Source organism: Corvus moneduloides, chromosome 5 (assembly GCF_009650955.1).
Source record: "Corvus moneduloides isolate bCorMon1 chromosome 5, bCorMon1.pri, whole genome shotgun sequence".
NCBI lineage: Eukaryota > Metazoa > Chordata > Aves > Passeriformes > Corvidae > Corvus > Corvus moneduloides.
Window position 1 is genome coordinate 73566941 of NC_045480.1, and position 141131 is coordinate 73708071.

Here is a 141131-nt window from a genome sequence, read left to right on the forward strand (position 1 = left end):
CTATGTGAGCCTTACATTTTAACATGCATAAATGATTCTGAAGGTGTGTTTCAGGCTCCTAATTTGCTTGATAAGCTTTCAAAATGATTATCCTTTGTGAGTATAAAACTGAAAAACACCATGGCAAATAGAGACAAAGGGCATCTAGACAAGATTTTGGATTCTTTCTCATTCTCTTCAAGTGCAGTCAACGGTAAAATAGAACAAAAACAAGACATAAGATCATACGATCATAAGATAAAGTGAATTTTTTTGTATATTTCGTGTATAATGGATTTGTAATTCAAAACTGTAAATGAGACCTCTCAAGCCAAAGCTGCATCACCTGTATTTGAATATCAAAGTTTGTATGTCAAATTAACGTTTTGCTGTTTGGGCTTTTTTTTTATTGCTGACATTTAAGGCAGCATCAGCTGTGGGCTGCACAGGAGTCAGCTAGAAGGTTAAACATTTCTTACACTTTGTGTTTTGCCTGAGTTCAGCCAATCCATAATGATAATTTCTATAGTAACCACTTTTTAAGTAAACAATTGATTAGTTCTGAAATTAGTCCTTGAAACCGCTTCTCTTGGAGCAGCTTGGAAGATCTCAATGCAGGCAGCCTTCTGCTGGCATGCAGAACAACAAGGCTCAGGCTGTTTTTTCTATCCTCATATAGAATGTGCCTTGAAAATATTTATCCTTCCAGAGTAGTTTTATCTCTGGGTAAGGAAGGGAGTGGGAATCTCCACATAGAACTCGGTAAGACCTTGGATTCAGTGAAGGCAGTGTAAGAAATGCCTTTGATATCTCAGAAAGGCGCTTAAAGTGGAAGAATAACGTTTTTTTCAGAGTTCAAATTAGAACTAGAAAAACTGTGTCTAAGTTTTTGATAGTCTAAAATTCCCTAACCCCCAAGGTCCCGTGGAGCCTCTGGTTTTCAAACAGAACCTGCCTTCACTGGTTTACTGTGTGCTGTTTCACTTATTGGCTACACGTTGTAGGTTCTGCTCTGTTTCAGGGGGCCGTTGGGGTAGGGTTTTTAAGAACAGAGAAGAGCTCAATAGTTGGACTCAGTAGGTGGAGCTAAAACAGCTCACTCAGGCAACTCACCTGCAGCTAAAACTAGTCTGATTTTAACTCTTTCCAATGCTTTGGAAATGAATTCTTACTAAAGCATTTGATTCTTAGTATGTATGTCTTAAGGGTTTTTTTTATTTGACAGTAAATATAAAGTGATTTTTTGTGTGTAATTTATTTCCAGCAGACTAAACAAGGATTTTCTGTCTGTGTGTGACATTTACAATGCCATTGACTTTATTGCTAGCTAATTACAAAGTTAGGAGCTGCCTTGAGCAGCTTTGTGTTCCTGAATTAGTGACCTTTTCAATAAGGAGAAAAAGTGCTGGTGAGTGAATTTTCTTTGTGTCACTTGTCATTCTCTTATTTTCTTCTTCATGCCTCTGAGGTCATTTATATTTTTAAATGAGAAAATATCTCAAATGTAAAGCTTGTAACTGTCTGGTGAGTGAGCCTATGAGTGTGTTGAAAGGTAAATCTGGATCTTTTATTCTCATTCATGAATTTTGATGCACAGACTCAGCTCAGTCTTCTCAAGTGTGTAATTTTCAATTACAGACAATATATTAATATGCAATACTTAACATTGTATTCCAGAACTCAGTTTGAACACAAATTCCAAGCTCACCTTCAGACATCACTACAGTCTCTCCATGTTCACCAAAGCTCTCAAATGCCACTTAATTTCAGTCCGTTTTAAACCTGGATTCAGCAAAGCACTTTGTGTGTAACATTTATGTATCCTAATTCCAAATCCTGCGCATCTCTATGTTAGATAGTGACTGTCACAAGCCAGAAAAGCTGTCCAGAATTTTTGGAGTGGTTTATCAGCATTAGCTCATATATTAAGGAACTTCTCGCATTCTGTATTTCTGATAGGTTTCTTTAATTTGAAAAGACTCGTGTAAGGACAATGAAAACATTCTTCAGAAAAAGCACTTGCATAAGCATTTCACAAATACTTTGCAATAAGGGCACCGAATGAGTCACGCATCATTACTAATCATCAGGCTGAGTTTTCTCTCCATTATTAATCAAACCCCAGTGAGACCTGATCTCTTTTTTAGACACATCATTATGGCAATTCTCTAAGATTCTCACTTTCTTTGCCCACAGGAACACTAAATTTTTCTCAGTTTCGAGGTCCCCGGCCTCTTTGTGCAAATAGTTTTGTTAACAGTAGGTGGCAGATTTCTCCCACCTGAGAGCTTGGAAAATGCTTCATCGGGCTAGTTTTCATGGAATGCTGATAGCTGTTTATTCAGGACACACCGTGGCTTTCCCCACCAGAGCTCTCTTTTAGGAAAAGATTAGGCTTGAACATCAGTTTTAGAGTAATCTGGGTATTACCTGAGCTACACCTGCTTTTTGCAGGTATATTTCCTACTCTTCTACTAACCCGTCTAAAAACATTGCTCTGATTTGATATGAAATAACTTCCTTAAAATATTGTATGGAGTGTTGAAAATCTGCATGGAAAGATCCAAGATACAATCTTCCTTTTATCAAGCTTGTTTTCCAGTGAAGTCAGGCAAGTTTTGGCGCTGACCTTGATGTGACCAGAATTAGGCCAATGCTGAATATATTTCAAAATCCTGCATAGAGGACCTGGTAACCTCAGTGAGTTGCCAAAGAGCTCCTTAAGCAATATCAGTGCCCAAGAGACAGGAGTCTCTGCTTTGTCTCGCTTTAAATCAGTTCTTTCCCAGCCTAAAGTGCATTTATGTACTAAAAGGAGGAAGGGAGAACTTGATTTTCCTTTCAGAAGTGGAAGCAGATAGATTGCCTAGCTGATAAGAAAGAATCAAATAAAATAACCTTGCTTTTCTTTGAAAACTAACTAAATAAATAATACACAGGAGTTCCTTGGCAAATTGTCCCAAACGAGTGTGCTTGAGATCACTCAAAAAAGAACTGAGCCTAGTCTCAATTTCGACTTCTCCACACAATAATTTTTAATTACGATGTTACGTTGTTCTGGATTCAATTTTATGACCAGATTGAGTGTGAAGTTTTCTTCTTGTGGGTGGAACCTAAGCCCACGTGAGTGGCGCTTCTGTTTTGGGATAGTGGGATAGTGGGAATGGCATGGAACATTCTATAGTCATGGGTCTCTGGGGCCTGATGGCACACACCCCAAGGTCCTGGGCAAACCGGCTGATGTGGTCTCCAAGCCACTCTCCATCATATTGGAAAAGTCACAGCTGTCAGGTGAAATCCCTGGTGACTTGAAAAAGGAAAACTTTTTATGAAAGGGGTAGGAAGGAAGACCTAGGGAACTATAGACCAGTGAGCCTTACCTCTGTGCTGGGGAAGACCTTGGAGCAGATCTTCATGGAAGCAATGTCAAGGTACATGCAAGACAAGAGAAGAGATCCAGGGCAGCCACCACAGCTTCACTAAGGACAAATTGTGCCTGTCCAATCTGGTCCCTTTATGATCATCAAATCCAACCATTAACCCAGCACTGGGAAAGGCACCAACGAAGCATGTAAGTTAACTGAATCCAAAGTGTTTCACTGGAAACATCAGAGTACTGATAGACTTCTATAAAATCCAGTTATATTTCCGTATTGGCTCTGACAAACCTGCAGGGAAGGCATGCTCTGTACTTGAGAAATTTCTGTCAAGTGATGCAAGAACATTTGTATTCTAGGATGTCAAAGGATCCATCCCAAAACTCCTAATTTTGCTGACAGCAAGAGGCTGCGGTGCCCAGCAGTGCAGCAGGACCTTGGAAACCATGAGACTTGTGCTCGTATTGGACTCTCAGCATTTTCAAGCTTCCTGGGCTCACCAGGAACGGTGTTCTCAGTCTTGACTTAGCACTAGGCTCTCTTCTCTGCCAATAGGAACTGGGAGAAATTTGATTCAACGCATAATTTGCCCAGCTTCCAATTTCCCGGTCCAGGGAGCCAGGAATCTTCCTAGATTTGCACTGGCTTTAAGGGAAGCCTTCCACTGGGAATAGCTCCAGTGCCTAGATACCCACTCCGTGTTTCCCGCACTCACAGTCAAGGAAGAAAGTCAGAAACCCAAGTTCGCTCTAAGCTGAAAGTGCCAGGTAAGGGTGCTGCTACATTAATTGTTATAATTTAATTTCCTGAGTTATTTTTGAGACCTGCGAATCGGCTGTGGATGTGCCTGACTGGCAATATTGAAGCACTGTCGGTATGACCAGTAAAGGCCTCTGGGCAGAAGGCAAATGTCAAGGATAGTCAGCATGGGGTTGGAGGGCACCACAGAGGAATGGCCTCGCGAGTGTAGCCTCTGCCTAATTGATCCAAAAGACAACACCAAAAGCTTCATGTACAAAGAGTTTGTTAATATTTCTTTGCACTATGACTTAAGAAGCATTCTCAGTTTAGTGTTCAAATTTTAAAAAAACAAACCAAACTTCGCAGCTATTCAGGCTTTGCACAGCCACAGATCCGCCTGATAGATCTCTTTAGTTCCTCTGATGTATGGACCAATCTTTTGGTAACTTATGTAAGAGATCCACAAGAACTATACAGATCTTTGCTAAGCTCAATAGCAGTTTTTGGTCTCTGATGTAATTTTTCTGATTCTGGGAACGTACTGAGGAACCTTTCTTCTAAAATCAGGTCTTCCTGAAGGCCCTCAAATTCAGAGAGATTGAATTTCAAACCCAATCATTTGTCTTCTTCAAAAATCAGAGTTTACAAGCACTACTCTAAAGAAAAAGAAACAAATAAACCAAGCAACATTTCCTCAGTTTTGTATTATTTTTAGTCACTTCCTTAACAATGGGAATCCCAGTTTCCAGTGTTACGTGTCATAGGGTAACAAATCCAGGTAAAGGAGAACATGGGAAGGAAAACAGCAACCTGAAGAAAGACAATGTTTTGTTGCTGCTGCTGCAAATCCAGTTCTCTTCTAAGAGATCATTACATCCTGGTAATATCACTGGGAATCTGATTCACATTGAAGGAAGTACTGAACCTGGAACTACAAGCCAGAGCTCACCTAACAAATGTGGTCTGGTTGAATGCTGCTTGAAAAACCATTGATTTTTACAATGGAAAAGTACAGGTGCTTGGATTTGACTAACTGAACTTTGCTTCATAGGCTAAGGCAGAAATGTGGAAATATTTCACTGTGCCTTTGGATTTCACTTGTGGGGACAGGATGCTTCACATTTCATTCATGGGGCCTCAGAATTCATAATTGCAGCATAATATGCAGAAGCGGATTATCTTTTTATGTCACCAAGTAAATGACAGTGCCAAATTTTAAATTATCTTGTCCTGCCTGCTCCAGTAACAAGGACCTAGAAATGGCCTACAAACTTTTCTTCTCCTGCTAAGGTGCCACCTGAGGCCCTGACTCCCAGCTAAAGAAATTCCAAAGACAGTAGGGGATATTTGAGGTGGAAAATTCTATTCTTACTCCAGGACTTCATTTAAAATTACTATCTTTTCCTTTTTCAAAGTAGTGAGGGCTTTGTCTTAAGGAATTGTTTGCTCAGGAATAGGGGAAAGGCTGAGAAAAGAATCACTCCCTTTATCTCCTTAATGCTCGAACATTTACAAGTTGTCTTAAATGGATGAACTGGGATCTTCCCAAGAAAAAAACCAACATAAAAAACCCCAAGGCCCGAACAGAAGAAACACCACAAGAGAGCAATTATAGCAGTAAAACAGATTCTGCTTCTATGGAGGTGAACGTGAAAGAGAAAATATTTATCAGCTTGGCAGCTTTTAGTCCAGAATGGGAAAACCATAAGTTTACAATGAAACTAAATGAAAAATAAGGCAAAGTAAGAGTGTCAGCACTGCCAGTGATGCAGTAACATTGTGGGGGCAGCTGCAAAATGGCAAAAATTTTCCACAAGTCCTAAAGCCCCTCTAGTTAGACAGGATTTTTTTCGACTCTTAAAGTGTTTCAAGAGAGAAAGAGAGAAACCCAGTGGCTCCCAGAATCGTTAGTTCATTTTACGCATACTTCGTTTCTGATTTTAGCAAATACACCTGCTTACACTTAGAAAAAAGAAGTTTGTAGCCACGTTTTTTATAGATATTGGAGGTTACGGATCAATGGCCTAAAGAAATTCAAAACAAAAAAACCCTCCAAACATTTCCTGCTGTTCCTCAAAAGTTTGCAGTATTTCTTTTATTGCTAAAGCTGAAGTACTCCAAACCTAGGGAAGAAATATTAACAATCTCTTGCCAAACAAAAGCTGTCATCTTTGGCTCTTGACTGTACCACATTAAATGGCTCTTCTCTCCTGCCAAAGGCCATCAGGTAGCATAGCAGAGCAGCATAGAAATTGGAAACTGAGTGCCAAAAAGTTTCTAGGGCACAAGTGAATGCACTGGATTCCAAAGGCCTCTGGGACTTATGTAAGAGGAAGAAGAAAGATCCCCACCGACAGTTCTATCATGAGCCAAACATCAATCACACCACTGCAACGATTTCAGTTCCAGAGACAATTATCAAAGGCATTATAAGAAACCCTGAAGAAAAAAATCTTCATGAGGAAGACTTCCTGAAGAGAGCTGTGCTGCACCTTGGGTATTTCTTTCCCAATAATAATTTAGATACAAAATTGAGATACATCCATACCAAGATATAACACTGATTTTTTTTGAGGGATTTAGAAATGGATAATAGATTAAGCCAATACTCATCTATTTTGTGGATTACCTACTTCAACTGGCAGCAAAAAAAGTCATAGGGACATGGAAAAAAGAGACAAGTTCTGAGAAGTCCCAGAATTGATACCCTCAAAAAGCACTGAGGCTGTATATTTGGATATGTTCAAGCAATTGAATGCTTAATAGGCAAAGCAAAGTTGTTCTTGTACCTGCTGCCAAAGAATGATGTTGGCAAATGGTAGTTAATGAGGAAAACAGCTACATCACCACATTGTGGCCTTGTGAGACAAAGGGGTAGGGATGGTAGAATGGCCTAGGGATCAAATGTACAGGATCAGCAGGAATAGTCATTCTTGTTGATTCAGAAATCCTTATTTAAATGATCGAGAACTCACTAACACTGCAGGTGAGCGGCTGATGCCAGAAGATGAACTGTAAAGTATCAGAACTCATTGATGATATGCCCAGGAGACACATCTGACATGGAATGCTGTTAGCTGCGCCTGAGCAGGTCTCTCCCTGTTCTGCCACAGTGATCAAATCCTTTCTGTCTTTATGTTTGCTTGTTTTATGTCAATGAGTCCATCTCTGTTCAAACAAAAGCCGTATATCTGAGATGTTTGACTCGTTCTGCACAGGAGCCAAACATCAGTGATAAGAAAGGCAAACATCATGCACCAGAGCAGGAAAAAAAAGTAATACCTGATACCTGTCCACATGTCCAGGGCTACAGACATTTAGAGCTACAGACATTTATTTAGAAATATACTGATCATTACAGTTACTAAGAAAAATAGCTGCTCACTGTAGCTACTGGCACAGGAATGTCTCTAGGTTTGGTGCGTTTCATGGTCCAGTCCCACAAACAGAACTTTAGGTCTTGAAAAAAACAGAAACAGCAGTAAATAAAATTGAGGGCCACAAAAGTAAAGGATTTCTTGTGTTCTTTGCGTTTTGAGAGATTACTTTGAAAAGGACTTACTTGCCAAAAGGGCTCTGACAGTTGTTCTAATGATATATCACATTTGTTTCTCAAGAGCCTCATGTCATATTAGTACATCTTGCTCCACTTTGTTTCTGCTCTTCCACTTTGCACAAGCTGGTATGATGAAATATTTTTAAATTATGCATCCTTTTTATTTCCAGGTCAATTACTCTTGGAATTACTGTCCTTTGGTTCCACATACCTGGAATAAAACTAGTTATCAACAGTAACTTTAGGCATAAATGAGTGTGAAAATGGATCATCTTAAAATGCCATTGATAAATTCCTTTCTCTAATACCAGGACAATTTTGTTGGAGTGAACTCAACACAGTATGAAAGCATTGAGTAACAGGAAGCTCAGTATAATATTTAATATTGTTAAACAAACATGAGCATTGGAGTTCAGCTCTCAGCAGTTATATGAACCATTGGCATGAAGTACAGGACAGACAACAGAAGATATCTAGAAATAAACATGGACCCTGTATTCCAAACTTACATATTAACTCCAGGGGACCAGGAGTGAGTGTTCTTGCTAACACTGCACAATGCCACAAGGGAAAATTCCAGAGAGCTTTCAAGGTGCCACATTGCATTCGTTGTACTGTATTTCAGCTTTGCCCTCCCATCCCTTAGCTGTAGTTTTCTGGAGACTTCTTTGGTATGGCCTGAGAGCATCTCAGGAGCTGTTCTAAGATGTCATTCACCAATACCACAGTTGTTTACCTACCTTGTGGTTATCCACAAAATACCTGAACATGTGTTTCTGTCCCACTGAATGCTCCCTTAAGATTTGAAAGGACATGGATCTTCTCTGACAGAGGGATATGGTCAGTAAAATAATTACAGACTGAATTAACAGGATCTTTCCTCAGATTTTGTTAGGCTAAAGCAGCACAGGTCTGAAAGGTCCAGATTGTTCATCCTAATTCCCATCATTCTCCAGAAATGTGGGATTTTGCTACAACCACCTGGAAACAATCCCAATGTCTAACATTATGACGTTTCTAACATTGCTTTTCTCCCAACCTAGCTTTCCTGCACCATCCTTCAGTAAGAGTTATCCAAATAACCTTTTAATTCCCAAAATAGAACCTTGTTCATTTAAATCACTAACAGAATGCTGGTTTTTACCTACAGAAATACCAGGAGCAGACTCAGGAAAATGCAAAAATTTTTTGCAACAGCAGCAGCCAGTAGAAATTTCATTGTATCACACTACTCTGTGAACTCATATCAGTTTTATGTGGTTATTCCTGGAGAACAGAACAGCCTTTCTGAAACACAAGATGCATTGCCTTGGCATTTTCCTGAATGAAAACTGCCTGCAAATATTTTGAGCTTAGACATGTCATTTGCTTTATTTCAAATGTCTTTAAAAACTCACACTCAGAAATAAAAGGAAGTATTATGCATGTACTTATTTATTTAGGCAAATTTCCAGAAAACCGATCATGGAATTGTTCTTGCTATTCCCATTAGGAATAATACAGAGTTATGGCAAAACTGCCCGCCTGAGGAAGAAAAACAGAGTAGAAAAGGGAACCTTAAGGACTAAGGAAGTGTTTGGAGACCACATACTCAGCTCTACCACGTGGGTGCTCGCAAAGCAAAGAGTTGCAAGGCAGCACACAACCTGCAGTTGTGTGGGTTGACATCCAGACACTGGGGACATAAATTCATTAAAATAAATCATAGTATTTCCCACTGGGATGCTACATCACTTTGCACTCAGCAAGGATTCAACCTTGTACTTGTTTGGGATTTTTTGAAGCATCTCTCTAGGTATCCTAGAAAAGTAATTTCACTTTTATTCCATGTCCTGGGGCTCTGTGAAAACTGCACGTTTCTTCCTGTGTCTGATCTCCTAAGTTACTGCCTAATCAATAGGAACTTTTTCTGGGAGGAGAGCGATGCTTAATTAAGACATTACTCTTCGGAGGATGTCAGTACAAATGAGAAATTGTCTGAAATGACAGCTCTTGCACATGTTTACCCATGTGTTTGGCTGTTTTCTGGATATTGGTGAACAGCAGTACCCACAGAAAACCAGAACAGGACCTAACAAATTCACGTGCTCAAATCAGCCCTAGATGTCTAGATTAGCCATCTCATCTTAACAAAGTGATTTAAAATTAAAATTCTCTAATGTCAAGTGGACTGAGTCCTATCTGAGTGAGTTGTTACTATACAATACCAACATGCATTGCTTTTGAACAAATACTAGCAAAATAAAGGCTATAGAATTAGCCCTGATGACTTTTTTGTCTGATGCCTTGAACTCCTTGTTTGTCATTTGATAAGGAAATTTACGCAAAACTTTTATCTTTTTTGGGTGCTGGAAGGTTCAACCTCTTCAGGACAAAAAGGCCCAGAGTAACAACACAGAATAAATAACTAATATCAAATTAATTTTTGGCAAGGGCAGCTGAAGTTTTGTAATCTTCTTCAGGCCAAATGGAAATCTACAAATGCCAGCTTGAGGGTTAATATTTTACAAGCGTGGGTAGTGAAGGGTATATAAGCAAATTCTCTTCTTTCAATCTTCCTAGCATTTTTGAGCAATTTTGCTCACATCATAACCTGAAACCATGAAGTGGTTAGCATTAATTTCATTTCTTTTTCTCCTAAGTTCTGCCAGATCCAGGAATCTGCAAAGAACTGCACGAGATGCAGGTAAGAAAGGACTAATTAGTTCTCTTGGAAGTCTTTGTTCTATCAATTTAACGTTTTAAATACAGTTTCACAATTTGTGGGAGCCTGATCCATATTGAACAGAAAAATATTATTGACTTGAAAGGAAACTAAATGAAGAGACAATGGGGAGATGGGTAGGACGCTCAGGACAACTTAACTGGGCGAGTGAGTGTGGTGCCATCCCTCTGCAACGTCTATGTGGTGCATGAACAGATGTTAATGACTCAGGATCTGTTCCTTTCCAACATGGAAAAAGCAGATGCACTGTGCTTTTGGAAGTTCTGTCTTTTGACAAGCTAGTAACTTAGTGTTCCCAAGAAGAATGTTTGCTCTAATCAAGCAGCAGCCACATTGCTTTATTTGCAGTGTTTGGTGGTGGTGGTTACTCAAAGGACACATTTGCTAACCCTGGATAGTAAGTCCCAGCAGTCTTTTTGAACATCTGAATTAAGAAGCTGCTTACAGAGTTAAATATTGTATTAGAATTATGAAAATCATATGCTTGTGTTCCTTCAAAAAGACAAGCAAACATAGGAGTTGGGTATCTGCAGACAAATGAACAAGAAAGAGTTCAAATTCTTACACTCTTAAGTATAAGAGTTGGGTGAATGCTGAACCCTTGTGAAAATCTGGCCCTTGGTGCCCAGAATGTATTTTTCGGGGTCCAGCACAGACAGTGTGACAGTGAGCGTCACTTGTCCCTTTGTTTGTCTTCCTAGAGCACAAGAGTCCGATTGCCCACCGCTTCAAAGACTTGAAGGAGGAGACATTTAAGGCAGTGTAAGTGAACATTCAGCTTCCAGCTTCTGATTGTTTTTCTGTCTCTCTTGATATTGTACCGAAAAGGGAAAGTAAGACACACTGTATGGGCTCACAAGGAGTGTGTATGTCTCACTGAAACATTGAGTTAGCCCCTTACTGTTACTATGCAAAACCTAGAAATATTTTAAGGCCTGCAAATGTCACAATGACTTTATTGCTCTCTGGAAAAAAAAATTCCTTGCAAGCCTTGTGAAAAGGCCTCTGGTTCCTTCTCTGAAAATAAAATAGGCATGAGGAATACAGGTTTGATATCCTTAGAATGAAATTATGCTGCATTGAGACATTGCCAGAAAAAAACACAAACAAACTACCAACCTCAAAAAACAAGCCTGCAACAGGTTTTCTGAGACAATTCAGTGGTTTTCATTTGAAACTGGTTTTGGGAAAGACAGAGGGCCCTGACAGACACATAAGTACTGAGAGAAGGCAGCCTGAAGATCTCAGTGACCAAATCCAGCTTAGGTTATGGCATTTATGAGTTTGCTGGTAAAAGTGACAGAAAACTCCAATCACAGTCCTTTCTGTTTTTTTTCTAATTTATTATGCAAGGCTTCTTTTATTGGGAAGGTAAAAAGGTTATTGGGAAGGTTAAAAACATGTTCAGAAAGGAGGTGAGAAGAAGACAGATGTGGGATCTGGCACTATGCTCTGCATGGTGTTCTAGTTAGCCTTTGTGCATGTCATTTGAACAAACAAGTTTAATTCAGAAGCACATTTGAAAATATTGCCTGGTATGTTTCTCATTTTCATATTCCAAACTGTGCTTTGTGTTTCAGTACCATGATCACGTTTGCCCAGTACCTCCAGAGATGTTCCTACGAGGGGCTGTCTAAGCTGGTGAAGGATGTTGTTGATTTGGCACACAAGTGTGTGGCCAATGAGGATGCTCCCGAGTGCTCAAAACCACTGGTAGGCAGTGAATCCTTCAGTATTGTATTTCTCTTCGCTCTGTGCAGCTGCCAGGATCACCCTCCTTGAGGACTTATACCTGAACCTTTCGGGTGTGGCTATTGTCACTGGCCAATGCTCAGATTTTAGTGCTTAGAGAACTTGTTTTTGTCAGGTTCTAAAACTGTGCCTTTGAGAAATGCCTAGATGATCCATGGAGCCATATATTGGAGACCAAACACCACGCTTTGGCACATCCAACTTAGTTAGCATTGCCTGAAAATAAACGTTAGCATTTTGTACAAAACCCCAGCTGTAACGTAGAGGCCTAATTCTAGGTATTAAAGTGACCTAAGCGTGTGGATTTCCACACTGGGGTGACTTGAAAAGGTGTGTGTGCTAATTTAAGGCACTTAGTTTATGAGGGTTTGAAAAAATTCTTCTAAAATCAGGTAACAAAAGAAGTTTGCAGGTATTTAGGATCCCTGAATGTCTAACAGGTTCAGCTAGACATTAGTTCTCCCTAAAGACTTCCCAAACTGCTCATCAAGTAGAATTCCAAATCCTACTTCAATTAATCTGAAAATTCAGTTTAGTCAAATTATAAGTAAAAGGAGAGTATCTCTGTCTTGCAGAGAGTATTTCAAATTATAAATTTTTTTTCAGTAAAGCATTGGAACCATTTTGATATCGGACTACATAAAATAAAACTTTATAAAATTATGTGAAAAGCAGTAGATTATTTTGATTTATGGTCTAAATCTTGCTCAGTAAAAATATATTTACTATTCAGCCTGGGTTTTCTTTTGCAGATAAATAGACAATACATTCCACTGTCTATAAACACTAATTCTGACCCCCGGCACCTCCCTTACAGCCCTCCATTTTCCTGGATGAAATCTGCCAAGTTGACAAGCTCCGCGACTCATATGGTGACATGGCTGACTGCTGTGGTAAAGCTGATCCCGAAAGAAATCAGTGCTTCCTGTCCTTCAAAGTTCACCAACCAGACTTCATTCCACCATACCAGAGACCAGCTGCTGATGTGATATGCAACAAGTACAAGGATGAACGGGTGTCACTCCTGGGACAGTAAGGAAAACAGCCACTTCTACTTTCTTATCCTGATCACATTTTCTCATTTCATGCAAGAGCAGGTTTTTGCATTTGAAACAGGGGTTAAAGATCACATTTCATAAATCTTGGATGACTTTTCTTCCCCAAACCTGCTGAAAACTCACCGTGTCTCCAGTACTGATTTAATAACCTACTTGCTCCAGCTTCCCACTACCATAGGTGTAATTGGCAAGAATGAAGAAAGATAACAGTAAGAAGAATAAAAATTGGCAATAAAATCTTGGCAAAAGGGCCATAGATGTATTTTTCACTCTGAAAATCAGAATTTTCAAGTATTGGACAATACATTTTAAAAAACCAGCTATACATCAAACCAGATGGCTGACAACATCAGGAGCTCACCCTTCACTCACAGTTACTGAGTCCTGCCTTGGGAAGAGTGAGATTTAGCAGAGCATCTCCTATCAGTAGGCATTATGTTTTGAAAGTAGATTACTAAATTAGATTTCTAAAGTAGATTTCTAAACTAGGAAAAAGTTAGAGAAGCTGCAAGAGGTTTAAGGCCATTTGCTATTGTCACTGGAACATGGAACTTACGCTTTCCTTTTCCTTCTAGTTTCATCTATACTGTTGCAAGAAGAAACCCCTTCTTGCATGCCCCAGCGATCCTGGGTCTGGCTGCTGAGTATGAAAATGCACTTAAAAGCTGTTGCCCAGAGAGTGATATTGGTGCTTGCTTGGATGCAAAGGTACAGCAAATTTGTCCCTGTGGATGAACACTAAGCAACTGAGTGAGAAACAGGCAGAATTCTCCTGTCTATGCAAATCTTTGCATGAAGAACTTGAAGAGACAGGTCAGAATTAATTGTATCCCTTGGATGTAATCAGTTTAATGTGATAATGTGTGTCCTGTTACCGCAGGCAGTTGTCATCAAGGAAAGAGCCAAGCTTATAGGAGTGAAGCAGCAGCATGGATGTCGAATCCTCGACAAGTATGGTGAGAGGACTTTCCAAGCAAGGTAAGTTCCAATCACGTTTTTGGATGAAATGTAGGCTTGTCAACCTGTGAGTGAGACCTAGGAAAAAGCTCAGCTGTGAGAGTTGCAGAGCAATGAAACCATCTCTGGAACCAGTCCAGAAGATGTAGAATTAACTGTTGGAGTGTCACTCGGAACCAGAGATTAGAGTGTGTTCCAATGCCAACAGTTTTCAGTGATGGACACATCAACAATCAGCAAAGTAAGGTGCTAGTTTGAACCTTAAGCCAACCAAAAAGTCAGGTTTGGCAGAATCACAGTTGTTAAAACATTTGTTTGTAAGATAAAGAAAAGCTTTAACAATTAATAAGTGGATCATCTGTCTGGGCACTGAGAGGTGCTTTCGTTCTGTGGCCAGTCTGATACACTAACATTGACTAGGATTATCTTATAGATGTAGTCAGCTTTGATTTAAAGGTATAATCAGGACTATATCTATCTGTGCCAAGTAATCTGGAGTGCTTTCCAGTCGCTCAAGAGTGATCGGGAATTCTAGAGTGTGAGTCTTACAGTTCCGGCAGAACAGAAGAACCACAAATTTGTTCCTTTCTGGCTTTACTGGTGTAGATGTTGATGCCCTTTTTTTTCAGCCACCAGAAATAAGATGAGAAGAATGAGTATTTTCTTGAAACAATCCTGATCTACCATATCATGTGTTAATGACTTACAAGGTTTCTGTTCCCTACAGTGCTTTAAAACAAGTGTCTTTTTCTCCTTTTCTACCCAGTAAACTTGTTCGTATGAGCCAGAAATACCCCAAGGCTCCATTTGCAGAACTTGTTAAGATGGTCCATGATGTGAAGGATGTCTACAAAGAGTGCTGTGAAGGGGACATGGTAGAATGTGTGGATGACTGGGTAAGCTCACTCACTATTTTAAACAATGTTTGCATATTTGAAAAATGTTTAGAGAGATAGTAATTTGTGCAGCTGCTCATTCACAGTCCAGGGAACTTAAACTTGTACTCAGCCCTGCTGGAAGGTTCCTCAAGCACTGAAAAGCTCAGGATCAGCACAGCTGACTGTTACTGGCAGTAGGTTTCGGCACAGCTGTGGATATAGCCCTGTCTGATCATGAGGACAAGGAGCTGTTGCTTACAGTCTACAAGTGTGTTTGGCTGAAATCAGAACACTTAGCAGGGAGGTTGTTTGATGGTATTTATTCACTTCAACTCAATCATAAATAAAGCAAAAGAAAGGAGAGGCAAAAAGGCTGCAATTTTTTCTCCTGTCCTGTCGAGTGTACTGCCATTAATCCAGCTTTCCTGTAGTGCCAATGAATGCTAGAGAACAGATTAACAAACCTCTGCGATAGTGAGATGATTTCAATATTGCCTGGCTGACTGAAACTTGGACACACTTGTTGAGCCAGCTGGTTCCAGTGCTCTGGGGTTTTATCATGTTTTGTCCTCTTTCAGAGCTGGGCATCTTATCAGGACTGACAAGATCCATCAGATATCCTTGTGACAGAGCACTCAGTGATGTGCCCTGGCTTTCCAGAGTTTGTATTCTCAGAGTTTCTAGGATCAGGGAGGGAACCATTCACCCTGCACACCGTGTTCAGCATACACAGGGCATGCTCATGCCCCAGTTATTTCTCTTTGTATGAAGGCAGCATTTTTTTTCGCAAAGCGCTAAGTAAATAGGTGACGTGAGTGAAAAGGAAAGAGTCTGAAGCGGAGAGAGCAGATCAATTAATCTGTCTTTAAATTATAATTTCATAGCTTGTCTGATACTATGTTTTAATTTTACAGTCAGAGCTCGTGACCTCTTTGTGCTCTAAACAAGATATTTTCTCAAGTAAAATCAAGCCTTGCTGCGAGAAGCCAGTAGTGGAACGGACCAGGTGCATCATAGAGGCAGATTTTGATGACAAACCTGACAATCTTCCCTCTCTAGTTGAAAAATACATTCAAGATAAGGAAGTGTGTAAAAGCTATGAGCCAAACCATGATGCATTCCTGTCAGAGTAAGTAGTACCAACAGCATTCCAAGCTCATTGTCCACCTGAGGAAATGTCCTTGTTATTACTGCACTGTGCTTGATGAAAGCAGCACATTATTCAGGAGCTCTGTCTGCTCACGTGCCTTTCAGGTTTGTTTATGAATATTCACGAAGACACCCCGAGTTCTCCACACAGCTGATTATGAGGATTACTAAGGGATATGAAACACTCCTGGATAAGTGCTGCAAGACAGACAACCCTGCTGAGTGCTACGGAAACGCTGTAGGTGCAAAGCTTTGTTTGCAGATGACTAGAATGCTTGATTGGTACCTGTCATGAAAGAATTGGGTTGAGAAGCTCCTACAGAAGAGCAGACAGAAAGCTTTTGGAGAGAGTAATCCCAAGGGAAGTTAATGTCCTGGTGGAAGATGAAGCAGTCCATGGCCCATGACAAGGATACAGGGTTATCTCAGATCACAGAGTAATTTCATTGGTCACATTACAGTATTTCAGACTAGTCTCACTCAGCTGTCTGATGCCTCTGTATCTCAGAAGTGGTTCTGCTTGTCCTGAGGCTGACAATTAATAGCTCAGTTATACTCTGAGCTCCACTGCCTATACTGAGTATGGCTGCTCATGGATTGTGATGGGAATGTGCATGGCCAGCACATAAGAGACCCCTCAACTTAAGTCTGATCTGCAACTCAGTCACACACAAGACACAGCATAAGTTGAGTCCCTGAAAGCTTTGGCCAAGAGATGTTCCCCTCATGGATGATAGTAATTTGAAATATTTACTTGATTTAAACAAATAAACATAAACCCCCACTGTTTAGAAAGTAAGTCCAACAGGTAATTAATTTAAATTAAATTTTTAAAATGTGGCTGCCTTTTTCAAGGAAATTTCTGTTAGAACTTAAGACCCACAAGGGAGTCAAATCCTGCCTACACCATCCTGGCTATACGGAAGTGATCAACTTTGCAAAATGAGCATTTTGTAGTTAAGAGGTTTAGAAGAGATCAAAAGTTACATTTGTATGACTGTAACTGATGCCTTGGAGTGGCTACCTGGAAACAGAGGCTAGACAAGATTATGAGAATAAAAGCAGGTATTTATTTGATGGGCCTTCAAAGGTACACCTTGGGAGTCAAAAGCCTCCGAGGGGCTCCACCCAAGATGGACGCTGGGTTGCAGGTTTTTCACACTTTTATAAGTTTGGTCCATTTGCATATCAGGGTTAATTCTCCAATTATAATTTCAGGTAGTGATGTCATTATCCCCAGTTTGTTCCCCCTGTCAGAGGCTTTAGTTTACATATTTTGGGGCCTGGGACAGCAAGGTGTCCTTGAAGTGCAAACCTAGAGAGGGTTTTTTATGTCCAACCAGCATGAGAGGACAGTAGCTGACAGGCTGTATGAAGTTTCAGAGTTACATACTAAGCAGTACAGGATTTGAAAAATATAAAAGTTAAAACCTAAGGCATCGTTAACAGCAAGTCCTGCTCTAATATTAATAATAAGTTTGTACTTGTTTGCAGCAAGAGGACCTGAACAAGCATATCAAGGAAACTGAGGATGTTGTGAAGACAAACTGTGAGCTGTTCAATACCCATGGCGAGGCAGACTTCCTTAAAGGGTGAGCAACTCATGATAAATATTCTGGAGTGTAATGAATTACACTGGCTGCTTTGGGCAGATTGATTTGATCTTCACTTCTGTTTTCCCTTCAGTGGGCCAGATGTGCTCACATTTGAAGAATGCTCTACTAACAGTCATTTTAATTTGTCTTTGTCAGAATTCTGGTCCGCTACACTAAGAAAATGCCTCAGGTATCAACTGACACCTTGCTTGAAATTGGGAAGAAAATGACAGCCGTTGGCAACAAGTGCTGCAGTCTTCCTGAGGAGAAACGCATGTCTTGTTCTGAGCACTATGTGAGTACACAGATTTATTCTTCTCCCTTCTTCTCTTTGAGATTTTTCCCGTTTGCAAAAATACTGAATTCTGGCGAGATAGCAAACACAGTGATTTTTCATAAACACCATGGTAAGCATCTGCCTAACAGAATTCCCAGTCTGTTCATTTTTTTATGGATGTGGGAGCCTAAATAGCTATCTGATGGTAGCTTGTGAAAATTTTAGTTAAACTTTGCTTTCCCTCAGAAAGCAAAAGTAAGTTCATAGAATCATAGAATCAGGAATCATAGAACCATAGAATGGCCTGGGTTGGAAGGAACCTTAAAGATCATCCAGTGCCAACAGCCTGCCGTGGGCAGGGACACCTTCCACTGGACCAGGTTGCCCAGAACTCCATGATTGAGACTGTGGCAGGTAGCATTTGGAAAAGCTAAGCAGTGTCTTGAAACCTTCAAACCTACTGATTGTAGCCCAATGCCCAGACTGTTTGCAGATGAAGAAATGCCTTAGTCCAGGAAAACCTATTTATTTTAAATTTCAAACATACGCGATTTCCCAGCAGGTGTTAGATCCAATAGCTCCCACTTCCAGCTGTGCTCTCATAACACAAACATCACCTAGTTCCTGTGGTTTTGGGAAGATGTAACTCACCTTTGCCCTTTTCTTTTCAGCTGAGCATCATCATTGAAGATATGTGCAAGAGGCAGGAGAGCACCCCTATCAATGACCAGGTTTCACAGTGCTGCAACGAACTCTACTCTTACAGGAGACCATGTTTCACTGCCATGGGTGTAGATACCAAATATGTGCCTCCACCATTTGACCCCATGATGTTCAATTTTGATGAGAAAATGTGCACTGCTCCTCCTGCTGAGCGCGAAGAAGGGCAGCTGAAGTAAGCTCCAAGAAATACCTTGTAGGAAAGCTTTTGAAGTGTAGCACTTACGGGGGTGTAGAAGGAAGCTACAGACACTCTGTTTTGTCATCTGACTGGGGCTTCACTAGTGACAGAGAAAACCAGTTGGAACTATGTGTTTGCACTGACCTGGTCAGCATATAACATCATGTAGTTTGGAAGAGGAAAAATAGGATTTTTTTCTTCACGTAAAATCACTCTCTTAACTGACCAGTTTCATGTAGGCCCGCTGCCTGTGCAAGTCTTGAGATGTACTTAATTAAGACAACATACAGATCATTTCCTTAAGTTTTTCCCCACCTGTAACTGAGTTAACACAAAGCAAACAGATGGTTGTGTTAGACTGGAAGTTAGGAGTCACCAACAGGCACAGGCTCATCTAGGCATGACAAAAAAAACCCTCATAAATGAGCTGTGCCTGGGGGGGAATGGTGTCTTGTAAACTGGGGAATCCAACTACAGCAGGCAATGTTAACTGTGTCTTGTGGCTTTGTTTTCAGATTGCTCGTCAACCTCATCAAGCGCAAGCCCCAGATGACAGAAGAACAACTAAAGACAATTGCTGGGGGTTTCACTGCCATGATGGAAAAGTGCTGCAAGCAGTCAGATATTGATGCGTGCCTTGGGGAAGAGGTACTTTCTATCTCCTTTTTTAAAAGAAACAAAACAAAAAACCACACACACACACAAAAAAAACCCAAACCAAAAAAAACCCAAACCACGTATACAGGAACCTGGAAACTGTGCACTAGAAAGTGGTTCTGCAAACTGCTATGGTCACTTGTCTGTGTGCCCTTAAAATAAATGTGCAGAGCTTAATGTACATCTTGGCTGCACAGATGATAGTCACTGAACAATTTCACGTAGAGAGGTTGTTCTGGAGGTAATTTAGGCAAACCACATGCTCAAAGCGCATCTAAATCCTAGATTAGATGAAGTTCTTTAGGGCCTTGTCAGAAGAGCCAAGTATCTACAAGCCACAGTTGAAAAATACCCATGTGCAGAATTTAAACTTTATCTCTAGCATACATAAACTTCTTTTTGTGCTACAGATCCTTACAGAACTCTTGGATTACCAGTAAAATGTGCATCTGGATCAATTCTCAGAAGTGCCTAGCAATTAGATATATTGAGAGTTCAGCTGATCATGTCACAGAAAAAGTTTATCTAGAGCCATATTGCATTGCCAGGTTTCCAGTAGCAACCTCATTATAATGTAGTAGAACTATTACTAATATCTTAAACTGCTTATTAATTGAATTATTTTTTATTTATATCTGAAGTATTGCATAGGTAAATATATTGAGAAAACTTAGGAAAGAATTATTTTGTCTCTAATCCATTCCAAGAGTTTCTTTTCTACTTTGGCAAAATTGAAAGATACCCAACATCCAGGGGCACATGGGTTCTAGGGTCAGGAAGTACCATTAGAATTATCATTTGAACCATAATTCAGGCACGAGTTTAAGTTTCTAACAGTTCCTTCTCAAGCACAAGCTACTTTGCTCCTTAGTTGCTCTCTCACAACTGTCTGTATTCCTTTTCCTAGGGTGCTGCCCTAATAGTCCAGAGCAGAGCCACATTGGGAATTGGTGCTTAACCTAAGGTAGGTTACTGCAGTAATGCACATTTGTCCGTCAGTCTGTCTGCCCCTCCCTGCCCACCCTTCCATCCACTTAACTTCTTCATCCCCAAAAAGCATCCAGCTTCCCTTTAACCACCACCTCTGCTTTCCCTAATATTTTATCATCTGCCACTGCACAGGGAACAAAAAGTTGAAGTACTACCAGTATGCTGCCATTTTACAGAATACTCCCTTTTGTCTCTCCAATCTAGGTTGCCAGTGGGAAAAATATGAAGAAAAAAACCCTTCCATGTAACTTCTCCCACCCCTTACCCCTTTTCCTTTGGTACTGAATGAATATTTCATGAATCTTCTGTGTTTTGTCAAACTATGTGCTTTTCAATTCCTTTACTTAAAAAAAAAAAAGAAGAATAAATAAAGGCTTTATAAAATTGCACCTGTCCTTGTCTGCTAGTCACTACCATAAGGCAAAGCTCTGTAGTGCTCCCTACACCAAATGGCTACTCTAAGTAGAATATATGGGCAAAGAGTCTATATTTCAGATTTTTTTCCTGTTTATTGCTCTTGGAAAGTTTGTATGAAAGAATATGAAAGATGGTGAAACATTTATCTAGACTTTAACACCCTTGATTTTAGGTTGATTTTAGGCTTTACTTCAGCCATTGTAATTACATATTAAGAAAGGTTTCAAAAGTACTGTTCGATCTCAGTAAGATGACTAGCAAGGCGCTATTCTACAAAAAAAGATTATTTTTACACCAGCCACAAATCAAGCATCTCTTCATTTGCAAAGAGTTGCAAATAGCCCTGCTTTAAGACACTTTTCATGTCTTAATTAGTTTTTTAAAAAATGTTTTAAATTTTCTTCTGAAAAGCTCACCACCTAAATCATGCCCTTCACTCCAGGTAACTCCCCAGAGAGACATTTCCCGGTCCTATGCCACCAAAGCAGTGCTATTTTCTAGGACATATTTCATTTCATTACACAAACCCCCCCAGTCTTGACTTCAACAGAGCCCCTTGCACTGTTAGAAGGGCCCTTGTGTAACGAGGCATTTCACAAGGGCAGCTTCTTGGCCTTAAGAAGCTTTGTGCCTGTGGTTCCTGAACCAGGAGTACTCTACAGGCTGTGGGATGAAATATTCAGAGATACTGGGTCGAAACTTGAACAGAAAGACTCACCAATCTTGTTACACTTGAAAGATTTGAACATTCAGCCACTATAAGTCACAGCTACATACTGGTTTAGAGAGTTGATGTGGCCAAGAGGCACTCATAAACATCAAGATTTCAAGTTTTGTGAATTTGAGGAGCAATACTTGGCAGTTACAGTTGAACTTTTTCCCTTAGTTTAAAGGAACACAAACTTCTTATAAAGACCATTCCCATATCTAATTCATGCAAAAGTCTGACAGTCATTCCCTGCAGCCAAAACCAACCTGCTCTTGGAGCAGTGAGGCCGTAGCTAATTAGTACAAGTTAAGCCTATTGGAAGGGTTTTGGGGAAGATTCTGAGGCACAGAATTTGGGCCCACAAATCTGTCTGTAGGTTTTCTCATTAGATTTCCAGCTGATCCCCACAGCATTCCACATCACAGTTTTTACATGTGCCTGTTCCTTTCCTGTCACAACTGGTGTGGCTTTTCAATTGACCAAATCCAAATGCAAAGCAGGTTAAGGATTTCATCCATTAAGCTTTAGTAATTGAAAATGTGTTTATAATTCTTGTGGCTGTCATTTTGCTGTCTCCAGAGAGAGACAGAATTAATAGAGAAATTATTTCCAGGCTGCATTTATCATTTATTGATGCGGAAAAGAGGAATGTGTCAAGAGAATAAAATTGAGTCAAATGCCAATATACCAAAAATTTGTGAAAACAATTGATTTTGCTGGATCCCACTCCCATTGCTACAATCCATAGGCACTCATGTGTTTCCCTTGCACGTCACAGTGTCTTTCAGTCGGCATAAAGACAGACCTGTGCAGTCAAGCTGCAGCCCTTAAAGCAGCATCTCAAGCCTTAGTGTTGACACAGTTTTGAAAATCACTTCCCAAGAGCTCTTGGTCCCATGCTGATCAACATTGCTTCTATTCCCAGGACTCTCTTTTGGGCTGGGGCTTTCCACGGCTGGTATTTGTTGCCCACCTGGGTTAGTTTCTAATGAACTGAACTTCCTTTTTCTCTTGTAGAGTCTGCGTTGAGAAGGAGAAGGACCAAGCACCATCTGCAGCCGTACCCAAGACTGGCACAAAGTGTTCTTGAACCACTTCAGCGTTCCCTGAAGAGGTAGGGAAGCCTCTGCCTGGTTCCCTGGAGCTTGTTTAATCTCTGCTGCCCGTGGGCAGAGAGAGCCAGTTCCCTGCCTTGCCCACAGGTGCTGAGCAAGCAGGTCACTGCAACCCAGGCTTGCCTCGTGCTGAGATAACGCGTTTGGACAGGCAGCCCCAGGGGTTCACTTGGCCAGGCCACCATGCCTCCGGGGGCCAGATAAGCCGAGGACAGGTTGTAAATGTCACCCTTTGTACTCTGTCATGTCCAGTTCAGTTGCAATCGGCCTGCGGTGGGATTTGGAACAGAGATAAAAGTAGGAGTGCGCTGCTTAGGAGGCTAAGGGGATGGCGAGTCAGAGAGCGTTTAAACTTGAGGAATTTCTTTCTTCTTCCATCCCAGGTGTTGTAGGTTCATTTCATGCTCTTAAATGATCTGGCAGATAGGGTTTGCCTCCCAAAAGAGGGCATGCGGTGTCGGTAACAAGCACATACGCAGCAGCCTCTACAGACATCACTCCTTTAAAGCTTTCACATTCGAAACTGGGCTGCAGATTCCCCTCCCAATAGCCAGAGCCCCCCAGGATCAATTATTAATTCCTTCCTCCTTCTTAGAGGGTAATAACGACGTCGTTCCAGACTCTCCAGAAAGACATTCATTGCACGAGCACAGAAAGCGGAAGAGCCTCTCCTCACCTGAGGCAGGACAAGGCTGTATTCAAGGAAACCATTTCACTGTGGTGTGAAGGGAAGCATCCTACAGCACAGAAGCAGACACCCAGTTCTCTTGCTTGAGGCCTGCTGGCACCAACACCACTCTCTGAACTAGACTGGGGCTTCAGCTCCCAAACAGAGGGGTCAGTCCTCCAAGTCCAAAGCAGGGATCAATTTTCTCTATTTTTTGTACTATCAAAAATGTTTGTTACAGAAGAGGTGGCCTCTGAGGCAGCCCATAGGTCCTAGAGTTACTGGAATGTTTCTTTTCTACTCCGTGGGATAAGTGTGTTTTGCTTTTGCCGTGGCTCTGGAATTAAAAGGCAGAGAAGGAGTAGGGCAGGGTGGAAATGTGAGTAGGGAAACTCACAGGGTACAACTCCGTCCTCATGTCTCAGGGGTGACCAAATTGCACTTCAGAGAGAACCTGGACATCCCACACAGACGAGTCCTCCTGGGACACTTGGCAGGTGATTCCCAACACTGGGACCACGCCAAGCACCCGCTGCACTTCCCCCCCACGTGCCAGTGGCACGCAACGCGTATCCAACACGTCCTCGCGAGCCCGGAGGCAGCCGGGATGGAGGGAAGCGCTGCCGGAAAAGCAGTGAGGAAGGAAAGGTGCTGCGTTCCCAGCCCCGTGGCTCGGAGGAGCCGCGGGACAGCGGGATTTGCTGCCGGCCGTACGGCAGCGCGGAGCTGCGGGGGCCTGGGCGCGCTGCCGTGGTACTGCCAGAGGTTATCCTGTCCCCTGTGCCAGCACGCTCACACCACCTCAGGGGACAATCCCAGGACGAGGACTCCAGGAAAAGCCGTCACGTTCCATCAGAAGGACAGACCACACAGAGCACCTCAGAGTGACTGAAAACAAGGGAGAAAACAGACATGGACGGACTTTTTTGTTCCCCGAGGTGAAAAGAATTGGAGTGGGATTCTTTTGAGTGAGATAATTATGGTCTGGATTACACCCTGTGCAGCTTTTCAACGTCCCCCAGCCAAAGGATGGCTGGGGAACAAGAGAATTGCCAAAAATTGCCTGGTTTGCGTGAGACAAGTCACACTCTGTGTGGATAGTCCATACATTTATAAAGCCTTTTAAAACCATCAGGCTCTGGACTACAGGTAGAGTCAGAAAAGAGGTTAAGAGATGCACTTTTGGCAAAATACATCCACTCAGGAAATCATCTCCAGGTCCAACAGAAGCTCCTAAGCGATTCTGATACAACTGGTTGCTGGCAGGGGCTGAAAGGAGCAATTCCTGCCATCAGACTCCCCAGCACAGCCAAGGAATCACAGAATCAGCAGCAGCAATGAAGTGGACAACTTGGATTTCCTTCCTGCATTGCCTCCAGGCCTCACACTCCAGAAAGGATTTGTTGAGTAGACAGGTAACGAGCTTTCATCCACCACATCCCTGCCACACCTTGGGTTTTGAGGCACAGATTCTGCGAGTGTCACGCTGCCCCGAGTGATCTGAAGGGAAAACCTTCCCTCTCTCCAGAAGCTCCCAAGGAGATGCTGGAAGCCAAGCAGAAACCCCTGCTTGTCTCAGTGAGCCTCGAGCTGTTACACTCCAGCCGAAGGAGTGGATTAGGCTGGATCTGAGCCAAACTGCCACAGAATGCACAGTAAATTCCCTGTATTCCAGCAGGAGGAGCTGAGCACTGTTCCAGCTCAGAGCACATGCAATCCCATTCACACCTGTACAGGAAGGCAGAGAACTGGTGTTGATTTTTGAGCTAAATATTTGCAGAAAAGGCTCAAATGTGTTGTATGAAAGTGAGTTTTCTTAGGCAATCTGCAATTACCTATTTGAATCACATGGAAAAGCTGAAATGGTTTTGGCTTTCCATGGAAAATTCACATATTCAACCACAAAGCAATTCCTGGAAGATGAGGAGGACAGGAATCAGGGTTTGCAATGGAAGCTGAACAAAGCAAACCTGCAAAAATGAACCAGACTTTCTTTGTAGCCTTTTTAGCATGGAAAACAATACTTATCTCCTTTGATTTTCAAATCCCTGCATTGCAACTTGTTGGTCTTCCTTAGCAGGGAATTACTCCTCATTTTCCAAGAGATCACTTCTGTAAATTTAAACCAAGCACTCAGCCAGGGATGTTGGTTTCACAGGGCCATAAAAGAGCACTAAAACAAGACATATTCCAAAACACGTGTTCAGATAAAGTCCAGCCACTTTCCTTTCATTACATTTCCATGTAAAAACACAAACATGAACTATGTTTTCCTTAAAAAGCAGTTTGTAAAGTTCCAACATGTCTCTTAAACGTGGCATCCCAGTGCTGAAATGAACCATGTCAGATATGAAGGTACTTGAAGGTACAAACCAGCTGCAGGTTTGTGTAGCTGCATTTGGCATGCCATGAGCACGGCTCAGCAGAGCACCGTGCTCCAGTGTCAGGGCACCAGCACCACTCCTGCTGGCCTCCGTGGTGTGTTGGACAGAAGCTAACATTCCTTCTGGGAACGTGCTGATACCCGCTCAGGACGAAGCTGATACCCCTAACTTACTGCCTGAGGTAAAAAATACTATCCAGAGTAATTACCCCAACAAATGTACCAGAAATAGAAATAATAACTGCAATGCCAATGTTGCATTACTTTAAATATTCTGTCTCTCCCCCCAGAGTTCTCCTAGGAAGGCAGGCCAGCCCAGGCCCTGCAGTGATTGTGTTTAGCGGCAGCATAAGGAGAACCGACAGCCACCGTTCCCTCCCCCGTTATTCAGTGTAGCAGCACACCCAAACGGAGCTTGGAACATATATATTCACTGGGTAATTTCTGTATCGCATTAACGAGTTTTGACACTAATGCTAATGCTTCATTAGAAGAAACATGACGAGTAGGCTGGTTCAACGTGCATTTAGCACTGAAAGATTTCTAGCACACGCAGTGAGACTTTTATTGCTGTCTGACAGCTTTGGCTATCTCAAGTCTCTGCTCAGTTGCAGGGGAGGTGCAGCCAGCAGTGCTGCTTTCCCTCCCTTGGCTGCACCGGGGTCCTGGTGCAGAGCCCGATTCTTTGCGTACGGGCACGGACATTTAATCTTGAGGCCTGTTTCGTTCGGGGTCTCCCTCGGCAGACGCTGCAGAGGAGCACAGAAACGGGGGACGGTGGCTTTGCTGGGCTGTCGAATGGGACAACAAAGCCAACACTCCTGACACTGCGGAGGCTGCAGAGAGTTTGGAGGGGGGAAGTTGTTGCCGTCTCGTATGTGGCAACCCGACCTGAATCACCGAAACTTAACAGCACCGCGATGAAGCGGCAGGAAAACTTGTGTTCATAGCAGCAAAACCCGCCCGAGCCGGGGCGTCTTCGGAGCGGTGGCAGCTCGGGCAGGAGGGCGCCGGGGCCGGCCGGGCCCCTCCCACCCGGCGCAGGTGTTCGACAGCGAGCCGGCAGCGAAGGAAGGGAGCCGGCAGCGAAGGCAGGGAGCCGGCAGCGAAGGAAGGGAGCCGGGAGCGAAGGCAGGGAGCCGGCGGCGAAGGAAGGGAGCCGGGAGCGAAGGCAGGGAGCCGGCGGCGAAGGAAGGGAGCCGGGAGCGAAGGCAGGGAGCCGGCGGCGAAGGAAGGGAGCCGGCAGCGAAGGCAGGGAGCCGGGAGCGAAGGAAGGGAGCCGGGAGCGAAGGCAGGGAGCCGGCGGCGAAGGAAGGGAGCCGGCGGCGAAGGAAGGGAGCCGGGAGCGAAGGCAGGGAGCCGGCGGCGAAGGCAGGGAGCCGGGAGCGAAGGCAGGGAGCCGGCGGTGAAGGCAGGGAGCCGGCGGCCAGCCAGGAGCGGACACGCGTCCTTGGGCGGCGAAGCGGGGCTGCCCGGGACAGGGACCGCTCGGGACAGCGACTCCCCGGCCGCGGCGTGCGCGGGGCTCGCGTGGCCGGCGGGGCCGCGCTCCGCGGACTGGAATAAAGCTCAGGCTCGCGTCAGTCAGGGAGCTCTCGGTCGCAGGCACCTCTGTGTTTGCAGAGCCTGGGGGAGCTGGTGCAGACCTGGCTGACAGCTCCCGTCACGCCCGGCCAGCAGATGCTTTTCAGCTCTCCGGCACGCCGGGAGAGGGGGAAACACAGACACCACGCACGGCCACAGGGCCCTGGCAGCTCCTTCCCAGCCTGTGCTTTCTGATTGCCAGAGATTATAGGGACTGCCTGTCCCAGAGGATGCTCAGAGAAACAGGTTTCCTGGGGCTGGGTGCAACACACCACCTTGGCAAGACGGTAGAATCACCCCGGTTTCAGGTCACCGTGATTCAGGCTTTTTCACATCAGCGGCAGCTTTTTGCCAACAGGTTCATCACATCCCTAAGCACCATATCCATCAGCCCAAACTGCTCCACAGCTGCAGCTGTCAGCAGAAGGGTGGATTTCCGCTTTGTAGTGCCCTGCGGTGAGCGGTCAGGAGGCCGATGCTCCGGCTGGTGCCCAGGCCCAGCCCTCGTTCCCCGTGGCAGGGATGTGGCAGGTGCTTGCTAACGTGTCCGTGCTTCCTGCTTCCAGCTGGACTCTGGGGCTGAGCCAGGGAGAAACACCCTGGTCTAAGCTACACGGAATACTAAAGCCTTGTGTGCACAGCTGGAATTAAAGCACTTGCACCCTCTAGGACTAACTGGCTGTCCCTCAATTACGTGACTGAGTTTCCTCTCTCTTTGAAGGGCCGGAATTGTGATAGGTTTCTCTCCTGTTTCTGACTTCTTTCCAGGCCGTGGAGATGCACATACAACCCCTGGCACAGCCACGCCGAGCTCCTTTCTGCTGCGCTGGCTGGGAAGCTGTCCGACAGAGCCACTCAGACAGCTGGTGAGTGGCTGTGGCCTTCCTGGAGACGTGCAGGGCACACAGTCCTTCACAGAGGTAAAAGAGACTTTTTCCCTTCGGCTCTGAGCTTCTCCTCCCAGTTGTTGCAGTGCACCGTGGGCAGCGGGTGCGGGCTAAAGGATCACACGGGGCGTGGACAGCAGGGCTTTGTCCCATCCGAGTACAGGCAGCCGCGTTCGGGCCTCTGTCTGTGACACCGGCACTGCCAGGACAAACCCCGCTCCCTCCCGTGACCGAGGCAGGAGCTGAGACACCCAGACTTCCAAGTTGCTCCTCACTTCCCGTGTGGGTGCCCACTCCTCCTTATCTCCTGGAGGAACAGATTGCTCTGGATAGTTTTAGTTCCATTTTTTCCAGAGAAACTTTGATCCTCCATAAGGAAGGTTCTGCCCAGCTCATAAGTGTTGCCTGCCGGGGCCTGGCTTCCCATCCGCGCGATGCCAGCTGCCCCGCCGGCCCTTCCTCTCCTGGTGCCCGCTGCAGAAGGCAGCCCCTTGCAGGCAGCCCTGGCACGCCGCACTCCCCGTGAGGCTGGGGGAGCTGGTGCAGCCCGGGGAAAGACTCTGACTTGTCAGTTTGGTCTGTCCCTGCCAGGAGACTTCGGTTTTCCTCCGGCCTTTTTTTATTTTGGGTTGGGTTTGTCCATTTATTGTATTTCTAGGTTTGTTAGTGTTATCTTGATGATAGCTTTGGTTTCTGTTGCAGTTTCTGCAGGGCAGGTCTCCGGGGGATCCCCATTTCGGGAGTTTAGGGGATGAGGTCCATCCCTGTGCCCCCAGACGTGCTGAGGTCAAGCTCCCTCACCCCCGAGGTGTGACAGGGAGGCTTTGCCTGGGGTAATTCTTGCCCCACAAGACTGAACCACCCCGGCGTGGTGGTTCTTGCTCCCGGCACCCGATGTCCACCTCAGGGGGACACTTGCTCATGAGGCTTTTTCCAAGGCTTGTGCCCTGCTGATGCTCCACTCCCCGGAGAGCAGCGATGCCTCTCATGAGGAATCGTGAGTGAGCCGAGCTCGGCCGAACCGAGCCGAGCTCCGCCGAACGCAGCCTCCGGCTCTCCTGACCATTAATTAGCGCGAGTGCAGTCCCCGCCTAATGAACTCCGGCCCGACGCCGCGCTCCCGTTCGTATCCGTGCGATGGCCGGGCCGCCCGCGGGACTCGGCAGCGGGAAAACCCCGAGCTTTGGGTGTTCAACGCCGGGCGGCCGCCGCTTCCCCGCGCAGCGCCTCGGCCCGGCCCGCGCCGCCCGCAGGGAGCCGAGCCGAGCTCGGCCGAAGGCAGCGAGCGGCACCGAGCTCGGCCGAACCGGGCCGAGTCTAGCCGAAAACAAAGCTTACGGGTCAGGGATGGTTTGTTAAAGCTCCGTTAAGGAATACAGTAAAGGGAGGGACATGAGAGAAGCAGGAGGGTGGGTTCGGTGGAGTTCGGTTCGCCTCGGTTGGGCCGAGCGCGGCTCGGTTCGGCTGAACAGGGCTCGGTTCGGCTCGGCTTCGCGCCAAGGACTGGTCTCATGTGAAATGTGACTCGGCCACCCCCTCTCCAAGCCGGGCCTCTCTGACAGCAGCGGCCGTTCCGGAGCGGGGAGAGCTGGGATCGCTTCTCACCGAGAACGATCAGGGACCAAGCCTGGGTGCCGCTGTGGGGTGCCGCACGGACCATGGTGGGAGCCCTACAGGACACGGGGCCGGGGACGGGAGGGGCTGTTCCCCTCGGCCGCCGCGCTGGGCCCCGCCGCGGGCAGCGGCTGAGAAGGGCCGCGGCTGCGGCACCTCAGCCCTGGCCCGGCCGCGCTCGGCAGGCGGGTGCGGGCCCGGCCGCGTCCGGCGTTCGAACCGCGCAGCGAGTGCCGGGCGAGCTCAGCGCCGCTCTAACTCAGAAAGCGCCGCCGTGGGGCCCGCAGCAGCGGCTGTGATTCGGCAGAATGCGCTATAGGGCTGCTCTAGGGGCGCTTTCCACAGTACCGGGTTGGCTTTGGCGGGATGCGCCGTAGGGGCGCTCCCTGCAGCACCGATCTGATCTCGGCAGGATTCGCTCCAGGGGCACTCTAGGGACACTATAGGGGCGCTCCAGGGGCACTACAGGGACACTCTAGGGACACTATAGGGGCGCTCTAGGGGCACTATAGGGGCACTCCAGGGGCGCTCCAGGGACACTCTAGGGACGCTCCAGGGACGCTCCAGGGGCGCTCCAGGGCGCTCCCCGCAGTAGCTGCGCCAGTCCCGCAGGGGCCGCAGCTGCGCTCGGGGCGCCGGGCGGGGGCGGAGCGGCGGTACCGAGGCCCCGCCCGGGGCATGCGCAGTGCGCGCCGCGCGGCCTTTTCCCGGCGGGACGGCGGGGCCCTGACGGGAGCTGCGGTTCCCGCGGTTCCGGGGGCGGGGTCCGGGCTGTGGCGAGGAGCCGGACGCTGCCCGGGCGGGTGGTCGGGGCTGCCGCTTGGGGCAGGGGAGCCGCCGCTGGCGAAGGGGCCGGGCTGGGGCTCCTGTGCCGGCAGCCGGTTTGCGCCCCCCGGCAGCGCCGTGCGCGCGGAGAGACCTCGGGACGTGTGCGGGGATGGACGAGGCGTTCCGGAGCTCGGGCCCGGCGTGAGTACGAGCTCTCCCACCTCGGGGCTGTGCCGGCCTGCGGCTCCCGGCCGGGATGGCAGGAGCGGCCGTGCCGGGGCCGTGCCGGGAGCTCGGGGCTGCCCCCGGGCCGGGGCCTGTCCCGCAGGAAAGCGTGACGTGGTAGAGAAGGGAGCCAGGCGGTGCTCTGGAACTTGGAACCCGCACCAGTGTTTTCCAGATGTACTCGCAGAGATTCGGCCGTGGGGAAGCTGCAGAGAAGGCTGCCCGGCACAGCTTCCCCGAATGGGCCTTCCCCGACTGAGCTCTCCCGGAGGACGGGGCACTTGCAGCCGCCTGGTCCTTCCCGTGAAATTCGGTAAGTCTGGGGAGAGGCTTCCTGACGGTCCCGGGGTCCCAGCAAGCTGTGCCTCGTTGTCCAGGGGCCCTGCCCGGGCAGCCCGGCTCGGCACAGCTCGGTTCCTGCTGCCGGGCTCACCGGGGGGAGGCAGAGCCACCAAACTGCGCGTCAGGCTGGGAAGGGGCAGGCGGGGGGAAGGAGAGGAGGCAAAGCCTCTCCACCGGCCCCGGGCCCAGCCTGCCCGGGACAGGCTTCTGAGAGGCCCCGGCGGCTCTTGTTCGCCCGGAAAGCCGCGGCCGTCGGGGGCTCGGGGGGGTGACCCGGGCCCTGCAGCACCGCAGGGAAAAGGGGGGAGCACGGGGCGGGTGGTGACCCACGGGGGGCGGCTGCAGTCCTTACAAGCGGGGTCTGCGCTCAGCGCTGCGTTTTGCTGCCTGCAGGGAGGGACCTGTGGTGTGGGTTGGGAGCTCCTGCTGGGGCAAGAGCTTCATCTTCCAAGAGGCAAAGCTGCAGCCTCTTCCTCACCAGGGACTGTCTCCATGCAGGACACAGCACAGGGGACGGGCCGAGGGGCTCAGCCTGGGACGCGGCCCCAGCAGGAGCGGCCCTGGGCACCCTGGCGCGGGAGGATGAGCCCAGGTGAGGAGCGCGGCCCCAGCGCGGCCCCGGCAGAGGCTGGCACGGGAGGAGGGAATGTCCGGTGAGTGCTCTGACCCGGGCAGCTCTGCCGTGCCCCTGGGGAAGGCGGCAGGATCGGGCGGGAAGGAAGGAATGCCCCAAATGCACAGGAGCTGAGGAAGTTGTGCCGTGCCGGCGGCTTCTGGCGCCGGCCCTGCCAGGCTGCAGCAGGTCAGGGCGGTGGCTGTGCCCCGCTCCTCCCTTGTGCCTGGCTGTTCCTCGGGAAGAAAAGGGTTGTGCTTGTGGTTTCTGGCTGCGCGGCACGTCCCGCCGCGCTGCGGTTTGGGGCCGCCCTGGCAGTGCTCCTGGACGGGACCCTGGCCGCAGGGGGAGCGGGACAGGCGTTGGGATTCGGCTGTGCCCGGCGATTCTGGGAGCCGGGAGAAGGAGCTGCCCCGGAGCTGCCCGCGGGCGGCTTCTGCCCGCGCCCTCAGCAGCCGCCGCTTTGGCTTCTGGGCACGGACGGGCTGGGGACGATCCTGTCCCGCTCCCCCTCCCGGGGGGCTTCTGGTTGTTGTGGGCCCTCCGTGGCCGGTTTCACTGGGTGTTTAGCGTGGGCTCGGCTCAGCTGCGTTTGGTGTTTGGCCCTGTAGCGTGCTCAGGCTGGGCTCGATCGGGGTTTGTGCTGTGCCCGGCTCAGCGATGGGTATCAGGATGTGCAGCACGCTCCGTGGCTCCCCAGACCTGCTGCGGGGCGAGGCGAGGGTGGCCGGGGGAAGGTGCTGGGCCGGGCCAGGCACAGCCCGCCCTCGGCCCCAGGATTGTTTGGTGGCTCGTTCCCGAAACGCCCCTCACTGAGCGCAGGGGTTGCAGCAATCTGCGCCTCCTCCTCCTCTGCTCTTCTGGGCAGAAACGCGCATTTTTTGGGCTGAGCCCTGAGCTCTCCCGTTGTCATTTCTCCCTCCCCTCCCCATCGTCGGCGGGCAGCGCCGGACAGCCCGTGCCGACAGCGAGGGGCAGCAGGGAGGGAAGGGTTGCCCCTGCCTGGGAGGGGGACGGGCATCTCCTCTGGGTTACGTGGGGCTCTGCTGGGCGCCCTGACTGCTGAGCCCTTTTTGCAGAGACACAGGAGACGCTGCCGCAGCTGTCCCCAGGAGAGCTGGCGGCCCCGCCTCACGTCCGCTGCCGGGAATGGGACTGGGAGAGGCCTCCACGCGGAGACTGGCGCGGCTCCGGTCCCCGATGGAAGAGGCTGGGCTCCCTGCTGCTCGGAGCTCCTCATCGGGGACGTCCGCGCCCGCCTCGGAATCCGGGCTGCCGTAATCGCGGCTCCGGCCACGAGACGTTCCTGCCGCAGCTGCAGGTAAGCTCAGCTCTCCCTCTCTCGGGCACGCCTGGTACAGCTCCAGCACGCTCTGGACAAGAGCTGTTCCTGGTTCTCACAGCTCCTGCTGAGGGACCCCCTGCTCTCAGGATATTTGAGGACCCAGGCGATTTCTATTCCTTCTGTTTGTTTCACTTGCAGGTGATAGCCGGTCCAGCTTGCTGAAGCTCCGAGATGCTCCAGATCCGGCTTCATAAGCGCTGCTGCTTTTTGTTACAAGCCAGTTTAAAGCTCCAGCTACTTGCAGTTAGCTGGGCTTTTGGCCAAGTTGTAAATCACTCACTGTCATCAACTGCATATAACTATTAACTGTCATCGAGTTATTGTTCAAATAGAAGTCATAACTGTTTTGGTGCTCGTACACAATAAACACTTGGACGTGGAAAAGGGGCTGGAAAGTGCTTTTTGCTCCCGAGACTATCTCGAACCCTTGAAACGGCCTGGTGCATGCCGGCGTCCCTGAGCTTGGGGACCAAGGCGACCGGACCCCTCCTCCGGAGAGGGTCCTCACCCCCAGCCCTCCCACCCAAAGTCCCAGCCCCGAACCCAAAGTTCCACCCCCCGGCCTCTGTTTTTGGGGCTGAAAACGGCCAGCGGGGCTGCTGTTTCCAAGGCTCCAAAGAGTGGCACTTAGTCATTTTTTTCTGAGTCCCAGAAACACTGGACTGGACCTGCGTTTTCAAGAAAAGAAAATGCAGGACTTAGGTTTTTTCTGAGCTTCAGAAAGGCATTGCCCACCCTCTGCTTCTGAGCCCCAAAAGCACAACACAGAGGTAGCTTCTTTCTCTGAACTGGCAAAATGCAGCAGCCAGCCTGCAGCTTCAAGAGAAGAAAATGCAGGACTTGGGGTTTTTTGAGCTTCACAAACACAGGGCTGTGCTTTTGGGACCCAAAATCATTGCCCCGAGCTTGGTTTCAAGGCCCAAAAATGCAGCACTCAGTCTCTGTTCTCAAAAGGTGAAAACACAAGACTTAGTTTTTGCTTTTAGAGCCAAACCCACAGGACTTAGTCCCGTTCTGAGCTCCGAGCCCAACCCCCTCAGCACGTTCCAAGCACCCAAAACACGGCACTTGCGAGTTAAGAGCCAGCACCGCAACGCTGCTCGGGACCCCGTGTGTGATGTAGTGGTGGGGAGCTGGAAGGGAGCGTTGCCCACCCACCACCCCGTGGCCAGTTGACGGGAAGTGCTTGGGAACTGGGATGGAGGCACCCTCCCCGCACGGAGGGTGCCGTCCTGTGTCTCTGTGGGGCAGCGCTGGCAGACGTGGGGGGGAATCGCTTTATTCAAGTTTCTTTCACGTGCGCACAGAACAACAGCTGCAACTCCTCCCGCCCAGCCCGCCCGGGAACGCGGCCCAGCCGGGGACACCCGTTCCCGGGGCAGCATCCCGCGCTCACACCCCAACCTCCTCCAGGGGCACCGTGCCCCCGAGCCCCCAAACACCTCCCCCACGGGAACCCCCCTCAGCCGCCCCCGAACCTTCCTCCGGGAAAGCCTCCTCCGGGAAAAGCCCCGGGCGGCCGCCGCAGCGGCCGCCGCCGCCCGCCCCAGCCCGTGCGGCCTCCGCGCCTCGCCCGGAGCCGCAGGAACCCCCGCGGCCGCCGCGGCCCGACCCGCGCCGGGAGCGGCAGGGCCCGCCGGCCCGAGCGGCGGGATGGGACCGTCCCCGCTTCCCCTCGGCCCCGGAACTCCCTGCCCGGCCCGCGGCAGCTCCTATGCCCACCGGCCCGGGGAGGCTCGGCCCGGGAACTGCCCCGGCCCCGGCCAAGGCTCCCGGCCCCCGGTCCCGGCAAAGCTCCCGGCCCCGGCGAGGCTCGCAGCCCCGCCACCCCTCACCTGCTCCGCGCTGCAGCTGCCGCTGCCCCCGCGCCCAGCGCGGAACTGAAAAAAGACGCGAGGCCGCTGCCGCCGCTGCTGCTTTTGTGGCCCCGCGCAGGCGCCACCGCCCCGGCCCCGCCCCCGCCTCGCTGCCGGTCCCGCCCGCCCCGGTACCGATCCAGCCCCAGCCCGGCCCCGCCCCGGAGCTCCCGGAACAGCTGTGCGGGCGCCCCGCCTTCACCGTCCGGGGCTCTGGACGAGAACCCGAGCCCGCTGCTGCCCCGGGAGAGGCGGGGGCCGCGCTCCCGCCGCTCAGCGCCCCGAAAGCGGCGGCGCCGCCCCCGCTGCCGGAGCCTCCCCGGGGAAGCCGCCAGGCCGCGGCCCCGGCGATCGCTTCGTTCGGCAGCCGCGGGGAGCCCGGCCGGAGGCAGCGAGCGGCGCCGAGTTGGGCCGAAACGAGCCGAGCTCGGCCGAAGGCAGCGAGCGGCGCCGAGTTCAGCCGAACCGAGCTGAGTTCGAGCCGAGCTCAGCCGACCAGAGACGAACTGAGCCGAAAAGTGCCGAAGAAAAACGAGTTTAGCCGAGTTTGGCCGAATATACTCGAGTTTACACGAAAAGACTCGAGTCGAGCCGAATGAAACCGAACGGAGACGAATTGGGCCGAACCGAACCGAGTTGGGCCGAAAATACCCGAGTTTACCCGAAAGGTCGAATCGAACCGAACGAAACCGAGCCGAGTCGAGCTCGGCCGAATCAAGCCGAACCTAACCGAGTTCAGACGCACCGAGACGAATCTTGACGGGTTCAGCCGAACCGAGCCGAGCTCCGACGAACGAAACGGGCGGCACCGAGCTCGGCCGAACCGAACGAGCTCGGCCGAACCGAGCCGAGCTCCGCCGAAGGCAGCCTCCGGCTCTCCTGACCATTAATTAGCGCGAGTGCAGTCCCCGCCTAATGAACTCCGGCCCGACGCCGCGCTCCCGTTCGTATCCGTGCGATGGCCGGGCCGCCCGCGGGACTCGGCAGCGGGAAAACCCCGAGCTTTGGGTGTTCAACGCCGGGCGGCCGCCGCTTCCCCGCGCAGCGCCTCGGCCCGGCCCGCGCCGCCCGCAGGGAGCCGAGCCGAGCTCGGCCCAACCGAACTCCACCGAACCCACTCTCCTGCTCTCGTGACCAGTAATTAGCGCGAGGGATGGCCTTTTAGAGCAAAGCATTTTCCCTGTTTATCCTCCTGCCTCTGTTTCCCTCTTGCCTTGCCCCCGCTGTTTCAGCCCGCTGAACTTCATACCCCAAAACTGCTTTGGTTCCTCTTTAGCCTGCAGTAAATCCGCTTTTCCCTACTTCTCTCATGTCCCTCCCTTTACTGTATTCCTTAACGGAGCTTTAACAAACCATCCCTGACCCGTAAGCTTTGTTTTCGGCTAGACTCGGCTCGGTTCGGCCGAGCTCGGTGCCGCTCGCTGCCTTCGGCCGAGCTCGGCTTGATTCGGCTCGGTTCGGCTGACTCGGTGCCGCTCGCAGCCTTCGGCTAAACTCGGCTCGATTCGTCACGGTTCGGCTGAACTCGGTGCCACTCGCTGCCTTCGGCAGAGCTCGACTCGGTTCGGCTGAACTCGGTGCCATTCGGTGCTGCTCGCTGCCTTCGGCCGAACTCGGCTCGTTTCGGCTGAGCTCGGCTCCCTTCGGCCCAACTCGGCTCGGTTCGGCTGAACTCGGCGCCGCTCGCTGCCTTCGGCCGAGCTCGGCTCGTTTCGGCCCAACTCGGCGCCGCTCGCTGCCTCCGGCCGGGCTCCCCGCGGCTGCCGAACGAAGCGATCGCCGGGGCCGCGGCCTGGCGGCTTCCCCGGGGAGGCTCCGGCAGCGGGGGCGGCGCCGCCGCTTTCGGGGCGCTGAGCGGCGGGAGCGCGGCCCCCGCCTCTCCCGGGGCAGCAGCGGGCTCGGGTTCTCGTCCAGAGCCCCGGACGGTGAAGGCGGGGCGCCCGCACAGCTGTTCCGGGAGCTCCGGGGCGGGGCCGGGCTGGGGCTGGATCGGTACCGGGGCGGGCGGGACCGGCAGCGAGGCGGGGGCGGGGCCGGGGCGGTGGCGCCTGCGCGGGGCCACAAAAGCAGCAGCGGCGGCAGCGGCCTCGCGTCTTTTTTCAGTTCCGCGCTGGGCGCGGGGGCAGCGGCAGCTGCAGCGCGGAGCAGGTGAGGGGTGGCGGGGCTGCGAGCCTCGCCGGGGCCGGGAGCTTTGCCGGGACCGGGGGCCGGGAGCCTTGGCCGGGGCCGGGGCAGTTCCCGGGCCGAGCCTCCCCGGGCCGGTGGGCATAGGAGCTGCCGCGGGCCGGGCAGGGAGTTCCGGGGCCGAGGGGAAGCGGGGACGGTCCCATCCCGCCGCTCGGGCCGGCGGGCCCTGCCGCTCCCGGCGCGGGTCGGGCCGCGGCGGCCGCGGGGGTTCCTGCGGCTCCGGGCGAGGCGCGGAGGCCGCACGGGCTGGGGCGGGCGGCGGCGGCCGCTGCGGCGGCCGCCCGGGGCTTTTCCCGGAGGAGGCTTTCCCGGAGGAAGGTTCGGGGGCGGCTGAGGGGGGTTCCCGTGGGGGAGGTGTTTGGGGGCTCGGGGGCACGGTGCCCCTGGAGGAGGTTGGGGTGTGAGCGCGGGATGCTGCCCCGGGAACGGGTGTCCCCGGCTGGGCCGCGTTCCCGGGCGGGCTGGGCGGGAGGAGTTGCAGCTGTTGTTCTGTGCGCACGTGAAAGAAACTTGAATAAAGCGATTCCCCCCCACGTCTGCCAGCGCTGCCCCACAGAGACACAGGACGGCACCCTCCGTGCGGGGAGGGTGCCTCCATCCCAGTTCCCAAGCACTTCCCGTCAACTGGCCACGGGGTGGTGGGTGGGCAACGCTCCCTTCCAGCTCCCCACCACTACATCACACACGGGGTCCCGAGCAGCGTTGCGGTGCTGGCTCTTAACTCGCAAGTGCCGTGTTTTGGGTGCTTGGAACGTGCTGAGGGGGTTGGGCTCGGAGCTCAGAACGGGACTAAGTCCTGTGGGTTTGGCTCTAAAAGCAAAAACTAAGTCTTGTGTTTTCACCTTTTGAGAACAGAGACTGAGTGCTGCATTTTTGGGCCTTGAAACCAAGCTCGGGGCAATGATTTTGGGTCCCAAAAGCACAGCCCTGTGTTTGTGAAGCTCAAAAAACCCCAAGTCCTGCATTTTCTTCTCTTGAAGCTGCAGGCTGGCTGCTGCATTTTGCCAGTTCAGAGAAAGAAGCTACCTCTGTGTTGTGCTTTTGGGGCTCAGAAGCAGAGGGTGGGCAATGCCTTTCTGAAGCTCAGAAAAAACCTAAGTCCTGCATTTTCTTTTCTTGAAAACGCAGGTCCAGTCCAGTGTTTCTGGGACTCAGAAAAAAATGACTAAGTGCCACTCTTTGGAGCCTTGGAAACAGCAGCCCCGCTGGCCGTTTTCAGCCCCAAAAACAGAGGCCGGGGGGTGGAACTTTGGGTTCGGGGCTGGGACTTTGGGTGGGAGGGCTGGGGGTGAGGACCCTCTCCGGAGGAGGGGTCCGGTCGCCTTGGTCCCCAAGCTCAGGGACGCCGGCATGCACCAGGCCGTTTCAAGGGTTCGAGATAGTCTCAGGAGCAAAAAGCACTTTCCAGCCCCTTTTCCACGTCCAAGTGTTTATTGTGTACGAGCACCAAAACAGTTATGACTTCTATTTGAACAATAACTCGATGACAGTTAATAGTTATATGCAGTTGATGACAGTGAGTGATTTACAACTTGGCCAAAAGCCCAGCTAACTGCAAGTAGCTGGAGCTTTAAACTGGCTTGTAACAAAAAGCAGCAGCGCTTATGAAGCCGGATCTGGAGCATCTCGGAGCTTCAGCAAGCTGGACCGGCTATCACCTGCAAGTGAAACAAACAGAAGGAATAGAAATCGCCTGGGTCCTCAAATATCCTGAGAGCAGGGGGTCCCTCAGCAGGAGCTGTGAGAACCAGGAACAGCTCTTGTCCAGAGCGTGCTGGAGCTGTACCAGGCGTGCCCGAGAGAGGGAGAGCTGAGCTTACCTGCAGCTGCGGCAGGAACGTCTCGTGGCCGGAGCCGCGATTACGGCAGCCCGGATTCCGAGGCGGGCGCGGACGTCCCCGATGAGGAGCTCCGAGCAGCAGGGAGCCCAGCCTCTTCCATCGGGGACCGGAGCCGCGCCAGTCTCCGCGTGGAGGCCTCTCCCAGTCCCATTCCCGGCAGCGGACGTGAGGCGGGGCCGCCAGCTCTCCTGGGGACAGCTGCGGCAGCGTCTCCTGTGTCTCTGCAAAAAGGGCTCAGCAGTCAGGGCGCCCAGCAGAGCCCCACGTAACCCAGAGGAGATGCCCGTCCCCCTCCCAGGCAGGGGCAACCCTTCCCTCCCTGCTGCCCCTCGCTGTCGGCACGGGCTGTCCGGCGCTGCCCGCCGACGATGGGGAGGGGAGGGAGAAATGACAACGGGAGAGCTCAGGGCTCAGCCCAAAAAATGCGCGTTTCTGCCCAGAAGAGCAGAGGAGGAGGAGGCGCAGATTGCTGCAACCCCTGCGCTCAGTGAGGGGCGTTTCGGGAACGAGCCACCAAACAATCCTGGGGCCGAGGGCGGGCTGTGCCTGGCCCGGCCCAGCACCTTCCCCCGGCCACCCTCGCCTCGCCCCGCAGCAGGTCTGGGGAGCCACGGAGCGTGCTGCACATCCTGATACCCATCGCTGAGCCGGGCACAGCACAAACCCCGATCGAGCCCAGCCTGAGCACGCCACAGGGCCAAACACCAAACGCAGCTGAGCCGAGCCCACGCTAAACACCCAGTGAAACCGGCCACGGAGGGCCCACAACAACCAGAAGCCCCCCGGGAGGGGGAGCGGGACAGGATCGTCCCCAGCCCGTCCGTGCCCAGAAGCCAAAGCGGCGGCTGCTGAGGGCGCGGGCAGAAGCCGCTCGCGGGCAGCTCCGGGGCAGCTCCTTCTCCCGGCTCCCAGAATCGCCGGGCACAGCCGAATCCCAACGCCTGTCCCGCTCCCCCTGCGGCCAGGGTCCCGTCCAGGAGCACTGCCAGGGCGGCCCCAAACCGCAGCGCGGCGGGACGTGCCGCGCAGCCAGAAACCACAAGCACAACCCTTTTCTTCCCGAGGAACAGCCAGGCACAAGGGAGGAGCGGGGCACAGCCACCGCCCTGACCTGCTGCAGCCTGGCAGGGCCGGCGCCAGAAGCCGCCGGCACGGCACAACTTCCTCAGCTCCTGTGCATTTGGGGCATTCCTTCCTTCCCGCCCGATCCTGCCGCCTTCCCCAGGGGCACGGCAGAGCTGCCCGGGTCAGAGCACTCACCGGACATTCCCTCCTCCCGTGCCAGCCTCTGCCGGGGCCGCGCTGGGGCCGCGCTCCTCACCTGGGCTCATCCTCCCGCGCCAGGGTGCCCAGGGCCGCTCCTGCTGGGGCCGCGTCCCAGGCTGAGCCCCTCGGCCCGTCCCCTGTGCTGTGTCCTGCATGGAGACAGTCCCTGGTGAGGAAGAGGCTGCAGCTTTGCCTCTTGGAAGATGAAGCTCTTGCCCCAGCAGGAGCTCCCAACCCACACCACAGGTCCCTCCCTGCAGGCAGCAAAACGCAGCGCTGAGCGCAGACCCCGCTTGTAAGGACTGCAGCCGCCCCCCGTGGGTCACCACCCGCCCCGTGCTCCCCCCTTTTCCCTGCGGTGCTGCAGGGCCCGGGTCACCCCCCCGAGCCCCCGACGGCCGCGGCTTTCCGGGCGAACAAGAGCCGCCGGGGCCTCTCAGAAGCCTGTCCCGGGCAGGCTGGGCCCGGGGCCGGTGGAGAGGCTTTGCCTCCTCTCCTTCCCCCCGCCTGCCCCTTCCCAGCCTGACGCGCAGTTTGGTGGCTCTGCCTCCCCCCGGTGAGCCCGGCAGCAGGAACCGAGCTGTGCCGAGCCGGGCTGCCCGGGCAGGGCCCCTGGACAACGAGGCACAGCTTGCTGGGACCCCGGGACCGTCAGGAAGCCTCTCCCCAGACTTACCGAATTTCACGGGAAGGACCAGGCGGCTGCAAGTGCCCCGTCCTCCGGGAGAGCTCAGTCGGGGAAGGCCCATTCGGGGAAGCTGTGCCGGGCAGCCTTCTCTGCAGCTTCCCCACGGCCGAATCTCTGCGAGTACATCTGGAAAACACTGGTGCGGGTTCCAAGTTCCAGAGCACCGCCTGGCTCCCTTCTCTACCACGTCACGCTTTCCTGCGGGACAGGCCCCGGCCCGGGGGCAGCCCCGAGCTCCCGGCACGGCCCCGGCACGGCCGCTCCTGCCATCCCGGCCGGGAGCCGCAGGCCGGCACAGCCCCGAGGTGGGAGAGCTCGTACTCACGCCGGGCCCGAGCTCCGGAACGCCTCGTCCATCCCCGCACACGTCCCGAGGTCTCTCCGCGCGCACGGCGCTGCCGGGGGGCGCAAACCGGCTGCCGGCACAGGAGCCCCAGCCCGGCCCCTTCGCCAGCGGCGGCTCCCCTGCCCCAAGCGGCAGCCCCGACCACCCGCCCGGGCAGCGTCCGGCTCCTCGCCACAGCCCGGACCCCGCCCCCGGAACCGCGGGAACCGCAGCTCCCGTCAGGGCCCCGCCGTCCCGCCGGGAAAAGGCCGCGCGGCGCGCACTGCGCATGCCCCGGGCGGGGCCTCGGTACCGCCGCTCCGCCCCCGCCCGGCGCCCCGAGCGCAGCTGCGGCCCCTGCGGGACTGGCGCAGCTACTGCGGGGAGCGCCCTGGAGCGCCCCTGGAGCGTCCCTATAGTGTCCCTGGAGCGCCCCTGGAGCGCCCCTGGAGCGTCCCTAGAGTGTCCCTGGAGCGCCCCTGGAGTGCCCCTATAGTGCCCCTAGAGCGCCCCTATAGTGTCCCTAGAGTGTCCCTGTAGTGCCCCTGGAGCGCCCCTATAGTGTCCCTAGAGTGCCCCTGGAGCGAATCCTGCCGAGATCAGATCGGTGCTGCAGGGAGCGCCCCTACGGCGCATCCCGCCAAAGCCAACCCGGTACTGTGGAAAGCGCCCCTAGAGCAGCCCTATAGCGCATTCTGCCGAATCACAGCCGCTGCTGCGGGCCCCACGGCGGCGCTTTCTGAGTTAGAGCGGCGCTGAGCTCGCCCGGCACTCGCTGCGCGGTTCGAACGCCGGACGCGGCCGGGCCCGCACCCGCCTGCCGAGCGCGGCCGGGCCAGGGCTGAGGTGCCGCAGCCGCGGCCCTTCTCAGCCGCTGCCCGCGGCGGGGCCCAGCGCGGCGGCCGAGGGGAACAGCCCCTCCCGTCCCCGGCCCCGTGTCCTGTAGGGCTCCCACCATGGTCCGTGCGGCACCCCACAGCGGCACCCAGGCTTGGTCCCTGATCGTTCTCGGTGAGAAGCGATCCCAGCTCTCCCCGCTCCGGAACGGCCGCTGCTGTCAGAGAGGCCCGGCTTGGAGAGGGGGTGGCCGAGTCACATTTCACATGAGACAGTTCCTGTGTGGAACTGCCCTCCGTGGGCCTGCAGCCCAGCAGCAACACGTGGGTCTCACACACTGCAGGGCCCCGGGATAAAGAGGACCATTTCTGCAGCGTGTTTTATTACAGAGGAACACGAACCCTGGTGTACACTCTTTGACATCCAGAGTCTTTCTTTCTTTCTTTCCCATAAGCAGTTCAATGGATTCAGAGGCCTGCTGCAGCATGGAGGGACTGAGCCAGCTTTGCACAGACCACCCCTCCTCTGCCCCCAGCACAGCAATGCCCCTGTGCAGACTGCGGGAGCAGATCAGCAGAGGCCGACATGCCAGGGAAAATCCAAGTGCTCCTTCCTTCTCGGGGAAATAGCAGCAGCTCTTGCTGCACCTTCTGTGAGGGACACTGAGTGTCCCGCCCCCAGCCCCACGATACTCCAGGAGCAGCTTTGGCAGAGCTGCCGTGCTCTGCGCCTGCCCTGACAGGCTCATGTTTATTCTCTTTGCTCAGGAGGGGATCTGAGCCACAGAGGCTACTTGGTCCTGGTCAGGCAAACAATGACCCGCTCCATCCCAGACAGATTTCCCTCATGTGTGCTCCAGGCAGAGCACACCCCCTCCTTGCCGGCTGCTGGCAGGGCACGGTGGCCAGGAGGTGACACAAGAGCCAAGTTTGTGTCCTTGGTCCCTTAGGACAAATGTGGTGAGCACACGTTGCCCAGAGCAGCACTTGTGTAGCTGTGCTTTGGGACTTGCTGGCCGTGAGGGCTGCAAGGCCCAAAGGGCTGCTGTGGGCAGGGAACCTCCAGGTCCTTTTGCCCCATTGTACCACTTCTGGTTTAACTCCTACATGTCACCTCTCAGGATACTCAGGGACTCCAAAGGTAGGGACAGGTCTGCAATGAAGCCTGCACTGCAACAAGGCAGCCAAGAGCACCATATGTCAGTATTTGCAAAATCTGCTCTCAGCTTTAATTCCTACACACACACACTGCACTTCCCACTGTTTCCTCCCCTTCCGAGGAAACAGCAAGTGCTGCAGCACCATTACCAAGACGTCTCCTTTCAGCCCAGGCCCAGGGAACATGAGGCAGAGCACAAGCCAAAGGGACACTGGCTTCCTAAGCTGCTTTTCTTCCCCTTGCAAGAAGCCAAGCTTTAACCACAGACAGCAACGGCTTTCCCAAGGATTATCAGGCAGCCTGCTATCTTCTTCCACCATGTCCAGTAAATCACCGTTCCACGCTGTATTTCTCCACATGAAATGCAAAACCCCAGCAATCGCTGTACTGCAAAGGCTTCTGTAAAACCACCAGACTTTGTAACGGTACCAGAGCATGGGCACTGCCAGAGGAACAGGCAAGGCCTCTGCAGCACGCAGGTCGCTGCTTTGTGACATCCCTCAGCTGTCCTGGCATTTCCTTTTTTACCTCCACTACAAGCTGTCACGTCAGCTCCAATGCTGATAAAAGGTGCTCTTGTACAATTTGAAATATGCAAGACTTCATGGCATAACCAATACCAGATCCTGTCTGGCCCTGTGTGGTTTCAGACACCATTATCTCCTGCCCTTCCCCTCAGCCCCAGATAATGTGAACCTGCACAATTTACCTCACAACTCAAGGGACCGAGGTCTGAATGCTGCAGACCCCCACCGGAAGCACAGCGGATTGTGTTTCTCTGGAGATCTTTGAAGATGAGCAGATCTTGTAGCTGTCAAGGCTGCTCCTCTGAGGAGTTTCTGGCAACTCTGGCTTTGGGACTTCTACAGGATCCAGTTTTTTCATTCCAGTATTTCAACTCGCACAACTGCATTACTTTTCAGTCACTTCCTAACTGCCTTTTATCAGGAAATATTACAGCCAAGACATGCCCTCAACAAGACATAGCCAACAGCAGCTAACAGGAACTTCAGAGATTCCATGACTCAGCCACGCCTTAGCTATGAGCAGTGCAAGAATAACCCTTTTGCCAACCTTTTGGGTAGCTGCCGACGAACACAAGAAGTAACAAAAGGGGGGAAATCACTTCTGCACCATCAAGACTCAGTGGCACCGAAGTGGAGAGCAAGCAACTCCAGTCTGTTTTTTTAAAGACAGCTCAGCTCACATTCCTCCCAGCACCACTGCAATATCCATTTAAGCTGTATCCTGCAGCCAGATGCTGCAGCCTGGCAGGGTGTGGAGGAATCCCAGCTGGGACACATCTCAGAAGAGCTCACGTCCTCCCTGGGCCATGCACACCCCAGGGTGAGAGAAGCCACCAAAGTCAAACACTTCAAAGCACACGATGCTGTGCTGATGCAGCTTGTCACTGTCACCGGCCAGGTCAGCAACGATGTTCTTAAAAGCTTTTCTGTTAGCGAGGGGTGCCAGGGCATACAGCCACCTGCATGCAAGAGAATTAGGGACATGGATAAATGCTGCAGACATCAGTAGTTTATTGGTATGTTTAGTCAAAACACATTCAGAATGGAAACTTAAAAGTAAAAATACTTTCCACCTGCAACAATTAAACTAGAATCTACTAGCATATAATGCTTGACACGTTACAGCAATAAAGATGGTAATCCACTGTCTCGAATACCTACTAAAGCCAAGATGGTCAGCCAAGTTTGTTGAAATAGAACCGTAATGACAAAATACTCCCACCATTCACAAATCAGCGACTAACAGTAATGGTCAGTGAATCCCTTCCTTTGCTCTAAGAGGTACATTTACTATTGAGAGGGTCAAGAACACATAAGAGTCCACAGTACAGCAGGTGAGCTATCACCATGTAAACTTCTCTGGATGATGTTCCAAGGGTTCGTGTCACTTAAACAAGAAGCAAGCCAAAAAGCAGAATGGCTCAGGAGCTCTTTTTACTACTCCACTTGTGTTGTCAATTATTTCCAGTGCCATTTGCCATACAAACGAATTAGGTGGCAGCAAACCACAGTACTACAGAAGGAAAAAAAACCTCCAGGCTACACAAACCACACTGGCTAACTGATGACAGCAATTTGTCCGAGGGCTTCAAACCTAACGAGTGGAGTTGTGTGGCAAGCAGTTCAAGTACTACAGATTTCCAGGTAACAGCTGAAATTGCAAGACCTTCAACAAAAAACCTGAAATATGAAAATGCCAACTGGTAGAAATGTGTCCCAGAAAAAAAAGGGTATGAAAATAGTGCAAGACTTACCATGGAACACAGAAGACCTCAAGTCTGGGAGAGAACAGACAGATGCCACTTCACCTTGCCTAGTGTATCAGAAAAGATGTGCAAAATCTTCCACCTTACTTGAACCCAGAAAATAATTGCATAATCCAGAGACAGACTGTCAGGATGCCCTCCCTGCTTTTGCTTGAAATTGCCATTGTTTAATTTGAGGTCTTCGCTGTTCACAAGCAGCTGCAGGCGGTCACACTTTTGCAAGAACGCACGCACAAACACCCCCTTTGCTCCCGAGCCAGAGCTCGCCACAAGGCCTGGCACCGGGCCTGCCTGTACTGCCTGCTGCAGCTGCGGTTTACGGGAATGCACATCCAGAAACACAGCTCTCCACGGAGAACCCACCAGTCAAACTTCAGAAGAGGACGCCTCCTTTCTATCCGTTGGGCCAGAGCCACATCGGTGTCAACTTCAGCTGAGAGTTATGTGCAAAATGAGTACAAGTTTTTAAAAAAGTGCAACTGGAAAATGCAAGAACTTAAGAGCTGCTGTTTAGTTCTCTGAAAATTGCAGTATCCCCGTTTGATAAGCTCACCTTCACAAAGGATGCTTAGGTCTACCCATTACGCGCTGGCCAGAAGCGTCCACCATTCTGGACTGACTTCTGAAATTCATGTCCAAGAGAGATTGGAACTCCACTTTTTTTAACTCTGACACTGATTAAAGAGAAGAGACAACCTGGAGACTACTTGGATGCCTTCATCCTCCCTTCCCCACCACTGCAGAAAAACCAGGCGAACTTGTTAATTGAAGAGCAAGGTTGATGATCGTTTTAGCAACGTTTACTCATTGAAAGATACTGCAATTTTTTTAATACAATTTTCCAATTATTTCCTTTAAATGCTTTGCAGCCGCTTGGCTTTGCAGCACAGTACTTAATACACTATACTGTACAAAATCACCAGCAAGACTGGAATGATGTATTCATAGAAGGCACCATCATGCTTATTACATTACCAGAGAACTCAAATACAGTCAAGACAAGTTTCACTGTACAACGCTTCTCGAAGGGGGAAGGGGAAGGAGGAGTGTGTTGAGCAGCCATCCCTGCACTGAAGAGGGGCAGATAGAAAAATCTGACGTGAGCTATCAGACTTGTTGCGTACTCAGGGCTACAACTTGGAAACTCTGGGTTCTGGTTAGTTTACAGCTAACTGGATTCCTTCTGGAACAAAGGTGTAGTCTTATTAAGGTTTGTGTGTGTACAGAGGTTGGTCACAGCAAGCAGAGCAGATGCCCGCATCGTTCCCCAAGCTATTCTGTCTGAGTAAGAGGATGAAGGTTTTCCCTCCGATGCCTCCTGCAGCTGTCAGTATAAATGAGTTCAGAGGACCCATTAGTGCATTTTGATGAGTGCGTAAACACGAGTTTGTTTGGAGCCAAGTGTTCTAAGAAGGAAAAAAAAAAGGCAAGCTTCTCCAATTGCACAAATTGCACTATTTGTGTTTCCAACAGTAGTAGGCAGAAACGGTAACACTTACACAAAATGTGCAGCAGAGGGTTTTTGACTGAAAGGACCTGAATTCTATTGGGCATGTCCTTTAGTTCACTTCTGTTGCAGATAGTTAACTGGTCTTTTTTTTTTGTTTCTTTTTCTTTTTTCTTATTTTTAGTCCTCAATTCTCCAAGTCTACATTTATAAATTAAGAGTGTGACTCCTGTTGTGAAACTGGGGAAAGAATGTCCACCTCAATTTAAACTGGAAACCAAAGGATGTTTTCACATCAAAGAAACGATCAGAAGGGTTGTGTCACATTCCAAAGCCAAAAAAAAAATTAACAAGAATGCAAACACGATGGATAATGTACCACTGCCAAGACTGTCTGCCCACAGTGGAGATTTCAGCGACGCTGTCCAGTGAAACGGCCTTCCATCTGCCCGGTTCCTCGTCCAGAGCCAAGTTTTTGTGCCATGCCACCTCGTGGAGGAGGTCCTCTTCCATCACGGTCCCGCATCATGCCACCACCCACTATTCCACGGGGCCCCCCCGGGCCTCTGTCATTGCGGCGAATATCCCTGCGCTCGTCGCCGCCGCCGCGTGTCTCTCTCTCACGAGCGGCTCTGGTTTTTTTCTCTTCCACATTCAGGCGCACCTCACCCCGGAACATTATGGGCTTATGGGGAAAAGCGGTCAAGGCACACGTTAGTCACCACAGCACAAAGTCCATTCCATGCAAGGCACACGAAAATTCTGCACTGGCTGCAGGCCCCAGCCTTCCCTCACGTACACGCCCAAAACAAACGTGACCTGTTAAGGGTTCCCTGCAGCACGCAACCGCAGCCCTACAGAACACCATTTTTACATTCACTTGGGCATGCAAGGAATTAAAGTGCTTGTCTCAAGCAAAAGCAGTGTTGTCTTTAGCCTCTTCACTGCCACCTTTAGCCTTTTCGCTTCAGGGTTGAGGTTCCCAAAGAATTGCTCTACTAGGTCTCACTCCCACATCACAGAAATGAAAACTGCTGCTTTCTCCCCTCCAGTTCCTCAAAGCAAAACTGCAAATAACCCTGCTCCCTTCTCTTGACCCCAGGGTGCGGAATTCAGAGATCCATGTGATGCCCTTCAAAAGGTTACCTGCTCCACTTGCAGCTAAAGGATCTCTAAAAGTAAGTGCTAAGCTCTGTGTGAAATATTTGTGTAGAGGCAGCAAATCCAAATTCCGTATGATGCGGTTTGAAGAATGCTGGTACAGTTTTTGAAGCTACATAGCACTCCTGACCGAAGGGGTATGCTGAATCTCTCTTTTTCTTTCAGCTGTTTTCTGAATGCCAAAGCCAATGGCAATGCAAACTAGGATGGCCCACATTACTTGTGGTTTAGGGCTTTCGGTCCACCCTGGAAGGGGATACTCAGTACCCAATGCCAATACTTACTTTTGCAACTAAAATTCGCTGGACCGGCTCAGAATCATCAAATACCACGAAACCAAAATTAGGCAGTTTTCCTCCTACTCCCTTAGTATTTATGCGAAGTTCTACCACATTTCCAAAGCCTAGAGAAACACAAGGGAAGAGACACTTTATCCAAAGCCGCAGTGCCAGCTCTACCACCCCTCTGCTCGTTCCAGACGTCAGTAGTGTGGCACCATATAAAAGCTTACCCGTGTAGTCCGAATCAGTGTTAGGTGATTTTTTAACACAGTTTTTTCCATCTTAGCCCCTGCAGCTGGAATCACTACTTACTCATGAAGAACTCTTTCAGTTCACTCTCATCAATATCATGTGGCAAGTTCCCAACAAAGAGCTGGTGGCTGTCTGGATAGCGAATTATCCGACGATTATCCGACTCATTCTGCTCCATGTCTCCCCTCCCTACCGTCAACACAAAGAGGAAGGTAGAACTACTCAGGTCAGAAGATGCATGTAAACTTGGATGAACACATCTAGGGGCAGCACCAAGCACATTCACTCCAGCCAGCTTGGCCTCCAAATCATATTCCCTCATTTCTAGTTGAAGGCAGCAGGCACAGGCAGTTAATGATCAGCCAAACATGACACAGGTACAGACAAAGCCTGTCCAGCACACACCTCTCATTAACCCATCCCTGGCAGACACACAAGCTGATCCACGTTACCTGGCCGAGGTCCTCGTGGTGGAAAACCCGGTCTTTCCCTGGGACGCTGCTCACGAACACGAGGAGGCTGAGACTGAGCTTCAGGTTTAGTTTCCACTCTTGGCTAAAACAGGAGAACATGCATTGTTTAACACTGGCCCAGTCAAAAAAAAAAACCCAAACCCCCAAACTCACCAAAACAAAAACCCCCACAACATAAGACATGGGTAAGCGGCATGCACAAAACAAACTCTGGAAAATAGACATCAATGTCAATGTGTTTGGGAGTGGTTTTTTCACCTGTCTAAATTCCTCTGTACCAATCCAGGACTGCAGTGTTCAGTTATCAGTGTTAAAAGGTGCAAAGCAAACGTCTCTCAATCAGAGTATCTCCCCAAAGCACAGCTAATGTGAATTTTCCATGTTTGACCAGGCATTGAGACCCCAACATTCCGTTATTCACCAATCCCTCAGCCTGACTTAAATCGTAGAGGGTATAAAGCTTCCTCATGCCAAGCTCAAACTTCCTGGATTAGGAGGCAGTCCAAGATGAACACAAAGAGATGGGCAAATCACATGTTCTGCCCAAGTCCCCAAGGAATTATTTTCCTCCAGTGAAGAACAACTATATGAAAACTACCGAAAAGAAAGAGGAGAACAAAAGCCCTCAGAAGTGTAGTACGTGTTTCCTGAAATGAATTTCTACAGACTACTTCTTAGGATATGCTTCAACTTTCCTGATGTCAAGACCACGATGCTCAAAGTACACCCTTTGTATTCAGGTACTAGAACACTCATTCCCATTTTTCGCAAGCAAAAAATCTGCTTTATGTGAGATAGATGAAACTCTAAAAATGTTTCTATGCAGACTGCTGGTCACTGAAGCAATTCCCAGTATGTTTTAAATTCCATTTTCTGTACAACAGTTAAGCAGCTGCTGGTGCGCTGGGTTCTTATCTTAGAAAAACAAAATTATCCTTAGGAGCATAAAAATACACAAGTAGCCTGCAAGTAAGATTAAACACAAGGTGAACAGCTACAGGCCCAGTCTGCTGGGGAGAAGTAGTTTATGTTAAACATCTCCCTTATTTTCCTTTAAGGACTCAGGACAACTGGCAGTTCCAGACAGAGTATGTCCCAGGGGAAAAAGATTGTATGCAACATGCAAGTATTACAGACCAAACTGATGTCTCAGCCCTCCGATCACTTGTGCTCTATGAAGCTAGGCATTAGTCTGTCCGTACAACACTTCTAGGATCACTTTTTCAATTCCAAGAACAAGCTCAGAAAATCAGCCTTCCTGTTAAATCTTGTTCCATTGTATTCCCTTGTGAGTCATTGTAGCTCCTCTGCCATCTCTTACTCACACATCTTGAACGCATCATAAATTACACCTCAAAAGCAGAACTCAATACCTTCAGACTCTCATTTCATAGATACTCATGGCTATTGGGCTTAAACTCAGTCCTTCTGTCAGCCCCAGCCAAGACCTGCTAAGTCACTGATGTCCTGCTCTTAGATCCCAAGTAACAGTGAACTTGTACCTGCTTGCCGCCTTGTGTTTCATTGAACTTCTCACCCAGCGCACAGACAGCTGATCTCTCTGGTCATTTTCTAAGGAGTACCATCCTTTTGTAGAGAGAAAGTCTGCCTCAGTGCCACAAGAGGAAAGCCCTTGTGCAGAACTGTGCTCCCCAAAACACTGCCACTATTAGCAGCACCACAAGACTCCAGATCAGGGCTGCCATTTACAGCCAAAGCAGCTCATTGCAACTCACATCTCCCAGCATTTCCCAGCAAGCACAGAGTGGACGGAAAGACACTGAGTAAGGAGTTCAAGAGACAACTTCTACAGGAGCCAAGTATGCCACAAACCTCAGCCTGGTGGAGCTTTGACAACCATTAAGGAAAAGGTGGCATTGTCTCTTCTCACATAGGGAGGGAAAGGGACTCACCCCAAGAGACAAGAGTCAGGCCCTGCCTGCCCCTGCCCCTCTGCAGCCCTATGATAAACAATGCAGTAAAAAAAATGGGAGATAAAAATAACTGAAAATGCTATAAGGAAAAGTCCCAGTTTATCAATGTAGGCGGGTTGATGTCTAATCATCTACAATTAGAAAAAGAGCAAGAAATGCTGACCTGTTTCACTCCACAGCTGTAAGGAAAACAGCCCTGAACCAGTTTATATCCAGAACAGTACATGGGCAGTCCTTTGAGGAGTTAACACTACAGGGGCTGTATTTTTAACTTGACAGAAGAGGAAGGGAAAACTAGAGTGATGCAGAGAAAGGAATGAGCATGGCAGTTATTTCTTTGTAACATCACCGACACCAGCTAGAACAGCATCCCAAAGGAGCCACCCATCCACCCACCAGGGCATCTTCTGTCCTCGTTTACATGCACAGTGTCTGGATCTAATGGATTCATGAGAACAGGAAAAAGCTGCTACTGATCTGCAGCTCCTTGTTTAGGTGCCTCTTCTACCAGATTTCTACACACCGTGTCTAAAATGTGTTCAAGAACAGGAGCTCAGAACTGACTAATTCTGGCTACAGAAGAGCTGAGAGTTGAAATTCTTGCCATGTCAGTATTGTTCAGAAACTTCCACACAACATAACTTACACATAAAGTCAAAGCAAAAGTAATCAAAAGGCACAAAGCACGACAAACAGCAGAGGCAACACAGAAGAGTTTAAGGGGACATCTATAAGGTATCTCTTGCTCTCCTGGACAGACCATTTGAAATGATTTTTGCCACATTACAACCATCCACCCTGTCTGTGGCAAATAAATTAAAACCAATTTTGGTTTGCTTAAGGAAAATCTATTCTGCACTAGAAAACCCACAGTTTTCACAGGTTGATTACCACCTAAGGGTTCAAAACCCTGTTCAAGGTGATCAAAGACAGACTTCCCAACTCATTACCCAGCCTTTATCTGATGTCCATGACAGTCCCAGTAGACTAGAAGCAACACCATGTAAGGTGCTGGCGTTTGTTTGATTAGTTTTCTTTCATTTTTCTCTTTTTCTTCCCTGTTCCTTTTTTAACATGCATTTGGCTGCAGGCCATCCTAGACAGGGTTCTCTCTGTTAGCACAAAATTGAGAAGAAACCAGTGCAAAAACAACAGCTGCAGCAACCCAACTATTCTACTGAATATCGCAGTCTTGCAAAAAGGTTGGACAGGAACAACTCAAGATACAGCGCTCTGGCACACCGTGTCAATATGCTGGGGTAAAGGACACATTTTTTGGCCTGAGCACTTTTTATACAAATGGAGGAAGCTGAATTGAGAGTCTCAGAATGTCTCACACCACCTCGGCATGTGCAGGACATGAGCTGTTACCAGGTCAAACTTGCTCTCCTCTTTTCCCTCCTCACCCAGTCAACCTAGGAATGGGAAGATAGCATTGTCCTGGCAAGGACATGTGAATCCTTCCATTCCTCACACAGTCATAAGTTGGTACAGGGTTCAGTGACAAGCTATTTATCCATGGATAATGAAATCCAGCATAGTTCTGTGGATGTTAGCCTTACAAGGCAATCTTGCACCTCAGAAATGGTGCAATCTCTTTTTACTGCTGGGCTACTTCCACCAATGCCCTTTTCAAACACGCTTGAGAAAAGTAACATTTTGTGGGGAATTGGTGTTTCCCCTTTAAACCAAACCATATGCCATCAAGTTAGGTAAAAATACCAGCAGTGATTTCCTGATTCCACAAGAACAGATTTTAACATTACCATCACCCAAAGTTACACCTGTTACGTGTTCGTGCCTCTGCTTGCGACAAGAAGGTGAGTGCATTAACATTAAAGACACAATTAATTTGTGCAATTTAAGTCAAACAAGTTGATCTGTTAATTTAAAAAACTGAAGCAGTTTGCAGCAGTAATGAGACAATCCAAGGTGTTCACAGATGGGTTACCTGTGAGACTGGTGCTTTAACATGGGGTGGAATTCCAGAGGAAGAAACAGTACCACTAGGAGGCAGGTTTTTACTGGTCACTGAAGCCCAAGAGAAAGCCTGCAGGAAATGCAACAGACCTAGGCTACTAATCATGGCAAACCACTGACATTCCTACAGGGAAACTCGTCTGCTAAAAATATACTTTTGGTTCATATCTGACTGTTAAATAATGGCTGTGCAAGCATTACAATGGAGGTACAGAAGGGTTTGCAGTTCCAGCTGTCTGTGGATTCCAACGGCATGGAATGAGCCGTGTACCGTGCCCACTACCACTACTTGAGTGAGCCCAGTGCCCTCAGCATTCCCAGATCACTGCTTTCCATCAGGTAACCAAACCTAGGACTAAAAACCCTGTAGTGTTAAGTGTCTTTTGCACAAAGAAAGGAAGCGGATGCCTGAAGTTACAACCAAAAATGGAGAAGAGAAAAAGGATTGGGAAAAAAAATACAGGAGACATACTGGAGGTAGAAAATGACCTTGCTCCAGCTCTCCCTGGCTGCTCCCAGCACTTTGCAAGCCCGCAGGTGTAACCACACCAGAGGACACACGGTGAGCACTGTGGTTTTTAAGATTACGCATCCCGCCTCTAAGGAGACAGTCAGTGCCCCCACATTGATTTTGAACCTATGCTGCAGCAATTTTGCCAGCGTCAGTGTGTTCCATTTCTTTTCAGGGAAAGAGCAGTGGTTCCCATTGTATGAGATTTTTGGTGGTGGTAGCTCCAGGTGTTTTCTTAACATATGTTAACTCCACATCTAAAAATGTCTACACATGCATATACCCACACACACACTTTACGAACAGAGCATAAAATCTACAGTACGTGATGAGCAGCACTTAAAAATAACATTTTTTTCCTTTTTTTACTGAAACTTTGCATTTTTACAAGCTCAAAGGTCAAGCCTAGCTGTTCATACAGCACGACACCAAAGAGAGGTACCAGTTTAGCCACTCAAAAAGGCAAAGTTCAAAGGCCAATCCAGTTTACATCTGCACTTAGTAGCACAGATATGACTTGTAACTAACCTTTGGTGGTTCTTGCGGTAGCGAAACAGGTTCTACAGGAGGTGGAGATGGAGATTTCTCTTCTAGTTCCTCAAGGGTCTTTTCTTCTACTTCAGCTTTCAGCTCCTCAGCTTTTGTTTCAGATTCCAATTCTGGCTCAGGTTCATGAGAAGATTCTTCAAGTGCCTCCTCTATCCCATTGCTACAAAAGTCAAATGCATTTTATGAGCTTATCAATTACTTTGCATCTTACCACATTCTGTAAGCTGTAACAGCTCTGCTATGGTAAAGATCATTGTGTCTTCAATTGCTACAACGTGGTTTGTACGTATACAATACAGTGAGAAGTGAAGCCGTACTCCCATACCGGGTACAAAACCAGAGTTTACTTCCGCTGAAGCAAAGACATGTTCTACAGTTCTCTGCAGACAATCACCTAGCCATTTAACCCTGGAGAAGAGGTGCTCAACTAAAGAGCTGCTGCTTCTAGAAGAATACAAACACAATGGATTATTAAGCTACACACAGAAACAAAGCCCATTTTGGAATGAAACCTACTGTTTCTTTACCAAAGTACTATACAGCTTCCTTACCAAAGCAGCTGTGAGTGCCATTTACAGAAAATCACATGCAACTTCTTCTCTGCTCTGTGTGGTTAAAAGGTAAGGGATTTGAGTTTCTTCTCTCTTCAGCCACCCCAAAATCCTACCAACCTCCAGACACCTCTGTCTATACAGCTCCTGCCACAGATCACCACATGCCCAAGTGACTCTATGAAGAACAATGCCTCTTTCCAAATGACACAGTAACCCCAAAACAAGACCTGACTTCATGCTTTCAGGCATCCAAAACTTCCTGCATTATCTTGAGCAAGCCACTGCCAGAATTCCAGCAGATTCCACTTTTCCATCAGATTTCTCATGAAAAGCATTAAGTGACTTGTGCTTAGCATTATCACTGATGCACTCAGCATGTATTGTCTAGTGATGCCATATATGTTTTTTTTTTAAGAAGGGAACCACAAAGTCGGTTCTGGCCCTCATTACGCCATTCCTGTTTCAAAAAAAGCACAGGGGTTTGGTGATGTTTGTTTCTTTGTGTTTGCAGGGGATTATTTGGTTGGTTTTTGTACTTTTCTTACAAAATCATAAATATCTTTTTTCTTTAATCTCGCTTAGATTAGCAGACACGCAGGACAGAGACCTAATCTTCCAATACAGCTGTACAGCAGCCTCTCAAAAAGTAGATACTTCTCTCAGTTCCAAGTGATATCCAAATCTGAGTAACACATCAAGAGGTCCCTGCTCAGTGCAGGGGGTTGCACTAGATGACCTTTAAAAGGCCCCTTCCAACTCAAACTATTCTGTGATCAACCATCCCTTTGTTAACACACCTGAGACATAAATTACATCATATCAATGTACTGTTTGAAGTCAGAATTACAAAGATTCCATTAAGTGTGTACATACATGTCGGTCGCTCCCTTTTCACCTCACTTCTGAGTCCAGAAGTGAAAATAACTAACAAACGTAGAAAAATACCCCATTTCTTCTCTTCAATAAAGAAGCAATGTCTCAAAATAATGTAATGTTAACTTAACAGATCCCTATCAGGCTAAGTGTATCCTCCTAAACTACCTATTAAATAACATCCAGAACCTAAAGCCAAAACAATTGTCCGTCGTTTTCATTAAAAAAGCAACTTCATGTAATACAAAGGATTTCTTACGTTACAGGATGGTTTTCATAGTAAGTACCGCTTGCATTCTCTTGCACAGGTTCAGGTGATGGTTGTCTTTCCTCCTGCTCTTCTTCCACCTCTTCCTCAGACTCTGACACAAAAACAAAAGCTTGTCAACTCTTACACATCTCGCAAGTGTACACGAGCTACAGTTATAATAAAAGCATATTAAATTAGTAGCAATCAAAATAAAGCTTCAACAAAACATGGTAAAATTAGCTGCAAAAAAAGATGGAAGAGCCTGCCTGTCAGTCAAGAGGCCTGGCTGTTTACAATTTTCACAAAAAGAGGAAGCCAGAGACATATTGGTGCTGCTAGGAAGTTCCAGGAGGAGGTTTTGAGGATCTTTTAAAGCAGCAGGTGCTTTTCATATGGTGGCAGTAAAAGAGAAAGATTGCACTATTAGCTCATAAATCTCAGTGCCTCAGACTAAGAAGACGAACCTCAAATACAAGGATGATTGCCTAAAATGCGTTGTTCCACAGAATCCAGATGAACAAATTCCAGAAAAACCGCCCAGTGAATGCATGTATATATGTTCTGGCTACACTCTGATTTGCTCTGCCTCACTGAACAGAGGGGATAAAACCCACTCAGGTCCAATTCAGCCCCCAAGTAGCAATGTGTCATATTTGAAAAACACTTAAGATTTTTTCTTCAAATCCCGTACAAATTTGACTGATCACTGAACACAAGTGTGCCTGACGCAGCTATGGCAGCAGAAGTCCTGTTGCTCACTGCTTCCATTCTCTGTCAAGCCTCACCCTCCGTGAGCCAGTTCAGCTCTTCAGCGAACACGGCACTACTACAGGACCTTCCTTTTCCAGAATGTTTTGAATGAGCAGAGCTGCAGTAACAACAGCTCCATGCCCACGAGAAGGCAAGACAGTTTTGCATCCCAGCATCTCCACAAGACACTTCTGGCAGCTCTGCACAAAGGAGAAAGGAACAAGAACCACACAAACCCTACATGTACAATCCTTCTCACCTTCATCAAGTTCTCCTTCTGAATCCCCAAATACTTCATCTTCGTATCTGAAGATATCATTATGGACATAGAACTTGTTTGGAACAGATCCCTGTAAAAGAGGAACATGTGGTGCTTAGTATCTATGGAACGCCAGCAGGCAGCAAAAGGATGGACTACAGACGTGTTTTGCGGTACACACGGACATTCTGCAATAGGACTATGTCACTGAAGTTATTTTCTGAGTTATTTTTTTTTCTCTAAGCAAGCAATTAACAGTAGCTTCTGCCCAACTGAAAAGGAAGTTTCAAGCAGAATAAAATCTGCTAATTTTGCTAAGTCACATCAATCATAGGTTCTAACTAAGCATACAGCCCCTCAGTTTCATTGAGGAATTTCAATTTTCCCTATTACAAAAACTTTACAATAAAAGCCTTGAACTTTCACAGGGTGGCTGTATGCTTACAGCACTGTGTAGGGAAACAATGAAGAAATACAACATGAACCTAAAACATTCATCTCCAACCAACCACACAGTTTGCGATGAAGCGGGAGGAAAGCAGTAGAAAGAACACAAGGCACCTTCTACCTGTACACAGCTTTGCTCTCACCAAGAGCTAAATTTGAGCAGTAATTTGTGCAACCCATACTCACATTTGCCATTAGACTTGAAAGTACACAACTACAGCAGAGATTTGATCTACAGAGCTGAACCTTATCTTTTAAAAAAATTATCTCCCAAATGCAAGCTTCAATTTTCTTTGTGTTACTGCTCCAACACTTCAAGTCCAAGGAAATAAAATGGCTCAAGATGGGTCCAATACACCAGTTTCTCTGCACTCACACACTGTGACACATTTAACGACCGCCTCCAGACCAAGTTTTAAAGCCAGATCCTATTTTTAGTCCCAATATGACAAATTGTAGCTACAGGTGAGGTCAGGCTTTTTCCATCGTTATTTGAAGTTTGCCATAGTCTTACACATACTTACTTCTGGAGCAAGCACAAACGTCTGCATGAACTTCCTCATTGGCTGCCCATTGTTTGACAGCTCTCCCATGACTTGCACAACCACCCCATCACTCAGAGTGGCATGAGCATCCACATGACGGATCTTGGTGTGGCACTCACTGAACTGCAGTGACATCACCTTCTTGTGTATCTCCTAGAAAGAGACAGATACATTTTAGCTGCAGTGTATTCTGTACAGAACTTTACACCTTTTACCTACCTGAGTCTCAACTAATCCGAAAAGAACACTCCCCTGAAGCTCAAAAGATAAATACAGGAACCAAGAAGTGTCTTTCACTGAGAACAGTATTCCTGAGCTCACCTAATTTTTAATCTGAAGTTTTGCACTAGGATTCAAGTATTTCTCAGAGCAGTCAAACAGCATACAACTTGCTATCCAATTTTTCCAGCTGTTTTAAAATCTATGACCTATTTTAAGACTTTAATTTTTTAAGGGCCTGTGAAAGGAACAGGATTTAGCTTGTGTTATAAAAATAAAGAAAACCTCCAAAAATACCCAACAACAAAAAACGCCAGCCCCAAAACAACAAAAAAACATCCCCAAACCAACCCTTTATATGTTGTCGGAAGTAGCAAACATCACAGGAGCGGGGAACATCTGCAGTGCCAAGATTTTTGTGCGCCAAATGAGATTTTGCTGGTGAAAGGAGAAGAAACCAAACCTGCCCTGGACTAAAAGCCACACTGCTCAAAGATGTGGCTGTCACGTGAAAAGATGTCCTTAGGTGACAGACAATTCTGATAATGCAGTACAACCAAAGCAACTCTCAATTCACTTCATCCACTTCTTCAGATAGTTATGTTTCACTTTAACAAAACTCCACTCACACAAGAATTTCATGAAACTCACACAGATCAGTCCTTTCTTGAGGAACTACTTCTAACTGAAATAAGGTACATTTATAGCACAAATCTATCAGGTCCTCTGGATTTTGTTTCCCATCCTGAAGGTATTTTCTGCAGCCCAGATGCAAAGCTGAAGAACCAAACATAACTATTAATGAAAGCAGAAATAAGCAAACAAAACCCCTCAAGCTACCAAGTTCCTATCTGTATCTGAACGGAAGCAGTGTCACAATCCATTACTCACCAGGTAAGAAAGTCTAAGGCACTGGTAAAGAAAAAACCTTGATTTATTCCAAACATTAATGAGGATTACAGGACTAATTTTAATACTCACAGCTTGACCGTACACTGCTTCTTGTGGTTTCCCACTGGCATCCAGTCCTCCATGGACATAAGAAGAATTCCTGCCATAAAACCTGCAAGCAAAGAGATGCAAAAGTCACAGAAGTGAAAAAAATAGAACCAAATCCAGAAAGTATTTTAGCCAAAAGTTGTAGAGCTCAATGCATCAGAAATTTCACCAGATTAAAGAGGCTCCAAGAATACAGGAAGAAACTTAAAATTCAGCACTGCAATTTGCCCGAGGAGTTTGGCATAGCAAACTCCAAACTGAACCTCAACCTTTCACTTGCTTCCTTTAAGGAAGGTGGTCATTTTGGCTGGAAGGTTCCTCACCCTCACAATCTGCTGCCTCTCAGAGTGGCATCAGCCCAGCAAGATACGACCCTCTTGCCACTCCTCCGAACCCCGTTCTTTTCACAGTCTTGGCCAGCACTGAGCTCGTGGTTTTGATATTTAAATATGCACACTCACTTCCAATACTTTTCCTACATTTCAGAGATTCTTTGGCACTTTCATTCCATTTCCACATTTTGAGCCTAGAATAGTCTGTTTTGACTTGGATTGTTATTGTCAGCTTATAAAGCACATGAGAAATGCTTGGTATTTTCAGTACATTTATATTAATAGATCAGACAAAAAAACATCGTATCACTCCGTGTTTTTATTTAGGAGCATGCTTTGCCTTGGGGGTGATTGCCATGAGGTCCAGATGCTAATATGTACCTTTATTATCCACCCTTGTATGGTATATATGAAATAAACTCGTCATGAAGTACTTCTATAAACTTGTTGTCACACAGAGTGGCAAGAATACTGAATATTTCTCTCTACTTAAACAAGCCAGTGCAGAGGGTCAGTGTACAGAATTAAACCCTAAAACTTCCACGTTTGCCATCTGGTTTATTCCACTGAACTAAGAAACTCTTTTCAGTCCTACTTTTGTGAAAATACAAGCCCAAGACTTTTACTCCCTTGACTGTGTCCAGAAAAAAGTCTGGGAAATATTAGATTGTTTTCTTTGGTACTAACCACATAATCATGATTTTGAGCAGGGTCCAGCACTTCCTAACAGCAAGGAAATACAGACACTTAGCTAAAGCAGTGCACAAGCAGATAGGAAAACATCTTTTCTCTAAAACACTTCTCTCTAAATTCCAAAGCAATCTCTCTGAAAGTCAGCAGTTCTTACTAAGGGCCTTCACAGGGGACCAAGAATTTTAACGTGCTTTTAAGGAACTGCTCAAAGTCACTGGGTGGCAGAGTCCCCAACTAAATGGAATTAAAGATTTTTGGTTAAGGGGCCAGAAAAGCCTCACAAATTCAACTGAAATGCAACAGGTATCCAGCTACACCGAGTAATACCCATTTAGAGGGCAAACTGATCTCTGCTGCTCCTAAGGCCTGGGGAAGCTTTGGATAATGACCAATGACAGGATCCTCTGTGCTCTTCTCAGGCTCTTAGTAGGATGAAACAGTAACTTTAACCCTTGCTGTTCGAACTCCCTCACTGCTGCAAAGAGCCCATCAAGCACCAGGAAACCCGAATCTTTCTGTGGCAGAGAGCAAGCTGCTGTTCAGACTAACAAAAAGAGAGAGTATGAGATGCCCCCTCTGAAGAACATCACTCACAAACAAGATGCAGCCAAAGAACACAAAGACAAATGTCCTCCACATCTGAGCCTGACCAGAGGAAAGGGGCAGTGGTGGCAGAGACTGCAAGTGGCTAGAAAACATTTCATACAAGCAGCTCCAGAACTAGGTAAGATTAAACCAACCCAGACCAAAACCTCTTGGACTCTTCTGCGCAGAGGTATTTAAGAGAAATTCCACAAACGCTGCTGTTAGCGACACTGGTGACACCTTTCAAGTGGACAGAGAATATTCCTGAGCACAGACTATCACCTGCACCAGGGGAGCTTGCTCATGAGTATTTATCCAGTCTTCCCAACATCAGCAGGTATTTCTGCAACCTGTCCACATTACCATTTCATCACTGTAGAAGCAGCACACTTTTCCACAGAGGAAATATCTTGATAATATGCCATACATCCACATGATCTGACTTGGCTCTAGAGCCTAGGGAGTTTGCAAGAGTTTTTCCAAGAGCCCAAAAGTTAGCCAGGTCCATTTTCTCCCACAGTCAGAAATGAATGTCTGATTTACAACCAACAGGACACACTTTTCTTCAAAACCATTATCACTTGGTGAGTACAAGTGTTACCTGTGCAAGAAGTCAGGAGCTTTGTTTAGCAGAGTGTAGTACTGTCTCACGAACTCCCGCCCTACGAGCAGGGGACTTGGCTTCTCCATCACCATTTCTTTGGTACTCAGTGTCAAACGCTGTAATTGAAAATAGTCGTGTTAGTTTGAAGGCACCCCTATGTATCACAACTTCCCCATAGAAAGATTAACACTGTGATATTAGAATCGAAACAAGTATGCATACGAGGACTTAATTCACTAGAAAACACTCAACCAATTCAGGACACCCTCTCCCACCTCTTTTGAGTAAATAAGAAAATTTCAGTCAATTCGTCTATTACTTTGATGAAAAGGGAACAGTGGATACAAAGTCCCTTACAGAACAAGCGCTTTGAAAAACACAAAATACACTCTGAAACAAACAAACAAAAACCCTGTTAAAAATCTCTTGCACCATTTATTTATCCCTTTGGCCAACAAATATTTAAAAAACCCAGTACAAATGCCCTGCAAAGCAAACGGAATACACTTTCTTAAGGCAGCCGGTACCTCTGCTTCAAAAGGTTACTGTCACATCTGTAAGATGAAAATGGGAGCACCAATGTGAAGTAACCATGTGGGCTGGATTCACACTCCATGAAGACTGGGAAGGGAAACCTTAGTGCCTCACAGGTGACCAGAGCCTTAGGTACATGTTGTCCAACCTAACTGCATTTCGCTTTTGTCATACAATCATCTAAATTGGAAAGGACTTCAAGGGGTCACCTGGTTCAACCTGCTATGCTCCTACCTAGCCATGCTGTCCTGCAGATCATCCATGTCAAAAAATAATTCTCAGTACTCTAAAAGACTTTTCGATGGCTTGCCAGCACCCAACATGTTGTTTTTGCCAGCTCACCTAAGACTACCACTGTCTGCAATCATGAAATTCCCTACAGCTCTCACACAGATGCTTCATCCACTTTCTCTCTCCAAAAATTAATGTGTGGGCAAGGCAACAGGCATAGACGACCGAGTCAAAAATCCAAGCTTCCGATTTGGGAGATAATCCTAAAGTAAGATTTTTGGTTTTTTACCAAAATAACCTTGACCCATCCATCTAAACCAAGGGCCAAACAAAAGGCTCTTTACAATTACAGCCAGGCAGCACATAAAGCATATGAAGTGAAATTGGGAGATTAACCTCAGCTTAAGAAGGGGCTGTAATAAAGGAAGAACACACACAGGAACAATCCCACGAACGTGTCAGATCCTGCATCATAACGGAACTCTGAAGAAAAAAGGCCACATATCTGGGTCAAATAGTTTACACTTCACAGACAACCAAAATTATCTTAAGCCAGCAATCCAAGCCACAAGACAATACCAAGGTATGTTCCTAAATGCAGTTAGTCAGGAATCACACCTGAAACAAGAGTCTCAAAAATGTGCAGGTAAGGCAGAAGGTAAAGCCTGAAACACAAGCCTTGAACCTGGAGATAAGAAATCAGCAAACTTATGATAGGGTTATCCAAAACCCTATCATAATATAAGGTTTTCAAATAAACCCTTTAATATAACCCACCAAGACTCTGGAACACAGTATTACTTTTGCCTCACAGGAAGCCCTAGAAGAAGCAATTGTGCTAATGAGACACAAAACCAAATGTCAAAATACTAAGGGACACCAAAGGTTTGAGCCCTGTGCATGTTCAAAGTGGAAGCAAAGGAAAGACAACAAAATATGACCAATTTGAGGATCTTCCCAACACAAGTCATACTACAGCAATGGCATGCACATGGAAATTTTACTTAGAAACCAGCCTTAAGGGAAGAAGGACATCTCAGTTCCTACAGGTGAGACTATTTTTTTTTGTTCCCCTGCCTCACAAGCAGATGACGAACACAAAATTGGTGAAAGGATCTTCACCACGAGCACTTGGGAGACTACACAAGGATAGAGCCTCATCAGGATTTTTTAAAGAACGTGTTAAAAAGCAGATGATAGCCACCACACATTCTTATGAATATAGCAATAAGCAAAGTATACTTGTTAACAAATTGCTGGCATACCTCAATGAACGCTGAAGATGCCTCTGGGTACAAAACATAATGATCTGTGACAAGTCATTACACTACAGGAGATCTGTATCACACTACATCTTTACTTCATTGGAAGCTGTCCTATTTCCTCACAGAGAGGAGCACCGTGCACCTCTTCCATATTTCAAGTGACAGCACCATTGATTTACATCACATGATCACATAATTTCACAGGATGTCTCAGTACAATTCTTCACCAGTCTTAGTACTACTTCCTTTCATTATTTCTTGAAAGATCTCAATAGGAATAGGAGCAGCTTAATGAACTGTTCAGGTCTCCCACGTCATTAAAAGGCAGTAAAGCAAAACCAGAGGTACTCCCTGCTAGCAACATGGATGCCATGAAACCAGGTCTTCAAAAGATTAGTCTCCACGCGTCCCAATTAGTATAGCACCTCCCTAAAGTCAAGGACCCGAGCCTTAGGAGGCCCAAGGGGTTTGGAGGTAAAGACACCAGTGAAATTTAAGCCAAAAGTCAGGGCATGAGCATCAACAATTTAAACAGGCCAAATTTACAAAGAACGGTATCTCCACGGCTTACCAGGCACCAGGGGAAGTCCCATCGATATCCATACTCTATAAAAGCTCTATTTCCATTTTCTCAAGAGTCAGTGAATAACAAACTAAGAAAGAAGAATCTGAGCGTTTTTCTCAGCTGAATGAAATAAGCCACACTCTTAGATCAGTCTGAACAGCCATTGAGAAAGGTCTTAATGAGAACTTATGGCTTGAGGCACTTGTGTACACACTAGCCAGAAACAAAATACTGCTGCAAGTCTGAGATCCCAGCACTGAGGTGGCAATCACCAGAAATCAAATACACTTATCTGCTGGCTTCTTTAAGGTGCAACTGTACTGTTAAAAAAATCCCTTCACCATGCACAATGCACAGGGTAACAGGAACTCCCATGCAGCTGCTGCTCATCCACAGGCAGTCCTACTTACATCCAGCGGACACAACAACTCATTGACAAGATTCAATAGCCACCTTATCCACTACTTCCGATTCCTCTGTTACCAGGAAGGCACCCTGGATTTCCAGTGCTTTCCTCAAGCAAGGAGAATCAGGAGCCACACAAAATATTTTGCAGCATACTCGCAAGCTGAAAGGCAAAATGCAACATGGAATCTCCTTCTTCCCAAGACAAGACTCAGAGGTGAGGAACCCGATTCCAAAACTGAAGAACATGCACATGTGCCAGTGCAATACTTCTTCCAACTTCAACTGCTGCAACTCAAGTTTATAACAATAACTGCAGCCTACAGGCAGGATTTCTTTCAAGAGAACAAAAACAATGAGAAAACTGGTGCAGAAATTATTTGTTATTTGCAGGCAAAAATAAGCAAACAAACAAAAGCAGAAAAGATAATTTCCTCTGAAGAGCAACTGCATAGTACAGAAATTCACCCAACACCTTCTGATGGCCATAACAAACAAAGCAAGAAGTCAGCCTTTGCAACGAGGTGAAACTGCTGAGGGCAGATGGGATGAAATACAGCCCACATGGAGACAGTTGTGCTGAAGTATGTGAGAATCAACTACAATCACTTCTCAAGTCCACACTCAGGAGCATGCAAATTCATTCAACCTGTAATCATCTTCACACATAAAACTTTATTAAGCTGTGTTTGTCCCTTCTTCAACCAAATGAAAAAAAAGCCAACGAGAAACCAAGCCCCAAATCATCATCAATCAGTTTGCACAAGAGGGCAGCAGCAATTTGTTTCTGAAGAAGTAGCGAAGACCACTACCTGCTGAGTAGTGAAATGTTCCCTGGTATGCATTTTGCTCAATAAGCAGCTCTGACACTAGCAAAGCCTTTTTTCCCTATAATATATATAAGCATTCTTTATTATTATTATTATTATTATTTCCCTTGCCCTGTAGAAAGCAGAAATGTGAGTCGTCATCTGTGGCAAAGCACTGTTACCCAAGGCCATGACTGAGCTACAGAATGGTAGCCTACGTGCTCAAATTTAGATATCCAGAGAATAAACTTTGGCACAAAGCCTTTGCTTGTGCCTAAAGAGGTATTTCAAAGAGTCCCTCATCCTCTTTCAAGACAGAGCAACAGTAGTGATGTTGTCCGGATGTTTCGTCAATTCAACTTGGGGGGAAAAAAAAAAAAAGGCTGAACTGAATTCTGACAGCAGCTGAAGAAAGTGTCACCTGAACTTGAACATAGCCTCCATCGAGAGAAACTTCTGAGCTTTGCAAGGGAGCTGTGGGCCTCACCAGTTGTTTTAATAATAAACTATAAGTAAATAAAATTTTGTTTTCTTGAGAAGCAAATTTCATCCTCTGAAAATTCACCCATAGAACAATTTGTCCATAACTAAAGGCACACAGACATCAAGCTATCATTTTATACAAATCTGCAACAGTATGGCTTGTTTGTACATCCACAAGTTTGCAACTCTTGTCCAAGTCACTAACCAGATTTAAATACACCGCTTAAAATGAAAATAAATTTGAGAAAAATGTTCTGGCAAATCAGGAAGACGTTCCCCACGCAGCGGGCACACTAAGCAAAGCCTCAAGGGACACAGTGTCACTTCCCACACCACTGGAGCTGAAGGAAAACAGAAGGGAAGGGGAAAGCAGTTTTCACAGTCTTGGGCAGGTTTCTCCTGAACCCAGAAATCACTTTTTAACTGTGCTTCTTACTTTAGACAAGCGTGGTTGCTCCTGCAGTCCATAAGCGCGACTCTGAGATGCCATCACTGCCACACATCATGAATAAAGCTAAAAATCCAAACTGATAGCCCAGCTTGCCCAAGGTAGGGCATCTGGAGCACAGCCCTGCAAAGGCTGGCGCGTACCCCATGGAAAGTAAAGTAGCAGTGACTGCAGGGAAAAAAATCCTGAAAGGGCAATCGAAAGTCCCAAACAACATTCCAGTATTGACACTACCTCCCCTCATCCTGTGCAAGGTCAGCACTCAGAGCATCCTTCACGTGGAGCAAGGAGCAGCAACCGGGCATCATCTACCAGAATCCCTTTACTTTATGATCTCCTTTACCTATGTGCTACATTCTGACCTGGCCGAGCTCGAAGGCACAGCACGCAGTTCTCTCAAATCAAGCTCTCCCGAGAGGTTGGTTTGGTTTTTGGTTTGCGGTTTTTGGGAGGAGCTTAACAGCACCCCGTATCTTAGGCACACGGCTGCCATAGGGGACCATCCTCTGGGCAAATAAGCTGTGCAGTCCCAAAGGGCCAACACCCACCCAAAGAGCAATAACAACAGTAACCTGCTCTGGGGAAGCCATTCCACCTCTGTGTCATCATCCAAGCCCAGGTTCAGCACCTTTCTCCTAAGTGTCTCATCACATATGTCCATTAGTCTGACATATTCATCCTTTCATGTCACTTGAGTCGCCACACAGTTCTTTATTTGTTAAATGCTCTCAAAAGCAGTGACATCCTGTGCCATAACTACTACAGCAGAAGACTCAAATACAGCACTGTGCCTTAAGGTACAGTGGTTCCTCACTGCATTTTCAGTGCTGTGAAATAATCTCAAGCGTGAGAATCGATGTTTAATTGGAAACCTCAGTTCCATAAAGGAAAACATTCATATGGACATCGGCAGCTAAGCAGTTTTTTTTTCTCTTCAGTTTAAGCTAGTTTTCACAGAAAAATTTTACTCTCCTAATGCAAAAATCATCAGACGCAGATCATAATTTCACACAGCAAGCCCGCATCTGCCAAGCAGACTATTCCAAGAACAGTTGCAATGGCTAACCAAGATTATGTTTCTGATGTCCAAGCAACCAGGGTTCACAAGAAGGAATCTTTAAGAATGACAAGCTTTCCTAGGGGAGGTATGGCCCTGTACACACACCCACAATCACAATGGACACAGAATGCCTCCTGAACGATACATCAACTCCAGAAGTAAAGCAACACCAGTTTGTCAGCAACCACAACTTCTCAGCTCAGAATCCAAGTTGACAAATCCTATGCTAACTCGCAGTGCTACAGTAATGCAGCCATATTACATTCAAAAATTTGGGTATGGATTAATATAACTTCCCCTATTTCTCAATTGTTCAGAAGTACCTTGGGCTTTTACACTTCTTCACACTTCTTTCTGTATGAAAGCAGAACATTTGCACACTGAACCTGATGTGTCTAGAACATACAGAGGGCTTGGAAATTTTCAAACCATCATGGAAGGCCACAATAACAAAATCTGCATGACTGACTAAGACCTTCTGGTTGAAATTAAACAATAATCTCATATCGTCTTGTTCTCTCCTGTGACCGTTCTTTTGTGCAATAGTACCTGGCACCAAGCTCAAGATCCAGGCTCACCAAGCTACCCAAGGGATTTAAAAGATTTGTTGCAGAGATGCTCCTGAGCACCCATACCAGAACGGCGGTGACCTCCGAGGTGAAGGAAGGCAGAAGCCTGAGAACACAATGAGCCCAACTCAGGTGAAAAATGAGAGCAGCTCAGAAAAGATCTACTCATGGCATCCAGCTATGCAGAATAAAATGTGCCTCACAACAACTTCTGCGATCTCACTCCGTGTGCAACGAGAGCACCCAGGTTATGATTGGGGAAAGGGGAAGCACAGAAAAGCGAGGGCTGCAGAGCTGGGACAGTCCTTAGAGCCAGGATGCCATGGCAGTACTAACCTGTAGAAGAGCAAAAGGGCTCGCTGAGCCGAGGATGGGGAGCTAAAAGCGCTTCAGGAGGAGGAGCGAGGCCGCCGGAGCAGCACCCTGCACATGCCAAAGCCCACGTACCTCTGGAGGCCCCTGCACAGCGATCGATCCATGAGGTGAGATGGGAAGCGGCGACCACAGGGCCCAACACCACAGCCAGCACCGAGTAACGCGGGGCTTGGGGGCGCTTTTCCCCGGCCTCCTCGCGCCGCCCGGGGCGAGGCGGAAGAGCCGCCAAGGTGACGGCGAACAAAAGCCGCCGCCCCCCCGCTCCGAGCCGAGCCGAGCCGAGCCGAGCCGGGAGCCAGCGGCCGAGGCGGGCGGCGAAGGGCAAAGCCGGGACTCAGAGCGCTGCCCCGCTCAGCACCGCAGCGCCCTTCCCGCCGCTGCCCTCAGCCCCGCGCGCGCCGTTCCCGCCGCTGCCCTCAGCGACCGTTGAACAGCCGCCCCCCCCCGCACACAAACAGAGCCCGCGCCGGGGCCTACCCTGCCCCCCGCCCCCCACGCCGCTCACCTAAGGGACAAAAGTCTCGGTGCGCGGGGCCGGGGCGCGTTTTCGCCCACGCCGCCGGGAGCTGCGCGGAGCCGGGCGCGGCGAGCGTGTCCCTCGGGCGGCGCGTCCCGCGGCGCGGGCGGCACAGGGTGAGCGGGGCGCGGCGGCGGCGGCGGTGTCACAGCCGGGCGGGCGGGGGAGGGCGGGCGACCGCGGCTCCCGTGCGTGCCTGCGTGCGCGCGCGCGCCTGCGTAGAGCGGGCAGAAGGGCGGGGCAGCCAGGGGAAGGGCGGGGCGCCCCCGGGAGCTCTCCTCCAATCACCACCGGGCTGGCGCAGTGACGTCAGGTGCGCGCGCGCTATTTCCCGCCGGCGAGGACCGCGGGGGGATGCTCGTGGAGTGACGGGAGCGGGAACACGGGCGCGGGCCGAGCGGGCCCCGCGCTTTGCGCCTGCTTTAACTGCTCCCGTTCTTCTCTAGGTGTGCCCGGCCCTTACCTTGGCCTCAAGGCATCGGTGTCCCTCGCGGAGCTTGGCCGGATGAGTTTGGTTCCTGACCCCCTTGGTGATGCCCACCGGAGCTGTTTCGCTTGGACGGCGGTCTCCAGCCTGTAGAGCTAGGGTGCGGTCAGTACTGGGATATAGTAGGGGTCTGCGGAGAGCTGTGGCCCCACCCATTGCTCAGTTGGAAGTTTACGGCTTTTCACTGTAATAGAAACAATTTTGAGTTATGCTGAAACAAAAAGCAATCTATGGTTGCAGTTCAAACACTAAATAACGCCTTTCCAGGGTGACAGAATTTGCCCCTTGGGGTATTTTGTGTTTCCAAGAGGACAGCTGGGGTGTGTCAGACATCTCTTTTGGAAGCAACTCACCTTCTTTCTCAGGGGTCGTATATATAAGGATGGAAATACTGAAATAAATTTTGGTTTGTGGAAGAACCTGGTGTTGGTTGTCTCATTTTTTCTTGCTAAGGACCAGAGTCTCTTTATGCCCAGCTTGAGCATATCAGGTGAGTTCAGGTGTGTGTCTGCAGTGGCCCCGAATGGGCCTTGAATCATCACTGTTGGGAAGGGGGGGAACCTTTCTTAACCTTTGAATATCTAAACACCTTTGATTTACAAGAAGGACTCTTTTCTTTTCTCAGACTTGTTTTGTTGCTCACGGGCAATGAGGTGTAAGAGGATTTGCGCATTTACTATCTAGGGCAGTTGTGAGTGAGCTCCAGCTCAGTTTTGTAGCACCAGCATGCTGCTGGGCAGGCTGAGGGGAGAAGCAGAGTCATGGATGCAAAGCCCTGGTGTGCATGGCTGTGCTTGGCAAGGCTGGAGCAAAGCTGGGGGTGTGTGGTGACTGCAGGCTGAGGCTGTCCTCCTGTGGATCAGGGAACTGCTTATGGCTATGGTTGCTGTAACCACCTGGTTATTTAGTGACGGAACCTGGCTGAACGGTTCTTTGTTGCTCAACAAAGTAAAAACTCTCTGGGCCATGCGCTGTGTGGTTACTTTTCTTCTTTAGTTGATAAGGAAAATCAAATCCCCAAAGCTCTTGATTTAAACTGTGATGTGAGAGGCATTGTCTCCCCGGAATGAAATAAACTAGCTTTTGGAACGGGCGATCTTGACACTTTCTGTGCCCGTTTGCTGTAGTTGCAATTAAAATTACTTTAATTGGTTATGTAGAATAAGCCAAACACTGCCAAACCCTACCAGTAACCATCAGGAAGGCAGCCTTAGGCTGGGAGCTGGTTTGTGGGTGCAGTGTTTCAAGGGTTTGAAGTTCTAGTTCTTGGCTGTTGGTCCTCACCAGGAATCCAGAATATGTTGCAGTAGCATCCAGTGAGGATATTCAGCATCTGAAAGTAACCAAGTACGTCGTGCTCTTCTCTTGGACTTCAACCATCAGTGTTATCTAGGTAAGCTTCTGGTTCTCACTGAGGTGACTAAGTTTCAAAAGAATTTGGACATTTTTTACTTGTAGTTTAAGAGTGGCTATCACCTTTCTGCTTCTCATTAGAAGTGAATGCAATGTCTGAATGCCAATCCGTAGCGTTTGCCTAGGGATTGCTCTGGGTGCACAGACCCCGAGTCGCGGGGGAACTGTGTTACAGGGGTGTGCTGTTTTACTTTTCAGACAGGTTCATGTCCCCAGCCCCCGCTGTTCATTGTGAGCAAACGCGCAGCAGGACGTTCTGCGAGCTGCCCCGCCATTCAGGCCTGTTCGGGGGCCCGTTCCTGGTGGAAAGGCAGGCCGCGCTGCGGGTCCCGAGCACTACGGGGCAGAGCACTCGCAGCTGGCCTCGGGCCGGACTGCGCGGCTCCGGGAGCCCCGCCCGCGGCCGCGGCGGTGCCACGTGGCAGCGCAGGCGCGGCGGCCGCTTCCGCGGGGGGAGCGGGAGCGCCGGGCCGGGCCGGGCCGAGCCGCCATGAACTTCTTGCGGGGCGTCATGGGCGGCCCCAGCGCCGGCCCGCAGCCCTCGGGAGCGGACACGGTGAGCAGGGAGCGCGGGGGGGCCGGGACAGCCCCGGCTGAGGCCGCCCTGTCGCCGGCCGCGCCGGTGCCTCCGACAGGCCCGGGTGGTGCCCGGTCCTGCTCGGGGCCGTGAGCTGCTGGCTGGAACGGGAAAGGAGCAGCTCTCCCCTGCGGTGCCTGCCCTTAGGCTGTGTGTCGGGAGTGTCCCCTGCAGCCCCGGCGTGCTGGCTTATCCCCTGTGTTGTACGTCCCCTTCCAGATCCAGAAGCTGTGTGACCGGGTGGCTTCGTCTACGTTGCTGGATGACCGGAGGGATGCTGTACGTGCTCTCAAGTCATTATCCAAGGTAAGTAGCCAACTTCCTGAGTAGCGGCGTGAATTTCAAGTAGCTTTATCAGGTACTGTTAAAAAGGCTTTGTTTGGGTTTGGGCTCCACCATTTATCTTTTTTTTTCTCCTCCGAACAGAAGTACCGGTTGGAGGTCGGCATACAAGCCATGGAACACCTCATCCATGTTCTCCAGACAGACCGGTAAGCATCCTGCAGCCACTTTGGGCTGCTGCCCGACCCTTCTCTGCTGCTGACACAACAAATGCAGACCTGATGCCCTATACTGACAGCTGGGAGGGCAGCTGGGCTTCTTGGAACTCCTCTGTCACCTTGGCTTTTTGTGCTGGTAAATGTCCTCAGAGCCTATTCGGGAGTAAAAAGAACAGAATTCCAGGAACCAGAATGAGGGACAGCAAGACAAGCTCTAGGGTGAAGGTACTACCAAAGTGTGTCTTAGTGCTTCTCAGGGGCATCTTTCCACTGCTGTGGGAAGGTGAGTCCAAACAGATCACATTAACTAAATACACGGTCTTAAATAACCCAGATCAACCTGTTACTGGGCAAAAGGTGAGCCAGACAGAATTAAGAGGAAAAGAATGAAGTCAGCAGGCATGTGTTTTTGCTGGTATGTGTTAAAAAACAAGTTGGGCTCAGGTAAGCAGGAGATCGGGACTCCAAGGCTGCTGTTAAGACAGATGCATGAGTCTGAGTGCTCTGTGGGGACTAGAATGTAATACTTATGCACTCCAGTGTTTGGAATATCTTGATTATCCATCCTTGCAGTCACTGCTGTACCTGATAGTGCCCACATGTTGTAATGTGGAACCTGTTTGCAGTCCTTGGATTTAAGCTTCAAATACTGCACATACTTGGTATTTAGGTAGGCAAATGCATGGGGATAGTCATTCAGTCTGGATTTGAACATCAAGCTCGTAAATTTTTATGAGACAGTCAGAAGGCTGTGGAATACCTAGATGTACATACACTGGAAGGAGGAGCAGGTCCTTTGATGCCAATACCAAGGAGAATTAGGGAAGCTGCAGTTCAGTGTCTGGAAGGAGGCCTCCTGCTCTAGTTACGGATACAGGATGTGAAACCCTTCAGAGCTCAACCCAAGGCTGCTGGTTGAGGCCTTTCTTGCCTGGCCAGTTATGCCAGCTGGGAAGAAGGTGTGAGGCTGCTGTCTAGGCAAGTCGATGTTATTCCTATTGTGCAGGCTGGGTAGTTAAAATTCAATGTCTGACCTGGTGCAAACAGTGAAAGGGAAGGTTATAGGAGTAACTGTCACAGATGTGAAGGGGAAGCCCTTTAAAAAACTAGGGTAAGGAGCCTACTTTCATCCACTTATCTGCTCTGAGGGCAGATTTGAACTTTGAGAAGGGAGGTGGGGCTCTACTGATCGAGTTGAGAAGGCAGCCTGAACCCTTCAGGGCAGGGATATGAGGCTTTTCGGTGCTTTTTGGGGTCCAGTCGATCCTTTGGAATTTGTGTGTGCTGCGATTCTGCACATGTGTCTTGTGTGACTCAGGCTGCAGTTGTAAGAAGTAATAAGTTCATGGGGGTTTTCTGGGTTTTCAGCTGAAGAAATGTGAGCTTTGAGATGTTGCTGGAGTCATTTGCTATTGCATGTTTGGTGGGCCAGCACATCATCTGGGCCAGGTGTTTGGTGCTGTGGCTTCTTGAAGGGAGAGTTGTAGTCCCTGTGTATGATCAGCGCAGGTGTTAATGTGTGTTGGGGTTTGTGTTACTGTTTGGTGTCAGTAATGGTAGAGGTGAGGCTTTGGGGACTCTTTTTCAATGAAATCAAAGCCAGTTGAACTGATGAGGTGGTTGATAAGGGAGTCACAGGCTCACCTGTCCCCAAAGCCCATTGTGATGGGTGTATTGAACTGGGAGGCTGCTCTTTTGGTGGGTGCCCACAGGTCTGATCTTTGGACCTTTCCAGCATCCATCTGAAGTGCCCTGAAGCTTTCTGCAGAAGTGGAAAATGCTCTTTTCCACCTGTTTATTTTTTTTGCACTGCAGCTGCTTAAGAAGAGAAGTCAATGGCTGACTGAAGTTATCTTCTCACATGTCACTGTGTTCATGTAAATCATGTACATGTGCTGGCCTGTGGCCCATTGGCTGTGTTGCTGTGAAGTTTAAGATGACAGCAGGTTTAATTTGATTAGAAAAATGTAACTGTGTCCAGTTCTCAGTTCCTTGAATGCTGGGGTCTTCCTCTGAATTGGTTACAGCCTTTACTCTGAAACAGCAAGGTACTCCTCCTTAAGTGGAAGATGTTGTTCCACTTGTTAGACAGTTTACTTGTAGGTTGTGGGAAATGGTCTCCTGCTCAAGTGCTTAAAACTTGTTCTATAGAAAACTGATTTCTTTAAGTTTGCCAGTTCTGTGAATTGGACATCCTAGAGCCTGAGTCAGCTTCTACATGTTCCAGACTTACATACACTAGAATTCTTATGCCACGTGTTTATTTTGTAATATGAAGTAGTGATGTGGTAGAGGACTTCTGCTGACTTCTTGTTGAGATGTTGCTACATCCCATGAGGGATTATTTTGAAAAAAATTTGCTGTTTGACTGTAGAACAGGGCAATACCATTTAACTGTTGGTGTGAGAGAAGGCGCTGGAGTGAGAAGTCGACTTGATCCTTAACTGCTTTGTTTGTACCTATATTAAAAGGTTTTTGAATTTCAGTGTGATGACTGAAAGAGCTGAAAGAGTTTGGAGCCTAATATGTGGACCTAAGAGAGGGCCCTTTTTTTCCCCTGAGGCTCAAGTGTCAGTTATCCATGTGCAGGACAGTCGATGCACAGGTGCTTTCATTTCCACAGGTTCTGCTCTGCTGTTGTTTGTGAACTTGGTGGGGCCCTGGTGTCTCGTTTGAATGCTGTGGAAAATCACCACTAGCAGAGGCAGGTTGGTTGAGGTGGCTTGTGCTGAACTGGTGCACTGCACAAAGGCTGCCTCTTATGGATGCCTGAGAAGTCCTGTTTCTTGACTGGTTTTTACTATAGAGTAAAAGCTGGGCAGCTTCAGCCTGAACAGAATAATCAATGAGATGTGGGATGTGCTGAACAGCAGATGGTGGCAAGGCAATGAACAGCAGAGGTGGGATGCTGCTGTCCTCATTTTGTGATGTCTTATCTTTCAACCAGAGAAACAAGGCCTGCTTTTAATTATGTGTACATTAAATTTGCTTATCCTTTTGGAACTGCTGTAATTTCCCTAACAGGGCAAGTTAGAAAACCCACCAAGCTGCAGCCTTGCTTTTCAGATTTCCAAGAAATAATTTCTGTGTGTTTTTAGATGTGGAATTGCTTCATTTCTATGAAAAGGAAAGCATAGACTTTGTAGTAGTGTGTTGAAGAACTAAGATGACATCAGCAGGCTAGAGATGTGATCATACCTGCTAGATGAGACTGTTTTCATGGACTATAAGGTTAGGTGGTTGTTCAGGCCTCTGCTCTGAACCAGCCTAGCAGCCTCATGAAATGCAAATTTATCTTTAGTGTGGAGGCCTTACTTGGAATGCCCTGGAGACCAGTGAGAGTAAATACTGAGAAGCTGGAGTGAGAGAGCTTTTTTTGACTATCTTCTTTTCAGATGCTTGATAGAGTCATGGAAATGCTGTGAGGTGTGTCCTTCTGCACTTGGATACACCTTTCTCTGTGATTTTAGAGGTTTTTTTTGGTTTGGTTGTTTTTTTTTTTTTTTGATGGACTGTGCTTTCATTCTTTTTTGGTTTAAGAGCAATAAAGCAAGTAGCAGAAATGGTTATATGCTGCCCCATAAACTCTTGTGCTGTGTCTTGTTTGTAGTGTAGGGCTTACAGGTGGTTCAACCTTGGTAATACAGAACAAACAGGTCCCTCCTGAAGCAGGGCTTGAGAGGAGAAGTCTGGGTGTGAGCAGGTGAACTAATGCTTTGGGGTTAGCAAGGCTTCCCTGCAGCTTCCTGGAGGTGCTGGAGTTCAAAACCCTTTAATAATGAGGTTTAGTGGGTTTGGTGACATGGATGCTGCCTGTTTGTGAGAATCCACAGCTGTTGCTACATTCCCCTGGAGCTCTGAGGTTTGGCTCTGGTTCTGTCTGACAGTGTAGCAGGGAAGGTCCCACCTGGGAAGGTGTGGAAGCTTTGTCTGCAGCTTCCTTGGGTGATCTTCTGGCAAGTCTGAAGCATTCCCAGAGATTTCTCCTGGAATAGGAGCAGGCTGGAGGGAGTGAGTCAGAAAGTTTAAGCCACACCTACAGTGAAGCTTTCTGTGGTCACCTGGTGTCGACAGACTTCCTGAGGCTCACCGGAGGGAGTGGAACTGGGAAAAGGAGCTTGACTCTGTTCAGGGAGCAGACAGCTCATGGTTATGTGGTGCTGCAATAAATCTGTGCTTCTTACTTGGCCTAGTGCTGCAAAGGGAACTGCCTGGGCGGAAGAGCAATGTTGTAAGAGTAGTTGGAAATAAGTTATTAAAGAAAAGTGGTTCTTTCATTTGCAGTTCAGATTCTGAAATAATTGGCTATGCTTTGGACACACTCTACAATGTAATATCGAATGACCTAGAAGAGGAGGAGCAAGGTAAGCACTTGGTAGTAATAGTTGTATTAACTGTGGGGTTGCTTTCCTTGGTGCTTTGTTCAAATTATCAGCTGTAATACTGTGATTTACTAATGCTTACCTAGACTTGCTTTGTTACTGTGTATAGCTCTTAGGACAATGCTAAAGATCTTTTATGCAACTTGCATTAAAGTAACACTCGATCTCTTGCTTACTAATTTTAAAAACTTTTTGTTCTGTGAACAGGAGTCAGGTTGGAATGGGATAACTTTTTTTTCTAGTTTGTAAGTCCAGAATCAAGTCCTTCTTTGCTGTTGGGCAAGGGTAGTTCTGGCTGTTACTGTCAAATGAGACTTCACCATCTCTCGATTTAACAAGGATGTTGAGATCTAAAATCTCAGGTACCTGTGATAAGGTGCCACATATAAGTGTGAGAACCTTTTTCAACCCTGCTGCAGCAGTGGAGAAAGATATTTAGAAAGATTCTACTTGTCTTTGTACGGCTGGGCTGTGAAAATCCATGCCACCCCTTCATTTTTGAAGGGCCTTAAACCAGTCTCAAAGGCCAATGAATGTTATTCTAAACCATGTTTCAAATTGTGCTTGGCTTTCTTTTCCATGTTCCTCCAGTTCCCCATCTTGATTAAAAAGGTTTAGAACAAGATCAAAGTTTCATAGTGCTGGTGAATTCATGTTTGTGGTCAAGGCCATGATTATGGACTGGACAAAAGTGTTGGCAGGTTTTTCTGAAGAGCAAAGAATAGTCCGGCTGGAGTTGTGTGTGAGAGATGAGCAGGGTTGTAAGGGTTATGGAGTGCTTCACTTTAACCCCTGCTGTAAGAACTTCCTGCAGGAGAACTTCTGGCTGCTGTAGGAAGCTGGGATGGCTGCTTTGGAAACCTGAGCTTATGCCGTAATTTGTTGTGCTGTGTGGAAAACTGTTCAACTTGTAAACCTGTCTCTTGTTTCTTTTTATTTTATCTGCACTGACAGATGACTCTGAAGGTAAAAGAACCTTTACTTACATAAATATGGCACTTTGTTTTAGCCCTAGTTGCTACTCCTGCCAGTAACATTTGCTGCCATTTAAAAAGGACACTGTAAAAACTTGTGCTGGAGCTCAGGGAAGGCATTTTGCCTTCTGCTTTATCCTTACTCTTTGGAGCTCAAGTGTGTTTCCAATTTGATTGCTCCTGTGACTTGGCATGTTGAATGCCACCAGATCCCCAGAGACTGCAGTAATGGTAAATTCTTGATAAGGATGTCAAAGATGTGCAGCCCCAAACTGGTAGGATTTTAAGGGGCCAAATTTTGTGAACAGAGTTGCTGTTTGCAAGAAGCTCTGAGGCTGGACAACAATGTGTGAGCTGCACATGAGCATCCTTCACAGTGTCTCTTTTAAGCAATGCATGTTAAAATACGGTGTTCACTTCTACCCTAGGTTACCACTAATGCTTTGCATGTTCTCCTTTTGAAACTGATTTTATCTTTTAAAACTAATTTCTAGTTTGCAGTGCTGCTTTCTAGTGAATTGCTGAGAGCTCATCTTAATAGATGGAAGCTGTTGGCTTGAATTGAGGTAGCCCTGGGAATGCGTAGATTTAAGGAACAATTATGGATAGAAGGCTGGTTGCAAGATTTCTGGTGTAACTGGGAAATAGTTTCCCTTTGCCTGTTTGTTTTTTTTTAAACATAGTAGAAGAAACACTTGAAAAGAAAAAGGCGATTTGGCCCTTTCATAGAAGAATACTGAGCTAGAGTAAGAAAAACCAACTACAGCCTGAGAGGCTGTGTACACTGCTCAGGTTTTGCCTTAGCACCTGGAACTTGTGCAAGGGCAACACTTGGCATTGAGAGTTCAACCACTTGCTATTTGCAGCTGAGGGTGGGACATGATGTTCAGTCACAGCTCATGGAAAAGTCCAAGTTAAAATATTTAACTTAATTTTGAAAGTAAAATGTTTAGGTTTTTTGGGCTCTCTCTCCTTGGCATGTACCTAGCTACAGGATGTGCAATCCATGTGTGAGTGATTCCCAGCTGAGTTGCCTCTTATTCTTTAGCAGCAAGTGCAGAAGCTGAACTTGTGTGGAGTGTTTATCTTCATTTATGTAAATGAATATATGTCAGTTCAGGAATGGCGCTGACTTGCTAAGACCCTCAGCTTCAGAGAGGTCACTGTTGGACTTAAGTCCTGCTAGGGGCTATGTGCCTGGGCTAGAGTTAGTTTGCACAGTCTGTCTTCCCTTTTAATTTTTTTTGTAGTATTTCATCCTTTCTGCAGCTAGAAATTTAGAGCTGTGTTGCTGCTCCTCTGCCCCTGTGGTAAGCGATGTACTGCTAAGGCTGCTTCAAGGGGGAAATACAGCTCTATGACATGAGAAATGATCAGCTACTCTGGTGTCTGGGAGGCCAAACAGATCTTTTGCTGCACTGGAAATCTGTCACAAGTAGACCTTACAGAGTGATACCTTGCAGTGAATTAAAATTGTATCCTTGACACCAGACTTTCCTAGTAGTCTCTTGGTTTCTCTGTTTTGCTGTAGCCCAGGAAGGTGCAGAGTGTGGAGATGGTATGTGGTCTTTGACCCTTTTGGTAGCTGCTCAGTGGTTCATTTGTGTTTCCTTGATAAGGCTATAAATCCTGTATTTCAAGTAGGAGGAAAAAATCTGAAGACTTTTGGATTTGGTCAGAAATTATTTTGCTTTACTGTTTTTCTGTTTATTTCTACTAAAACAATCCCTTTCCCTTTGACTTAGAATTGCTCTTGCTCAGTTTTTCAGCTGACATTCCTTAATTATGTCAGCCAGTGGTACCTACATGCCACTGTTCTGTGGGACAGTTACGTAAATGGTCACTCAGCCTAGAAAAATAGCACTGGTGCAGAGATGGTGCTTGCATGGGGTTTTGTCATTTTGTGGGATACTTTTGCATTTGTGTTTGCATTGTGTTCAGGCAACAGTGATGCATGAAATAATTATGAGAGACAATTCATGTGCTAGGCCAGTTCTGCGTAACTGTAGAGTGAAGAATGGAGTGGCACTCAAGTCTGGCACATTTGAAATCACTTCACATTCCAAGAGTGAGAGGTTTTGATGCTTATCTGTGTGACTCTTCTCCCTTCCTGATGTTTAAGTCTTTTTCCTATTGCTAAACCCAGCAGAATAATTAAGGTATTTGGGCCATTTAGCTTCAGATGATTTATCTTCCTCATGCTTGAAGGCTCTTGGTGCGAAGTGTACTTTGCCCATTGGTGTAGGGTACTTATGAGGGGCTGCTCTCTTGGGTTAGTGGAGCTATGTGGGGATGTAGCTGCTGAGATTCCACAGTTACATTTAGAATAATGTAGGCTTCTTGTTGTGAAAAGCTCGTTTTGGTGTTTGTTTTGAAAATAATTCAATTAACATTTATAACAGTGACTCAGTCTTTTGGTCACCCATGGCCTTATTTTAGTCAGAATAAAAATCACAGCTGCTGAAGTTGTTCCAGTTGTGTTGTAATATGTTGGTTTTCACTGTTGCAGAAGAAAACTCAGCAAAACAAGTTGATGATCTGGGGAGTCAGTTCACAGAGATTTTCATTAAACAGCAAGAAAATGTCACTCTGCTGTTGACTCTGGTGGAGGTGAGTAACTGTGTCATGTTTAGGCTGCTGAGAGATGGGTGGTGCTTTATCTAATGGAGAGAGCCATGGTTTTGTCCTCCTAGTGAAGTTGGTGTGAGGGGTGACGTGTGCCAGGATCCAGTGAAGGCGGGGCTGGAGGTGAGTCAGGACTGACGTGCATGAACACCTTTGGCACAGCTTTTAAAGCCGGGGAACATGGAAGAGAATCACAGAACTGTTTAGGTTGGAAAACGCCTCCAGGATCATGGAGTCCAGCTGTTAACACGGCACCACCACGTTCACTGCTAAACTATGTCCCAAAGTGCCACTTTGACGTTTCCTGAACACTTCCAGGGGTGATTCCACCACTGCCATGGGCAGTCGATTGAATGCCCAACCACCTTTCCAGTGAAGAAATTTCCCCGAATAGCTAACCTAAACTTCCCCTGGTGCACCCTGTGGCCATTTTCTCTCATCCAGTTCCTTGAGAAAGGGGTTTAGTTACTTAATTAGAAACAATAAAAATGATTGCTCCCCAAACAGCAGTGGTTGTCCCTTGTGCAAGGATTCTTTTTCAGATGATCGTTAAATCATCATGAGACAGTAATGAGATGCAGTTCAAGTGGAAAGGGTGACTGCTTTCCAGCAGCATGATATTTAACTCATTTTCCAATGGTTTTGTCCTCATGTCCTGCCTTTTTACTTACAGCTGTTAAAATTTTTGTTCCCAAACTAAGAGTATGATTGTGCTTGAGAGAGTGAACAATACAAGTACTCTCTTCTTTTTTTCCTTTCCTTTTTAGTCCAACTTCAGTAAAAAACATGATATTCCACTTTTCCCATGTGGAACCTATGCTGTGCTTTGAGCAGTATTAGGCATCTGTCAGTGTATCTGAGTTAAATACTGAGGAGTTCGTTACTTAACTTACTCCTTTCCATCCTTTCAGGAATTTGATTTTCATGTTCGTTGGCCTGGAGTGAAGCTACTGACATCTCTCTTAAAGCAGCAAGGGCCTCAGGTGCAGCAGATCATTCTGGTCAGCCCCATGGGTAAGTGCTTGAATCCATTGCTGGTACACTTGGAGCTTGATGCTCAGCAGACATGGCAGAGGCCTAGAGGAGTCTTGAGCAAGATGTTCTAAAGACCTCCAGTATGAAAAGGCTGTACCTTTTCATGTTTGGCTTTTTTTAACTGTTTCTCGCAGGTGTTTCCCGCCTCATGGACTTGCTAGCAGACTCCAGGGAAGTTATCCGCAATGATGTAAGTACAGAGGTTCTGAAGGGCCCCTTCCATCCTCTCTATCCATGTATCGAGGCTCAAGGAGCCAGTGCCTGCTGTCCGTGGGGGCTGTAGATGTGCTCAGCTGTGCGGTGTGAGGGTGTGCCTGTGACCCTGGCTGAGGATTATGCTGCTGATTCAGCATCCTTCCAGGAGCTGTGACTTGTGAAAAGCAATGGAGCTCTAACAAAACACAAGTTTGATTTCTCCTCTCCTCCACCTGTCAAGGGAGTCCTGTTGTTACAGCAATTGACCAAAAGCAATGCAGCCATACAGAAGATTGTTGCCTTTGAAAATGCCTTTGAGAGACTTCTGGATATCATAACAGAGGAAGGAAACAGCGATGGAGGTACAGTGGAGTCGTAAGACTTAGCCTTGTGCTTCTGCAACTATGAGCTGATGTTTCCAGGCTTACCTTAGGGGGTGGTTGGAGCTTGGTCAGTGGGAAAAAGGATCACAATTTATAGAGTGGTTGGAACAAGAGAAGCAAAACCAGGTTGACCAGGTAGCTGTGTTTCAGTGTCTTTTGAAAAGTTGGCATACTTACTTAAAACATCAGGTCACTCCTCTGAGCGTGTGTGAATGAGTTAGTGTGCTCTTGCTTGACCTAGGCCTGTGCATGTATCTGCTTGGAATGGCAGTGTCAGATGTGTATGCTGCGTTTGTCACTTACTGAGTTAAGCATCTGCGTTCTTCCCGTGAGATCCTTGGATGCTTGGAGTGGCTGGAAGTAACAGCTTGCTGAGTTACTTCAGCTGCACTAATAACTTCAGTTTTCTGCTCAGCTCCTTGACAAGTCAGTCACCTGTTGGGAGGGGAGAAGAATTTTAAACATGAGCAAAAAACAAATGCAGCACTTGAGGGCTTTTTTTGTTTTTTACTAGCAATACATGATGAGTTTACTACAGTCTGTTTCAGTGGCATGGCAGGTTGCTGTTCCATGACCTTTCTGTGGGCTGCAGGAGCAGTTAATGCTTCTCTCCCAGCTGTATTACTCCAGGTATGTTGGCATGGAAATATTCAGCAAACCTTTGATTTAAAGCTGCGATTTTTAGGCAGCTAATAATTTTGGGAGACTTGTTATGTAAATTCCTAGGTGCTGAGACTTCTCTGCTTCCCCCCAGCTACTTATCTGTTCCTCTGATAGGAGGAGCCTGTATCTGAGTGTAATCCAAAAACTAAAGAGTAGCTTTGAGGTTTGAAGATGGTAGGCAGTGATTGAAGAGAATGAATGAGAGCCAGGAAGAGCTGCTGCCTCAGAATCATGACACAGTTCAGGAGGAACTTCATTTGAGTCCATTTGATAGGGACAGTGTGGTCTGACTCTGGAACAGGTGAACTTGAGGACACAAAGTGATGGTGAGGTTTTGTTGGTGGCTTTTCCCATTTACCAACTTAACTGATATGAGCTGTACATGCTTTGGAAATTTGCTTTGGACTTGTGGAAGAAAAACTATGGTTTCACAAGTTTCATAGTTACTGATCCAAGCCTAATGTGTGTTAAGAATGAAGAGCTCAGAAATGTGTGCTCTGTTCCATCTAGAACATCCTCAGCGTATGGACAAGCTAATTTGTTTGTGTGGCATGTTTTGATTCACCTTGTGATTTTTGTCTCATCAGGAATAGTGGTGGAAGACTGTCTCCTCCTGTTGCAAAACTTGTTGAAGAATAATAATTCGAATCAGAATTTCTTCAAGGAAGGTTCATACATTCAGCGTATGAAGCCTTGGTTTGAGGTTGGAGATGACAACTGTGGGTGGTCTGCACAGAAAGTGACTAACCTTCACCTGATGCTGCAGGTAAAACGCTGTTAGAACTCCTCGTTACCGATGCCATCTCTTTGTCAGCTCTTGTGCAGTGAGAAGTGTAATGTCACAACTGTGAAATCCATTTCTTCAGCTCTGAATTAGCTACCAGTGCTCATGAGCTGTGCTGCTTTCAGCACAAACCATGTCAGAGGTGAATCTGTGATGGCTGGCATATTGCATAACTTGATGTCACCTGAGATGTAACAGTGATTTAAACTAAAAACAGAATTAGGGGTGTTCTATGTAAAGAATCCCCCGGTATGAAACTGAAAATCAAGCAGCTGTACATATCAATGCGATCAGCATTCTGTTCGTTGTCTCCAGGCTCCATTTTAGGAAGCAGTTCTATTTCAGTGAAACCTCAACTGAGCTTGGCTTTGTGTTCGAAGGTCCCCAGCTCTGCTCACACAGCAGTGTTTCCTTCTCTGTAGCTTGTGCGGGTCCTTGTGTCCCCCACAAACCCTCCTGGTGCCACCAGCAGCTGTCAGAAGGCCATGTTCCACTGTGGGCTCCTACAGCAGCTCTGCACTATCCTCATGGCCACCGGGGTTCCTGCTGATATCCTCACAGAAGTAAGAGGGGCCAATGGATGGAGGGGTGGGAATGTTCAAATGGGTGATAACAGCAGTCTGCAGGGATAACCAGCTGCTGCAGAGACTAACTGAATATTTGCTAAGCAACTATTTCAGATGCTGGAGATTTCAGCTTCCTGCATGGGCAGCATAAAGAGAGGAGTTATTTACATTGTGTTCTGCAACCGGAAAGGGTTTGGATTTGCCTATTTCTTTCCTTTTGATTTCAACATATCCCAGACCAGCTGAATTCATTCATGCCTTTCCCTGGTTTGGGGGTGGGTTTCTTGTGTTTTTATTTTTTTGAGAGTCTACAGATAGTCTAATTTGATAGGCTTCCAGTGACGAGGGGTTTTAGATTCTAGAAAAGCCCTGCCAGCAATGTAGGATGAGGGGTTTTTCCCTTGATAAAGCCTTATGCTTCGATGGAGTGTGGACTGGTTCCTTTATTCCAGTTCCTAATTTCTTAAAAGGTTTCACCTTTCCACTTTTTAAAATGTCCAGTTTAGCTGTTATTTAGCTGTCATAGCAAAACTGATCTGGCATACAAAATGAAGCTGGAGGTGACTGAGCTCTCTGTCCCTTAACCTTTGCTCAGCATCTTTAACAGCTGTTAAATGCCTTGATTTCATGCACACTGGTTTTACTTAAGTCTCTGAGCTGAGACTTGGAATGCTCATTTTTTCAATACTGAACTGTCAGGGTAATCTGGAATAATTTTGAGGCATCTGGGTGGTAGCCCATGACTCAGATTGAAACATGGATTTAACTTTTTTCTCTGCCCTTTCCCTAGACCATTAACACTGTATCGGAGGTCATCCGAGGATGCCAGACAAACCAAGACTACTTTGCCTCTGTAAATGCACCTTCTAACCCACCAAGGTAGAGGAAGGAAAGTGTTTCAACTCTGTTAGGTGATAATGTATTGGTATGGGCAATTGTAAGGCTTTTATAAATTTCACACTTGGAATTACGATCCAGAGTAACAACTTCAAGTTCATGTGGGGTGTATTGGATACAGCATTAAGGTGTCAAGTGTGTTTGCAGAGAGATGAGGCCTAGAACTGGTATTATGTGGCACCTGAAAAGCAAATGAGCAATGGCTTAGAAGTCTTAGATCGGGATGTGCTGCCACTGTCAGCCAGAGGACAGTCCCAAGAGGATTTGGAGGCAAGAGAGACGGATAATCAATCTCTTGTTATGTGTATAAATAACGGAAAAACTTTTAACACCTTGGGTTTTAATACCCTTGTTTGAAGTAGTAATAGATGCAGTGGTAGGCCATGGTATCTTTCCTTACCCGTGGAATACACCTGTATTATGTACCTGCAGTTGTTTTCATTCCCAGCTTAGTTCTGAAGGCTCTTCCTTGCTTTCCCAACAGGCCTGCAATTGTAGTGCTGCTCATGTCCATGGTAAACGAGAGGCAGCCATTTGTGCTACGCTGTGCTGTTCTCTACTGTTTCCAGTGCTTTCTGTACAAAAACCAAAAAGGACAAGGAGAAATTGTCTCAACGCTTCTGCCATCCACTATTGACGGTAGGCCAGGGCACCATCTCTGCAGTGAGTTCTGAACTAGCACCTGTTTAGTGCACCAGCTGGTGTCTCATGAAAAGTTACTTACCTTCTGCTAAGTGACTGACCCAGGCAGGGCGATTTGGCTTAGATTTGTCTAAAACCTCATTAGTTTGATTTTTTTTTTTTTTTTTTTTTCCTGTGTTCTAGCTGTGTTGTCTTAAATATTTTGCCAATTATGTGGCTTGTTTTAATCTCCCTTGTACCTCTTGGCCTCTCTGGTAGCTACAGGTAACTCTGTCTCGGCGGGTCAGCTGCTCTGCGGGGGCCTCTTCTCCACGGACTCTCTGTCCAACTGGTGTGCTGCCGTGGCCCTGGCCCACGCCCTGCAGGAGAATGCCACGCTCAAGGAGCAGCTGCTGCGGGTCCAGCTGGCCACCAGCATTGGCAACCCGCCCGTGTCGCTGCTGCAGCAGTGCACCAACATCCTCTCACAGGTACAGTGCTGCTCGCCCTGCTACAGCATGGGTGTCCAGGGGCAGTGCCCCTCCTGGGCAGGGGCATTGTGGGGACACGAGTGCTGCCTTGATGAGGAGGAGGATTCTCTTTTGCAGGCTGTTTTTTAAGCTTTGCTTAAAGCTCCTTCAAGGGGAGGAGAACAGCAGCAAATCTTGCTTTTCCATCAGATTGCTGCTTGATGCTGCCTATTCTCAGTTGGCCCCAAAGCATCCAGGCCCTAAATGTGGTTTAAAGGATAAAGTCAACTGGCAGAATCCCTGGTCATGTTGGGGTTTTTTTGCTGAAGAAGTGCCTGTTTGGTACTTAACCTGAACCTGCTAGCTGGAAACATCATGAAAAAAACAGGCTGTCATGTACTGATGGTTGGCTTTGTGCAAAAATAAAAGCTTTTTTTGAGCTTTTTCAACATGTTAATACCTGCTTTTGCAAATGTCAAGTGAGTGAAGTTCACTTCCTGGCCCATGCCTCCTTGTGACACTCACCTCTGTTAGAGCCATTCAGGGAAAAAGCCTGTGTAGTAGTAAAGAGTTGGTTAACTCTGGTGGCACTTAGACTTTCCTGCAAGTGAAAATAATGGCTGGAATACTGAATTTTTTCCTATGACTTTTCACCTGCTTTAGCTAAAAATAGCCAGTATTCATTTTTATCCTATTCCTGGCATTTCTGTGTAAGGTAAATTTGAGTCAGTAAAAGTGCTTGTGCTTCTTCAGCACTACATGATAAAAGGGACTCAGATATGGGGGGATGTTTCTGAAATGTTCCACTTGAAGGTTCTCAAGTAATATGTGTGTAACTTGCAGGGTGATAAGATCGACAGACGGGTATGTATTTTTTGGCACAGCTTGTGCATTTTCCTGCCAAAAGCAGGCCTTTCCTATTGTCTGGGGTCTGCTGGGGAGGATTTCTTTAACTGCTTTTTGATGTGTTTCCACTTACAGCTTTGTGTTGCAGTGGTTTGGGTTTTCCCGGGCGTAACAAACTCTTGGTGCCTCCAGTGGAATCTCTGGGAGTGCTCCCCAAAACTATGGGATCCGTACCTTGGGCAGCACGGGTGCTTTCTTTCTAGGGGGCAGACTAATTGACCATCTGTTCACATAATAGGTGTGCTTTCTTGTAAGGAAAACTAAAACTGTTAGAAATAGTGTTTTCTGAATGGCCTGTAGCAAACAGTTGGTACCATCAGAAGTGGGGATATGCTGCTGATGTCCTGACTGCTAAAAGAAAAACTGTCTAACCTGCCTTCCAGCCTGCCTGCCTTCCTAACTGGGAATAGCAGGGATCTCGTCATGAGCATGTGACCCCTGAAGAGTTGTTTCATTTCCAGGCTGTTACTTAAAACACAGCTGAGCTGGTTATTGGTGGCACAAAAAGAAGTGTTTCTGTTGTAGAACTGTGTTGTGTTTTACCCTGTTGATCACAGCCGTCCTGGGGGGTGGTAGGGCTGGGTTGTTACCAGCACTGAACTGTGGAACAGCAGCCATGGGGAGCTGTAATCTGTCAGAGTAGGTGTTATTACCATGGTATGTCTAGAAAATAGCTCTGTTTTAGAGAGGATGTTTTGGGCTGTGTGAAAATCCTTAGGCAGAAGGCACCGATTTGACCTCAGCACAAAAAGCAGTGCTTGACAGCAAGTATGGTTTGCAGCTGCTTCCAGCATATGTGTGTGCTGAAGTGCTGGGCTGCACAAGCAGAATTAACTCCATGTTTCTCAGGAGGGAAGGGACACTGGTACCAGTGCTGGGGAAAGTTGAGCTGTGGCCATGTGCTCTAAGCCCAGTGCCAGTTACAGGGGTTATTCCTAGTGTGCATGGGCTGGCAAATCCTTCTGGGACAATTAGAGCCAGTATTTGTAAATGGGGGAGGGAACACTTTTCTTGGTTGCCATCTGAATGTTGGATGAGATGGATGCTTGTCTTAGCTCAGCTGGGCCCAAATACCTGCAGCGGAGACAAAATTGATCAGACAGTCAATTTGGAGATAAAATTAATTTTGTCTGTCTAACAAAAATAAAATGCTGCAGTTAGCATTTGCCTTGCTGGCTTAATGTGCATATTGTCTGAACCAAAGGCTGTGACAAGATTATTGTTCTTTTACCTAGAAAATAATACTAGGAACACCTGGCAGTTTTTAGTCAGCAGGGGAGGTCTTGGTGATGCGTCTTTCCCAGGGAATCCTTACCTGACTAAATGTACACCTTGTTCCTTCTTTTACAGGGGTTTTGTGTGTGTTCCTTCATGTCACCCTTGTATTAAAAATGCAGAACTAACATGTTACGATTTTATATTGGTGCTGATTTGCATTGAGTCATGTTTCACATCTGTGTTGCTTGCTGGTTTGCTCTGAAAACAGTTCAACATGAACGGTTTGATCCTTGTTTTATCCAGCATTAAAGCTGTTCAGTATAACTAACAAATGGGTGTTTGGAAAGACATGACTTGTAGTTCATAAAATGATAAGGTGGAAGAAGGTGAGTTCTGATCCAATACAGCTTGGGTTTGTATTTTAGTCCTCTCTGTGGAAAGGTAATGATGGGGGTGTTTATTCTTCACAGGGCAGCAAAGTACAGACCAGAGTTGGACTACTGATGTTGCTTTGTACTTGGCTGAGCAACTGCTCCATTGCTGTCACCCACTTCCTTCACAATCCAGCCAATGTTCCTTTTGTATCCTTGACTTGCTTACAGAGTAGAACCCCTTGCTTAGACATTACTTGGGTTACTCATGTTCAAGTTAAATGTTTCTCTAGATCAGTTTATGGGGATTCTGCAAAACAGAAACTGCACTGGGCCAAGAGAGAAAATGAGCCTTTTGTTGCCAGTGCTCTGTGTACACTGAGCTGTGTGTAAGATGCACATACCAAAGTAGTTGAAAACTGTTTGTCTGCCAGCCAAGTGTGTTTTTAGTGCATCAAGCTTGTTGGTATTTTTAGTGTGAACTAAACTTACACTGAAGAGGCAGGAAGAGTGCTTTGTACTGCTGTAATTTCTGTGCTTGTTTTTCAGGAAAAAAATGATCAGGTACTTGAGCACATAAAGCTAAACTGGCACCTTATCTACACTGCAGGAGTGTTTTGGAACAAGTAAATCTCTCAGGTTAAACAGCTACTCACAAATTTATGGGAAACCACTGATTACCCAAGTTCTTCAAAACAGGATTTAACTTTGCAAGGGTTTTGTCAGCTCTTTTGTCTTACTTCCTAACAAAGCTTGGGTTTGTGTGTAAATAAAAGGAAATGTATACAAGGAGAAGTGTTACATGTGTTGTGATTATGAAATACCTCCAATATCCTTATCAAGAGTTCTAGCTCACAGGGCAGATAGCTGAAAACCTTGGAGAAGAGGAGCAGCTTGTCCAAGGCCTGTGTGCACTTTTGCTTGGCATTTCCATCTACTACAATGACAATTCCCTTGAGAATTACAGGAAGTAAGTATGACAGAGAAATAACAGGATGGTAGGGAAAGGTTCTGTCAAAGGCAGATGGTGGTTCAAGAGGCTTTTAAGTGGCACAGCAGTAGGGTTAAGACTTGAGACAGATAAGAGTTGTATCTGCAGAACCCACCTTGAGGGAATGATGGGTTCACTTCTTGTCCAGTTGTTGCCCTGTCAGTGATTTGTCTCTTCCTTGTAGAGAGAAACTGAAGCAGCTGATTGAGAAGAGGATTGGCAGGGAGAACTTCATTGAGAAGCTTGGCTTCATTAGCAAACATGAACTTTATTCCAGAGCTGCTCAGAAACCACAGCCTAGTTTCTCTAGCCCAGACCACATGATGTTTGACCATGAATTTACCAAGCTGGTAAAGGAATTGGAAGGTGAGATGTTAACACTCATTTCTCTAGGTTTTGTCATGAACTGATGGATGAGCTACCAAACATCCTGTGTTACTCTTTAGTGTGATGACACTAAAGGTTATGGTAATAGCTCTAAGTAATCATATACCCAAGATGCAGTTTAAGTGTTCAGTAAAAACACTCTGACTGGATTACCTGATGTTCTTGGGTGAAATGATTATCAATAGATTCTGGGAGTTATCACACTGGCCAAGAGGTGTTGACCTGTGCTCACATGGAAACTCAAGTATTGAGCACATACACTGGTCGTAGAAGCTTCATTTGCTGAAGTACGTAATCCAGATATTTGCTGTTTGTATTTGATAAATTAAAAAAGATAAATGCTGAATTTCTTGTCTTGTTAGGAAATGGACACTTGATTTAGTCTGTGCTTCACAGATTGTCATCACCCCTAACATCTGACTGGTGTCCTGTTTATTAATATTGCTCTAAACTTAAATCCAGTCTAGAGAAAGAAAAAAACCTTAAAACAGCAGTTGTAAACATGGATTTGCCCAAGCAGTTTCATCTGCATGTTGCTCTTGCAGTCCCAAGTCTTTCACTTATTTGCAAAATTATTTGGGCTGCAGCTGTAGTGGGGCTATACTGCCAGTAAAACACAGCTTTTTTGATAGGAAATACTCAAAACACCCATTTACTTGTCTGAAACAGAGTAAAGCAGTAAATGTGCAAACTGCAATAAAATCACCATTTCTATTAAACCTTTGTGACAATCCCTTTTTTAATGTGTGGGTGGAGTTTCGAATGCTATGAACTCAAACTGTGAGGCAGTGAGACTTTTTTGAGGACAAAGATGTGAACTGGGCTCTAGTTGACAGAAACTGTTTCTGACAGGTGTCATAAGTAAAGCAATTTACAAGTCCAGTGAGGAAGATAAAAAGGAAGAGGAGGTCAAGAAGACATTGGAACAGCATGACAACATTGTGACTCACTACAAAAAAGTCATTAGAGAGCAGGTAAGAGGGAGCTGGACCATACACGTGCCTCTAAAAGCTGTTGGTTTTGTCTTTTGGAGGTGTTGCGATGCACTTAGATCCCCCTTGTTCCAAAACAAATAAGGAATCTAGCAATGCAGAAATGCTTCTAACAGCACTGATGTCAAGGTTCAACTGAAATGTCAGTGTTTGGAACACCAGTTAATTTTTTTTTTCTTGGGGTACATGCTCGTACCAGTGTTGGAGCGTTTCTTTTCAAATGAGAACTCAGAGAACTTGCGGCTCTTCAGAGATGCAATTCTTAGTTCTGTGCTCTCACTTTGATGACTGATGAAATGGGGCTATGTGAAGAAATGGTTTGTTGGTGAAGTTTGGGTATACCTGCTGGGATTGGACTCAAAACCTTTTTCCAGGGATAGTTAACTTGTGCGGTTGCTGCAGCTTAGGTGGAGATGTAGCGGAGCAAAGCTAATTAACTTAAACTGCTAATGGGAAGCTGAAGCAGGTGTTTTGAGATCAGAGTGTGGGGTACATAAGGCATTAGGGGCACTTCAGAACTATCAGAGGCTTTACTGAACATGTGATGTCTGTAGTTAACATGATTTCTTAAAAGACTCCTGAGGTAGTAGACTAAACAAATGCAGGCTTTAGTATGCTAGATAAAAATGACAATTGGCAAATTTCCCACCTTTCCCTTTCTCCTCCTGCTGTTGGTGTGACAGGCAGCTGTATTTCCTGGGTGTTTTTCCTAGGCATAGCTATCTAGGTTTGCAGGTGGCTTTCCTGCTCATCTGTCTCATGTAGCACCAAGTGGTGGAGCTCAGGTTTTGCTGCTTTCCTTCACCTTCCTGACAGGATTGTATTTGAGAGTTAGTAGTATAACTATATATATATATAGTATTGTGCCTTTTTTTCTTTCACAGGACCAGGAACTTGAAGAACTAAAACAACGAATCAACACTTTAACATCTCAAAATGAACAGCTCCAGGCTACAGTCACACAGCAAGTGTCTCAGATCCAGCAGCATAAGGACCAGTATAATCTCCTGAAAGTACAGCTAGGTAGGCTTCATGAGTAACAATATAAAATCATCTTGCTTGTGCAAAGATGTTGTGATTTCTGGCAAGCTGCAGCAGAGCTCCAGCAGAGACAGCCTTGTAGGTGTAAGAGCTCACACTTTCTGTGGGAGCTGCTGGGAGAGGCTGCCTCTGCCTTGGGTAAAGTTAATCCAAATGGGTTGCTGCCTGTCTGGGTTCAGAACATGACCTGATGGGCCCTGAAATGTGCTGAAGTTTGGGTCTGGAACGGAAGTGTGAATTGGGGAAGATGGTATGGCCAATGTGCAAGATGAAGCCTGTTACTGTCACTAGAGGAATTGTTAATTTCATATGTAAATCAGGGCAGTATGTTCTCCTTATCCCAAGGTCAAAATGCTGGATAAGCTGTACATGACATGATTTAAAAAAAACCCAACTCCCTGCATGATTGCTTATGATTAAAAACACCTAAGGAAACAATTATCTTCAGAATTTGCCCATGCTGTTACTTTGGATGAACTGAATGGCTGAAGCAGCAGGCAGCATACATACCTGAAGGAATGGTAAATGAGAGCTCTTCATAGTTAATTCTTTTTTATATGTAGAGAACTGTTAAGTACTGTGCTTTGCTCCTTTAGTTGGAATGAGAAGGGCTTGTATTGCCTTGTGGGGCAGGAGCAGGATGGGTAACAAGTACTTCGACTGGTGTGCTGGAAGCTAAGTTCTAGAATTGCTTGTTTGACCTTTGTTGTAAACTCTTGCTGTTTAGGAAAGGACACCCAGCATCATAATTCCCATGGTGAGACATTTCAGATGAATGGCATTCAGACAGAGGAAGTGAGCAAATTGAAAGAGGAATTGGAAGAGTGGAAAAACAAACATGAGCTGCTGCAAGGGCAGTTAAAAGAAAAGGATTCTGTGATAGAAAAATTGGTAAGTATTGTCTCAGTGGGACTTGATCCAGCTGCCAATTCCTGGTTTCAAGGATAACTTGCCTTAGGCTGTGCATGTCCTCATTGTGGTGGCAGCCAAGCCATCCTGCCGGATTTTGTGCTGCAAATAGGGAATATGGTGGGAGATGGCTTGAGCAGAGCCTTGTCTGCCTCAAACTGCTGCCAAGCAGAATCGGTGCAGCTGTAGAATCAGTGCTTTATAGGCTGTTTTCAAAAGAGGGTGGGGAAAAAATGGTAGGGATGTGCTAGGAGCTTAGTGCTTTGTCACAATGCAGGGCAGTGTGTGCTGTGTTTATTTGGTGCATGTCTCCTGCATTTGCACTGGTGGCAGGTCCTTCTGCACCCACCTTAAAGGACAATCCAGCTGCTCTCACTTTATCAGAGAGCTTTGATGTGCATTGCTCAGCCTGCTTGCAGCTTTGCTGCTGGGAATTGTGATAATGCAAGAACAGCTAGGGCTGTTTTGACATGACTACATTTAGAGTTCTAGTACTAAAGCTGATTTTCTGTTGTTCTTACAGAATTCTTCCCAGCTGGAAATGGGAACTACAGAGCAGTCTTCACAGACCAGCAAATTTGGTGGCTTGGAGCACAATAATGAGCTACAGAAGGTGAACTTGTGGTATTTCAGCAAAGCTGGGGTGAACAGGGGTAGCTTGGGATGGGAAGGGAGCTTTATCCTTCAGGGAGGCACGCTGATTCTTGAATGTGTTGCTGGTTTTGATCAGGTATCTTTGTGATGACGGTCCTAATCTTGGAGCATCAAGGTTATGCATCTAAAAATGAATAGGTTGTTTTCACTAAGCAGGTTTGAGCCAGCAGAAGGCACTTGAACTGACTGGCAAAATGTGTTTATCCAGTGCAAAAAGGATGTTTAAATGTTATGAAAGTTTCCAGGTATTAGGTGTACAGCACAGAATAAGTGTCTGAACTGGAGATTCAGTTCTTTAAGGTAGCTGTTGCTCAAGAAATACCTGGCAGAGTTCCTCTCGTTGGAGAACTAATGGTGCCTGGATTAGTAAGTCATCATGGGTTTCTGCACCAAGAAGGGCAATGCACAGAGGCCACCGATGGGAGTGCAAGTGGTATGAAACACCTTTGTGAAAGTCACTGAGGCTCATACAGGTGCCTTGGTTGGGCATTGCACAGAAAAGAGTTGGTAAGAGCAGGGTGGACAATGGGGCACATTGCTGTCTAGGCCTTTCATTTAGGGCAAGAGCTGTTGTGGTCCCGTTAAGAGGCAGCTTTCCTGTTACATTTTGCTAGTATGAAGCAGTAGGCTCAGGAAGATTTCATGTGAATATCTTGTTTTATCCAAATTAACTGAAAAGTTTTGTCTCTGTTTCCCAAAGGAGTTAGAAATGCTCAGGAGTCAGATACAACTACAGTCTGTGGAAATCTCTAAGCTTCAGATGGAGAATCAAAAGCTACAAGTAATGGTACTGGTGAATAAGTTGTTTCTTTTACCCATGGGAACTAAATCTTCAAGACTTGCTTTCCTGCTACTGTCTGTAACTACTTTCCTAAACCAAGCTTGCTTTAAGTGCACACAGATTCCATCAGTGTTTCAAATTAAGTAATGAGTTACCAGACAAATCTTTCATGACTGTGGAGGGGACTTTTAGTCAAGTTAGTGCTCTCTGATGGCACTGGTCCTCAGTATTTTTAAGCTATTATCAACTACTGGCTGTTCCAAGCTTATACTCTAATTAAAGGAAATAGCCTTTTTGAGGCACAACTGTGGTATCTTACACAGGAGACAGATTGTTATTCTTACAAACAGCTGACGATACTAATTTCCAAGTTGATGTACAGCTGAAGGGCAAATGATAGGGGCATCTGTCTGTGCAGGCCTCCAAATGCTGCAGCAGTTTTTTGGCTGTATACTGCACTGATGAGGCAGTAAAGCCTTGTGGCTAAATAAATGTGACTGTCTTCAAAACTAATACAGAGCCCGAGGAAGTTGTCCGAAAATGTTCCAGACACTTCAGCAGCAGAGCTAACAGATCAAGCTGTGGGACCATGGGCCCCATGAGCAGTTGACAGACAAGTGTTTAGTGTCCCCATGGTCCGAGGGATGCAGGCTCAGCCGCTCTGCGGGAAGATGCCGTTGCACAGGTGCTGGTGGCCACATGTGCCCGTGAGGCAGAGGTGTGTCCTGGTGTCCCACCAGCTGTCAGACCACCTCAAGGCTGTCCCACATCCTACTGCCTCCCTTGCTTGGAGTACTGGCTTAAGTGTTCTCCAGCTGGAGAGGCATTGGTCTCAAATTTGTGCCATGTGGCAGTTGTAGCTGACAGGCAGCTGCCACGTTTTGGAAATAACTTTGTGTAGGGCTGAGATGAAACTCCTGTTATTTTTAGTAGTCTTATGCAAAGAATTGGATCTTTAGCCTAATAAATAGACTTCTGTGGCACTTCAGAAGTATCAGAGCAAAGGTGGATTGCCTGTAATAGGGTCTGCCTAGAAAAACCCCTAAAAGCCTTTCAAGTGCAGCTGCTATGAAATAAAGGTTTTGCCTTGTGTTCTCCTTGGTGTGGTATGTGTGTGTGAGTCTGAGACCCGAGGAAGCTCAGATGTGTTTGCTGATGCCTTGCAGCATGGGGTGTACGTAATCACAGTACTTCGGCTATGCTGTAAAAAGATAATATGCTTTTAAAGAAATGACGGTGTAATGGCTCAGCTTGCTGTCTTACTATGTGCAGCACTGAGAGTGAATTCCTTGTCCACAGACTACAACTGCAGATCCCATGTTAGGAGACAGTGGTGCAACAGCAGCAACCGGCTCGGAATTGGAGGGACGACTGGAGCAAGAAATAAAAGAATTGAAGGTGGGTAGTGGATGAGCATGAGACCAAGCCACTGGATACTGGGCCTTCAATTAGGAGGCTTCTACAGTAGCCAAAGCTGGTGGAAGTGGCTTGTTTCTTCAGCATCCTCAGTATTTTCAGGCTCTGGAGGGGAAACTGCATGTCTCCTTTATTTTTCACTTGGGAAATGAAACCTTGTCTGCCTTTAAGGAGTTGGTAAGGACAGTCTAGGGTGTAGCTTTACTCTGACACAGACAGTCCAGTTTGACTGGAGGAAGGTAACCACTGTTAATATTGTTCCTACTTTATCCAAGTTGTAATAGTTTGGGTAAGGATGTGTAAGTGTGTGTGGGAGCAAGGCTACAGGAACCAATGGCGGGACGGAGCTGCAGGAGGTTGTATGTAGAATGTGTTTGTAGGATACAGGGCTTCAGCTTTTCCTATGCTTGTATTGTAACTTGATGAGGATTTTCCCTGTTGTCAGAGTCAAGTCAAAGCTCTTTCTGAGGAGAAGGAATCACTAAAGCAGCACCTGGACTCATCCAGTAGTACGGTTGCTATATTGCAAGATGAGAAAAGTAAATTGCAGCGTGAAGTTGCGGAATCCAAGAAAGAACAGGATGATCTCCTGGTGCTTTTGGCTGACCAGGATCAGAAAATATCTGCACTGAAGATCAAATTGAAGGATCTTGGTGTACCGGTAAGCAAAGGAATGGATTCAGTGAGTTCTTGGGTCTGAGGCAGGTCTGGGCATGGTAATACTTGATCCAAAAAGTCTGGTGAGGCCCCTTTCTGTAAGTAGAGGCAAGTTAAATCTACCAGAGTTACTTTTTCAACTTCTTTTGGCAGCCATCAATGAAAGATGACCACTGCCTGTTGTCCCCAGTGGCCAGCCATCTTTAGCAGAGAAGTAAAGAACCATGGCCATTACAAGATGACAGTTGCATTTGATAAGCATTAATTGATCTGGCATAGTAGCTTTAGGTTATCTTTAAGCTTATTTGCACTCGGCATTTGTCTTGCCTTCAAAAGGTTGCATCAAATAAGGGGTATGACTGCTCTCAACAGATCTTGTATTAATTTCAGGTTGAAGATGAAGATGATACTGAATCTGGAGATCAAGGGGAAGAAGATGAGGATGGGGATGAAGAGGAGCAAGACTAGAATGCTGTTGTGTGTTACCATGAAAACTAGATTGCATTGCTGTTGGGGAAAAATCTATTACTGGTGTACAAAGGAAAATGTCTGCTTATAGGAAGCAGATGGGGAAATGACAACCATGGGCCTAGTTACAAGTTACTCAAGTGTTGGAAAACCCTTTGTATTAGGTAAAGCAAACAAAAACCAGTTTCAGTTCTACATGAATATCCGAAGTTGTACTTGTTTAGAAGTTGCTTCAGACACTGTTTAAAGCAGGGGATGACAATGTTGCTGCCTTGGTTCATTGTCATTGACAGTTCTGTGCATTTGTCTATGGTTTTAACTTTCCTGAGCTCTTAACATAATTAAATGCAAAAGTATTTGGTTTAACATCTGTCACATGGAGTCATTCCCCCTGCCTTCAGCATGGAGCTTCAGTGTAGTTTGTGGCTTCCTCTCAAGAGCAGTGGCAGGCAGAAGGGTTGGGGGTGGCCTCTGCCAGCCTCGGGGCTGGTTCTGGGGGTGCTAGGGGACCTGCACACAGATGTGTGCCTGGACACCTGCCCTGGCTGCACTTGGAACGTCCTGGGGAACCACAGCGTTCTGCTGATGGCATGGAAGAGTTTTCATTGAAAGCTGTGCAAGAAATGTAGCCTTGGGGTGAAGAATTGCTGTGGACAACAATGACCAGTACGCTCTCAGATCTAATGTGCTACTGAGTCAGCATCAATCTAAGTTAAAATCTTATTGACTACTTCAGTAAGGAAATGAAAACTACTCTGATTTATATAACTTATTGGCTCTCTATGAGTAAATAAAATAAAATTTTAAAGGAATTGAGAATGGTAAATGCATCAAATTCTTTTTTTTTTTGGTAATAAAGAGAATACCTCTACTTAGTCCTCATTTAATTCTCTTGTCCTGTTTAAAAACATACATTTTAATACTCATGAGAGCATCTACGATCAGTCTACCCTGGCAGATTAAGGTAATAATACAGCACATCGTGAGACTCTCACAACATGAGTAGAGAGGGGTGGGGGTTCAGTTTTTGCTATTGGAACGCTACAGCCTGCAGTGACAGTTTATTTTGAAAAATGGTCCAGGAACGTTAAACCAAATGGGGGTAGGGAGTACAGGAGATTGTAAAAAAAGCCTGCTCAAACTGCCTTTCCCAATCAGAAAACCTGTTTTATGGATTATTTTTTTGCACCATCCTAGTGTTCTGTCTTGTTGCTGGTAGCAGACGGCTGGTGAAAACTGCATTACTGTCAAATGGGAGTATTCACTTTTCTGCGTCCTTGGCTGTGTCATGCAAATTAGATTTATTCTTAATTCTTTGGAATATTTCCTTGGTCCCATTGTGACTGGGACATCACGAACACAGGGTAGTTTTCCTCACTGCACACCATTTGCATCCCTTGCACGGGGTCTCTTTGTCAAAGCAAGCAGCTGCTGCCAGCAAGAAGGTAAATCCATCACCCATTGCTCGTTGGCTTATTGCATGTGCTCCCATTGATACAGAGGAACAGGAACAGGTGCAGAGCTGCAGAGAGCACTGGAGGGAAGAGCAAGTAATTCTGATGAGGGTGTGCTGACATCAGCGCACCAAAACCCAGCGGGAGTGCAGAGCTGGGGCCTTACACACCTTGTCCAGACTGGGCAGGACCTTTCATGAACACCCTTTCCATGATGGGTTTCCGGGAATGGTCATGTGCTTCCCAGGCTGAACATGTGGGAAGGCTTTGTCATTTCTTTAAGACAGATGCTACACTCTTTTCTGGACCAGCTGTTTGTAAAATATGGATTTCAGGGAAGTAAAAGCAGTCTGACCTGTGTTACCAGCCTCTGGCAGATGCTGGTCTCCTGCAAGCTCGAAAACTGCCAAACCCTCTTCATTTGTGTGACGTTTTTCCTAGAATTTATTTTCAACAAAGGGTTCAGCAGTGCATACAAGCCTAAGAGATATTTCTTTTTGTGAATACTTTACTACAAAGATTGTCTCCCTTTCTCTAAACTATAGGAATGAGGGGAAGTTTGAAGGGGGAGAGACTGGAGACTAATTGAGGGGGAAACTGGTTGCCAAAGCAATCAGCCCCTGGCCTGTGTGGCACTCAGGTGAGGCAGGTATGGGGGTCTGTGGAACACAGCTACTCGCTACAGCCCTTGGGACGGCTGTCAGTACCGTGAGTGGCCGGTGGGTGAGGGGGATTTAATGCTGGCAAACACCTCTTGGGATAGGTGAGGGGCCCCTGTACCACCTGCAGTGTCATTTGCCATTGTCCCACAGGAGGCTTCTTCCCTTCGCCCCTAAGAGACCTGGAGGAGAATCATGACCTTTTCTCCCGTTCCTCATGAGTGCCCAAGTGTTCAGCAAGCAGCATCTCCTTTAAATACAATGCTGACTGGGTTACCCCAGCTTTGCGCATTTATGTGCAGAGGACAGCAGCTGCAGAAGGACAACTGCCATCAAAAAAGAGCAGAGCCCCTGTGGGGGGCCGTGTTTGCACTTTGCTTTTACAGCCAAACTCTGCTGTGGAAAGAGAAGTGCAACGGATTGCTTATTTGCTCACTGCCCCTCTCAGTTGCTTCTGAAGGTGTGACTGTCATGCCACTTGGCCTCACACCTGCATAGCACCGCTGTGCATGGAACAGCACCCTCAAAGTGTCCCTTTGCAGAAATGGCTGTGGGGAAGCTCGAGTCCCCAGGCTCACCTGGTATGCTGATCCAGCTAAAAAGACTTTTGAGAACCCACAGGCGCTCTCTATGGAGGCAGGTGGTGAATCTGTCACTAGATAGGTAGTTGTGGCACTTACAAGCTGCTCTTCGCTAATTTTATAGCTCCATTGTGCAGACTCTGCGTTTTACTGTACATATCCAGCTCCTTTTCTCCATGAAGCAGGTGCTAGAACATGACATTTATTGGAAAAGACATTTCAGAAACAAGAACTGGGTCTGGACAAACTTGTCCTATCACTTCTGTAAGAAACCAATAACCTTATGACACTGTTCTTGATAAAGGACATCCTACTGGGAGCAAATGGTGAATGGTGATGCAATGGCTTTGAACCCTGAGGCTGATGTGAAGGTCAGGCCAAGGCCATTGGTGCAGTGTTGTGCCTTGAGGCTGAAAGTGTCACTGCTGGGCAAAGAGAGGACAGTCAGGGGTCATTAACGCTGCTGGCAGGCAGCACGTGTTGTACCAGAAGCACTGTAACAGTCCCCAGGGCAGACAGCCCACCTGATTGCAGGGAAATACGAGTGCCAGTCAAGAAGGGATGTGGCCCTTCAGGCTGGTGCCTCTACACACGGGAAGGTCCTTGAGAAAGCACGTGCTCAAGGGTTAGTGTTACAGAGCGGTCTCAGACCAGCCTCGGGACAGCAAGTGACAGATGAGCTCAGCACCAAGAAAAATGAATTAGCCCTGATTGCTGGCGGGACCTGAGGCACGGCACAGCTGGGACTCCTCAGCCGTGTCAGCAGGTGCAGCCCCCGCAGCCAGATCCTATCTCTGTGTGACCCGAGGTGTCCAGGCTACGTGACAGACGGGGCAGAGAGGTGCTTCCCAGCTCCCAGTGCTGGCGCTGAACACACCGGTCACAACATCCAGCCCACGCTACAGGCACGAGCCGTTTCTGACTCCTCTCTTGCTGTGCCTCCACTTAGACCAGGGAAGAACAGCCTGGATTCTATGCAAGTCCCTGGCTGTGTCTGGAAATGTCACCATGAACATGAACAGGGCAGTGTGGATATGTGCCTGGCTCTGCGGTCCCTGCGTCTAAGGGATGCATGAGGGCATCTAAGGCAACACAAGAGGACTACACTCCACTGAGTGAGAAGGCTCTCATCTGAGTTTCACCACCAAAGAGGGATTCCCAGAGCTTCCCTGACAGCTTCTGAGTTGTCAGCTGCACCCAGGGCTCTTGGCAAAGCAGGAAATTCTAAACACCCTGTCTTATTCCAGGGAGCCATGTGGTGAGCCCAAGGAAGGCAAGTTCTGCACCCGCAACAGGAAACCAGCTTGCTCTTGGGCTTCTTGGCTCTACATTGGAGCCATACTGGGGCCAAAGACAGAGCTGGTACTTATGCCCTTCTCAATCACGCCGACCCCAGATTTCCAACAAAACAGGATCCAACTCATGGGAGCACACAAGTCTAAGGAGAACTTTTGTTAGCACTTGCATGACTCTAAATTTGCTTCTTGAACTCCCAAATCACCTGCTCCTCCTCTGCAGACAGACTTATTGACTGTATTTTAACGTACTTCAACGTACTTCTATGGATGCTACCTGAAAGACCTCACTTATTCTGTATCATTAGTCCAAGTTTCAGCCTGCCCTGCCTGTTCCTACCTTCTCTCTCGGAACAAAGGGTCTACAGATTTGCTATATGCAGCTTAAGACACAAAGCAGGTGCACAGTGGGGCCAGGTTGCTGCACAGTCACATCTCTCACTCTACAGGTTCCTTCTGTGGGGAGTGTTTACACCTGTAAATCCATCATGCATCCAGACAAGGCACTGGGTAAAGAGCTTATCCCCCAGGTACACATATGGTTCAAAGGAAAAGGAGAAATGGGGCTTCCACATTAATCAGGCAAGTCCTGACATGCACAGGTTTATCAATACAAGCCTTCCTGGCCCTCAGCTGGGGACAGATTCTCGCCACTGAACACTCACAGTGACATTCAGGCTAAATCAAGATCGTGCCAGTGGGTTTTCCCGAGGCTGCATTCTTCTCCCGGTGGCTCGGGGACATGTGTGCAGTTGGGATGGAGAAAGCTGCCGACGTGATTATTTATCCTCTGGCATGGTTCTGTATCCATCAGGGCCAGCCACAGTGATCCTGGGGAATGTTTTGCTACCAGGGGTCATAGAGCTTGCTAAGCTCGAATTTGGCCACCAGATGTCATGGTTTACCCACGGATGGACCAAACCCAGCCTGCTGCAGGCTGGACTACAAGCCTTGAGGATGTGGAGGTTACACGAGTGGAATGGTTTCGAAGCTAACTAGATGGCTGCTTTTAGTTTTAAACAGAGCTATCAGCAAACAGTTATGATATAACTTACTCTCCTGCTACCTAATTCTGGTAATTCTCAACTTAAAACAGTTCTAGCAGCTGGCTCAGTGTCAGGACATAAGTTTATTTAAAACAAGGGAAAAAACTTTTTCCAAGGCAGCTAAAGCAAAGAGGATCCATTAGGATGCCTGGTGATTAGCAAGAGGGCTCGTGTGGCCCGTCACAGCCACAAATGAGTACAGGAATATGGGAGGCTACCAAGGGTCTGACTTACTGAATCTGCTTGTGGTAGGAGACAGTTTCAGCCCAGAGCAGCAAGCAAAGACAGTAGGCACGGCATGCCAAGGTGGCAGCAGCAAAATGCTCTCCATGGAGGTTAGTTCTCCCCTGTTCCCTCCCGCTGAGCTGCCCCAGAGGGGGCACAAGAGCTGGGGCTGGCGCAGCAGAGGCAGGGACAGAGCAGGCTCTAACACAGTACTTCTACGGGCAACTGCTCCTTTCTCACTAGAAATGAATGAGGTTGTGTCAGCCTGCCCAGATGTACAGGCATACACCAAAGGTAGAGTGGAAACATGCCAGGCTCACTCATCGCTCCAGGAAATCCGCTTGGTTAAGAACAAACTTTCTCTGTTGTTTTTCTAAAAACCTCTTAGGCACCTACACTTACCTTGTCATCAGCTGTCTGCAGCTGATGTTATCTTACATGCTATGTGCTTCACTGGGAACGAAGGGGGCAATTGTTGGGCAACTGATACAAGGCTTCTACTCTGAGCAGCCTCAACTGCAGGTACCCCATTACTCCCTGCTCTTGCTGGCAGCACCCAGCAAGACGTTCCCCTTCCCGTGTGAGGGAAACAGGCAGCCACAGGGGCTGCCACTTGCCCTTGTTTACCGGGTGCTCCGCAAGTCCACAGCAGTGCCTGGACTTAGTGCAGCTGTGTCAGATGCCCTTTACCCAAAGCTGAGTACTGGTTGTGCACTCAGAGGCTTGTTGCATCATCCCGACAATCCCTGACCTGGACACCTGAAGTCGAGTGCCCCTGCTCTGCGCACAGAGCGTGTGGGGGCCTGAGCTGGGCCTGGCGCTTGGGGTGAAGCGCTCTGATGTCAGTACTGTGGGACTTGAGACAGTTTCCTGGCAAAGTTGCATGTACACTTGAGTCACTCTGCCCTTTGCCCTAGAAATCTCCTGCTTTGACCTCAACAGAGAGCAGAAAAGAACAAGTGAGAAATTTCCCCCCCATTTCTGCTCTTACCCTTGCAACGCAGCTTTTACAACGCAGTGGCTATGCAGAAATTTTCTTCAACCTTCAACTCCTATTTGAACGTTCCTGGTGGCACTCCCAGCTCCTCATCAGAGGAGCAGACTCCTGATTCAGCAGATAATGTGACTGTTATTCCTTCTTCCCTGTTGCTTGGGAATGCAACAGGACATTAGCCAAAATATTTTCTTCTCAGTTACATGCTGTTTAACCTGTCTACAAATATCTGTTACTTGCAGATTTTTTTTTTTTTCTGTATTTCCCTGAAGAATGTCCCAAATGAGTGTCAGGATAACAGGACAGACAATGTAGCACATCTGTCCATCTCTGAGAAGATTACAGGATTGAAAGCAGCTTTTTCCCAAAGCCCCTCCTCACGTGCAGTCCCCTCTGCCAGCAGTGGAAAGCAGTACTGCTTTCCTTGGAGGATGCTGGCAAAGACGTGCTTCCAAGTGCCTGCTGTGCCCAGCATTCAGCAATGTGTGTGAGCTGGCTGAAGCCCTGCAGCTGCCTCAACTGTCTGCTCACATCTGGTGCCTGTAACCCGGATCTGCGAGAGGAGCCCACGCTCAGGTTCTCCCTACATCTCTGTGGTTTTCCGGGCAGAATTCCAGGGGGGTGCACGTGTACATCTTGCACCTATCTAGGTCCCCAAAGAACCCCCCAAGTCCTAGACTCCTCAGGAAAGATAGAGAGCGATGGAAACCCCCATTTCCAATGGCTTCTCTCTCAAAAGGTGTCAGACAAAGAGACCAAGGGGCCAAGACGACTCCATAGAGGAATGCACGGCTCCGCACAGCCCGTTGGCAGATGAACAGAGATAACTTGGAAGCTGTGCTTCCGTGTTGCTCCCTTTCTTTCTATTTGGTTTCCCTTTCTATACTCTCAAGGTAAGTTTTGGCAAAACAAAACTGAGCAAACCCTCTGGCTCACAGCAGGCAGAAGAAGGCACAGACTCAGCTGCCAGGATGGATTCTGCCAGTGGCAGGCCTCACTCCCCCGGTCGTAAAATTAGAAATGAATTAAACATGCAGCAGGTGTTAATGGGAGGCACGAACCAGCTGGCAAACCGCAGGCCTTGGAAAAGGTACAAACCAAACGCAGACAGGAAATCCCCCACCCAGCTGGGAGCTGGAAGTTGTCTACACCTGAAGGAAAAGTAACTGGATGATTTACTTTAGATCGATTATTTGCAAATGACTGAATGTGAATGACGTTCATTCTTAGTTCTACAGTGGCATTATCAAATGAGTGAAAAACCAGCCCTCGCTATCTCCTGCGACCGGTTTCCTCCGAAGAGAAGGTTCTCTGAGTGCTGAAGACCTGCTCCTGACCTCCTTGAGTCACTTCATCATGACGCAAGTGTCAAAGGTGCACTCCTGCCAGTCAGTCTCTCTCTATACAGCTGGGTCACAGTCTCAGAGCAGTCGGGTCTGGCTGAGGGATGTGGAAAGGGAATTAAGTCCACGAGCTGCAAGGAAGGCTAAATTTATTGGTAGAATCAGACCGGGATGCCTCAAGGATTGCTGCTTACATAAAATGTGTTTGCTCCCACCTTTACTATTCCTGCACAGCAATCCAAAAGCTGAAAAGATTACAGGGCAGCACCTAGAGGAGTGTATTTTATGGATAAGACAAAACAGTCCTAAATATGGACAATACTCACAAGGAGGATGCTGGCTGGGACAACAGTCCCATACTTTTCTCCCTGGCATGCCATTTCGCCAGGCCTGAATCTCTGCTTGAGCAGCACACCTTTTCTGAACCTCCACTCACCCCTTCAGGTAGTCAATTTTTCATTTCCCTATTCCCACCCCTCCCCTGCCCCAACATGCCCTCGTTAGCTCACATTGGCTCCAGCCAACTCTACACATATTTATCTCGCAGAAACAATCCATCAGTTACATTTTGTGGTTTACTGACCTTCTCCCACCTGGCACCTGGCTCCACTACAGTTTACTGTATTACTTGACCTCCGTGTCCTCATGGAGACACTGCCACGGCTCCCAGCTCCAGATCAGTACCAAGACCCTTGGGTTAGGCCCTCCAACACAACATGGAAGGACCATGTCTCCACACTGGCCAGTAACTCCTTTGGATTCACAGGTATGCTTTTATTGAGAAATGGGAAGTCATTTTAATTGTCTGCTCGCAAAGATGGACTGTGCTGGGTGAATTTTGGAGTTCTTTAACTATTGCTAGAGATGGGACATTAAACTGGTCAGAGACACACCCAGCATACACACTTCCACATGGCATTTTTTCGGCACAGAAACCAGTCACTGTGAATATAGGGAAAGAGAGAATCCAAAGCCTCTGAGGGAGGCTGTGGCAGTGACAAGCTATGTTCCTAAAAGAGGTATGAGCTTGTTATCTAATTCTTAGTGTACCAAGGGAGCATATTTACATTGCAAAGTGTTCCTCAATTAGTAAGTATTTTTAAAGCTTTCCAAATAAACTTCAAAGCAGGAGCACTTCCTTTTGGTAGGGAAGGGCTGGCTACGAGTGGGAGCTCTGAATGCCACCGGCTAATCACTTCCTTCCTGCCATCAGGACTCTCCCCACGGGTGGGCTTCTCTTGCCTTTGCTTCCTACCAGAAAAGCCTCGTGAAATACAAGAAGGCTCCGGGGAGGGGGCTCAGAGTGGGCTGCTTATCACCTCTCTCCCAGTCAGTATTACTCGTTTCAGAAGCAGCACTACTACAAGCAGCACAAGGCTTGGCTCCTCGGCAGCCTGAGAAAGCTGTGCTGCTTCTCAGAGCAGAGCAGCAACTACATGCAAGGAAAGTCAGGCGTTAGGGGAGGACGCTCAGGGGCTCCTGACCTGCTGTCCCCACACCCACCACATTCCCCAGCGTCAGGCTCAGACTGCAGGGCACGTCCTGGTTTAACTGGACACACAGTGTCATTCAGAAACATGTGTCTTTTGGCAACATGACTGACCCTTTGAAACTGACAGACCATGAAGGTGAATTTAAGAAAAGCAACAATGCGTTGAAAATATTTGGGCAATTTCCTCTTGGCACATAATTGCTTATTTTGTGACCTAAAACCCAGTATTCCTTCCAGTCCTTCACAAGGGGACAGGTTACTTAAACTATTTATAGATGCTTTGATCCTTTCTGCAATTGAGGCGGATCAACGAGACGTGACAGAATTCCTGGTGCTGCCATCTTGAGCCATGCCTCATGTGACCTACTCCTGGTAGGTGCTGTGGGCAGACGTTATCAGCTCCATCTATTGCAGACATCGAAGAGGTCCCTCCCTAGCACAGAGGATGCTTGGGAAATGCAGGATACCAGGCATGCTGTGCTGTGTCATTGGCTCTTGAAGAGGAGGTGAGGGAAGTCCACCTTGGCAGTACTTTTCCACTTGCTTTCCTACCCAGGAGCAGGCAACCAGGCTGTTGGGACAGAGGTCAGATGTGGCTTGGAGTCCCTCAGTAGTTCAGTGATGCTAATGCTGAGTTATTCTCAGGTATGAAAGGTCTCAGGTGTTTCTTTCTTCCAGAAAGCACCTCCCATTATCTAGGGAATGATTTGTATTAATAGTCACTTGAGCCTCTTTTCAATCAGCAGTACTTTGTAGCTTTTTCCATGGTTGGGTAGGAGCAAAACTCCAGAGCTGGAAATTTCCCACGGAACAGGAATCCTAAAGAACATGAACTTGCTGTTTCGACAATGCAATTGCTTTGTTGTCATAACATCAGTGTGTTTCCACTTGACAATGGTGACAATACTTTTTTTGTCAAAAGGCAGTAATGATGTATTGCATATAAGATATGAGACGGTAATAAACATAACTGTGAAAGCAAATTTCAACACGAAGAAATTAATGAAAATTATAGGTATCCTTCGGAGGTAGGATAAGGGAAGGGGAGCAGTCCCTATGGAAAGGAAACCTGAAGGGAAGAAAGAGGGAGAACACCCCCCGCACAAGAGCGTGGTTGGGAAGCCAAAAGGCTGGCTGATGAGCAGATGCACCCGGCCTGGGCACCACTCGTGCTCAGGGCTGAGGATGTCAAGGATGTCTGGAAGCCTGGGACAAGCTGCAGGTGGACCATGACCTACTGAAACGAGCTAGTCCGATTTTGATCCATTGCAAAAGAGACCCGGAAAAGGCTCCCCTTCTTAAAAACTGTATCAGCACTGCAACAGCAAAGCTTAACTTGGAATTTCCCACTTGGATCTTCACCTTCTGAAATCTGGCCTTTCAAAGTCAGCATTCCCATTTGACCCCCTTCTGTAGTTCTCTTATAAAGAACTTACAGTTACATATCCAGGAAATTGCCCCATCTCCTGCCTAAGAAGTGATGTGACATATAAGCAAAAGAAGCGCCAAGCAGAGCATCTGAGACAAACTTCACTAAGTGGCCTGTTCCTCAGAAATTCCATTTCCCATAAATATTTTCTCCTCTCATTTCCTGTGTGCTACTTGTTACGTTGTTTGTTTACGTCAAATCACTGTGTGGAAATTGCTAAGATATGGAAGCTAACTGTAACTGCCTCAAGGAAGTGAAACTTCACGGATGAGAAGTAAATGAAAATGGAAATCACTGATATGGCAAAGTGCAAACTGGTAAAACAATAAAAAGTCCTTTCCAACTGGCAACAGCTTACTTGGTTAAACTGGCCTTTAAATATGGGTGAGAGACCTGCTCTAGGAAGGGCTTTTTAAAGACCAGAGGGCACAGGTTTGGGCTAATGTGGCTGTCTGTGACTCAGGGCCTCTGAGGTCATTCCTGCTACTGGCGTGAAAAGAAAGAAAGGGTAGCAAGCTCACGTAGGACCAAGGCAGCTTCTAACTTAAAATGGGCGGGATGTCACCCACCAGACTGGAGGGAGTCAGCGGCATCCAGCTGCCCCTGGAATAATGTCTGCAAGCAAGTCCAGGGGATACACCATCTTTAAAGTCACTCCTTTCTCTCTTGTCCCCAAGAGGTTAGCGGCTTCTTCTGCTGTCATCCCTGCTCCCACTGATTTTCCTTCTCCCTTTTCCATGAAGCAGTATTTTGTCCCCAGCATCGACTCATCCTCTGCAGCCTGCACAGGCAGCATCAAAGGAACCTATGGCAAGCTCTGGCCTGTCCCTAGCAATGCCATGCACAGGCAGAGGGAGCAGAGGGAGAAGCGGGAAGGACACAGGACTGACCTGGCTGCTGGAGGCAGGGAACTGCGGGAGATAAAATGCACCTGTTTTATTGAAGGCGTGTTTACATCAAGGATCAGATCCTGCCTTACTCTGCTAAAACCGTAAAGTGGAGTGGCTTTTCTGGAACGGCTCCCGAATGGGCTTGTTCAAACAGCAGCCAGGGAACATCAAACGGTGCAGTGATCACCCACAGATAAGCACCCCAACTGTCTGATCCTCAGCTACCCCCAGGCATGGCTCAGCAGCTTGTCTGCCGATGATGAGCTCTCTCTACAGCCTGATCTTGTACCGGGGCCTCTTTCCGTGGTGACTGCTCCATACACATGCCAGAGAGCTAAGTGACTGCCAGGCAACAAGTTCCGATCTCCAAAGAAAAGGAAATCCTCAGTGTGAAGCCCTCTGAGCAGAGAAGGGAATGGCAACACGGGACTGGGTCAGTGCTCAAGCAGGAGAGTCCTCACTGTAGTGACCCAGCCGCAGTGGGAAGTGTGTTTGCATCAACCATCACTCAGTAATTATAGCAACAGATGACTCAAGATCAAAGTGTCTTTGCGAATGATGTGGCGAAGTAACTCAATGGAAATCTAAGCTTTGGATCTTTGGATCTTTGGATCTGTCTTTAATGCTGACTTCTGTCCGGCTTTAACCCGCCCTGGGATAACATCTCTGCTCCCAGTGCTGTGGCACTGGCCCAGGCAAAGCCCCGTGCAGCGCCCGGCTCCCTCCAGGCTCCTGCCTCCTGCCTGGCAGGGATGGGAGCCGGCAGGGTGGCCGTGGGGACAGCAGCCACTGGGCTTTGGGGCCCGATCCCCACAGGGGTTCTCATCGCAGAAGGGCACGTTTGCTGTCACAGTGAGTCAACAGAGCCAGGTGCCCGGGTGCTTTGTGCTAACATGCCGAGGTGCTGCTGGTGCTGCTTCCAGGGGCTGCCCCTCCCATTATGAGCACCCCAGCAGGCAGCTGCTCCTCCGTTGGATGCAGCCCAGGTGCTCCAGAGACGGGCTTCTGATTCAACTGCTCCTGGCCTTGCCCACCCATAAAGGGTACCGTTTGCCAACCCCTCTGAGTATATCCCACAATCACCCTTCACCTAGGCTGCATCAGTCTCCTCATCTGCTTTCTCTCACGTATGCTCCTATCAGCTTGCATCATGTGTTTATCCTGAATTTTGGAAAGAGTTAATTACTTTGCTAAGATGCTAAGCTCCAGTTGTTACCACACCAGGTGTTCTCTTGGTGCCATTGATCAGTGAGTGCTCCATTGATTCCACACACTGGTCTCTTGTGTGGTTGCACACTGGCTCCAGACGTCTTTCCTGCATGGTTCCTGGCTAAAGGTGTTTGAGTCACAAGTGGCAGAGTGTGGAGAGAAGGCCAGGGTGGCCATGGGTTAGCTGAAGAGAACAAATCCTGACTTATCAAGTGTTCCTCAGGTGTCTCTGAGACAGTCTTGATCTCTCTGGGTGATCTCTGTCGCTTTAATTTGCTGCTTTAATGCCACAGGCAGTGACTCCTGCACGATTATCACGTGGCAAGGAGGCCCACGCTGGATAAAGTTTCGAGCTGCCTCCTGGGACTAGGCACCAAGGCCATCTAAACACGGGACTTCCCAAATCAAATCAATCATCTGGGTTTTTCCTTGCTTATGCTGAGATGCTGTGCTGCTCCTACCTGCTTATTTCCCAATAGAGCAGAGAAGCTTAATTATTGGGTTTCAAAGTTCCCAAGGGTCTTATGAATATTGAATTGGAAAAGCGAGGTGTCATGACGTACTGAACCGTGATAGATTGTTATCCAAAAATTTCTTGTAATCCAGAGGAAGTCTGCCCCCCAAACCAGCTACCCAACATGCATGTGTTTTGGTTGCTATCATCAAAGTCTACAAGAGACAGGCAATTCATTATCATTTTGGGCAGTGCTTTGAATGTTATCATTTGAGCTTCTTAAAAGGTTAATCTTCTGTCCCTGAGATCCTGCTGAGGAACAATTAGAGTATCCTGTGGGGAAACACTGGATTACTATTAATGAAACTTGTGCTGCCCTGGAGTTTTAACTGACTCAAGTATTTAAACACATGCCTGACTTAAAACATATGGGCACTCTCATTCCTGCCACAGGAGCTACCAACGCTTTTCACGCAATGCCAAGAAATGCTAACTGTTAAAACTATGTTTGATCATTTATTAACCTTAATTCCTCACATGTCCTACCCAAAATCCCTCAACAGAAAGGGCTGAGTGTTTAATGTGCCCTTTAGACACAGCAGGGCTTTAACTACGTTTTTCTTTCCCTTAGGTCTTAAAGGAAGAAATGTCTGGATTCTGTCAGGGCAATAGCTATCCGGAGATTTTTGGGTTTCTCTGAGCCACCTTCAGCTGAGGTCTATAATATCAGGAACTACTTCTGCCAAAATTTTCAAGACAGGAGCCAAGCTTTGACATTTTCACATGAAACTAAACTATCACGATGTTTGACAGTGCCCATGGTGGTAACAAGCTGTATGTGAGCCTGCAGCTGGGGTGCCACGCTCCAGCAAGTTACATGCTAGGGACAAAGCCTATGCTAGGGCCACGACTGCACCTGGCTCACACTATAAAGACAACAGAGCCAAGGCTTTTGCTCACATGCAGAATACAAAGGGAGGTTTGCTAATTATTTAAAGAAAGTCAGGGTTTGACATAAATGTGCTTGTTCCCTCATCCCACCCTTCCAATTCTCCTTTCCCATTGCAAGCTATCAGATGGAGAGAGAGAGGTTTCAGGACCAGGCCCTGTGTGCTACCTGTGTGTACGACCGGGATACAGCTGCATCTCGGTTCCTGCATGGAGACTCCCAACCACTCCCTCACTACTGGCTGGATTTCCTCAGCCATGTGCTGGAGCAGATGCAAGCTTCTTGCACAAGAAGGAGCAGACCTGGCTGGATTTGGATCTTTGTGGGAGCAGGCCCACAGGGAGAAAAGGCACTGGTTGCTGCCAGTGGCTCTCTGCGAGGAGCACTTCATGCAAGTCCCATCTGTGTCCCTGCTCAATGTCATGATCCAGGAATGCAGCTAGTGTTCAGGCAGTTGCCAGCTGGCCACAGCAACTGCAGGTGTGTATTTTTTTATTTGTTTATATATGTAAATCGAGTCCAAAGTCTCAAATGATTAAGTCATGCAATGCAAGGCATGTGACAGAGTGGTTAATAGTGAGGGGTAGACAAGTATGACAGGAGGAAAGCATTTCAAAGTGGCAGCTGTGAAGTAAATCATACTGGAATTGGGTAACCTGGATTTAGGGGAGAGGTTGGAAAGGAAGGGCGTAGCACTGGGAGAGCTCTTTCTTTTTTTTTTCTCTGGGAAGGGCCCTGATCCTCAAACTCGGGCCCTGACTTTTGTTTTACATCTGCTACTGTAGGGCTCATGTGTGTGCACCAACCTCAGTGGAGAGGGGCCTGACTGACGCCAAGAGAAGCCTGAAGTTGGTGGGGTTGGCTACAGATTTTGGGACATGCTCGCAGCACAAGCAGTGGCTCTCCCTCTCCCACTCCTTCTCCTGGCCTCTCTCCTGGCACATGAGAAAGGGCAGAGGAGTGAATGAAATGGGCTTGTGGATGGGATTCTGTCTGCTGGACTCACACTGGATCACACAGGAAGTCTTAACCTGAGTGGAAAATGCCCACTTGAATGGCAACTGGATCTGAACCCGTAATTACCTCTGCCATCATGTGTCTGACTTGCAGCTGTGTGCGCAAACAAATGACTTGTCCATGCACTGCTTGTTCCTCACATTAAACACTCCTTGGTCCCGGTGTTTTAGAAAAGAACAAAAAACTTGGCCTGATCCTCATGGAGAGGAGTGGGGACCTCTGTACGGAGTTCAGGAGAGCTGTACCCTGACACTCAACCAGCCCTGTGGCAGACATCAAATGCTGTTGTTCCTTAGCAGTCTCCTGATCTTATCACTGTTTCTTTGAGGAGTGAGAAACAACAAGATCCTACAATGACAAACCACAACTTCTCTTGTGGTACATAAAGACAGGTAAAAAACCACCACCACCAAAAAAAAACAAAAAGAAAGAAACCTTCCCAAATAATTGCAAAAAAAAAAAAAAAAAGAGCGCTTCAAGTCCGTGTTTTTCAGGACCAAGCACTTTACAGACAATGATCATGCTCTGCCAAACAAAAGGGACAAGGGACCATCACGAAAGACAGACATAAAGCAGCTAGAAAATAAAATCTGGGAGAGGAGAACAGGACTATTACAGGGGAATCATTACTCTTATATGCAAAACTGTAAATCAGAACCACATTTACTGAGCTTTCAGGCTCACAATTCCAGGGAACAAGGAAAAACTCATTTTACATTAATTGATATATTACTTCACAGGTTCTTGCTGGTGGCTGCTGACACCCAGAGACGAAATGCTTTTTAGTTTCTGTCACTGCCTCATGGGAAAGCACCACAACAGCCAGAAACTGTTTCACCTTCACCAACTATTGGCTTGGTAGAAATTAAGGATTTTCATTTTTTGCTATGAGTATTTTTTAATTTTTTGAAGTATAAGGCTAACACAAAACCAGAATGAAAAACTGGAATGGAATCTCTCATAAGCAGGAGTGTCAAATTTTACAGGTTGTTGTGGCCTGAATAGTTTTGTTTCATTTGTTTGTTTTTTTTCAGAAGGGATTTCCAAACTCTTAAGCTCAAATCTTCTGAGCTTCTGAGTCCCTAATAAACCAGGAAGGTGATGTGAAATGTGTTAAGGACCAAACTTGTGTCCAAACCCAGTCCAATGGAGAGTAAGAGGTGCGCAGGCACTCAGCAGGAACGCACACAGACATCCTGCTGTGATCCTTCAGCCAGGGAAGCTGAAGGGGCAGAAAAACGAAGTGGGTTTAAACTGGAGCATCATAAATGAATTAACTGGATTGTATAAGGTGTTTGCCATGCCAGTGCCTGGACTTGATGCACTGAATTACTTTCCTGTCTTGTATTCCCACACAAAGCTTAAAATACTAAGTCCTCTAAATAAAAGTGTTTCCTGATCTCACTGGGTGTTGCATGGATGTGGCACAGAGGGGAAAAATCAGACTGTCTGTATGCAGAGTTTACTCATTAGATATTTACACTAACACCACAACTTACAGCACTGCTGTATGTAGATGCTGACCTGCATTTCGAGGTTGGATTGAAGGCATTCACTCCAATAGGGCATATTAGCCTGGCCATTTCCTTGGCAGGTCTGCCCTAGAAAAGGAGGCAGATCTAGAAAGACGCCAAGAGGGTTGAGCAATGTGCCCTTAGACTTCTGTGTCCTGTCATGAGGAGGCCATATGATTTCATGCAATTACCAAGGCCTAATACTCTCGTGGCCCTCTGGGCTGACAGTCCGTTGCCTTTTCCAGAGCTGTTAGACAGAGGGGAAGAGTATATTTTTTGATCAGTGCTGTTTGTTTTTCCACTGCGAACTCCCCCGACTCCCTGGTGTCAAAACACCTGGCAGGGCTGCCATGTAGGTACTGCTTGTTTGTCCTGTTACTCCAATGCTGTGGCGGGTGGGAATCTGGCTGGCCCTGAGGAAGCGAGCCACATCAAACACCTGTGCTCAGAGTCGCATGGGGATTGTGCTGCCTGTTTATTCCTTGCTGGGATTGAAGTAGGTCGGAGCTTTGGGGGAAGATCATCCTCCAAGATGATGTCGCTGCTCCGATGAGAATGATGGGAAGGATCTCCATAAATGATACGGGGTTAATGCGGGGAGCACAGTGATCCTGGATAACTCTACCAGTGTAGGAGACACCCCAGCCCCCCTGGTACTGGCCACACATGGGTTATAGTCATGCTATAAGCTTGAGGGAAGAAATACCGTAACCTTACAGGAGTGAAGTGCTACATCCACATCTGCATCACCAGGTCTGGTTGCCCTCTTTTCAGGAGGCCCATGAACTCAGCCAGGTCAGCTGCAGCCCCTACTACTGCACGGCCTCACATAGAGAAGCATCTGCAAATCCCGTTCAGTCCCTAGGAAAACGTGAGCAGAGCAGTGGTACAGACCATACTTCAGGGTGGAGACTCTTCTCCCCAAACCAGCTGCAATTGTTTGTTGTGTAATGGTGCCAACGAAGTTTTGTAACTCGCTCACACACTGGGAGGATTCATTTGATCATAAGAGCAATTTCACTTTCTGGCATCTACCATCCATCAGAAATTCCAGGCCAGAGCTTTAAAGAGCAACTAATGACTTAGGATCTTATGACTGCTAAACATTTCAACTGAGGCAGGCATGCACAGTCCTCCTCCCCAGACCTCTTCCTCAGAACAGACATCAAAACTGTGGGTCGCTCCAAAAGCCCTACCCAGGCTGTGATGTGGAGTTAACAGCTGTTCAAGGTGAGTCACAAAAGGTCCTCCTGAACCAAATGTCAGCTCTAACTCCCAGATGAAGATCCCTTCCCAGGACCCCTTCAGGGAGCACATGCACCGTTCCCTAAGCTCTGGGACCACATACAAGCTTTAGGTGCAGCGGTGCGACAGGCAGGAGGGGCACAGCCTAGGAACGCTCGAGGGCACCTGTGGCAGAGGCTACAAGTCCTGGCAGTGCTGACAGGCTTATGGCAACACCAAAACATGACCACTCTCAGCCTCGTGCCAGACTTTGAAGCTCACACTACTGATGCCTTTTCCTGGTCTTAAAATCAAGAGTCAAAGACAGTTAGAAGGGGGAAAGGGATTTTACCTTTATTTTAAGGATCCTTAGGTGCACACGTCCAGGTCATATGCACTGAAATGCACCCCGCAGAATGCACACCCCAAAAGATCTGGTATAACATTATAGGTTTTACTAATTAGCATATCTATCAAAGATTCCCCAGTGAGAGGCTCGAGTGAGCCCCCCTCCCCAAGGAGCCTTCCCCTGGATGGTTCTATCTTGGTTTACAGAATGTGTTCTGGAGAGGACCTTGGGGTCTGGGGCACACTGATCCCTAGCTACGAAGCTTCTAAAATGTTTAGTCTCTCAGCTTGACAAACAAGTCCAAGAATGTTAAGAATACAGAAGCTGCAAAAAATGCGTAACGGGTATAAAAGAAAAGGAAAAAAATCTTCACGGCATCACTACAAGCTGGCAACGTGTGAGGGGGACATGGACACAGGGCAGGGTTGAACACTGAGCGTCTGATGGAAGTTGGTTGTTTTGGACATGCTTTGGACAAGGTTGGGCTTTCTTTGTGCGATCCTGCAGATAGTCACTGCAGGGCACACCTAGCTAAGTAGCTCCAAGACCTTTCCATCCAGTGAGATTGACCCTGTGTGAGAAGTGTGAATCCAGTGAAGCTTAGCAACTTTCTCACAGCTAAAGGTGTTTAGTTAAGCTCTGAAAAAAGCATCCTACCTCCCCTGAACCTATCTTGAACTCTGCCCTACACCAATCCCTAGCAAAATGGTACCTGCATCTGTTCCACCGAGGCATACAATCAAACAGTGACTCATTGTCACAATCCTTATTCATGCATTTATTGCCCAGATAACTCTCCATTAAGCTAATGAGTCATTCTTCTACGCCCACCAAATGCATAGTTTGAATGCTGCTGATTTCTGCTATTTGTAAATCGGAAGGAGAAGGAGAACAGACAGAGCCTTGATGCAGAAAATTTGCCTCTAGTGGCAAGCTCAAGGAATTCAAGGTTTTCCACGTATGTTACAGGGAATAAGCAAGGCTCCAGTACATCCCGCAGACAAGAACTGGAGAGCTAATGCTGCTTGGTGAAGTGCCTCACATCAGTCTACTTCTAGAGCCGGAGGATGCTGGCCAGGGCTTCGCAAGCCTTGGATGCCCAGGACTCGTTGGCCATGTTTGAAGCAGCTTTGCTGAGATGAGCAGGCAGCTTTATTCCAGGCATCACTAAATTTTAAGTGGGTCAGGAGATAAAATATTTGGCATTGCATTAACTATACAGATTCACAATCCATGCAAACTTTTCCACCATATTAAACTAAGAATTCCCAGGTCTTGCTAGTTTGGCAATATTTTGAGTCACTCATTTTTTACATGCCTGATGTGGTCCATAACATAAAGCTGTAGCTAAATGCTCTCTTGACCTCTTTCAGCACTGCTTTGCAGCTGAGATGAGCTGCCTGAGCCTTGTAAATAAAACAGGTGACCAGAAAAGTTCCACTGGCTTTAACTCTGGTTTGTGCTGCTGACACAGGCCGGGAGTGTGACAGCAGCCCGTGGCTTCACGCTGACCTTCCCCGCTGCCGGAGCAGTGGTGCCCTCAGACAGCGCGCTGACAGCTGCTTATGGCAACAGCCAACCAGTTCAGCTTCTTGAGGCTTATCAGACTGTTTGCATAAACACTGGGATCAGAGCAAGAATGAAGGAAGGATGGGCTTGAGCTTTAGAAAGGCTTCATCCTACAGTTTTCTTATCTGCTCTCCTCTGTCTGTCTGTCTGTCCCCTCACTGCCTGTTTAAAGGACTTGCTCCCCAGGAACTCACGATCCCAGGTTTCCTCTGGATTGGTGTCTAGAGCTGGAGCCTGCAGGCTCTCTGAGGTGAGCTTGCAGTCCTCTTGCAGTTCCATCCAACATAGTTCCCTCTCTGGTCAGTTCAGGTTTGAATCCAAGGAGACCATCCTGGAAGGGAGCAGGGAGCAAACCAGTCCATATGCACGCATGAGGAAGCAGCTCCCGTGGGTCCCCTCTGCCTCTGGAACTCCAGACTCCTCACTGGACTGCTGGAGCTTTTGCGAATATTCCATGTTTCTTTTTCTAAAAAACTAGGCACATATTTAACTGCTCAGCTCTTCTTGCTGGACACTGCTGCTAGTTCCCTGAGCTTGCAGAGGATCCCAGGACTATCATCTCTGCTAAGAAAAGAAGTTCTCACATCTTTTCAAAAGGGGAAGGATGTAATAGTGACCAATATTGAGAAATGTATTCTCCTGGTTTCAGAGGCAATTATTGGAATGTGCTTGGCATTCAGATGATAACTTGCACCTGTAGCAACTTGTAGAGTGATGCCTTGAATCACACTGTGATAAAGGGATGTGTTTGAAGTTTTTGAAGGCAGTACCTCGCTATCATTCCCATTCAGTGCTGGCACTCAGAGCTCTGCAGTCTCGCCTGTGTCAGCAGGCAGTCAGACTAAACTTCCCATTCATCTAAATCTAAAACCCATCTGGGCTTACTCAATTATTGATTAAAAACAGGCACTGGATAAAATAAGGAAAACAATCTTTTTCTGAACGCATTACCTTAATACAAAGAGCAATGCTGTGTTGTCCCCCAGTGAATGTGAGCTGCAGAATAAGACCCTTCCAGCCACCCCACAAGCCCAGCGCAGGCCATGTCATGTGGTTTTTGGGGTGTTGGCTTCTCTTGTTTCGAGGCTCTCTCCTACAGAAATGGGGTTTAATTGCTCCTGCCATCAAGCCTGACAGGGGAGTGCTAACACACCCAATGGCTGTGAGCAGGCCTGTGACTGCACATCAAAGCTGATCCCACCTCACAGCAGCAGCCACGAGCACATTCCAGGGCAACAAGATCCCTGCGAAAGGTAGACGGAGAACCCTGTGGCCTCCGAACCTCCCCACCCACTGCCGACTTCCACTAATGAATTAACTCTGAAGCTTTGTTCCCTTATCATAATCCTCCCAGCAACAGCACGATAAATTGTACTTGCAACAGATGCCTAAACGAGATGATCCCAGGTCTTTGCAACTTGAATCAAGGGTGGGAAACTCGCAGCTTTGTGGTGATCTCCAATTCATTCATTATACAATCGGATCTTAATTGCTTTAAGAATGTGATTCTAGTAAATCTGGCCTCTAGTACCACTCCTATTAGAGACTTCTGTTGCTAAATTTCTGCTGCTAAACACAGTCAGTCCAGCCCTTAAGGTCTTTTTTATTTCAGTGGACTCCAAAGTGTTGAATTATCTGTAGAAATTAACACTGTGTTCACCCACCCCATATTTTCCCACTGAATGGACAGGCACCAAACTTAATTTAGCTGTTCCCGGCAGCAGCAGTTTTCAATAGCTCCTGGGGGAGCCCCATGCTATGAACAGGTAATATAGAGAAACATCCTTGGGGTGCTTTGGAAGGTGATTCTTCCTTAAAAGAAAACACTGCATGGAGCAAACTCATCCCGAAGTCCTGCTATCCAAACTCAATGCATCTAAATATAAATACAGTGCAAGAAATTGATGCTGCTTGTGGAAACTTCAGGAATCCTGACTAAGATCCTTCCCTCCAGCAGTGTGCCAGCTAGGAAACCTCAAAGGCACAGTCAGGTGTCCCCAGAGCCAGCTCTGGGGACTCAATAGGTGGCACTATTCACTTTGGCTTTGCAGAGATCTGTCACCCTGTGGAAGGTGCTGGGGGATCTCTGGGCACAGAGAACACACACCTCCTGGACAACAAGAGGTGGGCTGGCTGCAGTTCACAGCCCAGGAGGTACTGCCAGCATCTCTGACTCCAGTGTGCTCCAAAGGATCTTTATGCACAAACAATGCAATTAAAAAGACAAAATGAATGGGTTTGGCAATTTGGAAGAGGTTTGGATCAGCAGAATCACTGCTCATTCATAGGGTAAGCAAGAAGAGGGAGCAGTATAGTCTTTAGTCTTTCCCTATTTTTTAGGGGGGAAATTTGGTACAGGGATGCAGATGGAACCCATGAGAGCTGTGTTTTGGGACAGGGACAGTTTGGGCAGTAAACAGAACCTAGCAGAGCTTTATGTGGGATATAACTAACAAGCCCACAAAGAGGGGAACACTTTCACTATGCAAGTCAACATTCGCTCCTCGAGGAAGGTGGAAGGAGAAACTAGGGGAGTGGAATCTGGCCACAGAAGAGGTGAGACAGGCTCCTGACCGTGAATGAAATTGCTGATTTCAGCCTGCCTCCTCCTAGAGCCAAGAGCCGGGACCAGCCCCAAGGGGACAGCTTGGTGAGGACCAGCATCCTCCACCTGAGTGGGACAGGGCTGAGTGATAGGAGCAGAAGCCTCTTCATGTGGTACAGCTGGAATGGCCTAGCTGCTCCTAGCCTCGGCCTTTGCATCCCTGCAACCAAAAGTGTTCCTAAGCATTGTAGGAACATTTGAGCCATGATACTGGACCGCTTTCCCAAAGCTCTTACAGTTTCAGGCACTGTCAAGCTGAATTTTTTTGAACTGTTCACCTGAAAATGAGAGACGGAGCCACTGCTAATACGAGAAAGCATCCTGGTTTCCTCAGTGGATCCTGACAACACCTGCCTTAGTATCCGGCATTACGCCTGCCTACCCTTTTTTCTCCCCCTGAGCAAGCTTCAATGAAACAGCAAGCATATTTTCCCCTCTTACCCAAAGGCAGATGTATACTCACACTCCTGCCATTCTCTCACAGCATCTTACATAAATTACCATTGGTTTTGGAGAGATGCCAAAACAAGTCTGAAGGAATGTGTACAAGATCTACCAGAATAGGGTTTCTCCATGTTTCTGACTCTATAATCCCCTTATTCAGAGCTAAACCAATAGGCTCACACCTCCTAAACTGAAAACCTTTGCCAACTCTATCCACTGCCTTTAAAAACAAACAAGGAAACCCACAAGCCCATGACCAGTTATTACCGTGAAAGAGAAAACAAGAGACACAAAGCAAAAGAATTTGCCACATGCAGCTCTGTAAGTGCTAAGTCCAGGAGTGAGGAGACATTTGTCTTTGTTCCGTGTAGTCAAACACGTCCTAATCTTTAAAACACCTTCACTCCAAAATTGCAGCTGATTGCTTAGTCATAGGGCATTTGCTATTTAAGTGAGGGCCTTTGCTCGGGCCCCAAAGTGGTGATACTGCTGGACTATAAATTCAAGCAGTGGGCAAGGTTTAGGGAAGAGACTTCTGTGAAGAGCTGCCTGAAGTTAACAGGGGTGGTGGGACTTTCCTGGGATCCCCATATTGCCACCACAGGTTGAAAAACTCAAAGCTGCAACTCAGAATAAGCTCCTCACAGTGAGTGTCAGGCATGGAAATCGTTGGGTGTCCACTAAATGCTTTGGTGATAAGCTTTGGCAGAGGTGGGCAGAGTTCCCTCCATCCTTGCAGTGGTCCAGCCCTGGCCCCCCTAAAGTGGAGCAGTCGGTGACACCAATAGCAACAGAATGTGGCTAAGGCTGACAACCCGTTTATAGTAACAGCTAAATATCTACCTGGAAAAGACTACCTTCACTGCAGGGCCTAAAGCAGGTAATTGGAGAAAGGCAGACCTGGGGGGCCATATTTACAGCATGGCTTTTGGAAGATGTTTCTCCTAGCCCAAGGGGAACAGGCAAGAAGCAGTGGATGTACTCAGGAAGTCTCCTCTAAGCACCACCCCCTACAGCGTAATGTGGCAGACAGCCCTTTGTGAACCCCTGAGTGCCTAACCTGCTGTGGTGCTTGAAAGACTTCCCTGGCCATTCCCTCGTCCTTAAATCTCTACAGACATCCCAAAACAGCACAGGGTGGCACAGACCAAGTTATGTGTACACAGCTAAATGTGCTTCTGCCACCTGGCTACAGAACAGGAATGCTCAGGCTTGCAAAACACCGTGAGAACACATGAATGAAGTCTGCAGACTTCTTCCTTGTTCCCAGTTTACTCTGGAATAATAGTTTACTTTACTTTACTTCCTGATCCATATCCACAGATCAGCATTAGGCTCAGCACTGCAGCCTGGCACGCAGACAACAGAGATACAACAGGGTGATTTTCTCCTCAACAGCTCTCTCTGACAGCTTTGAGGATGTCGTGGCTTTTCGGTGCAAGATGATGAATCCGAGGCTGTTAATGGCTTTGAGTCACTGCCTTTCAAGCCCGAGCATCTGGCCAGCTGTTGGTCCCAAAAGTGCGGTGCCATTTCCCAGAGCAAGCATGGCTGTTCTGTGGTTTCTACTGTTTACGTGCTTGAGAACCCCGGCTTTTATTCCCTGGTTACCTGCCCACCTCCCGCCAGTCGTTCAGGTCTCGTGTGTGGCCAAGAGCATCCTGGGAATCTCCAGTGGCATCTTGCTGGTCCCAGCCACGTGGCTGGCCTGGGCTCCCGCCTGTGCCTGTTTGATGCGTGCCCCATGCACAGGCTGCCCCTTACCCACGAGGCTTCGTGCAAACAAAGGAGTGACCCAGCTCTGGGTGCGACCCAGGGGAAGGCTGCACTCAGACACCCTGTCCTGATGCTAATCACCTGCCTTTGATCCGGCTGCCTTTCAACTGCACCTACCATCTTCTCCCTGTCTTCCTCCAGGCTCCCAAGGAAGCCCTGTACAGCTGCCAGGGAACATGATAGGAAGTGCCACATCCAAGCAGATCACAAATCTCAAGCCTTGGCCAGGATTTTTGACAGGTAATTGAGGGTGCTTGCATTTTGCACCAGCAAAGTCAGTACCAATTTGTGCACTAAGTCCGTGGCTGCACCACCGCCTAGTCTGGACATGCAAATAGCTCCTGGTAAGAGCAAGCACAGCCTTTGGAGAGACAACACAAACCTGAGACCCAAACTTCATTCCTGTCAGCCCCAGAAAACTGGCGTTTACTTTGCTACCCCAAAAACAAGTAAGAAATTCACTCACTAGAAACCACTGCCAATTTCTTGACTTCAGTGATCTATTAGAGATGGGTAAAGCTGCACTCACAGTCCTTGCAGATCTTCCTGCCTTCTTCTAAGTGTATTTTCTATACACCAGTACCAGAAATGTTAGCATTCAACAGTTATTTTCATCTTACTCGAAATAAGAATTTAATGAGATTTCCATGGTAGGTTATCTTCATGGTCTGGGGGTGAATTCTATTTTGATTTTTAGTTAGTATGTTTTAAATAGTCGCTCGTTAACTTGTCCCCTCAATCCTTATATCAGGCTTGATATCAAACTCACAAGCATTTGGGAGACATTATTCCTAACTGGAATCCAAATTTGACCCCAGAGGCAGCTTTTTTTTGTCCTTTTTGAAATGCAGAGCTGAAGACAAGACTCATGTCTGGGTTTGGATCCAGGTATCCAATAGAGGACCAAAGTACAAAGGGCCCCTCTGCTCCATATAACTACCCAAACAAATCCAAAGGAGTGCATCCCCGGGTAGCCTGTTTCTAGGAACAGTATCAGTATATGAGCCTTGTAACTCATTAATGCTAATAGCAGTTGCATAACGCACAGCTGAAATGTGGTTGTACAGTGAGCTAAGAACAAAGCCCAGCTACATGAGGTACAATTGCCAGGCAAAGTTTCTAATGGGCAGCTTTCCTTACCATCACAGCTGAATTTATCTTTGATTATAAATGCTCTGGAGAGGAAAAATTTCCAGATATCAAAAAGTCGTGTCACCAATTCTAGCACAATTCCTGCTTAAATGCTGTGTGAGTGGCCACGGTCTGGAAGGAGGTGTGAGCTCCTTGTCATTGCTCTCTCTGCAAAACCTCAGGAGATGTCCAGAAGGGCCCTGGTCAGTCACTGCACCTAACAGAAAGGGAGATCAAGCATCAGGGATGGCGCGATGTCTTCGAACCCTCAGGGAGCCCTGAAGCACCGAGATACAATGGAAATCTCAGCCTTTACAAAAACTGCTACAGCCTGGTGTGCTGCACACAGGTGCAGAATTGACTTCACTCATAATCTGCAGCTCTGGTCAATTCCCATGACTCAGAGCAGCTGTCTCATCCGTAGCTGGCTTGCTATGAGAATATTAACTGTGCCTTCTTAAGGCCCTGTTTCTCTTCTTCTGCCATAGCCTCACTTAAATGCCCTTGACTGTCTTTAGATAAACAACCTTTGGACCATATCTAAAATCCAAGGCCAGCTGTACCCTAGGGCCATCAGGTAACAGCCAATGGAGCTCTGTAGGTACAAGCAGGACTTAGCCCTTAGTTTCTATAGCAAACAGCTTTCTACTGCCTGCTCCCTGCCAGCAAAAGTGTGGCAGGTAATTCCCTCAGGAGACACTTCTCTGTGTCCTGACCCTTCAGCTGTCAGTGCCAACTTCACTTGATGCAGCAACAACACACAGCACAGACTTGGCTGCTGTTGAGCACCCTGCTGTTGAGCACCCTGCTCAAGGATGCTCCCTACCTTCCCCCTGTCTGCCACCGTGGTGCCCAGAGGGATGTGTGGTCTATCCTGCCCTCCACTCTGGCCAGAGCCTGCCCTGACTGTGGTCCTTGGCAGGGGATTTCCCCACACGTGTCCCCCTGAGACCAGGGCTCATCAGGAGGTGGCTCCCTCCCCGCCAAGCCTTCCCGTTCTCACTCTGATCATCTTTTTGCTCTGGAGGGCCAGGGTTTTGCCCAGAGACATAGAAAATTACGTTTAGCTGTGTTGAAGGTTACTTCCTCCCAACTTCTGTGTCTGCTGCAGTGTCACTTCCATTTGGGAATGTGTCCTGATTGTAGCGGAGTGAAATGAATGATGGGGCTGAATCATGAAAATGTGGGTCTGTGAGAGGATGAAGAATGCTGCCACAGCTTTGAAACAACAGAAATAAATCTTAGTTCCCTGCTGCCACATATAGGCAATATAAATAAACATTATAACTATGTAAATAGCACACAGCTCCCAGGAGCTGGATCACCCTCTGAAATAGCAGGCAGAGGAGTCTGCTGCTCTGCAACAGAGGGATCGTGCTTGGCTGAATTATGTAATTCATTTAAATGCACATGGTACAGTAACATAATTTTTGAAAACCATATTATTTGGCCCTCCAAAGTGATTCCCAGAAGTAATTCCTGCAAGGAGCACACACCCAAGCCAGTCAGAATTTCTGGAATGACATTCCAGTTGCTCAACACCTGGTTATGCAGATAGAAGAGAAAACAGAGCTACGCCTTAGCCAGTATAACAGATAAGGGTGTGAGAATCCAACTTGCTGGCTAGCACATAAAAGTGTGAATGACCTCGCCCCACGTCCAGGATTGCTCAAGCCAGAGGAGATGTCAGTATCAATACACACATCTTCCTTCACAGTCACAGGACTCTCCTCAACGCTTGCTGCTGCCCTCAGATCTTAACCCCAGAATGGAGGGAAAGCACCATGCCTGTTGAACAACCAGCTTGCAAAGTTCTTTGCTTCTGCAAACCAAATGCAGAGAAGGATTAAGGAAAGTCTTTTCTATTATTCCATCTAGTGGAAAACCTTCCACCTCTTCAGATAAACTCATGAGCAGTTAGAGGGAGGTCAAAGTAACGGGTTCTCTGTTTTCTTCAAAATGAGACTTGTGGCTTCACTGTTTCCAGTGGTCATGGGAACTGAGCACATCCATTCTGTCCCATGGAATGACTGGGATATCTTCTCTGTACTAAATAGAAAGCAGCTCCTCTGGGTCAAAATCACTGAGTGTATTCAACTTCTTTTTTTATTAAATACCTAACAGCTTGAAGTAAATACCACTTCCATCTGTGTCCTCAGTACCTATCAGGACTAGGCCAAGAATTCGCAATTTGCCTCCCTAACAGGAAGAAAATATGTGTTATCAATAACAGTTATTTAGTTCACTGAGTAGAAAATTTTGGCAGCTGTATCCCAAACCTTGGGGTAAGGTAGGAGGGGTGAGGGGAGTTTCTTGATGTGGATTCTTCCTTGGCCCAGCTGAGATGCAGAGACCAGTTGGCAGGAGTGAGATGAAAGGAAACGGATGGTGAGTAGGAGTTGGGGATAAGTGCTGGGTGAAAGGGCACCTAAATCCTCATGCCAGTGACACCCAGAGAAGTTCTGGAAAGACTCCAAAACCAAGCAGCCTGGTGCTGATACAACAGGCCCAGCACGTGTCCTGCAAATCCCTGACTGAAATAAAGACCAGAGGTATCTGGTTGCAGAGCGGGGGCTCACATTTCAGGTAAATACTTCCCCCGAGCTGGAGGGAGACCTGCAGCAGCAGCCAGTGCCCCTTGTGTTGCAGCACTGGCTGCAGCATTGGCTAAAGTGGTCGATCCAACCCTGTAGAGGCAGTATTGGTAAACAAAGACCCATGAGTATGAGTAGGTAGGACTAGGTGAGGGAAAAACACAGCACATGGTGCCTCTCCCATAGGAAGGGAAGATGCTTACAACAGATGCCGGTACCTATCCCAAAAGCCCTAGGAAGTCCCTCGATGGGTGAACTGGCTGACGACTTCTGCTTTTCTTTATCAGCAATGAATCAAACCCTTCATTCCCATCCAGGAAGTTCCTAAGGCATATGTTTTCCTACTGACTTCTCTGTTCTCCAAGGGAGAGACAGTAAATGTAACAAATTAGGAAAGCAGTCTTCTATTTCTTTTTTTTTAGTCTTTTCTTTTTTAGCACTTCTAACAGCTCCACAACAACTGTCACGCAAAAAATATATGGGAGCTTCATGTGACTTGAGGCATGAAGTTACGTTAGAACATGTCTGGTTGTCTCCCAATTGTGGGAGAAGAGCCCAGTCCTCAAAGATAGCAAGACCCTTAATTCTTGCTGGAAGAAAAGGATCTTCAGGTATCTGGATCTGTTTGCCGAATGCCCTCATTCTAAATATCTCTATCTGTAACTTGTCACACAGTAAGTGACTCATGCCAAGTCTCTTGGTTTCTCATTAATTCCGTGGGGTTTGGGCTAGCAAATGGTTCTCTGGAAATGCTCGCCTCAAGCTCCGGTGAGATCACACGTGTGCAGTTCCCTCTCCCAGCTTGCTCTGCAGTATTATTGAAGTTGTCACACCACACACTCACAATTCATAATGAACCTTCCTTCTGCCTCCCTGCACACGTGCCTCATGGAAGACCTCGAAGTATAGACTATACCCAGCCATGTCCAGAACTTTCCTTCATCAATTTGCTTTGATTGAAGCCAATGGCCAGACTCTTTACCTGTTCAGCAGGTTAACTTCAGTGAAATCCACAAAGGGGTTCATTTGAGAGTGCACAAGGTCTGTATTGGTGGGTACAACTCGTATTAGATAGCAAAGAGAAAAGGAGGTGAGAACAATTTCCGTAACAGACAGATGTGAGACACTGACCAGCTAAGGAAAGCCCCTTGGCCAGCACCAGAAAGACCCCCTGAGGTTTTTTAGCACTTGTCAGCCGGCTCTCTACCCAGAAAGCACAGCATGGGATAAGTGACCGAGGGTGTTCATTTCATCAAACCTATGCCACTGAGAACAGATACATTAACCATTCATTTGATTTAAAATGGAATAAAAGATACAAAGTCAATAAAAGGTTTGGGTTTACCTCAAAGCACTGCTGTGCCTGTTAGCTGAATGAGTGAGCTTCCCTTCAGTATCACTTTGGTTCTATATGCTTTCTGGGAACGGCAGTGGTTTCTAGGCCATTCAGCATTTGCCTGCATGACCGATGTGTTTTCCCTCCTGCTCACCTGCACTGCTAATGCACTTTCCCCAGGAGACGGAATGTTTGTCATACCAAAATAGCAACTAAATGAATGAAAGTTCAAGCAGGGCTATAAATAGAAAGGGCACCAGGTTTTCACAGTGCACATATAAGCTACTTCACACCCACTTCCTTTTGTCTGCCATTAACTCTGAGATCTGAAGCGGAATAACCTTTCTGCACTTTGGAAGAATGAACAGCAGAACAATTAAGAGACCAAACTGTTATGAGGAAGTCACCAAAGTGCTGTGTAGAAAAAATGGACAGACTATCTGACAATTAGATAGATAGACAGTGCTGTGCTCCACACCCAGAGCTGCCAAATAGTAAATTTTAGCAAGACTTACAGGGAAATCTGGGGGTGGCTGAATGAAACTGCTTTGAGTGAAACTTCACTCTCTCTGTCCTTCTTTAGCCATCCCTCTAGCGCATGATGTGTAGCAGAGCCAGAGCTCAGGCGACGGGAAATGCACAGTGGCCCCTCCTGGTAGAAACCAGCTTCCAGGGCCGTGGGCTAAAAAGGAGGCAGAAAAAACATGTGATGAGTTGTAAAATAAGATAGAAAAGCCAAAAAAAAAAAAAAAGCAAGAGATAACTTTTTTTTTTTTAAAGGACAAAACCCACTTGCTTTTCCTACCAAAGGCAGAACACGCTGGCACTATTCCAGTGTTGCCTTGCCATGTAAGTAAATGATTTCTTGTATTGCCACAAGGTGTGTTTAGGGCAACTGTGGGTGGAAGAGAGGGGGTTACAAAAGCAGAAGGGGTGGGGAGGTGCTCCAGGAGGTCGTGTCAGCTCAGGTCTCAAAGTTCACAAGCCCTCACACTCCACTGCATTTTCCCGTGCTCACCCTGGACCGGGCTAGAAGTTGTCTTGTAGAAGGCTGTTAATAATCAATAACTGACATTGAGATAAAAACCAAATAGACCTGGGAGAAAGTAGCTGAGTCACGCAAGGTTAGATTAGGTGGCAATTTACTATTTTTAGTTTTAGCTGCTGGATACTGAACAAAATCTCACTAAAAAGAAACACCTGCCCCAAATGTAGGCTCATAAAAATGTAACAAGTTCACAGGCTGGGCTTATCATGGTTTCGCTGTGCGATATGAGAAGCATATGGATAAAGGGAGCCTTTTCTCTGTTTATGGATGTTCTTTGGAGTTTGGCATGTGGGACACTTGGCCTGTTGGGAGTTTTATGCTGTTTCTAGGTACATATGCAATACTGAGTAATAGAACAAAGTATCACAACATGTTCCGATGTGTCTTGTTGTCTGCTGAGAACTCCAGACCATTTCTGCGCAGCTGTCTGAACAGAGATCCCAGCTGATCCTTATCATTTTGCTCCTTGCAATGCAGGTGGCTGTACTTTTTTTTCCCACTTTAAAAATATTGAGGAAATGAGATGGAAATGCTGACAGACCAACTTCCTGCCTTTTCTTCTGAGCAACTGGACATGCCAGATATTTGCTCTCTCATCTCCTTTACCTTATTGTGTGCTGCGCTGGGGCCGGCTGGAGGAGTGACTGTAGCTCTCCTGTAATCCCCTGGGGCTTTGCCACTTGTTATTCCTGGGACTACATTTACCCAGTCAGATGGTCACTGCCAGTCTGTTTTCTCTTTCGTCCACCCAAAACACCCCTAAAGGGAAGGGGGCTGCATGAGAAAGGAACTCTAGTCGCGTTTAGAAAAGTGCTGCAGCGCCAAGCTGCTTATGCCAGGAGTTGCACGTCTGTACACAATGTGAGCAGGGAAATAATCTGTCTGGGAAGATGCTGCTTCACATGAAAGCATCTGCCTGCAGCTAGATTCCATCAAAGAGCAGATCTGTGGATTGATTTTCCCAGTATGACATCTTCCATCTGCAGAGCACTCAAAAGTTCTTTTATTAGCTCCTCTGTTGTTCGTGTTTGAAGCAACAAGATGGAACAGCTCACAAAAAGGCACTCAGCTCCCAAACACTGCCCCAGAAGCACAGAAAGTCCCAGGATGGGGTGGTGGCAGAAGCAGAGCCACGATACAGGGGCAAGGGAGTACCACAGGAAAAGCTGTGAGCACAGACAATGGGAGTGGTGAGTCCAGCGCTGGCAACTGCATTTCCCAATCTGTGTTTTTACAGAAGCCCACCTCATCCTCTGTGGACAAAGCCGGAGATGCACCTTGTGCCAGCGCAGCTCACCTGAGCGCGGCACCAGGAGCACTGCAGCTGCCAGCAGTGAAAACTGGCACACTTGTTTGCCCTTTCTGTCTCTCCACTTGGGCTCTCCACATGCACGGGCCTGTTTCCATGCATTTTTATTTTATTTGCAATGATGTCAGAGGCAACCTTTTGATGACTTATGACCCACAGAAGGCTAGGTACCACTGGCTTATGAAACAATGAAGGAAGAAGAAAGTCAGGAAGAAAGTTGGAATAACATTAATTAAATAAACTCAGCAACCAAAAGGACAGAAGTGGCACATAATTTCACAGATGTTTCAGGAGGAGCCAGTGAATAAGGGAAGCTTTCAGAGTACCTAAGAGATTTGGACACACCAGAATATGTTCCCTAGGGCTGAGCCTGAATAGCCACAGCAAACATTTCTGGGCCATAGCACACGGCACATCAGTTTGCTGGGGACTGGGCTCTGCCACAGGAAATGTGAATACCGCACAAGTGGTCTCGGTAAATCCTTGGAAGAACCACACAGATTTGCATATCCTTCTTCAGAAATTGATTTTATTAGGTGGCCTGAACAATGTATTTAGCACAAGTGTGCTTTTATGTCCTCAACCAAACAGAAAGCTCTATTAGATCATTATGCTGTTGAAATACAGTCCCTTACATGCCAGAGGGAAGCTCTTTTTGGGCCATTCCCTGTGCTTTTAATTGACAAGAGAGAAATATGTTGCTCTCCAAAAGCATTTCCTACTGATTCACTTCTCTTTATCATCTGATTTACAGGTCTGATCTTGACTTTTCACCACACCCAGATCTCCCATTGACTTCAAGGAACAGGGCTCTGTGGGGGCAGTGTGAAAGTCACCCAATAAGGGTTTTCAAGAGGAACCTGCTGAGTTCATTAACACCAGAATTTACATAGATCTAAAAGATGCCAACAGGTTCTCTGTGGCAATGACGAGCTGTCAGTGGAAGTGGCCAGCTGCCGTGAAGAGGGACGGTGCAGCAGGGCCCATGTGTTTGCAGTGACAATCCTTCCCACTCCCGGGCAGGGTACAGCACATCCACTGTGTGCTCTGTCTGCATCTCCTCCACTCCCAGGAGTGAAGGAGCTCTCATAAACATTATTTGTGGCTCATGAGGGACTGCAAAGCGTACAAACTCACTGGCCCCCTCCACAATGGTACCAGAAGTCATCATCTCTAAGAGAAGCTGGAACACATTACAATTATTTCATTTTCTCCATGAAGAATTTGCCACAGACACTTAGACAATCCTCAGCTCAAATTAGAGACTTCTTGTGTGAGATGCTCCGTAATCACAGGAAGCACAAGCTCCCTTTGGAGAGCAACAGAACGCAGCACTGACAAAGGGCTATGATACAGTGCAGACAACCACTGGGAATGTTGACCCAGCCCCCCCCATCCTGGCCCTGGCCTTGCAGAGGCACTGGGACACACTGAGACTTTGCCAGCTGCACCCTTAGCACATGATACATCCACAGCAGAGCGGTCTTGTGCCTGGATAAACCTACTACTCCAGTGATTAATTATAAACACTGCTTCTGTAACAGTTGGATGGGAAGAAATGTTTTCCTTCTGCTAAGGAGAAAGAGAAATGACACCTTTGAACAGCATAATTTGTATAAATTACTGTACTTTTTACCCACGGCTCATCTGCCAAGTTCTCTTGTTTGGGAGGAGCCTGTGTGTGTTTTGATGTGCAAAGCAGGATAATGGATTACCATTATTAAAGGGCTTACAAATTGGGCAGGCAAGCCCCGGGTGAGAGGTCACTCTGACTGTACAAAGGAAAGTTTGAGCTGAGTGAGGAAGCTCGGGTTTGACTGAGAGAACAGGGAGAAGAGTTTTGTTCTGCAAGACTGCAGGTCTGTCTGACTGCAGAGAGACCAGCTACAGGCCCTTTGTTTTGTTCTGAGTTTCTCACTCGCGCATTTGTAGACGGCGCTGAGCATGTGTGACAACAGAATTCATCCCATCTCGTGCTCCCCAAAATCTGTCTGCTACGGAGATGAACTGGAAACAAACTCCTCGTCCTGTGGGGCTGGGGAGGGGTAAGGGACGGTATGAAAGCTGTCTGAATGACTAGGGAAGCTTCAGCTGTTCTTCCCAGAGGGTGACATCTCCCTGGGATGGAGATGGAGCCACCAGCTTCCTTTGCTCCAGAGAAGGAGCCCTAGACAGATGCATGCTTGACCTGGGTATTGAGCTGAAGGGTCATATCATAATGACAGGAATGATACTTGTTTAAAGTACGTCAATGTTGCAGCTGAAAGGGATGCTGGCCCTTAGGAAAAAATCCATCGTTGTGCCAGAGAAGACAGAGCTAATGAACACAGATTGGGGTGTCTGTTTACCTGCTTGGAGCCTATTGCTGCTCCACAGATCTCAGGTTGACATTGTCACCAGTTTCCGGGGTGGAAAACACAGGCTTCAGACACAAAAGAAAAGTCTTGTGAAACAAAACCAAAAGAGGAATCAACAACTTGTGTTTCCCTGAAGGCTAAGGAAGGGCCTAGTCCAGCACTTCCCAGAAAACAGTCTGTAGTCTGTAGTGGCTATGATGACAGTGCTCTTAGAGCAATCCTTACCTTTTACAGCTGCAAATCCTGCACTTATATGAGACTCCCACTTTTCATTTTAAAGAAAGAAAGAAAAAGGAAATACCTTGGTAGCCCACAGGGTTTCAGAAAGATATTAAACTGCTTGACCCCTGAATTCTGAAGGATGATTAGCAAATAAATGCAGTTCAAAATATTTAGTCTAAGATACCATGTTATATCAAGTTTACACCAAACCTAAGGGTTTTTTGAGGGCTCTACTTGTGACTTCTGTGGATGAGGGTTTAGTTACACTGTGCTGTAAGACAGCCATGCTTATTGTCCTAGAAATTCCCTATCAAATAGACTACATTTACAAGCAAAGAAATGCAAATGTAACTTGTGCTTTGAGACTCCTGACTCCTTCTCTTTGGCCCAAGCCTCGTTCTGGCAGCACTAGTCTAGATAGGACAATTTGGGATGGCAGCTTTCACTCAAGGCCTCTGGAGGAGCCTGAGATTCCCTTGAGCTTTTGATTCCCATTCAAGTTCTTGTGTTCAGCCCCTACCTTAGCCCAAACCAAAAAGGCTTCATTTTGTTTTTAACTCCTTCCCTTTGTGAGTCTCACCCAAATGTCTTCCTAGGACAGAATTCTCTCCACCCTTAGACATTGCTGCTGTCCAAGCTGCCAAAGCTTTGCCTATTCTTCCTTTATAGTTTCATCAGACTGTGGCAGCAAACCCCAAAGACCTTCCTAGAACTGCCCAGCCTGGATGCAGCATAAGTCTCCCTCCTCCTACACAGTGTCCTGCAGAGGCCAAAAAGGCCAGGAGGATAATAAAAGGTATTAAGAAAACACAGTTGTGCCACAGTGTACTTTAATAATGTGGTACTGTCTTGAACTCTCAGTCTTACTCATCCCACAGCTCTTTTTTCTCTTCAGAACTACGGAACTCTAAGGTGACACATTTAAAATGGCTGTAGTAGCAAGAGAGAAGAACAGATGAGGCCCTCTCACTTGAAAAGAAGACAACTGAAGGGGAACATGCTGGAGATCTGCAGTGAAGCAAACAATGTGAACAGGGAATGATTTTTCAGTTTGTCCTGTAACACAAGAAGTAGGCAAAAAATAATTGTGTTTATGAGACTGCAGGTGTGAAATGGAAGAGCCTTTTCACCCAGTGATGTGTTCCGGGGCTGCTGCCCGAATGAGCTCACTGGAGCCAGCACTCTTTTTCACCTTTTTTGTGCACTGTTTGCCTCTGGAACTCACTGCCACTACCCAAAGTGAAAGTCAAAAGTATAAACTGGTTCCAAAACTACCTGAAAGAATTCCAAGACGGATCATCAAAGTCTAGTGGACATACTGGTGTGAATGCAATGCTATTGTTTCTGTTTTCTCTTTTTTCCTAATTCTTTTCCTGCCTTCCCATTTTCCTTTCTTTAACCTATATACCATCTTCTGGGACACAGAAGTTTTCTGCATTAGTCCTGGGCTTGAAGAGATGGTTCCTTTTCTTTGCCTTTCAGCCATAGGGTGGGTGCAACTATATTTCACTACAGTTAAGAGTCAACAATGAGGTCTAGGATGTGATGTTTTTCTCCAGAAAACAGATTTCAAGGTACCAGAAAGCTTGGCAGGACTATGGATTTACAGCAAATAGAGAGAATATATTGTCCCAAATAGATGGGCTCAGCCCCCGAAGTGTTTCCTAGGGGTTGCAAGTTTTTGTTCACTGGATCCTTCTTTATTTTTCAATTTAGTGCATCACTGTATCTTGGATTTCAAGTACTGCAGATCGCCAGAAAGGCATGTGACCATGTCATCTGAATGTGCTTGGTTCTGGATCCATGAACTAATAAACATTTGACCACTGTCTCTGCACTGAAGTGGTCATTACCAGAAATGATCCATGGTACACAAAACACCATGTCCAGTCCAGGGGAGAGCTGCTATCTGCTGTGTGGCAACATGGCTTCCTGTGAGGAAGAGGGTTCTCACAGACCCACCAAAACCAACAAGGATCTCCATGAAGTTACTAATTTATCTCTATTTACAGCACCCCCCCAGAGTGGTTTATAGTTTGTGAAGTACTAAACAAACACTGAAATACATGTTGGTTTTACGTCAGTGACATTAACTCTTCTTCATTCCATCACTGTCCCATGGGTTTGCAGAGATGGGCCTGGCTTTAGGAAGTGGTAAGAGAGGGAGGAAAGAGCACAGGGAGATTGCTTGCCCCAGGGCAAAACTAAATCCTCCAGACAGAAGGAAGTAGCATGCCAAAACCAAGAAAACCTTTTAAGACCCTCAAGCATTTTGTCTGAGGCAGTGCTGGAAACCAATGCTGTTCTTTACCACAGCAGAAAGAGAAACAGGGGTGAGAGAAGAGCTTTCTGCCACGAATCAGACACAGGTGATTTGTGAAGGACCAGCTGCAGTGCCTGTCCTGCTTGGATAGCTCGATGTAGCAGAGAAGCCTCATCTGTGAGAGGAGTGGACACCATGCCGTTTCCCTCAGCTGCTGAAGGACAAGTCTACAATCAGTACATTGGCAAGAGGTTTGTGCTGTGGCCATGAGGGCAATTGTGGGGGCTGCAGCCCTGCACCACTCAGCGTAGCTCAGTCGCTTTACTCCCGCTGTCAGGAGAGAAAACACAGACAGAGATTTTTCTGCGGCGAAGCAGGTACTTCAGTGCAGAAGACAAGGAAGAAAAGCAGGGGATGCAGTACCAGGCTGGCTGTGCTGGGGCGCTGCTTCCCAGCACAAATCTAAAAGGTCCTGGCAGGAGGCAGCGCTCTCTCGGCAAGAGTCAGTGGAGAAGGAGGAAAGGCAGCTGAAGGGTACAACCTTCCTGTCAAGGTCTTGTGGCTCTCAGCTGAGCATGAGCCTGCTTAGCCAAAAAGGTAGGAGGGAATTAGAGAGTGCTTTTACTCTGCATTTGTTGAACAAAACAAGCAAATCCTAAAACGATTCATTTCTCCACAAAATGTGAGGTCTGCAAACCTGCTTAGTTTTCACTGGAAGGCCAGTAGAGACTTCTGCACAAAAAAGCATACATGAAGTAATGCCAGATCTCTTTTTCTCTTTATTGGTATGTCATAGCCAAGATTCTAATGGATATCTAGGAAGCTTCATGGATAACCTGGGTACTGTGCATCCAACGCTAGAAGCTCGATGTCTAATTTATTCTACATACTCAACGCAAAACCTACATGTTGAGCTGACAGGTGGTTTTGGTTGCTATGTATATCGATACATTTTGTTTATGCTCTGCCAGACTTCCCAAACGGTCACAGAGCTGTGTGGATCACGAGATACAATACAGAGAATATGGAGACTGCTGGACAGGTTGGAGGTTTCTGACAAAGGTCACTCTGAAGCATCTCAGAGTACCAGGCACTTACTCTACCTCCTTCACCTTCCTAAGCTACATCAGAGGGAATAAAACATGTTGCCAGCAGAAGACTAAAGGAGGATGGGAGACAAAGGTTCAAGGTTTTGTCTCCCATCATGCCTAAGCAAAGATCCCAAATCTCTGTTTAATCATTCCCTGGGTGCACTGTTCAAGGGCCTCTCCCTCCCTGTCAGGATAAAATACCTGCTCTTGCTGCCCCGACAGCCCACAGGTGCTGAGAGTTGCAACATGCTTCAGAAGCCAGCACTGAAACCCTCGCTCCCCTGATGGTATCACTGCACCAACAGTGCAGAACATAAGAGCTGGAGGTCATACAGAGGAAGGGCACCACGACCTGGGAGGTCAGCAGCTCCATCACACTGAGAGGTGGGTCTGAGAGAGATGAAACACTTGAGACCCAAAACCAGAAGGACAGGACTTGAAGTGGTGGTGCTTTATCTCAGGCAGGTGCCCAGATCAATGGGCTGTAAACTGGGTCTTTTTCTCTCCCTTCAGACTCTTCTGCTGGAGCTGTCCTTCCCCATTAGGTGTTTAGTGGTCTGTTTTACCTCTCTGCCTCCACAGTCCAACAGAGCTGCCAGGAGCAGGACCCCCAGCACGGTCCCTGCTCACTACAAGATACGACCAACCTGCTCCTTTCACAAATGTGGCGTTCTCAGGGGAGTGTCCTCCAACCTAACTGTTCTTCTCCACTAATATCAAGCTGAGCTGAGGGTAAGACACCAGATGCATGTGGCCCTGGTTTGAGGGAACATGGCACAGCTTGTTCTTACAAGCTACCCTGGGGAGTGACACCGACCCTCTCTCAAACCTCGCAAAGCTGATGCCACCAAAGCGGAAGCACTTCAACAGGAGAGAAAGAGATGTAGAAGTGGCTCCCTCTGGCTTAACAGCCTGCAGATAAACATGTTCTCAGCAGGAACAAGAGTAAGTTTAAGCCTCAGTCCACACCTCACTAAGGACCTTTTCTTGAGGGCTGACTGGCAATCCTTGCAGCCACCACCTGTTCCCTAGAACACGTTGGCTGTACCAGCACACTTGGTAGTGCAGTGGAGACCAGTTACAACAGTATGAAAAAATGGTATTAAATGAGATTAACCCAGAGGAAGATCTGCTACAGCTGCTATGATCCAGGCACACAGACTAGATTTAAGAACCAGTGGTTTGGAAGAAGCCGGTTCTAGGACTGACCAAGTTGATCCTGACAGATCCTTTGACTAGTGTCCAGGCCTTTTCAGTTCTGTCCCCTCGGGACAATTCACAGCACTGCTATACAAAGGTGTGACTACTTGAGGAATGGCTCAGCGGTCTGACACAAGCACCCTCACGCACAGCGCACACTCCCAAGCTGCACAGACTGCCAAGCATACCCTAGATTCACCCCAGAGCTGGCTGGGTCACAAATCTGTCCAAATAGGGTCCTTAAAAACCAAGAAGGAAGTTTCATTTATTTGGGTACCCTTCGGAAATAGCATGTCTGTACAGCCTTCATTTGGCTGCCTTGTGTGAATGTATTATGAAACAGACTCCTTACACACACAGGTAATACTGTATTTTGCCTCCTTTCCTACACAGGACAGGGCCTGCTCCAAGGATGAATCAGAGGAGAACACTATTGTCTATAGCATCCTAGCTTCAACATCTGTTGAAATTGGACAATAGTGTGTAAGTGAAGCAGGAAACTGTAGGAAGAGGAAGGATTAGGACAGCCAATTGCTGCCCTGAGGATCTGGCTGCTCTCCTGCCCTGCTGTGCAAAGGAACAAACCAGAATTGTTCAGGGTTCCTCACAAAGAATGCGTGCACACGCCCCTTTTCTGAATGCTCATCTGCACAGCCTTGCACTGGTCCTGTAGAAACACAGGAAACTCAGACACCAAAAGGAAGGAATGGGTTTGTTTTTAAGCTTAGTGTTACCAGCCTCAGTTTAGTCTGCACTATGTGGACCACCATCTCTGAGTTTTTCAACAAGACTTGCAAAATACACAGGTATCACAGGGGGGTGGAGGGCACAGAAAAGCTCAAGGACCGTCTCATTGGTTTAGTCTGCAAGGCACCATTTGAAGAGTGGATTGCAGCAAGGCCTCAAGATACACTCACACAGAAAATGAGAGAACTTACACCAAACGCTGGCTCAGAGCAGCCTTCTTCCAGTACAGCTGTGTGTTTCTCACTAGCGTATGAGAAGGAGAGTCACTGGAGCATCGCAGGCCTACAGGACAGCCAGATCCACCTGCAATTCAGGTTGCTACAACAGCTGAGGAAGGGAGTGTTTTGTTTAACTGTAGCCAGGGCTACAGTCACCCATAACTGCGCGCGTTTCCGTTTTGGAGCACTGGTGGGGTAATAGAAGTTTTCTCGATGCCACGGGCCTGTTAAGATGCAATACAGTTATTTAGTGCATTGGTGACATAGTGCTCTCTGGCATGGCAGGGCCTATGTGGGCCAGTGTGCGAAGTGAAGTCACCAGAGGTTTATGGGAGGCAGGACTCCTGCTGTGCTCGCCTACTTAGGAAGGGCATCAAGTAAGAGATGTTTGGCTGTCCAGTTGCCTAAGCACAAGGAGACCTACATTCCCCACACGTGGAAACAGCCAGCCCCAACAGCAGCTGTGTAAAAGCCCTGCAGAGCTGAGGGCAAACCACCCAGTGCCTACAGCACTAAGCTGAGTTCCTGTTTTAAATGGGAAGTTGAATTTATTTTAGTTTGGGATCTTCAGCTGGAATTACCTGAAGCCTCAAAAAACACAAAAAGATGACCAGCCTGGTTTGTGGCTTCTGCCTTGACTGCGTCCATGTTGAGGCTTGCTGTGGAGTTATGATGAGGTGAACTGCCAAAGCAGAGGGGTGAAGGATACAGTGAGTAGCATATAACGACTTCATTACAGCAATGATCCATGCAGGCAATGAAATTACTGCAAGTGGTTCGTTCTTTTCAGTATCTTTAAAGGGTAACTCCTTGAGCAGGTGCAAGAGTGGGCGTAGGTTTTGCCCCACTGATGTCAGTGGGAACACCCAGTTCCTTTTGAAGCAGCTCCTGTGTGGAAATGCTCCTCTGCTCCCCTCCTGGGAGCGTGTGAATTCTCAACAATTTGAGCTGCTGTTCAGCTGCAGAGGTGACTGATTTACACAAAACCGGATAGCAAGAACTTCCTGAGATGACCCTGTTTCGTGAGGAGATTCTAATCTCATGACAAGTTTGTCTAGCCAGATAATGACAGTAATTAGCCAGGAGGCAAGAAGGTGGATCTAGGTATTCTGCTTCATGAGTAAGAAGGATGTTTTATGGCAGTGGAATTAGGAGGAGGATGGAAACTGCTAATACGCTCCAAAATGGAGTTGAAACAACCAGCACAGTGCAGAGGACTGCACTTGGGACTCCCCAGCCTGCTCTCCTCCAACAACAGAGAGACTCGGCAAGGGAGAGGTCCCTTTCCAGAATAAGACAGTGCTGAGCCCATGCTGGCATTTGACATCAGCAGCATCACCTTTATCATTCCTCCTGCACAACCCATGTTGTCTGAAACATGGAATTTGGGACAAAGAAGACTAGTGCAATAAACAAATGCCAGCATTTCAGATATTCGAATACAGTTTGTAGTGGATAAATGAGCAAATAGAAGAGGCGGTCTCTCAGTAAACACCATACTCATTCTAGGATACGATAAGCTGAAAATATATCCCTGCAGTTCCTATGCTGCTTAGTAGGGGCTTGCCTGCTGCAGCAAGGGCACACCTGTCTTATCTCTTGTAATTTCCAGTCAAATATTTGCAAATTGCTTACATATGGGGTAGATAAAAACCCACAGGAATGGAGAGAATAGACTACTTAATTCGCAAGTGCACACAATTTTTTTCCTGGAAGAAAAGGTCTTTATAAATCAAAGGTGAGATGTTCCTTGCAAACGGGTAGCTCTGGTGGTATCAAGTGATGCACTTTTGTCTTTCTGGGGTGCTGCCAGACACCCTGAAATGATAGAGTGGAGAGGAATGTGAGATTTCCCCCTTTCATCATAATGGTTACTTTGAAGCCTAATTACGGCCGTTTAAGCAGCAGCCTATTAGCCATGCTACTGCTGATGGCTGCACTGAAATGCACAACCTGACAGGGAGCTGGCTGGCAGCTCAGACATCCCACTGGAGTTTGGGAAGGGCACGGAGCAGCAGCAGGCATACCGGGCCTGGCAGCCTCTGGCATGCCTGCTCCAGGGCTCTGTGGAGGACAGGAGCACTGTGGGACACGCTGCATGCAGTGGGACCCGCTGCCAGGTGACACCTGACATGCCACAAAGGCCAGTGCCAGGCAGGGACCCCAGAGGGGTTGGTCACATTGCCTCAGGAACTCTGCAGTTCAGGATTGTTTCAGAGGATGGCTACAACAGAAGATAAAACTGAGAGGCAGCACATCAGTTGCGCTTCCTCTTGAAAGCCTCCTGAATGCACCAAGAGCCCCTGCTGATCCCCAGCTGCTGCAGGACACTCTCTGTAGACAGATCCCCACCACTTCTGTGGCTGTGAGAATCACAAGGTCTCGTCACATTTGGTGCCGCTTTTCTCTTGCAAGACTTGTCCCCTCCATTATGTTCCATGTTTCCGTCGCTGTGCACTCCAAAAACAAGGCAGCTTGGCTTAGACCTTGAGTGTCCAAGCACTTTGCCCTTACCCAGGAGAACTACAACTGGTAATCCAACTCTAAAATAAAGGCCTAGCACAATGGTGTCCCTTCAACAGTGGAGAAGAAGCAGAGAGCTGAGAACACTGACTCTCTTACAATCTCATCTTCCATTATGGGTTACACCAACTAATTTCTGCATAGTTCCTCATGCTGCTTCTCACATGTGGGCCACCCAGCACCAGATATTCACCTGGTATAACTGGAATAGCTGTGTCTACTGGAAGTCTGAGGGGGATATTCATAAGCTGCAGATCTGACACTAACCAAGTTCCTGTGCATCTGCTCACATCATAACGTCGGTGAAACCAGCAGGGTGCTACTTTAACTTGCTTGGTTATAAACTGTGGTAGTTCAGCTGCTCCTGACCGACCGAGACACCCCTGCAGCAGAGGCGGGATCCTCTGAGAGCTGGAGCTGGGAGCTCGGGCAGGAATAACAATAGCTGTCCCAATACACAGTGTTCCCACTCGTGAATCAAAGCCCTCACTAAGATCCTGTCATGTCCAGACATGTTTAATTCTTATTCTTGCAGACATAATATGAAGGCAAGGATCCATCCTTTTTCAAGCCCATCTATTTTTTTTTTCCCTTTTTGCAATGGGAGAGGAAGACAAAGTGAAACACGCACTTGCTGGAAGATTGGAAACAGGAAGTTCTGTTTGATTTGCACATTCCCTGTTCCTAATGAAAAGGAGGAAATATAAATCCCAGCCTTTTATTTCAAATTTGGCATAAAAATTTGCCTTCAAGGCAATGTCAAATAACAGACTTCACACTCCTTGGAATTAGGCTGATGAGAAGTACAAGGCAAAGGCTCAGTTCTGGGAGCATTTCATTTAGTTACAGTTCCCCATTCAAATCTCATCTTTGAGAAGCCCACAAAAATAGTAGCAGCAAGATAATAAATAATAACTATTTTACATAATTTCTACTTTAAAAATATTTAACATTATTTTTACCTATAAAATGCTTCTTCCCTCCTTCTGCCTCACGTCATGGGGAACACAGTGTTGGGGAAAAGCACTTCATTGAAATATTTTCATGGAAAGAAAATAAACTTCTTTTTTTTTTAATTATTGTTTTCCCCTATTTTGCTTACCTCTCCTTATGTAATTTGGCCTCATTTTTAATCTTTTCTGGTCTTCTGCTATTTCCATCTAGGAACACTTCTGGTTATACTGGAAATTGAGATAAAGACACTCAGCAATAAAGAAAACATGTGAAGTGAGTTTATGTTTTGAATTTGAAAGAACAAAATCAACTTGAACTATTCAGTGGAACTATCATGAGTCTTCTAACAAACCAATTTGGCCCTATGTCAGGTGTGTGCACAAAAGTTTTCTTGAAAAAAGTGTTTTGTTAGAGGTGTTATCTTTTTCACTACAGTTATTCCAGTCAAAACCATCTTATTTATCTGACACATCTACAGACACAGAGAGGATTCTACAGAAGAATTACAGTTTCCACATCTAGGGGGAGGAAAAGAGGCTACACGGACTTGACTGAGAAATGACAGGCTAACAAGCTTGCAAGCAGTGACCATATAGATCCCTCCTCATCTGCAGTGGGATCATAAGAAAAGTTTTATTTCACTCTTGCCTTGAGAGCAGCTGTGCACAAGCAGCATCTGAGCATAAGCGACTGTGCTGCTCCCACAGGAGGATGTGGTGATGTTCTGTCACTTTGAGAGAACTGCTCTCTCTAGAGTGGACTGCTCCTGCCACATGAAGTTAAATCCCTGCCTTATCCACTGCAGATACGCACCTGAAATCTGTGCAGTGACAAACACTAACTGGACTTCACATAAAAACTTCGGGAGATTACTCCAAATGTGTGATGCTAGCATTCAAAAGCAAGTACTGCACATTACTTCTGTTCAGTTTCCACTTCATGACTGTCGCAGTGTTGGCATATTTATTTGGGAATTTATAGTGCTACAGAAAGGGAAGGGATCTAGAGACCTGATTGCCTGCTGTCATGGTAATGGTCATGGACAACTGCACGGCCCTGAGATGAAAAACTGCCCTGCAATGTGATCTGAACCTCCTCCTTGGAGCTGCAGACTATTGGAAGCCTTGCTCCATAGAAACAAGTCTTTTATTGTACATGAAGTGCTGTATTTGGCTACTCTACTCACATTCAAAGGCATCTCACTTCAGCTGGCCTGTTCATGCCGAGATCACAGCCTTGGGAAGGGCTGGTTACATACAGTCTGCTTGCCTGGGAAGGCAGGGCATGGATGGCACCATCCCACAGCTCAGCACAGCCACTCCAGCCCCTCGGCCTTAACCATGACAGCCACTTCAGGGAGCAGCTCTGCAGCACAGCTCTGTGAATATCTGCTCCTTCCAAACTGAAAAAGAGGAATATTGGATTTAATCTGGAGGGATGGGGACTGTCCAAGTTCTGTCTAACTACTAACAGCACTCAGGATCAGCAGTTTCTAAAGACAAAATTGAGTTTGTGCGGCTGCACTATCCTAAAGACCAGACTAGAAGTCCTTCCCGATCTTCCTCCTCTAATACCTTGGAGCACAA

The 141131-nt window shown here is 47.4% G+C and overlaps 5 protein-coding genes and 2 long non-coding RNA genes across 16 annotated transcripts in view; 3 read left to right on the forward strand and 4 right to left on the reverse strand.

Annotated features, from left to right (window-relative positions):
• Window positions 1–10193: 10193 nt before the first annotated feature.
• On the forward strand, window positions 10194–20981 carry ALB (albumin). Its single transcript, XM_032108865.1, has 15 exons — window positions 10194–10339; window positions 11080–11140; window positions 11959–12091; window positions 12948–13162; window positions 13764–13896; window positions 14069–14166; window positions 14912–15041; window positions 15938–16152; window positions 16278–16410; window positions 17667–17764; window positions 17924–18062; window positions 18716–18939; window positions 19461–19593; window positions 20510–20566; window positions 20797–20981. The coding sequence occupies exons 1-14, from the start codon at window positions 10255–10257 to the stop codon at window positions 20558–20560; spliced, it is 1848 nt and encodes a 615-aa protein (XP_031964756.1). The 5' UTR covers window positions 10194–10254; the 3' UTR covers window positions 20561–20566; window positions 20797–20981.
• Window positions 20982–24662: 3681 nt separating this feature from the next.
• On the reverse strand, window positions 24663–25712 carry LOC116443942. The gene is made up of 2 exons (XR_004240110.1): window positions 25336–25712; window positions 24663–25228 (listed from the first exon to the last, which is right to left on the reverse strand). It is a non-coding gene; the product is annotated as an uncharacterized LOC116443942 (long non-coding RNA).
• An 8747-nt stretch (window positions 25713–34459) lies between these two features.
• LOC116444745 (basic proline-rich protein-like) lies at window positions 34460–35716 on the forward strand. Its single transcript, XM_032110419.1, has one exon. It carries the CDS (start codon window positions 34460–34462, stop codon window positions 35714–35716), a length of 1257 nt encoding a protein of 418 aa, XP_031966310.1.
• An 890-nt stretch (window positions 35717–36606) lies between these two features.
• On the reverse strand, window positions 36607–37902 carry LOC116444747 (skin secretory protein xP2-like). Its single transcript, XM_032110420.1, has one exon. It carries the CDS (start codon window positions 37900–37902, stop codon window positions 36607–36609), a length of 1296 nt encoding a protein of 431 aa, XP_031966311.1.
• A 7031-nt stretch (window positions 37903–44933) lies between these two features.
• On the reverse strand, window positions 44934–68811 carry G3BP2 (G3BP stress granule assembly factor 2). Of its 2 annotated transcripts, XM_032108859.1 has the most exons (12): window positions 68660–68811; window positions 61408–61526; window positions 59179–59260; window positions 57958–58131; window positions 56987–57077; window positions 55987–56089; window positions 54280–54460; window positions 53212–53310; window positions 49306–49408; window positions 48914–49042; window positions 48605–48723; window positions 44934–47844 (listed from the first exon to the last, which is right to left on the reverse strand). In XM_032108859.1, the coding sequence occupies exons 2-12, from the start codon at window positions 61500–61502 to the stop codon at window positions 47572–47574; spliced, it is 1449 nt and encodes a 482-aa protein (XP_031964750.1). In that variant the 5' UTR covers window positions 61503–61526; window positions 68660–68811; the 3' UTR covers window positions 44934–47571. The 2 variants fall into 2 exon arrangements, with proteins under 2 accessions (XP_031964750.1, XP_031964751.1); XM_032108860.1 differs by lacking the exon at window positions 53212–53310.
• Window positions 68812–71004: 2193 nt separating this feature from the next.
• Window positions 71005–96850, forward strand: USO1 (USO1 vesicle transport factor). 9 transcript variants are annotated; one of them, XM_032108845.1, is made up of 26 exons: window positions 71005–71127; window positions 71368–71454; window positions 71575–71639; window positions 75933–76012; window positions 76985–76996; window positions 79514–79614; window positions 80541–80643; window positions 80799–80854; window positions 81101–81221; window positions 82493–82671; window positions 83112–83252; window positions 84046–84134; window positions 84637–84791; window positions 85053–85264; window positions 86087–86107; window positions 87838–87948; window positions 88590–88708; window positions 88914–89095; window positions 89969–90090; window positions 90993–91131; window positions 91877–92040; window positions 92582–92671; window positions 93413–93499; window positions 94793–94891; window positions 95355–95570; window positions 95957–96850. In XM_032108845.1, the coding sequence occupies exons 1-26, from the start codon at window positions 71062–71064 to the stop codon at window positions 96032–96034; spliced, it is 2895 nt and encodes a 964-aa protein (XP_031964736.1). In that variant the 5' UTR covers window positions 71005–71061; the 3' UTR covers window positions 96035–96850. The 9 variants fall into 9 exon arrangements, with proteins under 9 accessions (XP_031964736.1, XP_031964737.1, XP_031964741.1 ...); XM_032108846.1 differs by having other exon boundaries at window positions 85059–85264; XM_032108850.1 differs by lacking the exon at window positions 86087–86107.
• A 29282-nt stretch (window positions 96851–126132) lies between these two features.
• The window catches only part of LOC116444345, a 22635-nt gene continuing 7636 nt past the window's right edge, over window positions 126133–141131 (reverse strand). Inside the window, exon 3 of the long non-coding RNA XR_004240282.1 lies at window positions 126133–126295. This is a non-coding gene — a long non-coding RNA (uncharacterized LOC116444345). The remainder of the gene's footprint in view (window positions 126296–141131) is intronic.

Coding starts and splice junctions, on each gene's coding strand:
- ALB (XM_032108865.1), top strand. CDS start 10,255: ATGAAGTGGTTAGCATTAATTTCATTTCTTTTTCTCCTAAGTTCTGCC. Junction 13,897..14,068: donor GTGCTTGCTTGGATGCAAAG/GTACAGCAAATT, acceptor CTGTTACCGCAG/GCAGTTGTCATCAAGGAAAG. Junction 18,063..18,715: donor TGTCTTGTTCTGAGCACTAT/GTGAGTACACAG, acceptor TTTTCTTTTCAG/CTGAGCATCATCATTGAAGA.
- LOC116444745 (XM_032110419.1), top strand. CDS start 34,460: ATGGAGGCACCCTCCCCGCACGGAGGGTGCCGTCCTGTGTCTCTGTGG.
- G3BP2 (XM_032108859.1), bottom strand. CDS start 61,502: ATGGTGATGGAGAAGCCAAGTCCCCTGCTCGTAGGGCGGGAGTTCGTG. Junction 54,461..55,986: donor TATGAAAACCATCCTGTAAC/GTAAGAAATCCT, acceptor TGACTTTTGTAG/CAATGGGATAGAGGAGGCAC. Junction 49,043..49,305: donor ACCACGAGGACCTCGGCCAG/GTAACGTGGATC, acceptor TGTTGACGGTAG/GGAGGGGAGACATGGAGCAG.
- USO1 (XM_032108845.1), top strand. CDS start 71,062: ATGAACTTCTTGCGGGGCGTCATGGGCGGCCCCAGCGCCGGCCCGCAG. Junction 80,855..81,100: donor GGGAAGTTATCCGCAATGAT/GTAAGTACAGAG, acceptor CCACCTGTCAAG/GGAGTCCTGTTGTTACAGCA. Junction 83,253..84,045: donor CTGCTGATATCCTCACAGAA/GTAAGAGGGGCC, acceptor CCCTTTCCCTAG/ACCATTAACACTGTATCGGA.
- LOC116444747 (XM_032110420.1), bottom strand. CDS start 37,902: ATGGAGGCACCCTCCCCGCACGGAGGGTGCCGTCCTGTGTCTCTGTGG.